The sequence below is a fragment of the Indicator indicator genome, chromosome 22 (assembly GCF_027791375.1).
Source record: "Indicator indicator isolate 239-I01 chromosome 22, UM_Iind_1.1, whole genome shotgun sequence".
In the NCBI taxonomy this organism is placed as follows: domain Eukaryota; kingdom Metazoa; phylum Chordata; class Aves; order Piciformes; family Indicatoridae; genus Indicator; species Indicator indicator.
This window is the reverse complement of record NC_072031.1, coordinates 10,734,004-10,878,182: the sequence shown is the minus strand read 5'-3', so window position 1 is coordinate 10,878,182 and position 144,179 is coordinate 10,734,004. Positions and strand designations below refer to the sequence as shown.

The 144,179-nt window shown below is 43.5% G+C and overlaps 1 protein-coding gene across 1 annotated transcript; it reads right to left on the bottom strand.

Annotated features, from left to right (window-relative positions):
* Positions 1 to 31,800: 31,800 nt before the first annotated feature.
* On the bottom strand, positions 31,801 to 96,586 carry FAM20C (FAM20C golgi associated secretory pathway kinase). The gene is given in 10 exon segments (XM_054391110.1): positions 31,801 to 32,053; positions 32,900 to 32,959; positions 33,078 to 33,159; positions 34,744 to 34,853; positions 35,458 to 35,638; positions 44,502 to 44,617; positions 46,368 to 46,460; positions 84,910 to 84,988; positions 93,995 to 94,156; positions 96,046 to 96,586. Coding segments are annotated over 10 exon segments (1,677 nt in total).
* Between the last annotated feature and the right edge of the window lie 47,593 nt (positions 96,587 to 144,179).

Below are 144,179 nucleotides of genomic sequence, written 5' to 3'. Positions count from 1 at the left end.
TGGGTTTGGTTTGGGTTGGGTTTGGTTTGGGTTGGGTTTAGGTTTGGTTTGGTTTTGGTTTGGGTTGGGTTTGGTTTGGTTTGGTTTGGGTTTGGTTTGGTATTTTGTTGTTGTTGTTTAAAGCCTGTATACTGATGTAATATCCCCAAATGAATATTTATGGTCCAATTATGATCCTTGAAAATAATATTAATAAAGCACTGCTAACTTGCTCCTCTGTGTCTCATGGTGGAGCTAGCAGGTGCCATGCTTCTGGTGGCAAAACATGTTGTGCAATAGCTTTTCTCCTAGCATCTGTGCAGCCTTTATAGCTGAACTAGGCTCACCATAACTCATCCTTGTCATTACCATAAAAGCATAATTTTTGCCAGGCTAGTGTTTTCTTACGTTGTATATTTTCAGACCAGAAAGTTGTAAACCATTTGATTCCAGATTGTAAATAGGCAATAAAAATGCTGTGAAAGATTTCCTCTCCTCCCTCCCCCCCAACCTCCTTTTCTTTCCTTTTTTTTTTTTTTTTTTTTTTTGTTGAACATTGATATTAAACAAGTTATTTGTAATTTCTGTAATTATGACACAGATTATGAAAAATTGTCCATGAAATTCAGACTGGTCATAAATCCAAACAAGGCTGAATTACAGATGGTTGTAGCTCCTTGGAAGAAGAGTGCCTCAGCGTGCAGGACTTGCTGTGCTGACACCTCAGTTCTCCACTGTTTCCCAGCAGCATGGCTTCTCCTGCTCTCTCACTGCCCCTTGGGAGTCAGAGCTGTTTGCAGTGTAGGACTTTAGCCCACATCTTTTATATTTATCAGAGAACTATTTGGGTTGGAAGGGACCTTTTAAAGATTATCTGACCCAGAACCCCTCGTGCAGGAAGATCTTTCACGAAATCAGGTTGCTCACAGCCCCATCCATGAGGACTTGAGCATCTCCCCTATGAAGAGAGACTGAGATCCCTGGGGCTGTTTAGTCTGGAGAAGAGAAGACTGAGAGGGGATCTGATCAATGTCTATAAATATCTGAGGGGTGGGTGTCAGGAGGAGGGGGCCAGGCTCTTTTCGGTGATTCACAGTGATAAGACAAGGACCAATGGGTTCAAACTAGAACACAGAAGATTTCACCTCAACATGAGGAGAAACTTCTTTACAGTGAGGGTGACAGAGCACTGGAACAGGCTCCCCAGGAGGGTTGTGGAGTCTCCTTCTCTGGAGACTTTCCAAACCCACCTGGATGCATTCCTGTGCAGACTACCCTAAGTGATCCTGCTCTGGCAGGGGGGTTGGACCTTTTGAAGTCCCTTCCAAACTCTGATATACTGTGATACTGTGATCCAAATTAACCTTGAACATTTTCAGTGATGGGACATCCACAACTTCTGGGCAACGTGTTCCAGCATCACCCCCTCACAGTAAAGTATTTCTTCCTTATATTCAATCTAAATCAGCCTTCTTATGGTGTAAATCAGCAGAAACAAGTGGTGGCCTTCAGCATGCTTTGGATCACTCAGTGTTAGTCTATACCATCAGTAAACAGAGTTTTTTTTTAAGTACAAGATCTGTTGCCCTGGCAAACAGAGGAATGGATGTGAAAATGAAAGTGGTGCTTACACTTTTGGTTGCTTTGATATGAGAAAAGGAGAAGGAGAATTCCCCAGACTTGGATGGGTATTTGGTTGTGATGGCAGCTCATGCCCTACCATATAAGGGATCTTCTGACATTCAACTCAGTGACTCTCATTTATAGGAAAGCAATGAATCTTGCCACATTGTCCACCTGCACTTCATCCTAAATTTCTCTCTGCTTCACCCCTGGCTGTTAGTTGAATAGTTTTCCCTTCTGCTTCTCTTTTGTGTTAATATGTAGAACTTCACAGAAATACAATTTGCCCCACAATTTGTGGTTTTCTGCTGAAGCTCAGAGGGAATTGTTTGTGTTTCCTAGCTAGGGGATTATTTGGAGAGGCTTTCCTCATCTGCACGCCTTCTAGCTGCAGCCATGTAAAACTCATGCATAAAACACAGAACAGGTTTCTACCCAAACCAGGAACTTGGATGAGAAACCTTCAATAACAATTCATCATGTTAGAGGTGGTAAATAAGTGAGCAACCATATAACTAGCTCAGACATATTGTCCCTGCCTTAGCTAGAGATGGAGAGTCACAAAGCATATGTGAAAATCCAATCTTGGCCATACTTAGTATGTTTGGTAGTGAAAAATAGAGAAAGGATGGTTTTCAGGGTGAAAAGACATTTCTCCCACCTACTTCTGGTTTTTGACTATTGGTCAAAACTCATTTTATTTCCAGAAATTCCAGCTGGCCAAACTGAAGGATTTCCAAGAATCTTGTGAAGCCCTGTGACCACACTGTCACCAGGAGGGATTATATTTCCCTTTGGGCCACTGACAGCATAGATGGCACTTTCACCAGCTACCCTGCTCCACCACTCTCCAATGCAATGGACTGTTCTCTTTTTTCTAACATTGCCTACCTTTTCTAGAGAAAAAGAAAGACTTTTCTAATGAGATGCTCTCAAACAAGTGAAGTCAAAGCCATTGGGAGGGTGAGAAGCCAGGAGCTGTGGAGAAAGCCTGCAGGTCTGTGAGACCAGCTCCTGGGAGAACTGATTGTCCTGGAGGACCTCTGCACGCTGACATTTGAGGATAGACTATGAGTAATATCACACAAATTATCACTCCAGCATATTATTTCTCCTTTGCTCCCATGAGGTCATGGCTTCAAAGGCAGTGGAAGGAGAACGTGGCCAGGTCTCAAACTTTTAGATGTGTATGAAGCAAAATGATTCAGTCCTCTTTTTTACATTTTTCTCCTTAAAACCAAAAGTGATGGAAAGAGATTTCAAAAGGTTTACAAAGAATTAACAGAATGATTTGAATTCACCTAAAGGGATTTTGCATGCTGTCCTTGATTTACCCAGCACCTCTGCCGGAGGGATGCTGGTGATTAAAAGGACACATCCCCCTTCAGAGCTGGCCTGCTTGGGATTTGGTATCCTTTTCCTCCTCACTGGCAAAAAATTAAAATCCTCCTCTTTAACTTTGCAGACAGATGGGATAAAACACACTAGGGATGTGGAAATTTGCACAAGAGAGCTGTCCTTTATGTTGGTGGGATTGTTCCTCCCCCATGCTCTGAAGGTTTCCAGAATCACTGATCCCTGAGGCTTTTGGAGACAAGTAGGAAGAGCCAGAGGGTTTGAGGAGGAGATGAACTGAGAGGTGATGGCTATTCCTTGCCACACAGTGCACTTCTTAGACCAGCACAACAATCATGCCTCGCTCTACACTTGTTTACCACACACGGACATTATCTTGGCACAGCTGCCATACCTCATCCATCTTTGGTCATTTCTCATTTCAGCTATGCACAAGATCATTTGGCTGTAGGCCTCACTTCATACATTGTTTGAATTCTGCACCAGACACAGCTAATAACTCGGGCCAGGAAACTTGTTCCAGATGTTAATTAACTCCCTCTGCATTAACTGGGATCACACAATTAAGGCCTGATTATTTATAAAACCATTTTGTTGAGAGAATTAGGAGGATGAACACAAACGTCCTGGCTCACACTTTCACACAAATGTCCATGTGCTGTTAAATTGTGGCAACTGGCACCAGTTGTCCCACACATTTATTTTCAGCCATCATAATTATGCTAGAGGAGAAAGGACAACAGTCAGCCAGGCGTGGAAGAGCAACGATGAAGCAAAGAAGATAATTCCCAGCCAACCCCAAGGTCTACTGTTGTGGGACCAACAAGCCTCAGAGATGTCTATCAAACACTCCCTATGCAATGTGTCTCTCCCACTGCTGTAAAGCCAAATGGCAGAGCAGAGCACCCTCGTGTTAGCTGCTCACAAACTGCAACATTTGGAAATTTGGTAGCTGGAACAGGCTGCCCAGGGAGGTGGTGAAGTCACCACCCCTGGAGGTGTTCAACAAATGTCTAGACATGGCACTGTAGGACATGGTTTAGTGGGCATGGTGGTGGTGGGTTGATGGTTGGACTTGGTGATCTCAGGGGTCTTTTCTAACCTTAATGTCTCTATGATTCTGCTCAGGGGCTGGAGGGCCTGGCCAGTGTCTATGGTGCTTTGTCTGCTCTCTATCACACGTTTCTTGGTTTAAGATATTTTGAGGGGGGGCAGGTCACACAAGCACTTGATGGATCCATAGTACAGCAAATGTGATCTAGTTCAAACCTGTTGCTCCCATATGGCAGGGGGGTTGGAACTAGATGATCCTTGTGGTCTCTTCCAAGCCTGACATTCTATGATTCTATGATATGCCTTGCACACAGCAAACCGGGGACTTTCTATTACCTGATATTGCAAAATGGACAAATACAAGGCAAGCAAACATGAGGTGCAAGCAAACTTTCCCCAGGCTGGCTGAAATCGTGGTCCTGTAAGTGCAAAGGTCCCATGGCTGTGCAGGTCACCATCTTCTTGTTGGAGGAGAGGATGGGCTCTGAGCTGCTGGAGCACCTGCACAGCTTCTCTGTGTTGCCTGTGTTTCCAGCCACCAGATGGTCACTGAGAAAAGACCAGGGACTATTTGAACTGAATCTGAATCAAGGGGCCATTTGTATCAAGAATCCCTTGACTCCTGATTCCTCCCTTAGACAATCTTGTGAGGGTCAGTGGTGTGCCTGGAACCAGAACACAAAGCTGTGGGGCAGAGGGAGACTGAGCAGCTGACAGTCGGTCACTGCCTCTCTCTGCACCCTGTTGGCACCTTTAGCCTTACAAATCCTGCACCCTGGGGAGCAGAAGGGAGTTGGAGAGGCAGCAGTGTTATGTTTTGCTGATACTATTTTAATTTAAAAGTAGTAATTCATTCCAGTCCACTTACTCATAACTCTCACCCACACAGATGTTTTCTGGGAGCTGCATGAACGATTCCAGAACAACACAGATCAAACTGTCAGGAAAAGTAACTGGAAACTGGACCCTAAGTCTCTGGGCAACCTGCTCTAGTGTGAGGTGTCCCTGCCCATGGCAGGGGGGTTGGAACTAGATGATCCTTGTGGTCCCTTCCAACCCTGACTGATTCTATGATTCTGTGATCCTTGAGGTCCCTTCCACCCCTAACAATTCCATGATTCTAAGGGAGTGCTGTTACTGAAGAAGGACATGGTAGGCAGGGACTGCACCTCTCTTTGCAACTGAGGTGTTTACCTCTCTCCAGGTTCTCCATCTACCCATTTCCCTCGAGGCAGAATGCCTTTTAACTTCTCAATAAACTGCACTTGCGGCTGCATAAACCTTGTATGACATTTCAGTTCTCTACAATCTTTCAAAGTGGCTCACACTTTGTGAGAGCTTTCCTACCTCTTAGTTACCAAGTGGTAATTGCATTTCCCCATTACGACTGTGATTGCTTTTTCCACATAACCCATCCCTCCTAACACACAGATTTGATGGATTATTTCTCCCTGTAAGTTCACTTGTCAAGGTTTTTCTTCATTCCATAAAAAAAAAAAGAAAAGAAAACTAAATATCATGTTTTGATAATACCAGTTAAAGCACTCAACTTCATTCCAGGATAAACACTTGATGGTTAATGTGTCAGGGACTTTGATTTCATTTTCCTCAATGCCAGACATAAGCCTTCTTCCCCTCCTCTGAATTAAAATAATCATTCACAGTTCATCATTTATCATCCTTCAAGTATTTGGCTGTCTACCACATGAAAGCAACTCTCAACAGAGAATTTCCAGCTAACAGCAATATTTTGAGGTTTCAGCTGATGGCTCCTTAAAGAGGTGTAAGATCCCTTCTTGCTTTTTCCATCCTTTTCATCTTGTGAGAGGTCTAAAGAGAAATCAGCTTTGATGTCTGCCACCTGAAGTGCATTCTCACCATTAGTAGTTTCAGGAGAAAATATTGGTAGGGCGATGCTAGCCCTCGGTCCTGCTGTCTTTAGGAAGGTTGGGAGCTTTGCTGCATCTCTATTTGTGAAGTCCTGTTTTATGTTCGAACTGGGTAAGTGTGAGAAAAACAATAGATGTGAAAAGATCACCCAGCTTTCTTTCTGCTGCTTCTCATGAAGTTGTGACCTTAAGTCGCTTTTCTTCATCAGCGTTTCGGTTTGATCGGTTTGAAATGCCTTTGGGATTTAACAGTGTCTGGAGTGCTAAAAGTTTCTCACTTTCCTTCTGCTCAGTGTGCCATTGCCTTCCTTTAGACAGCTGGAGTCAACAAAGCCAAACCTTTAGGAAACTCTTTTAATGGGAGCTCAGCTTCTTCCCTTCCATTTGGTGTGTGGTGCTTTCAGGTATATATATATATATATATATATATGTGTGTGTGTGCTTTCAGGTATATATATATATATATATATATGTGTGTGTGTGTGTGTGTGTGTGTGTAAATTCTCAATAAACCACACAACTTGATTAAGAGTTAAAGATTTCCTTATCTGAGAGTCAAATTCTGTGTATTTTCTGCCTAACCCATTTTTGCAGTAGCATGTCAGACCAGATGTGTAAGCCAAGGGATGCTTATATACAAACATATCTCTCAGTTAATGGGTATTTGTCAGGGTGTTTCTTTTTATTTTAGTAGCTTCCTTCTTCTCCAAGCTGTTCATCAATTCCTACAAATACTTCTCAGGACTTCAGGTTTCAGAAATATTGGTCCTAATTCTTGAGATCTGGATAGAGCATTTTGGGGGAAATAATAGATGATGACTTATAAGCATTTAACTGCTGGTGTGAGTGTCTAGGCAAACAGCAATTTATGAAACTTCAAGGATTTGGGGGCTGTCTATTTAGCTGCACATGCCAAGGCTGACAAACAGGCTCTCAGAAATCAGAGGGGAGCAAAGTCAGTGCTCTTACCATGCAAAAGCTGCTCTTAAATCCAACTGCTTACATGTTCATCTGGTTGATAGTAGGCTGAACATGAGCCAGCAGTGTGCCCAGGTGGCCAGGAAAGCCAATGGCATCCTGGATCAGGAATAGTGTGGCCAGAAGGACAAGGGATGATACTCCTCCCCTCTACTCAGCACTGGTCAGGCCATACCTTGAGTCCTGTGTCCAGTTCTGGGCTCCTCAGTTCAAGAGAGATGTTGAGGTACTGGAACGTGTCCAGGGAAGGGTGATGAAGCTGATGAGAGGTCTGGAACACAAACCCTGTGAGGAGAGGCTGAGGGAGCTGGGGGTATTTAGCCTGGAGAAGAGGAGGCTCAGGGGTGACATCATTGCTGTCTACAACTACCTGAAGGGAGGTTGTAGCCAGGTGGGGGTTGGTCTCTTCTCCCAGGCAACCAGCAGCAGAATGAGGGGACACAGTCTCAAGTTGTGCCAGGGGAGGTATAGGCTGGATGTTAGGAGGAAGTTCTTCACAGAAAGATTGCCCATTGGAATGGGCTGCCCAGGGAGGTGGTGGAGTCACCATCCCTGGAGGTTTTCAAGAGAAGCCTGGATGAGGCACTTAGTGCCATGGTCTGGTTGATTGGACAGGGCTGGGTGATAGGTTGGACTGGATGAGCTTGGAGGTCTTTTCCAACCTGGTTGATTCTATGATTCATCTGCTTTAATGCTGGTAAATAATTCCCAGAGAGAACAAAACACATCTCTCCTTGTAATCCTCAGCCCAGCAGTATGGTGAAAATGGTATTATAGAAGGTATTTTGCAGTGTGAAGCTTGACAAGCAGCAGAGCTTGGTTTGTGCCCCAATTATTGCCCACACGATGCTCTGCAGCCACAACTCCAAGGGCAACCAAATAACCCAACCTCGTACTTGGAAAAGAGGGCCACAAGCACAGGACTTGTATCATTCCACACCACAGCAGCTGCTTGGGGTGAACGGGAGCAGAGAAGGAAGAATTATGTGGGAGGTGACAAAGGAAGTGACAGGACCCAGGAAACGAGGAGGAATGTATCTATATTTAACTGCAGATCCTGTTAACCATAGCCTTAGTAGCAGCTTCAGAATTGCCATTTGCAGACTGCCCCTTAAAGAGGTGATCAGTGGGTGGAGGTGAGATGTGGGGATGATCTTGACCATCCTTTCTTTACAGCTGCTGCTGGTCTTGACAAATTGCCATTTCTATTTTATTTTTTTCTTTCCTTTGTCCCAGTCAGTTTGGGGGAAGAAAAGAGAGGTGTGACCACAAAAATGAATTCTAAATACTCTGAGGCTCATGAGGAATGTGCTGACCCTCTAAACCATGTTTTGCCACTGCCCAACACACACCACTGATCTGGTGAAGCAATGGTGCAAGACAGACCTCATTGCTCACTACAACTACCTGAAAGGACATTGTGGAGAGGTTGGTGCTGGTCTCTTCTCACAGGTAATTAGTGATAGAACAAGAGGGAATGGCCTCAAGGTGTGACTGGGTAGGTTTAGACTGGGCATTAGGAAAATTTTTTTCACAGAAAGAGTGTTCAGGCATTGGAATGTGCTGCCCAGGGAGGTGGTTGAGTCACCAACCCTGGATGTATTTAAAGGTCATTTGGATTTGGTGCTTGGGGATATGGTTTAGTGGTGAACCTTGTAGAGTAGGGTTTTCAGTTGGACTTGATAAACCTGAGGATCTTTTCCAACCTGACTGTTTCTGTGATTCTGTGTTTTGCTTCATGTCTTTGGTTTGATCCTAACCAAACAACAGTGTGCCCCTGCTAAAAAGAGAAGCAGCAGTCTGCAGCAGAAGTAACCCTGCAATGCAAGCTGCAGTGTCTGACAGCAGGAGAACAAATATGGCTCTTTGCTAACCTAGCTGAGCTCAGTGGTGCCTGCTGTTATTTATGCACAATGCTTGGGAATGACCTGAAGCAGCCTCGTACTTGACATGGAGCTCTGGGCTGCTAATGGCAATTTATTCTGGAGAAGCAGCCTAGAAACAGGAAAAAAAAAATCTTGAAAATTGCTCAGATGTGGAGAGATGCATTGGTATTGACAAAGGATGTTGAGGTAGGGTTAGGATTTCTAAGAAGCAGGATGCCTGCACTTAAGTAGAGAATTCTATTCTGGCACTTACTGCAGAGATATCTGCTGGCAGTGCATCACTGTGTGCTGGCAGCTGAGAAAACTGGAGCATGAGAGTTTTATGGGTCATGCAATGTACTTTTGAGCTATTCTTCAGTGACTAGGCTTGGAAGAGAACACTTTTTTTTTTTTTTTTGCTCATTTTATTTAATAAGTAAAAAATGGACAGTAGAATGAGAAGGTTGTGGATCATGAACTCTTATTCGCATTTTGAAATTGAACTCAGTAGAAAGCTTGGATCCCAATAGCTCTAAATTTGGAGCATGCAAAATTCATCTCAGTCTTCTTGTGGTTAAGGGCCTGCATATCTCTTGCTAGCTTTTGTGGGGAGAAGCTTCTAAAAAAAAGACATTGCAACTATTTATGTTTGTTTGTTTGTTTGGTATGGGGCTGAACAGCATCAAGTAAAGAGCCAGAGATGCATTTAGATTCATTCCTGTGCAATATGGGTGGGGATGAACGTGGTCTTAATTAAAATGTGGAGTTTAGAAGATTGTTTCCCAAGGTTATTTTTGGTTGCTGGAGTCTGGATCTGAAGTTTGTTGCCTGGCTCCGGCCCCAGTGCATTCATATCTGATTTGGGCAACTCAAAACTTAATCTTTATTTGGAAGCAAAGAAGAGCAACCATTCACTTCACAGACTCAAAGGGATGTCCCAGGTTTTCCTTAGGACAGTGCAAAGCTGGGAAATCTGAGTCTTACAAACTCATCCTTCTCACAGCCTGTCAGTGTATTTTGCTACCAGAGAAGAGGGAGACTGGGAAACCTCAGAATTCCTTTGGGAAAGGACACCTTTGTGTAACAATACCCATCTGAAAAGATTCCTCATCCTGTTGTCCTGCTCTTGCATCTACTCCTCCATGCAGTGGTGCTCAATGGCATAGGCTGTGCTACAATGAGAGAAGTGTTGGGAGGGGAAATGGTAATATGTTGGAACGGGAACCAGTGATTACAGGGACAGATCCAGCAACTTTGCATCAAGAAGCTCCTGTTCACAGTCTCACAGTATATCAGAGGCTGGAAGGGACCTCAAGAGATCATCAGGTCCAACCCCTCTGCCAGAGCAGGATCACTTAGGGTAGTCTGCACAGGAATGCATCCAGGTGGGTTTGGGAAGTCTCCAGAGAAGGAGACTCCACAACCCCCCTGGGGAGCCTGTTCCAGGGCTCTGTCACCCTCACTGTAAAGAAGTTTCTCCTCAGGTTGAGGTGGAATCTTCTATGTTCAAGTTTGAACCCATTGGTCCTTGTCTTATCACTGTGAACCACCCAAAAGAGCCTGGCCCCCTCCTCCTGACACCCACCCCTCAGATATTTATAGACATTGATCAGATCCCCTCTCAGTCTTCTCTTCTCCAGACTAAACAGCCCCAGGGCTCTCAGTCTCTCTTCACAGGGGAGATGCTCAAGTCCCCTAAGCATCCTCCTGTTCCGCCCCACAAGCAATGGAAAAGGCAATTCATGGATCCCACAGCATAGAGGGATAGAGCACAGAGATACAAGTGATTAGCCAGTCAGGGGTTATTTGCCAGGATTCAAAGGGGCAGAACTGCACAAGTCTTATGAGGAGTGGCTGAGGGAACTGGGGTTGTTTAGCTGGAGAAAAGGAGGTTTTGGGAGTGAGGGGAACCTTATCACTCTCTACAAGTAGCTGAAGGTTGTAGTGAGATTGGGATCAATCTCTTCTCACAAATATCAAGCAACAGTCCAAAAGGAAACAGGCTCAGATTGTGCCAAGGTAGGCTTAGCTAAGATATTAGGAACCTCTGAAAGGGTTGTCAAGCACTGGAACAGGCTGCCCAGGGATGTAGTTAAAAGATCTGTAGATGTGGTTCTTAGGGATGTGTTTTAGTGGTGGACTTCTCAGTGTAAAATTAACAACCAGTTCTGATGATCTTGAAGTCTTTTCCAACCAAAATGATTCAATGATTCTAGAATGCATCATATTCAGGAGAAATAGCTTATTCATTCTGGGGGAAGTAATCTAATGGAGATAATGAAATCATCATAAGACCTTCATGATGTGAGGTTGTCAATAGCAATTTGATTTCAAGATGTAAAATCAAAGTGCATTCAGAAAGTGGCAGAGCTGTGATTCTGGAGCAGGTTGTCACTGCAAAAATGTACCCTGAAATGGTTTGGCTGTGTTCTGTGCCACAGCATTGGGATGTTCCCAGCAGAGCACCAGGATGTGGCAGGATGTAGGGACCTGGCAAGGGAGCACAGAGCTTACTGCTCCCTTCTGCTCTATGCAGGGCAAGGTTTTCTTCCAGCTTTGCCCACTCTGTGCTTCTCTGGGTGACCCAAGCAGGCTCACACAGGTTTGAGGATTAGGAGAGCACAGTGAACTTCTGAGCATGCAGAGGTGGTGAGGATATCTATTTAAAAAAAAAGCAGAAGAAATGAGCGAGGTCTGTGTACATCATTGTGTAGAGGCACAGGATAGAGTCATGCACTGGTTTGTGTTGGGAAGGACCTTTGAAGGTCCTGCAGGCTGCTCAGAGCCCCAAACAACCTGACCTGGAATGTTTCCAGGGATAGGGCATCTACCACCTCTCAGGGATGGAGCATCTACTACCTCTCTGGGCAGCCTGTGCCAGTGCCTCACCATACTCAATGTAAAAACTTTCTTCCTTATATCTAGTTTAAATCTCCCTCCTTTAGTTTGAAACTATCACCCCCTGTCCTGTCACTACCGGCCGTGATCAATGAACTGTCCTCATATTATTTTTTTTATAGGCCTCAAAAGTGTAAAGGCTTCTTCTTGATTAGAGGTCGATCATAGTAACAAAGGGTCACAGGAAGAGCCTGAAGCTAATGAGGGCAGGGCAGAGTCTGTGTCCCTGAAGTGTTCCATCCTGCTGCAGCACACACAGCCTCCTGGCTAGCAACCTGCATAGAACGAGGACAAACTTTCCAGTAGCATTCGTTCCTGCAGAGCTATGCCGACTGGAGAGAGGGGAGTATTTTTTGACCAGCTTTGCAGCACTGGTGCTCCTCCAGGAGCTTGCAGAGCTGGGTGCTGCCTGCCGCTGCCCTCTAGATGGTGCAGTCTGATAACAAATTTGAGGACCGGTTGGAATTTGCTTGAATTGGGGTCCCCCCCTGTCTCTTTCTCTGGGCAGAGATTTGAAAATTGCATTTACAGGAGGGCATGTTGCCAATGACTGGGAACTGGAACACTGCACTGCTGGTAATTCCCTTAAGTGCTGGGATGAGAGCCAGATCCATATGGTATAGGCATATTTCCTAAAACCTGGTGCACTGTACTGTGTTGTACCTTGAGACATTTTGCACATCATATAGAATGCTTTAGGTAGAAATCTTTCTTTTCTTCTTCTTCTTCTTTTTTTTTTAATTATTAAAATTTTATTTAATTTTTAATCCAGGAGTCCATGTCAGAAAATGCACACCCTTATGGAGGTCAGACTGGGAAAGAGCACAGAGCAGAGACCTGGTTTAATGGGTTTGGATATTTATAGCTCAGAACCACAGGTTGCAACTGCAAAACGTTAGTGAACAAAGCCAGCAGTGTGTATGATGTGCTGGAAAGGAGATGCTTCACAAAGCTGATCCCTGTCAATTGGAAATAATTGAAAGAAAAATAAAATAAAATGGGAAAACAAACAGTTCTTAAAATGCAAAAAAAAAAAAAAAAAAAACAACAAAAAACACTTCAGATAGAAGGCAGCAGTTTGAAGTGAAAGCCCACTCCTGAGCCATTGATGAAAGAAATGCACCAGCTGTAGTTAAAATAAAAGTGACATACAGCTCATGAGAAAGAGGATATATATGAATGGGCAGCAGCAACACAAACTGGAGATTGTGTGGTCCAGAAAATGTATGTATGGGGGAGACATACATTATTAAACCTAAGGCAGTAAGGGCTATGGGAGAAAATAATTAAAATATATGGTTTTAAGCAACACCATATCCTAGAAACACCACAGGCCTTTTATTAGGCAGAGATAGTGAAGCTGACATGGGCATAGGAAAAGGAGATGTGTCCAATAGATAACTTCTGTGTTTGGAAAAGAAGCTCTTTTCTCACATGAGCTTGGCTGGTACCTCCGGGTCCATCCAGCTAGGAAAATATTAAGCATTATTTGCTAGTGAAAAATCAGACTTAATTATTCTCCCTGCTAAACATCTTGGAAGAATTTGCCAAAGAAATTCTGACCCATGAGAATTCATTTTTGCTTAGCTTGAACACAACAAATTCCAGGACTTAGAAGCATGCTACTGCTCTGTCAGTACTCAAATAGGGTGAACCATTCCCACTGGTGGGATGTCTTTTTCATCCAAGAGGTGGATAGTGAATCCTGTGAAGATAAAATGGATGGGCAGGGCTATAAGTAACACTAAACAAGTAGAAAAAATATTTTCTAGGTAAGGCTAGAAGTTTACAAAGCTGGTAATTGCTTGCATGTGTTGGGATTGCTGGACTGGAGAGTGGGGAAATAGGAGAACGTCATTTGGCTTCTGATCAGTCACCTGTGATGGCAGTGAGGGCACTGAGTTTGGGAGCGACTGTCACTGCCAAACTGAAAGCTTAGCTGAAGGGGAGGTTGCAAGGGAATGTAACTCTGGGATATATATGTAATGTGGTGAAAAAAAGACAGCAAAATAAGTGACACATTCAGGCCTGGGAGAAGGCATCCAAGATAGAGGGCATCAGGAGAAGCTGCCAAGGGGAGCAGGTCACTTCACTATTTCCTTGTGTCTTCAAACCAACTGTAGTTGCCCTTCAGGTAACTCCTTTGGTGGAATAATTACTGGGTTCAGTCCAGGGATACCTGGTGAAATGCTGACAATAAAGAATATCAGGTCTAAAGGTCCCCTCCTGGCCTTTACCTCTGAAGCAATGAAAATTGCCTCTGAAGAAAGATTGATACAGTGTGTGAGAAGAAAGGGTAAGCTGGGGATTTTCTTCTCCCCTCTTGTTCACCTGTCTTGAAGTTAGTTGCTTTTTGGGTTAAGCTTCCTAGGTCTCTTACTCTGCAGAACAAAACAACAATGTTTGCAAAGGAAAGCCTGGAGAGATTTTTAAGGACATTCCGCACCTGTCAGTGTTTGAGGACATCCAGCACCGCTCTGACCTCCCTGCCATCCAGGTGCAACACAGCTGTGTTGGCACAAAGCTACACCTGAGCTCAGAAGCCACACAGAAAGGCTCCTTCCTGCCCATTTCAGCAATTCACTGTGTCCTCCAAGGTAACACGTGTCCTCCAAGGTAACTCATCCCCTCCAACACCTTGGTAGGTCAAGGTGCCACTGCTGGGGATGAAGGCATCAAATCTGAGTCTGGGGAGCTTTCCCATGGACATCCTTTAGTGGCACTGGGCACATCCACACCAGCAGCCATCCTGCCCAGCAAAGTATCAAAAAAATAAAAGAGCTCTGGTGCTGGAAATTTCTCTGAATGAATTTTTGTGAGTTTTTCGTTTTCTATTTTTTAATCTTTACCTTTTCTTCTCAGAGTATAATTGCTATTTACAATTAATTCTTCCCCTCTTGCCCTTTGAAGAGACCTTTGCTCAGACCTGCTGGCTTCTTCTTCACATTGCAAAGGAGACAGCATGACTGGAGCAGCTGAGACTTCCCTGGAGATCAGGGAACGTGGTGGCAAAGAATATGTCTGTGGTTGGTTGGTTTGGTTTTGTTTTGGGGGTGTTTGGCTTAGCTTTTTGGTTGGTTGGGGTTTTTTTGGGTGGGTTTTTTGGGTTTTGTTTTGTTTTGTTTTTTTTCAATACACTGTAAACTGCAGTCCAGTGTTTTGTTTTTTTTTTTTAAGTATCATCAGAAGTGAAAGGCTACATTTAAAAATGTATAAGCAGGGATTTTCAGCACTGCATGCCTTCATTCATAATTCACCAGTGCTCATTTCCAAAGAAGATTTGATATTTTTACAAGGTAACTGTACTTCAGAAAACCTTTCTTTACTTTGCAGCCAATGTGTGGTTAAGTGGAACTCACTGAAAAAGGAGGAGGATGAAGCAAGGTTTAGAATAGGGACACCCAGATAGCCAGGAGTTGCTTGTAACTTTTATGTAATTCATCTGTGATTGGGAAATGTTGTTGCATTCCTGTTCATACTACAGCCATGGTTTTGGTGCTGGTAGAGTGACTTTTCTGAAAATCTCTCTGTAATCTTGGCTAATGACTATTGTTAAACTGCCTGGTGGAGAGAATGTCATTCTCATCTCTCTCTCTCTGACCTACCAGAGCCTCACATTGCTGAAACCAGTTCAGTAGGCTGGCCAGCATGTTCCAATACCTAAACCAACCCCAAAGACTTTGATTTAGTTCTCTTGCAAAGCCACACTAAATTTGTTTAGTCGAAGTCAGCCTGAGAGAGGGACTACATTTCAGCCACAATTTGGGTCTGAAGTGTTATGTTTTAAATGTTTTAAGTGTTATGTCTTAAGTGTTATGTTTTAAGCAGCAGCTCATAGCACCTCCCAAGGTCTGGAAAGGCTTCTTCTTGGCACAACAGATTGGTGCTGTTGTATCTTGATGAAGAGCTCTGAAAGAGCTGGACTCTGGTCCACAAAAGCACAAAGGCTCTGGTACAGGTCATGAAGTTCCCTGAAGTGAGAGCACTTAGTGCTGAATAGAAGCACATAACTTTATTCAGAAGTCCATCATGCACAGGCTCCTGCTGGCACCAGCAAGCTGGTACCTGCTACTTTCCCACATGCACAGGGATTGCTAGCCAGACCTAGTGGTGAGACTTGCACAGATGTAAGCTGGGAGAAGGACGAGGAGATGTTTACTCTAACAAGAGATACCCACCGTTTCAGTCTCCACAGCAATTAGGAGCAAAGCACTTTTAAAGCACCTTCCCTGCACCTATTATACAGGCACAGTGTGAGGTGCAGCCATTAATCAGACAAGCTGCTGGAGGTAACTACTAATTGAGAGCAGTCTGACTCCCTGAAGTTTCCCTCCCTCTTTCCACCCATGCTGAAATGTGTAATTTGCTCCCTATATTGGTGTTTGAGAGCAGGTTGTGGCAGGCTGTGGTTTTACACTTCTGCTGTGCAGGGGATTGGAGGAGGGGATAAGCTGTGTTTATACAATAACAAAGTATGTGTGTCCCACGTGGCCCTGTCCACATCTACTCAACAGTGTGGGTGCTCTGGGTTCGTGTTCCACTTCTGCAGGAAGAGGTGAGAGTGGGTAGCTGGTAGGAAGCAGCTGGAGAATGTCCAGCTTGGAATTCCAAATCAGTGGCCACTAGCTCACCAAAGCAGCACCAATATAAAGACTGCATCAGACACCCCTCATACTCCAAGTTGAGTATTTGTTTAGTGCAAGGTTGTGTTGCAATATCCAGTGCTTCCAACACCAGGAAGACTTCCTTTGCCCTAACAATGCTCTTAAGGTTGAGGAGCCACTTGCAGGTGAAAGTGCTGCTCTCTAGCAGAGCTCCAGAGCAAGACTAGCTGAGACTACATAGAGGAATGAAGAAAAAAATAAAAACCTCATGTATGGCTGGACAAATCAGGTGGAAAATTCATTGAGCTGCAGGACAGTGAAACAGGAGTAAGAGGAAGAAGTCAGGTGTCCTACACCACACTCAGCAACCTCTGTGAATCAGCACTTGCTGCTTTATTTTCTAGCCAAAATCAACACTTTCATCCTCATTTTCATTTTTTGATGATGGATGTTTTGGGTTTGTTTTTATTTTTGGGTTGTTTGTTTTTTTTTTTTCCTCCAAATGTGATAATGGACAAAGAGTGCTACGAAAACCTTTACAAAGTATTAACTACAAGAGACTTTTGACATGGCATTCCCTCTCTCAGGCACTCTTATCTTTCCTTGTTGTGGCTGGCTCAGGTGGGTGAAGAGAGGCATTGGCAGTTTGGGCTCTGCTCTACATAGGTGGATGGGACAGTAACAGTCCTCCATGTTGTACCTGGAAGGGAGTGGGGAATCATTGCTAGTTGGATGCAACACAACTCTATGTGGGGGGTGGCCCTGCTTGCTTTTGTCCCCAGTACAGTTTTAGTATCCAAAGAGAAGTCTTTCAGGGGAAAATGTAAGGAAAAAGTCTCTCTTTCTAACAAGGCCATTTAGGGACAGTTTCTGTGTAAGCTTGTTTTCATGTAATCCTCAACTAGATCTGGCTTTTTTTCTTTCACTGTTCACTTCTTCATCCTTTAGGAGTTGCCTGTGACTTAGTGATGAAAGCCTGCCTTGTTTCCTCAAAGGATCCAATCATGGAATTGTTTTCATTGCTCCTTTTTCCAATCTGATTGATGTTTATATCTATTAATTGTTTTCTCCCCCTCTCATTTTCTCATTCCCCACTGTAATCACGGAAAGCCCTGAAGAAAACAATTTTTGATGGAGAAAAACCACATTTCAGAAGACAACTTCCTACCTCCAATGTTTGAGGATAATTAGAAGACTGAGTTTAAATGGCTTGCAAAGCTGCTTATTCATTTTTCCCCTTCCACTACCTAAACCAGTCCTTTTCTCTGTGCCACTGAGAAACATGTCAGGCATTTTCCCATGCAAAAAGCAAGGGGTGACCCCCTCTAAACCTGTTGTCCACATCCTGCCAACTGTGATTTTCAGCAATAATTTTTAGCATCTATGACTACAATGAATCATAGAATCAACCAGGTTGGAAGAGACCTCCAAGCTCATCCAGTCCAACCTATCACCCAGCCCTATCCAATCAACCAGACCATGGCACTAAGTGCCTCATCCAGGCTTCTCTTGAAAACCTCCAGGGATGGTGACTCCACCACCTCCCCAGGCAGCCCATTCCAATGGGCAATCTCTCTCTCTGTGAAGAACTTCCTCCTAATATCCAGCCTATACCTCCCCTGGCACAACTTGAGACTGGGTCCCCTCATTCTGGTGCTGGTTGCCTGGGAGAAGAGACCAACCCCCACCTGGCTACAACCTCCCTTCAGGTAGTTATAGAATCAAGAAGGTTGGAAGAGACCTCAAGGATCATCTAGTCCAACCTGTCACCCTACACCTCATGCCTATCTAAACCATGGCACCAAGTGCCACGTCCAATCCCCTCTTGAACACCTCCAGGGATGGTGACTCCACCACTTCCCTGGGCAGCACATTCCAATGGCCAACCACTCTCTCTGTGAAGAACTTTCTCCTCACCTCCAGCCTAAACCTCCCCTGGCGCAGCTTGAGACTGTGTCCTTTTGTTCTGGTGCTGGTTGCCTGGGAGAAGAGACCAAACCCCTCCTGGCTACAACCTCCCTTCAGGTAGTTGTAGACAGCAATGAGGTCTGCCCTGAGCCTCCTCTTCTCCAAGCTAAACAGTCCCAGCTCCCTCAGCCTCTCCTCATAGGGTTTGTGTTCCAGGCCCCTGATGAGCTTCATTGCCCTTCTCTGGACACGTTCCAGTACCTCAACATCTCTCTTGAATTAAGGAGCCCAGAACTGGACACAGTACTCAAGGTGTGGCCTGACCAGTGCTGAGTACAGAAGAATAACCTCCCTTGTCCTGCTGGCTACACTATTCCTGATCCAGGCCAGGATGCCATTGACTCTCCTGCCCACCTGGGCACACTGCTGGCTCACGTTCAGCCTACTATCATCCAGCACCCCCAGGTCCATTTCTGTCTGGCTGCTCTCCAGCCACTCTATCCCCAGTCCTGGTGTTTGTCTACTGCTTTATCTTCCACATGCATTAGCAACTGGGAATAGATTAGCCTAGGCACTTTTCAAGGCAGCTATGTCCTGTGAGTTTCCATACATGGACAAATCAAGGTGGAAAAAAAGCAGTGATGTCATGAGATCAGAGGAGGAGTTCACATGAATGCTGGAACTGGAGATGCTCCTTCCCAGTAACTTCTGGCTCCAGATGAAGGTACACATTAATGACAGGATGTGACCTTATCTGAGTCAGGTTAAGGTTTCTCACTTTTAACAAAGCCCAAGCTGGAAATTCAGTGGAAAAAGGCTTCTGAGTCACAATATATGGCAAACATATTCAGGACAGATGGTATTTTCTAAAAGTAGCTGTTTACTCCTAGAATTACTCTTCTTCCTTCCTGTGGCATTTCTTCCTCATTCTGTGGTTCTTCTGCCCACAAAGTTGTCTTTTTTCAGCATATTTCTGGTGGCAGTTTTAACTATCTTTAAAACATAAAAGGGCTCTAAAAAAAACATAACACCTTTCTCCCTGCCTTTGTCTTCATACCTTCATGTTCCTCTCTGGCAAAGTCCTGTCCTAATTATGGGTAAATGCAGAATATTTAGATCTTTTGGAAAATGTCACTTATCTTCATATAGGAAGTCTAATTAGCAGCTGAGTTCATCTTGCTTTTTGTTCAGCCAGATGACACTCTCTGTTTGTGCTGTTGCCTGTGTTAATGTCCAGGTAAGGGAATCAAGAATAGATTGAACACACACACACACACACACACACAAAAAAAGGACATGCATCTTGTTTTGTTTTCTTTTAGAAAACTGCTCTCAGTTGCACTCTCCACCTTTCACCTGTCATAAAGGACAGCAGACTGTTTCAGATGTCTGCAACCATGACCTGTGCAAATCAAGAGAGATCAGGATTTAGCCCAGCAGACCCTGCAGGAACCATCCATCCAGATCTTTAGGCACCTTACGGGGGAGAACTAGACCAAATTAAATACCCTAAAGGTGCTATTCTGTGTAAGCCTCATAGTCCTGTGACAAGACTCAGCTTTTGTGTTCCTTAGCTGCAATCCTGAACATTAGATTCTCTGTTATTTAAACCACATTTTCTTTCCTTTTGGCCGACGACAACTTTCCACTGGTGCCACATTCATTAAACTGCCTCTGAGTCCATGGCAGTATTGAAAAGTGTTGCTCATTAAATCTTGGAAAGCAAATAACTTTTTCTCTTGTATGTTGGAAAGGATGAAAGCACTTGCAAGAATCTTCTTTACAGAAATAAAAATCATCCCAGAAGTACAGAATTGGTTTTAATTCTCGTTCTACACAGGTTGCTTTGCTTAACAGTTGCAACTAATATTGGTTTATGTTCTTTCTGGATATATTTATGACAACCCCAGAATAATTTGACAGAGATTCCTCCCTTCATATAATTAACTAGGGTTCTTGCTGAAATGTTTTATTGGTACCCATCACTTCTCAGCACTTATTTAACAAATAAAGTAAGAGACACAGAGGCTGAATTTTGTTTTGTCTGCTTTTATCTTTTCACTCCACACTTGCTATAAAGTTAAAGGCATCCTAACTCTCAAAATTATGGAGCTGCACTTGTTTTAGGGATAATGGAATAGAAAAATGTAGTTATTAGCTGGTTTTCTTGAGAGGGAGAAGAAAAAGTATCATTGTTGGTACTGCAGAAGAAATAGGAAAAAGCCATTGGCTTCAGATTGCATGGAACATGGGACTGAAAATATGGAGCCAAGTGGGAACCTGCAGTGCCAAACTGTTTGCAATTAATCCTGGCTCACCAATGCTTGAAAAACAGATTTTCAGCTGATATTTATTATATAGCACCCTGGAATAGGCAGGCAGTGCCTCCATTCCTCTGGCAAAATGGTTGTCTGTTAGAGAAGAATTAATCTGTGCAGGAGACAGAGCTTTCTCCAAGGTTATGCCCTGTGCTCCTGCAGAAAAAAAGGGGCTGTGAGCAATGCCTGTGCTCTCACTTCCATCCTGAGATGGAAGTGCTGCTTTTTTAGGCCTTGCCTTCTTCAGTGGAATTGGAGTAATGAGATCTGTTAAAAACAGGGGGGAAAAAATTCCTGGACAAAATACATACTTCACTATGTGCATACTGTGTTGATTGAGCAAAACCACCCTTGACAGATGTCAGACCCTCAGGGCAGCACTGGAAAGTGCCAAACATTCTAACAGTGGTATGAGGATCATCACTGCAGCCTAGCAGACAGAGCAGGACTAAGCAAGAACAGAATAACAACTTTCAGGTAAAATGTTGTAAGGCCCTTTTTAGGAAGTAGCTATGTTTATGAACTTCTCCAGCATTTTATTCTTCTGGATTTTATTCCTGGGAAAGAAAAAAAAAAAAAATCTGTTCCTTACCATTCATTTGACTTTTGGTCTTCGGAGTACAATTTTTCATAGCCACTTTGTTTAATTTTTGCTGTTGTGCTTTCCCAGATAGACATTTCAGGAGGATACATATCCCACTTTTACTGTTAATTGGAAATAATTTTTTTCTGTATTGTAGGATACTCCTGGTTCTGAATTTCCAGTGGAAGACTATCCACCTTCCTTGCTTGGGTGAGACCATTCCCCAGGTTTCTTCTCAGTCCTTGTTTGGGTTTAATCTTCTCTCTCTCCTTCTATTTTTTAGGTTGCTGAAGTGAAAGCATATCAATTGTCTCCTGTAATGGTTGCCCTTGGCCCAGTCAGGTTTTCACCATCACAACCTTTTAATGAAGCTGGGCACGTAGAACTTCCCCAGTCTTTAACGCTCCTTTAACGATGGGGAAGTGCAGCTTCTTTCATTCACAAGCACCAAGCACATTACTGCAGTCAGGCACAGACTGATGGTCTCATGAGCAACACTTATTTCCACTATTGTTCATGCTCATGCCAAAGATTAATTTCTTTGCCCACAGCAGACTACTTGTCTGATTTATTTCTGTGTATAAAAGGGACCCTACCCAGGGCTCTGGCTCTCTGCAGACGTTGAGATGACATCCAATTATCAGTTCATCGTTTTAGTGTGATTAAATGATAGTTATGATGAACAGCCCCACTTGTATTGTGTCCTCTGCTCTTTTGTGTGGCTATTAACACACACTTAGGGCTGGCTGTGCAAGAGACCAGCCCTTGCCTGAATGCAAAACCAGCTGGACTCAAAACAGGCCCTTTTAGGGACTTCAGGGGACCTTGGATCCAGCCTCTGATATGAGTGGTCGTAATAATTTGCTTTTTCAATCACAGGAAACTTAATGCTGCCAGATACAGCCAGCTCAAACAAATACATATTCAAGTGAGAGCACACCATAGGTGGGAAGATAAATATAATTGCACCCAATTTTGCACTTGCACTTGTCCTCTAGGAACTAAAATGAGATTTTTAATACACTTATTATGAATACGTGCATCTGCTCTGCCATTTTTGCATAATGAGCACATTCCTGATACTTAAAGAATTAGCTTCCTTTCTCTCTAAGAGATAGACAAAATGGGGCATGCTGCTATTTGCCTATTTATTTATTCATTCATTATTTTTTTTTTTTTTTTTTGCCTGCAGCATACTGGGCAATCCATCTTGTTCCCGGGAAACCCCAGGGGATGTGGAGCAGGCTCAGCGTTCAGCTCAGAACTCAATTATCACAAATCTCATCCTATGAATTGGAACATGTTGCAGAGAAAGAAGAAAATACAGCTCCCCACAGTACATTTCCTGAAAGAGAGAGAGAGAAAATGCTTTTGGACAATTGCCTGGAGAAATTTACATTGGAGGGAAATTGTCCAACCTCCCCCAAATCCATGCTGCAGGAAGACAAGGGGCTGCTAGCTGTACTTCCAGATATGTTTTGCCACATCATGGTTTGGTGTGCTGAGCCAAGTCCAAAGCAGCCCTGATAAACCTAGACAGCATACATCAGCCTGGACTCAAGTATCTGGAACTCAGACATGATCCTTCCCTGAAAGGAAAGCATCTTTTATTGCTTGACTGAACCAAATCATGAGCTTTTATTTCCCTGTTCAATGACTCAGAGGATGGTTCTAAAAATATAACATTTTCCAAAGTAATTCAGATGCTGGAAAGCTATGAGGAGAGCACCTATAGGGTGTATCCCTGCAGCATGATTTATGTCTGAGTGACATATATCTCCCTCTGTGTTGTGCTGGTTTAGGTGAGTTGCTACAAAGGGGTTTGAAAGCTGAGGAATGAACAAGAAGGTTGTTGCCTGACTGAAGTGGAGCCTAAGCCAGCCAGTTAACCACAATTCCTGGCAACATAGGGGGATGTGGAAGAAAAGGGCTCTCAGGCTGCTGTGGGATTCTGTTAGACAGGCAACATACCTGTGAGTCACCATCTGAATTACCCACTCTGGGGTGCAAAGTGTGGAGACCTGATAAATAAGTGTCTGAACTTGTTAAAATGCTAATCAAGCACGACAGGCTTGAGGTAGGATGCTCTAATAAGAGTGAGGAGGTGTGAGATGCTCTCATAAATATGCAGCAATCTGCCAGCTGATTTGTATCCTCCTTGTAGACTAGAGTCCAACTCTTTTTCTTCTGCCTTTTTTTTTTTTTTTGTTTTAGCCTCTCTTCTTGGTAGGTAACATTTATTTTCACTTGCTGGAAAACCGAGCCCTGTGAAAACAGCTCAGGGGTTACTCTTTAACCAGGAACCACTTACACCACAACAAAGTCAAATAAAATCCTGGGGCAGCCATCAGGCTCTTTTAATTTGTAACCTCCTTGTTTGCAGGGTGTTTCTCAGAAGCTCAGGCAAACAACTCTGTACCCCTAGCCCTGCCCAGCTGCCCTGGGATGGATCCAAAGAAACTTGAAAGCACTGAGTGAGGTTTTCAGTAACTTCACTGGATCAGGTCATCTGACAGGGAAATACTAATCACTTCTGGTGAGTGTGGAGGCTTTGTGGATGGCTCTGCCACTGGCTATTTAAGAAATAAAACCAAAAATCCATGGTGAGGATCCTGAACACTACAAAAGCCTTAAAACCATCACACCAACACATGGAGGTCAAAAGACATTACAGCTACCATGGCAGAACCACCCTCTCCAAATGGCTTGGTGTTAGGGAAATGTCAAAGAACCAAACCCCAGGATACCAACTGAAGCCCAGAGGCACTGAATCAACAAGAATTATTCTTTTTTTTCATTTTCTTACACTAGACCAGTATGCCAACATTACTTGCAGTCTCTCCCAGTGCAGAAAAGAAAGGGTTTGCTCTGCTGAATTAGAATCATAGAATCAGTCAGGGTTGGAAGGGACCACAAGGATCACATTTTTTTAATGCATTTTGAATCAGTCAGGGTTGGAAGGGACCACAAGCATCATCTAGTTCCAACCCCCCCGCCATGGGCAGGGACACCTCACACTACATCAGGCTGGCCAGAGCCTCATCCAGCCTGGCCTTAAACACCTCCAGGGATGGGGCCTCAACCACTTCCCTGGACAACCCATTCCAGGGAATTGAGGGAGCAAAGTTTGGCAAGGCTTTTCTTAACAAATAGAAGCAGGGTCTTCATCTGTAGGTATGGATAGTGCAGAAGATGTCCTCAAATATAGCCCTCAGATGGTCCCTCATTAGGGTAAAACACTTGGTCAGGCTCTGGAAGAATAAGTGATTGCACAAGAGTTATCACACAAGCTCCTAGATAAGTCTCCCAGATGTGTCACACAGTGAGGCCTCTGCAACTATGACCAACATAAAGAACCTTGCTGCAAAGGGTTGATTCTAAAGGCCACTGCCAGCATTTAAATGAAGCTCCAATTACAATGCAGAGACTTGGCTATAGATGCTTCAATTTATAAATAATGAATTTGGGAGTTTATTCAGGCTAAAAAAGCATCCATTAAAAATGGAAATCCAGTGCAAATCAGTGGAGCAAACCACTAGAAATATGGAGGAAAGATAAACAATGCTAATAAATTATTGAAGCTTATAGCTAAGAAAGCCTTAAGAAAGTCAGAGCAATTATTCATCTGTAAATGGGGCAGTGAGAGGAGATAATGGGCCTGAATTCTCCTCTGTAAAACTCTCAGGGACTCCACTGATTAGGAAGGAGTTGCTTAAAAATCTGCAGAAGTGGTTGCGATTTGGTCTGGAAAATGCTGGGAACTTGACTCAATGGCCTAACCAGAAAAGCCTTTTATTGTCACTGTTTATGAAGTCCTGCCTGTGGCAAAGATTCCTGCTACTGCCCTAAGAGGTTACACAAATTCTTATAGTGAAGGACTGAGGAGGGTACACTAGAAGACTGTGCAGGACTGTGCAACTCCTGAGGAGGATACACTAGAAGACGGCTGCTTGCAACTGTGGAGAGCCTGATTTGCTTAGTTTACAAATCACAAGAGGGTTTTCTTCCATTTCCAAAGCCCAGCCTGAGATCAGAGCAGTGAGTGCTCCACCTGGCTTACAGATCAGTGTCTCCAAGGAAGAATTTCACCATCAACTTGCCTTTGTCATTTTGGGTTTGTTTTTTTTTTTTTTTTCTCCCCCTACTTGGTCTTCCTCAGCTGCATTGCTTTCGTTTTGCTGACAGCTTTACCTTTCATTTGTTGTTTAGCTGTGTGTGAGGGTTCAGAAGATGCATGCAGATTGTAGTCCTTGCTTGATTTATGGCACCTTCTGCAAGCAACCAGGTGCTCCAGCAAGCAATGCCAACACACAGAGATCACTATGTGTCAGCAGACTCCAGCAACCACCCCTGGAGGGACACAGGGCTGGTGTTAGTACAGCACCTGCAGGTGGAGGGAAGAGATTTTAAATTATCTGTCTTTGGGGTAGGATCTGTTTTAAGGTCCCCTGGGATGTGTTTTGAAGTGGTGTCAGGGTCAGCTAAAGCATGTAGGTGGTTTTGTACACATGCCTATCAATCAGTGAGCACACTTCTAGAAGAAGTGGCAGAGAAATTTATGTAGGGATCCTAATGGCATTCATTACTGTGGCTGAGGCACAAAGTGACCCAGATTCCCACATTCATAAAAATGGAGAGTGCTCTGATCTGACACCTCCAATTGAGAGATATTCTGCTTTTGCTCAAGCTGCCAATTCCATCTGCAAGCTGCTGGGTTTGGGCCCATGTCTGAGGGAGATGCAAGGCACAGCACACACTACTTCTGACAGGGGCTGATTGTGTATGAAGGTCATTTGAAAGAGAGCAGCTGATCTTCCAGCACATAAATCTTCATATAGGAGGTTGGATAGAGATGTGGACATTTGCCCATCCTGCTCAAAATTCACTTCCATCTTCACGTCAACTTCATAAAAGTTGCATAAATGGCAAACCTTGGAAAGCATTTAATACCTCTAAAAGGACGAACAGCAGCTAGCAAATATTCCAGCAGCTCCTGAAAACAATCTCTAGGCACAAACGTTTTCTTTGACATCACATTAGGGGTTAGAGGTACTGGTACTGCCAAATCAATAGCCTCCTTTTTACTTATGCCTCATTTTTCCCCATGGCCAGCGCTGCTCTGACCTCAGTTCTCAGGTCTTTTGACCCACCAAATTGAGTTGCTTCTAATTTTTTTTTAACTAGACAGCCCCCCAAAGCATTGGATTGTTACTTTACTGATGCAAATGTAGAAGCAAAGCAGACAATTCAGTTTGACCTGGTCACAGACTCAGTTACAGCTGGAGGCTACCTCTGAATTATTTTTAGCATAACAAGAATATTCTCAAGAAATTCAGCAGTTTCCAACTGGTAATATGTGAAAACTTGTTACAGGCAACTGAACATTTCCCTCAAGCATTCCCTTTACAGTTTACAAAGAATCTTCCAGGTGCATGTTCACTTCTGCATATTGAGCCCCAAGTACTTTAGTAAAAAAACCACTGGCAAGAAAGTCCATAGAAACAGCCCATATCTGAAAAAATTTCTGCCAAATTAATTTTGTGGCCTTACATTCAGTATCAGAAGAAAGTTTGCTCCATCAGGATGCAAATTTTCAAGGCTCTAGCTTATGTTCAGCTCCAAGCTGGGAATTCAGCACTCTTAGGCTGGCTCCACACAAACCTTGATGCAGGGACAGTCCTCAGGTGGAGCTTGGATGTGTTAAGGGCATGATGCCATTGCTGCAACGGAAGAGAGCAGGAGTCTCCCTTGGACCTATAGGTACCAAGTACAGACACACTAACAGAAATTAGAATAACCATTGGACACTCCTCCTTGTAAAGCTCACATAAGACAAATTCATTTTCAGTTCATTGCCCAAAGGCAACAGTCAGGCTGAAATCCCAGGTTACCTCCTCCTACATCCTTCTTGCTGTTCCTTACAGTGCAATCTCCTTCAGGCTTCCAGCTTGTATGTACATCATGGGCTCTGCCCAGTACTGCTGATCACAACAGTGATACTCAGATCAGACAATGAGAACTTTTTTTTTTTTCTTTAATTTATGTGAACTTGCTTTGATGCTTAAATAAGAGAAAAACAGCAAAACAAAATTAGGCTTCTATCTGAACTACTCAGGAGAATACAGCAAGCTGCTCCAGGCTGTCAGATACAGTTGTAATTAGGTGCTTTTAGAAGCACACTATCTATTTTTACCTGTTATTTCATGTGCATGCTATATTTATTGTGCTGAACACATTATGCCCCTGACACACTACTGCAGATTTCTTAGTATGCTTTTGTCTAGGTGCTGTTGTTACACAGATGTTGAGATCTGGAGACAAACCAATTGGATTCTGACATTTATTTATCTTCTTAGAGCGAATCTTTTTTTGTCTGGTAGATATGCAGGACTCCTAAAGAGCTGTTATGCTGCATCATGCTAATCTTCCTCAGTTCCTGGATTACTGACCTAATGCACAGTGACAGCCCTTACAGTGCCATCATCTTGCACCGTGGTAGGCTGCTGGCACACGTGTGTGCCAAAGTACACAACCTCTGCACATCAAACCCACTGTGCCCTCCCTCCAAGAACCCCCCAAAACAAGCTGTCCCTGTGCAAAGATACTCTCAAATTGTACCCACTGCTGAGATAGCTGGGAAAGCCCTCATTGCCTGTAGAAAGTTGTATTTCACCCTAGAAGAGCAAGGAATCATGGAATCATAGAATCAGTCAGGGTTGGAAGGGACCACAAGGATCATTCAGTTCCAACCCCCCCTGCCATGGGCAGGGACACCTCACACTACATCAGGCTGACTACATCCAGTCTGAATCTCCCCACTTCCAGCTTTATTCCACTCCCCCTAGTCCTATCACTACCTGAGATCCTAAAAAGTCCCTCCCCAGCTTTCTTGTAGGCCCCCTTCAGATATTGAAAGGCCACAATAATGCCCTCTGCCTAAAAGCTCTCAAAAACCCATGAGGTTTTCACGGGAAGAAATCTGAGCCAGCTGCTAGCTCTCTTGAGGCAAAGCAGATGCACCCCAAAAGCAGAGGTTTGCCCCTCCTTGGGCTGTACAAAGCTATTCCCTGGGCTGTGTTAGCCCTAAGAGCTGAAAGTTAGAGCCACAAGTTCACACCCTGGCTTCAGTTTTCTCTCTGTCATGCCCACTTCAACCCTTCCCACATAGAAAAGAAGCAGCAGAACAAGGCAGTAATTCTTTTCCTTTCCCAAACAGCTAGAAAATGAGTAGCTACCTAGTTGTAAGAATGCAAACACATCAGAGCTTCCTGCTAGGTCCTGAGAAGCACTTCCATGGCTTGTTTAATTAACCAGCCTTTCCACTTTTTGCAAGATCCTCCAGCTCAATCCTGTGTCCTCAGCTCTCCACCCACCTGAAGGGCCTGAACTCAGCTGTGTGCTTTCATTGCCTAAGCACATTTCAGCTTGCACTGCTCAATTAGCCACTGCACTCTGGTTAATTAATCCCAGTTTCTCATTGGAGGCCCAGATGAAACCTCTCCCAGTGTCTTAGCTAACAGCTCCTTTTTTTCCAAGATGCTTGCATGTCTGATGCCAAAAAAAGGGCCTCTTCTTTGGCTTTTCTGGATGTTCCATTTAGGACTGAAAACAAGAATAATTTTTACAGATCTAAAGAGATATAGCACAGAGCTTTCAAGGGGAAGCATCAAAGTTCAGGAAAGGAAAGCAACTAGAGACTCTAGGGAGCTGGTTACAATATGGCAATGATGAGTGACCTTTAGTTAATTATTCTACAGAAATATTACTAATGCTGCTTATAGAAATTCAGAATCAGGCTCATAACTCTAAGTTGATACCCCTGACAACACCAGGCAGCCTTCTGCAGAGGCCTTCCCTTTGAAACACCCTGCTAGGAGCTCCTGACCTGCAACCCAGCTTCTAAAGAACAAAGACCTTTGCTGTACCTGCTGCTCTCTGAGCTGCAAGGCTGACAAGTGCTGCTTTCCAAAAGAAAAACAGGTTTGCAGACCCTGACCCTCTAGCTGACCTGACCTCAGAAGCTGCAAGCACTGGGAAGGTGATTTTATAGCCTGTCCTGGCACAATGTCACTGTGAGAAAAAGCTGCACCTGCAGGAAAACCACAGCCAAGCATGGAGAATAAAGCAAGGGTAGTATCAACTATTTCACCTTTTTTAACAATTCTGTGGGTTGGGTTTTTTTGGTTAAGGGGGAGAGAGAGCTGCAGTGCGAGTCCTGTGTTACAGGGAACGTCCTCACTACCACAGGAGGGGCTTGGAAAGTGAGAAAAAGCCACAGGGTGCCACAGAGATTTTTCCAAGTTTGTGGACATCTGAGATGTTCTGTTGTCTTTGTATGCCATATATGTGAGAGTCATGGGAATTTGAAATAGGCAGTAGAGCAGGAAAAATATTTTTTTTAGCTATAATATATCAACCTAAGACTACAGAGCAGCTCTTTCGCTCATTCATAATTTTAATATGCTGAAATGCCTACATTTTAATCTGTCTGACTACCAGCTTTTAAAGTATTTGTTTATAAATCCCTGAGAAGAAAGACATAAAATGAAAGAAATGACAGCTTTGAATTATAGCTGTACTGAATATTGTCATAATAAGTTCTCTCCTCAACCAAAAGGGCGATGAGGGATTCCTTCTGCACCACACCATGTTTTCACAAGTCAAGTACAGCCACTTGCTCGATTTATAGCTTATTTTGGGGCTGAAAGTCTCCACTCATATTACCTGAACTCAGCTGAACATGATTCAAAACTGTTTGGTTAAGCACACCTTTTCTATCTAGTTAATTTAAGGCTGAGATTTTTCTGGGTTGTACAAGAGCTTTTGCTCCTCAAGTCAAAGCCACTGATGTATCTAATTCCCCTGGGCAGTTTTCAAACCAGAAGAGCTGTTGCTCTACAGCTTGTTTCTGCAGCTATAATTGCAAGAGGAAGGGATGCTGAGATCACAGGACCTCAGGATGTTAGGGGTTGGAAGGGACCTCTGGAGATCTTCGAGTCCATCCCCCCTGCCAGAGCAGGACCATAGAATCTACTGCAGATCGCACAGGAACGCATCCAGATGGGTCTTGAAAGTCTCCAGAGAAGGAGACTCCATAACCTCTGTGGGGAGCCTGTTTCAGAGTGCTCTGTGCTTATAGTAAAGAAGGTCTTCCTCATGTTGAGGTGGAACTTCCTGGGTTGTAGTTTTTATCCATTGCCCCTTGTCCTACCACAGGGCACAAGTGAGCAGAGGCTGAATGTTCTTTCCTGACACCCAGCACTGAGATATTTATAGATATTTATTAGATCCCCTCTCAGTCTTCTCTCCAGTCTAAAAAACCTTTCCTCATAAAGCAGTGCCCTTAATCATCCTTGTAGCCCTCTGTTGGACTCTCTCTAGTAGATCCCTGTCCCTCCCGAACTGGGGAGCGCGCAGAACTGGATGCAATATTCCAGGTGGGGCCTCGCTAGGGCAGAGTAGAGGGGGAGGAGAATCTCCCTCAAGCCGCTGGACAGACTCTGATCGTCAAAACACTGCTTCCATATGAAAGTTCAGCCATTTCCAGCACCACAAGCCTTATCAGAGGTGTAACAAATATGAATCACTGATTCCCTACCTCAGCTTGATGTGCTGTTGCCACAAAAGGGGATGGCAATTTGAACAACTGCCCCTGGAATACCTGGCTGGTGCACACAGCTTCGCTCTGGCAAGATTCCCGGCGGGAAATGAATCCGTTTGGACACGAGGGCTACACATTTTGCCATATCTTTATTGCACTTTTACCACGTTGCAAACAATTCCACAAAAATGCTGCAAAAGTAAAGCCTAGAGCTGCTGAAAGCAGCTTTTTTTTTTCTTATTTTTTCTTATTTTTTTTTTAACCCCATATATGTATATATTTACACAAAACTATCAAAAGCAAAGTTGAAAAGGAGCAGCTCAGCTATGATAGTCTAGAAAGGTAAGAGCTGCCACCTCGTTATGGACAAATAGTACAACTTGTCATTTTTTACATCACTTTGTAAAACTAACGTTCAAGTATTCCTGTCAATGCACAATTAGTGAAATTCCCTTCTGGTAACTGCTGTATTTATTATTATTATAATTATAATTATAATTATAATTATAATTATTTTTTGCCTTTAAAAGTTCATAATGCCTTAACCCTTTAAATGCTGAGTAGCTGGGAGGGGTGAGGGAAAGGGGAAAAAAAAGCATTCAATTTAAATAAGATACAGTGGATTAGAGCACTTAAAGGGTTAACACAAAATCCTAAGTGGACTGTCACCACAAATAAAAGTGTGAGTCACAAAACTATGCCATCCCTCTTAGTTCAGTTTGGTAGGTAGGTCTGGGGTTTCATAGATATGCCATGTATAAATACAAAATATTAAGTAAAGGCCTCCTTTCTATACAAAAAAAGGACAGGAGGTGTTTTGCTATCAGACTGTTGTCTGTTAATGACCCGAGGATTTTCAGAGTCTTTTCATATCCTCTCTTTAGGAACTAATGAAAAGCATCACATTAGACTTTAACTTTTCTTAATGAGCTAATCCTTTTGCAGAGTCTACATTTTACCTACTTCAGGAACAATTATATCTCATTTCTGAATTCACTGAATTCACAAGTGGCATACACAGTCTTTTGCAAGACTTTTTTTTTTTTTTCTTTCTCTCTTTTTTTTGTTGTGGGGTGTTTTTTTTTTTTTTCCCACTCTTTGAATCTTCTTTACTTGGCTGGTAAAAACGTAGCCTTGCGATTTCACTACCTCTCGGTCGTGACAGTGTTAACCTCAGCGTTAAAGTCATTTTCAACCACATTCTCATAGCCATCCTTTTCTATACAGTCACTAACAGCCTTGAGGACAATCCGCAGCCGCCTGTCCATCGCCTCCAAGTGAGGCTGGTAGAGAATGGGAGCTATTTTATCTTTTAGTAAAGATTCCTTCATCAGGAGACTGAGTTTGTATTCCTCCTTGGCTAACAACTGTAAGCGCAGATAGGTCGACTTCCTTATTCTAAGAGAAAAAAGGAGAAAGAAAAATGCAAATCAGTAGTTTCATCACTAGGGATCCTGACAGGGCTAAAAGGCTTGTGGTCAGCACAGCAATAACAGCATAAAAACTTTACTGTATTGTCACATTGAGAGTGCTGAAGTCCCCCCCACCGACAATTTAAACCATCACACTGTGTGATCTGAAATGCTGAGAAGCAGGCACTGAAACAGTCCTAAGCGGCAGCTGATGTCACCTAGCTAGTGACCTTTGGGAGCCCTCAGTGGTGGAAAGGTTTTGGAGCACAACTCTACAGTCCAGTGCCTTACCCAGCCTTCATGCTCCTCAGCTGGGTAAGGCACCAGCTGGACCTGAGTCACATTCATCCTGGCAGTGACATGCATGGTGTCTGTGACAGGGAGCTGGGATGTGGCTGACGGCAGCAGAGGCTCGTGCTGGCTCACCTTACAGGGATGCCCAGAGCGTCTGCAGCCACAGAGCTAGTTGTGCAGAGCTGAAACTCTAAATGTCATCTGTGCTCTCTGAAACTCCTGGCCACGGGCACTGAGGAAAGCAGTTGTGAAGCACTTGACCCATCTGGGGGAAGTTTTGCCATGACTTCCATGGGATGGGTATTTTGTCATAGTAAAGCCTCTCTCACAACACCTCACCACCTGTGTTCCTGATCTCAACAAAGCATGGAATGTGTTAGTGCCAGTGCTCAGGACTAGCTTGGGACAGGCTCCCTGGGCAGGATGGTAACATCTCATCCTCTGCATGGCATGCCACATATGATTCACTTGAACATTTCAGTCCTGTTAGTGGAAACAACTGTATAAACCAGGAAACAACTCTGGAGGTGAAACATACCTGCAGCACTGGTTTAAAGGCACCAATATGGAAAGTTCGTCATGGGAATATTTTCCAAACCTATTTAAAAACAAGAACAAGAACATGACAAAGACTGCTTTAAAGACTTTCTCCTTTGCCTTTTTTTGCTTTTCTTTTATTTTTTTTTTCTATCAGAAAGATTATTAAAGGTGTTTACCCTCTTCCATTATCCAAGTGGATAATAAATGTTTCATTTCCAAACTTCTCAAAGGTTTCATAGTGATGTCGATCCATGTTACCTACAGAATAAAGAGGGAAAAAAAAGTCCAGTTTCACTCTGGCTTTCTGCTGGGAGCAGGTCAGGGCAACACAAAAGCAGTGAGAAACTCCTCACTGCTCCCCAAACATGACAGCGGTGTAGGGCAGTGAAAGCAATGAGTCTGCTCATTTCATGTGCTTCTACTGTAAAAAGCCTGAAGGGTGCAGGATTGGAAGATGGGCTGTCATGGAGTCACCATCCCTGAAGCTCTTCAAAAAACTTGTAGATGTGTTTTAGCTGGCATGGTGGTGTGGGTTGATGGTTGGACTTGATGACCTTCAAAGTCTTTTCTGACCTTAGCAATTTTATGATTCTATGCCTTTGGGAGCTTTTCAAGCTCTCTGGAGCTTTTATATTTAAGCTCTAGGGGACCCATAAGGAGACAAAATGAACCTTCTTGCCCTCCAGCAATCACTCCTGGGGTGTGCCAAGGAAATCCCTCTCAAGCACAATGACATTGAACCAGTTATAGATGCCACATACAGCTTCTGAGCTATGATTTGGCCTCCTGTTGCAGCCTATTATAAATATCTCAGCAGTGGCAATGGCAGAGAATATGTCCATGCTGAGGGAGTTGGACTTGTTCAGCCTGGAGAAAAGAAGGCTCTGGGGAGACCTTAGAACAGCTTTCAAGCATTTGAAGGGGGCTTGCAGGACAGCTGGAGAGGGACTTTTTAGAAAGGTATGTAGTGACAAGGCAAAAGGTAATAACTTCAAACTGGCAGAAGCTAGATTTAGATTAGACATTAGGAAGAAATTCTTCACCATAAGGGTGGTGAGGCACTGGAACACGTTGCCCAGAGAAGTGGAGGCTCCACTTGAGGCCTTGAGGAACCTGGGCTAGTAGGAGGTGTTCCTGCCTATGACAGGGGGTTTGAAACTGGGTGATCTTTAAGGTCCCATCCAACCCAAATGATTCTATGATTCTATGACATGTGTCTGAGGATCAAGTGTGTATGTTGGCACCCTATAGGTATACTCCAGGTGCAACATATGAGAATGTCCCAGTGTTAACCACTGAGAAGGCTTAGAATAGGTCACCATTACCTGCTTGTTAATGATTATTCTATTCTGATCAGGTTACAAAGAAAAAAACTTTCTGATATGCACCACAGTTGCTTTGTGACTAAGCAACACCTCCCTTTTTTCCCTGCTTCTTACAGTTTATAGAACAAGCAGCAGTGAATGCTACTGCAGCTTGAAAACAATGTGCCAGAAATGAACAGTCCTTGAATGTGCATCCAGGAGTGATACATTACAATGGTAAAGCACTCACTAAAGCAAACTGTGAAGCCCTTAACTGTTGTGAAGGAGACTAGCCTGACCTGCATTCATCATCACTCTGCATTTCTGAACGTCTTTGTTCCTTTAATCTGCACTGATGGGAATACATAACCATGTAAATCTGCATTTTCTCATAATCATCTAGAACAGCACACAAAGGAAATGCAGCTTCAACCATGCTTTAGCAAACTGCTGAGCTAGGCAGAGCAGGGCAGAAAAGAAAAATGCTTCTTATCCTAATTAAAGGTTGCATTTAATTTTTGAAAGAGATGAAACATACCCATTAGGAAATCAAAAACTGTCATATCCATTATATCCAGGATTCTGGTCCCACTGTCATAGGGGGGTGTTTGTTTAACCTCTTCACAATAATCTGGATCAACTTCCCATCTGGAAAAGCCAATGTTTAGATATTTTAGGTGACATACAAAGTTTACTGAGGGTTTTGGTTTTGCTTTTGTTTTAAATATATATATATATAAAGTTACTTTGCAAAGATCTAGGTCTATCACATGAAGTAGAGGCAGCAAATTCTTCAGGCTGCTCCCAGTACTATGCAGGCAACCAATAAAGATTATGACTGATGGAAAGGAAGAAAATCACAAGATTGAAAACTATCTGGCTAATAGCTTCAAGATTTAGGAGACCAGCTGCACCATCAGTCATATGATGAGAACATCTGAGACTTATTTAGGGCTTCTAATAGCCGTGAATCTTTCTCCCTCTGATAGGACTTGGACAGGTCCCTTTGCATCCTGCCAAAGCCACTGGAGGTATCTGTCCCACGAGGGAATTACGTCACTGAAGATCCTCTCAGGTTCAGGACCATAAGCTGGACCTCCTTGCAACTGTCCCTTCCCAGGAGCTGGACTCAGTGAAGAAATGTTCTGCTAAGCCTCAATGCTCTGTGTCAGGCAAGGGCAGTAACTGCAGCACTGTTTTATTTTCCTATCACCCTTTGCAGCTGGTGAATCCTTTGCTCACCACTACTCACTCTGCTTTCTTGCGCTTGTGGTAGGAACGTCTCCAAGGGTTTCTCCAGGTTTTCCTTTTAGCTAAAGACAAATCAGGGAGGAAAGCAGCCAGAGACCCTTCAATCTGATCTGGTTTTCCACAGAGGGCGTGTTCTGTTGAGCAGTAGTAGGAGCATTCCCCATAGAAGCAGATGTTGTTGGCTGGAAATAAAGAAAAAGAGTTTCAAAACCTACCCTTAAATCAGTGTTCCAAGAATCCATAAAAGCACTGATCTGTGTATGAGCAGAAAAATTTGAGGCCCAAACTCCTGCTACCACACAGTTTTCTTCCACTGAAACCACCAGAAAGACATTCATTTCAGTGGCTGGCATCACACCCTATGCTGAATAATCTCTGTTTTCAGTCTCTTTATATTCCACCCCCTCACACCCCCCCCAAATTTTAATATTTTATTTAATCATCTCCTTTCTCCTTTCACTTTCCCAGAATGATAAATCCTTTGGGATATATTTGCTACCCAAGGCTGGAACCCTGAATCCCACAGCTGAACAGGTGGCATGTGCCCAAAACCAAGTCACCTTTCAAAATCTTGGCTCATTTCTTTAAGAACAGACAACAACATTTCATTCATTTATTTGCTAGTATGAGAAGAACTGGGAAGTTTTGCTAAGGAGAATTATTTACTGTGAAGAGCCTTGTGGGTGTGTGTGTGGAAGGTGGAAATAGCACAGATGTGACTCTGTCAGCACACATCCCAAACACAAATTTCTTCCTCCACACATCAGGTTATTCCAACAACCACAGAAAAAAAAAGAACCTGCCACAGGTTTTGGAGCATGTGTTACCTTAAAACCTCCCCAAACCTGCCACCATGTACACCCACAGGAACATCCACCCCTTTACAAGAACCCCTTTGCCATATAAATTCACTGGAGGTGGGAGGGAGCAGTTCACCCCCAAATACCATGAACATTGCACTATGAACAAGAACAGGAGCACAGTGTTGATGATCTTGGTGGTGTGCTGCAATTCTTTTAACATTGCTTTGTGCACAGCAAATGTTGTAAGAGGAAGATTCTGGCCTTTCCTCGTGGTAATACATGAAGCTGAGAAGTCACATTCCTTCTTCATTCCCCACAAGGCCTCTACATTCAAATACTGCTTCTGAGCTACTCTCCCTTTGGGCAGGATCAGCACAAATGTGGCAGGAAGGGCTGGTGAATAGAGGGAGGTGATTTTCTGCCTGTCACAGTAGACCATGTGTCTCAGAAAGGTGGACTTGCATCTCAGAGATGCCCTGCAGCATGCTGCTCTGCACACTGAGGGTTTTGGGTTTGCTTTTGTTTTAAATATCTATATCTCTATCTATGTATCTCTATCTATATATCTCTATCTATCTATCTATCTATCTATCTATCTATCTATCTATCTATCTATCCATCTATCTATCTATCAAGTTATTTTGCAAAGATCTAGGTCTATCACATCAGGTAGAGGCAGCAAAATCACACTGCTGTGATTTTTCCCTGCCCAGACCCAACCTACAGCAGGCGAAGAGGTGGCACACTGCTGGTGGGTAATGCAGGGAAGACAAGCAGTCAAGAGGAGAGGAAGCAACACCAGTCCTGGTGCTAAGGAGATAACAGGAGGGAGGGAGAAACAGGGTGAGGAGCTGAAGGAAGGAGAAGAATGTGGAAGAGCAATAAGCTTTCATGATGCTTTTGATTATATTAATCAACTGAATTATCTGAGACCAACTGCTAACCTTGGAATTGCATCATATAATTGGACTACAAGGCTGATGTGTTGCTACTTGACTGTTTGTCTCAGCTCTGTATTTCCAAGCCTCTATTGATGGCCATCAGATTTATCCAAGAAGTTATGATTACCTTACTCTGGACACAGCCTTTCTGAAACCTTCCATTGTGACTGACTCATAAGTTCCTCCCATATACCTGTGCTGAGGAACAACTCCAAGCAGAGCAGTGTATTTACACTGACAAGGTTGGCTCTTACCAGTTAAACACATCCTGTCTCAGTCCAGAAATATTTACCTTGTGGTCAAAAAACCTCCTTGAAAATTACTGGAAGAAAAGTACTTCAGGGAAGGGAAAATTAAGAACAGAAATTTAAGAAGGAAGGAAGGGAGTACTCAACAGGTCTGTACTTTTAGCTTTGTAACTAAAAGTGTTTTATGAAGCAGAATATCCTGTCTCAAAAATTACTGTAAAAGCTTTTTCTTACATGGAAGGCATGCTCAGTCCCTTAACATTTTAAAGGAACACTAGTTTGAGACTTCCCATGAGCTGAAAAATGATCATTTCCTTGGCCAATAAGCCACTCAGTTTGTCTACTTCCTACGAGCTCCAGCATGAATCTTGATGCTGCTCATTACCTGCTACACCTATTCAATTCCACACAGAAACTCCATGCATTTTTCCTTTAAAGCAGCTCATTAATATGTTACTGACAGTGATGTTTTGAAAACCTTTTTTACAAATTGCAGGAGAAAAAAAGCATTCATGGGTAGGGCAGCTCAGGAAACCCTCAACTTCTCCTTACCCACCAGATGCACCAGTTCCTGGGCCATCCCAGTAGCCCTCCCTCAGACTCACCCAATTTGTTAGTCTGAAATAAAGTGTAAAATCAACATCTAGACAAAGCCAACCTAGGGCACACCACCCTGCAGTCTATAATCTCTCATGGGTTGCCTGTTCAAAAAGGCTTTGTGGCAGACACTTGGCATGGCTTTTGCAGTGCTAACACAGGTGTCTCAGCTGCGCCTTTGATCGTCCTAGCGAAAACCAGGAGGGCTTCATGCCTCCCTCTGAACCTCCTCCATAATTCAGGATGAAAGGGAAGAGCTGTCCAAGCACCTGTGGGCACCACTGCCAGCTGCAGATGGTCTGCAAATGGGAGGATCCTACTGGGCCATCCAGACAGTCGGGATATTCTCAGTCAATAAAAACTGGAGAGAAACATCTGTGATTTATACCCTGACAAGACTTGACGCAGGCAAAATATTTTAAGGGGTTCCAGGCTGCCACAAGGGCTGACTTGCCAGAAATCACACACAGATGCTGCTTGCTGCAAGCTAGCAGAGAAGACTTAGGAGATAAAAAGAGATCCTTTATTTCTTGCATGCCTGCTGCCTTGGTGGGAAGGCCAGGCTCTCCCTCACACTGCAGCCAGGCTTTGTCTCTCCACTGATCTGAAGCTGCAGCAGGGCTTGTGCTTAAATTCAGCTGTGTCAGCATCACCTGCATGCCTGTGGAGGGAAGGAGGAACACACACAGATTTATCCTGACCACCTGAGACAATTTATCTTCCAGGGGTACTATGACCTGATTCCACCTGGCTGCAGGAAGGCAATGCTTGGTTATCAGCCACTGAAACAGTTTTGTAAAGGGCAAAAAGCCCAGCAATGCCCCTCCTGTGCTACTGCAGCTTCTGCTGCTCACTATGTAAATCTGACCTTTCAAAAAAAACAAAGGAACTACATTAAACACAGCATTTTGCACAGTGGGAAGATAAATACTGTGTTGAATAATTTGCTTCTGAATTTAACTTTGGGAACAATGAAACTCTGCTCAGTATTGTCGAGGAAAGCAATTGGGACTAATCATTTGACAGTAATCACACAGTTGTACTCAGATAAATCTTCAGGAAAGCCTGGGGGCTGTGGCAGTGGTGGCATTCACTGACACAGAGTGACACAGCCAGCACGTGTGGCTGCCTGCCCCATGCCAAGCTGTTCAGCCCTGCTCCAGCTGGGCTCTTCCAGTTACTGGAGCACCTCTCCTATGGAGACAGACTGAGAGAGTTGGGGCTGTTCAGTCTGGAGAGAAGAAGGCTCTGAGGAGACCTTATTGTGGCCTTCCAGTATCTGAAGGGGGCCTACAAGAAAGCTGGGGAGGGACTTTTTAGGATATCAGGTAGTGATAGGACTGGGGGGAATGGAGCAAAACTAGAAGTGGGTAAATTCAGACTGGATGTTAGGAAGAAATTCTTCACCATGAACTGGAACAGGTTGCCCAGGGAGGTGGTGGAAGCCCCATCCCTGGGAGGTTTTAAGGCCAGGCTGGATGGGGCTCTGAGCAACCTGCTCTAGCGTGAGGTGTCCCTGGCCATGGCAGGGGGTTGGAACTGGATGATCCTTGAGGTCCCTTTCAACCCTGACAATTCTATGATTCCATTCTCCTTATGAGCACAGACCTATGGTAATTTCTCTCCACAGCTCCTGTCCAATTTCTGGGGTTAGTGGAGGTGAAAGCATGCTCTATCTCAGGCTGCTATTAAAGAAATTAACTGCTTTGATTAATACAGAATAGACATCCTGATATGTCTAGCCTAGCTCTTATAGACAGCAGTGAGATGAAGCAGCCTGAATTACCTGGGGAAAAATTATTTCTAAGGTTTCTTAAAAATGTAGGGGAAAAAAAGAATAAAAGAGGTACCAAATATAGAAGAACACAATTCTCATTTAAGGCTTCAAGGTGCAGTAGCAAGTCTCTTTGAAATCTAAGTAGGTGACCCACATTCAGCACAGCAGGCTGAGGGTGAAATTCCAGCTAAAGAAGCAAGCCCAGTGCTTTGCTGGCAACTGCACACTAAGAGCAGGATTTGGCCTTTCAAAGGCAAAAACTGGAGGGAAAGGGGAGATGAGGTTTAATTGTAGCCTGGCCCTTCTCCTCCCATTAAAATTGCCCAGCCCATACATTCCTCTCCAATCCAGGTGTCTCTGTACAGACCCCATCCGTAAGTACACCTGCAAAAGAAGCAATCTCTAGGAATTTGTGCTCCTGCAGAGTGGGGAGAGACAGCAACAGCAGCAACACTGGCAAACCAGAAAGAAAGGGAGGTTTATACATGTTGAAATGGTCAGATGCTGGGAATTTGTAGTGTGCAGGCTCCTTCTTCATTAAAACCCAAAACTGTTCTCCCAAAGCATTAGAGAGGCAAGAGATCCTGAGTGATGTTGCAAGTGTCTGACTTTCATTATCTGAGGATGAAAGGATAAAATTCCTAATGAAATCCCCCCAAAAAATCACAGTCTGGGGATCAAAACTCCAACTAATTACAACAATTGAGAGCCAGAGTGTTTGTGTACTCATCTGTACTTTTTTTCTGTATGTCATCTTGACAGCTGAACTTTCATTCTTCTCAGGAAGAAAAGGAAAGAGTGGAGGTACCTTAAAGTAAATTATTTTGCAGAGCAATACTTTTATTGAGATTTGCATGAGAAGACATTTAGTTAGCCTGAGCAATTGGAGTGCTGGAAAGAGTCCTGAATATTTACTAAAGCAATGCATGAAAAGATCTTTCTTTCACCTGCTCAAGATACTAGCTAATTCAGAATTGCTATTGTTTGCTGAGAGGGGAAAAAAAATCCATAATTCCTTGGAATTGGTTAATATGAACAAAAACATAATGCTTACTAGCTGTGCAACATTGATTCCTCTAAGCTGCTACCTCAATCACTTCCAAAATGAAGGCTGACATCATTAATATGTCTCTTTTTTTTTTCCCCCTAGCAAATTACCATTCATTTGTAAGAGTAGCAGGGCTACTGCAGCCTGCCTTAGTGCAAAGGATGTAAAATTAATTTCAGTAATTACTGACCTAATTCCATTTCTCATGTTTAGCCCAAACTGCCTGGAAGTGCACTTTTCCTGCTGTCTGCTTTCTCTGTGAGCAGCACAGCCTAATGCATCGACTGACCTGCCTGCTCACAGCCATTTCCACCACACCACTCTGCAGCCTGCTCTGAAGCCACCACTGCCTGCAGCTTCCTGGCCCTGATTTCCATGCCTCAGGGGACAAATGAGATGGCCCAGGCATGGAAATGCTGTGAGGTTTCTTCCAACACATCCCCACACTGGTGGTTCAGGGAACACCACAGTGCATTGATGAGAATCATCAATATTTACCCTCTCAGTGTTTCCATGGCAAACAGTGGTCTCCCAGCCTGAGGGGAGAAGCTTTGTATAAAATCAATTACATTTACTGCTCATTTAGTTTTAAGAGATGCAAATGGGTGCTTGGAGAGGGATAAATTGCCAGCAGAAACCATGTGTCCCCGTGACCAGTAATTGTCATTCAGCACTCCTGGGGATGAAGATGCAGAGAGACAGTCCCACAAAAGGGAGTCCCTGGGAGGGGTCCCTCAGTAGCTTAATGCAGGTGCACAGACTAGTTTTTGCAAGAATCTATAGACTAGTTTTTGCAAGAATCTATACATGACATCTGTATTTCTCACCTTTTTAACCAGTTCTCCCACTTTTGCTGCCCCTCACCTGCCAAAGAGGATAAGTCAGCCTCTCCAGTCCTCCCCAGTCTCTCTGTTCCCTCTCCATCTGCATCCCAGGCCCTGGGACTCACCTCAGCACCTTTCTTTTTTTTTTTTTTCCTTTCTCTGTCCTCAGTCTGCTGCTCTGAGCTGCCTGCTAGACTGCTGAATTTGTTTCTAAATGCTTAATTTAAGACCTTTGTTACTTTTTCATTAAGCATTAATTAATGCCTGCCTCTTAAGATCACTATGAAATACAAGATGGAGGTTGGGCATATGCTAATAAGAATCCAACTAATTAAACTGGGGACTTGTAGGGAAGACCCCTGACAAGTAGCCAACATGATTTAAGCAAAGTCTATTGATTTAGGGAATGTAAAACTGAAATGAAAATTAATTGCTTAAGCATTTTCTTCTCCAGAAAAGCGTGATTCATAGTTAATCAAACATTTTAATTGAATTTATCTGGGGCCTCTAAATAAATTTGAATAAAGGATTATGCTTGGATCATCCCTTGGATGTCTGGAATTTCATAATGACAAGATAAAGATCTTCATCCAAACCAGCAGCCTTAAGGCTGCATTGCCACGCTCTGGCTGCTGTAAGCTGCTCAGTACTTGAGTGCAGTTTTGTAACTCTCAGCAGTCACTCAAGTTCACCCCTAAGCCTTGATACAGAACCTGGGAAGCCTAAAAGCAAGCAAACCTGCTAATCCATATTTTACTTGCTAAAATGGGAATAAAATGGCTTATATCTCAAATGAGCCAAAGTACCTAGAGCACGTAAACAGTGAGAAGATATTTTTTTGTTGGTCATTTTTATGTGTGTTTATCTGCAAAAAAAACAAGCTAAAAGAAAAAAAAAACCACAGAGTGACAGAGAGGGGAGAGAGAGAGAGAAAGCAACTGAGGCACAAGTGCCTAGCTGAAGCATGCAGAAATGTCTGCACATCAGGCTTGGCAAACACTGTCACAAGGACTGTACATGCAAAAATTGGAGCACTCATAGCACAGGGCACAATGAAATCTTTTGTAATTATGTAATGGATTTCACAAGAGAAGTTACTGGAGCAAACAACTCTCTGCTCAACTCTGTCCTGCAGAGCTGAACATAAATATAAAGCTAAAACCAACAGCCACAATCATGACTTTATCGGTGATCACAGAAGTGTGATAAACATTTTAAGAGACAAAGCTCTGTAATGAGAGGGCTCTGATTTCTGCTAACAGCAACAAATTGCAGTTACATTGGGAGGAAACTGTAATTAAGCCTTGGGATGGTGACTTTAGGGATCTGGGATAAACAGCTTCTGGCCAATCACACAGAGAGCGAGGGACAGGGAGGGACAGATCTCTGGAGATGTCTGCTCCAGATTGCCTGTTACGCAAGTCACAGCCCCACTTCAGCAAAGCACATTTGCACGCAGCTGAAATAATATGAGTTAGGCTCCCTGGAAGATAGCTGTGTGCTTTAAATTGAATATTCTTTCTCTGAGAATATACCTAAGCATGTATTAGCTCATAGCCTCCATCTCAGTATCCCAGATGCCAAACAGAGATGGCACTACTTTCTCCCAGCCTTTGCTCATCTTTAGCTGCTCCAGTTGTGTATTCTGGTGAGCTGGGCATGGTTTCACCCTGTGTGTCTGTAACATTCCCTCCCTGTAAAGCTGGGCATGGTTTCACCCTGTGTGTCTGTAACATTCCCACCCTGTAAAGCTGGGCATGGTTTTACCCTGTGTGTCTGTAACATTCCCAACCTGTAAAGCTGGGCATGGTTTCACCCTGTGTGTCTGTAACATTCCCAACCTGTAAAGCTGGGCATGGTTTTACCCTGTGTGTCTGTAACATTCCCTCCCTGTAAAGCTGGGCATGGTTTCATCCTGTGTGTCTGTAACATTCCCTCCCTGTAAAGCTGGGCATGGTTTCACCCTGTGTGTCTGTAACATTCCCTCCCTGTAAAGCTGGGCATGGTTTCACCCTGTGTGTCTGTAACATTCCCAACCCGTAAAGCTGGGCATGGTTTCACCCTGTATGTCTGTAACATTCCCAACCCGTAAAGCTGGGCATGGTTTCACCCTGTATGTCTGTAACATTCCCAACCTGTAAACTTCCATCTTTGGTTAGGGCCACCAGATGTTGTGAAAGAGTGAAGAGTAAGAGAGAGTAGCATTGCTTCCTGGAGTCAACCCTCAAAGCAAGAATGAAGACTAAGAACAATTCAGGTCACTTATGCTCTGGCCTCAACCCACTGGAGAATTTGAGCTGGAAGCAGGGTATTTGCTTGATTTTTTTTTTTTCCCCCAGAATCCTGTAGTAATAAAAACTGAAGTACATGACTCTGAGAAAATTGGGTTTTGGTCCTCCGGTCAAAACCAAGAAATAAATGCATCTGACCAAGAGAATTGATGGATCACATTGCAGTACAAAAAAAAAAAAAAAAAAAAAAAAAAAGGTCTAAATAACTAATGGGCTAAGTAATAAAGTTTTGGGTAAACTGAGAGCAACAGAAGGAATTGCTATAGAAATTGCTCTACATAAAACATTTGTGGAAGACGTTGCTTTTGTGAGCACAAAATCCTGTCTCTGCGGATGCTTTGTCAAGTGGAAAAGGCACTCCACTCAAAACAATGAAGGCTTCTCTGTAGGCTGTGTCTCCACATTCATTTTTATTCTAAGGTCTGGAAGACAGCTCTGTTAGAAATAGCTGAGCAATTAAGCAATCTACACCTCGTTCTCTTAAGAGAAAGGATAGAGTGTTCTTTCCAAGACTACCTGGTGAGATGAAAAACGTTCTCCAGAGTTTCTTGTCCCGGGTAACGTCTCGTATTTCTCTCGTCATGTTTACAAGCCTGCCTGCAACTGGGGGCACCCGTCGGAAATCCAGGATCCTGGAAGAAGAAGAGAAAGAGTTTAGGTAAAGGATTAAAATCTAATGATAGTGGTAGGTTTTAGGAAGGTCTGAGGGCATCATTTATCTGTGGTCTTTAAGGAGTTAAAAAAGAAACCCAAACCACATCGACTTCAAAGTGGATAATCCTTTGTATAGTATAAAATGTGTCCTGAATATGATGAGCTCTGGCTTGCCCACACAGTATGGAGCAGAGGCAAAATACAGAGGAGTATGGGAACACATTGTTCGATGATAAAAATGAAGATATGTAGAATTCCAGGAATAAGAGACAGCACAAGCTTAGTTTCGACTTTGTGCTACTTCAGGATTCTCATAACATGCATCTTGCTCACCAATTTTTAAAGTGACCTGAGGAATGGTAATTCAGCACCTTTCTTCCATAACCACCATCTAATAGTAGTTTTTTTTCTCCTGGAAGTCTTAGTATTTGTTTGATTTATTTTCTTCTTCTTTATACCAACTTAAACTACCTCCCTGAAACTAAATTTTTTCCCACAGGCAAAAAGCCTTTCTCTACCCCAAACTCCCTTGCCTTAGCAGATCATTAAAAGCTCCCTGTGAAGTTTTACAGTAAAAAAAGCAAAGCCCCCTTTCAAAACCTCCCCATAGGTTGGGATTTTTATGTCCACTGCTGATAAGATTTTCTGCATTAGGTAGCAACTGCTTTTTCTGCTTACTGTGGGGATATTTAATGTGCCTCCCTGCAGGAACTCCATTAATGGTTTTTCTTACAACACTACCTGCTTAAAATGGCAACATAAAATATAAATCAGGGATCAACAGGGATCAACGTCAAGGTCAACAACAATAAAATAAAGAAGTCCCTTGAAGGATCTGACTAGGATGGTTTTTAATGGCAAATCTACCCTCTGCCACCCATTGACAGGTTGCTTTATCCTAACCATCAACTCAGAATTCAGCAATACTACCTCTACCCCCAAATAATTTCTGGCCACAAAGCTTCCAGCTTTTCAAAAGGTATTCCTTGGCACTTCAGAGTTTGAAAGAAGCTTCAGTTCTAACTCAGCCTGTGAAATGCCGTTGTTTCTCACCATACTGTTAATAATTACTCATTGATTATTAATTACTGCTCCTCATCTGGGCAATCTGAGAGGGCTTCAGTCCCTTCCCAGTCTTAGGGTATCCACCGTAGTCTGCACTAACTCTGCCTGGGGAGACATCTTCAGCTAACAGAAGCATGGCATGACCACCACTGCCTTCTCCTTCCCACTAACTTGTGCCCTAAATACACTCCTGCTATGGGACAGCCCTGGCTTCTTGCTGTGAAACCAGAACTCTTTCCCCATCTCAATTATTCTTCTCTGAATACCCACACCATTCCCCATGTCCCACTTGGATTTGCATGCCCTGGAGCTAATTGGGGTGAGCTAGACTCCTGTCACACTTATTTCCCAGGAGATGGGTCCTCTCCACATGCAATTCAAGATCACAGGGGAAATTCATTTCTTGGCTTCTACCCAATACAATTTCTCCTTTTTTTTTTTGAGAATAACTTATCGCTAGAGTTCTCATTCCCAGAGCAACTCCCATTTCCTTAATTACTAATCTACCCTTTCATCATCTGCCATTCCATTTATTGGTGGCGTTTGCCCACTTTTGTTCCATCTTCCCCTTCTTTAAAAGCAATTCAGTTACAGAGCTGGCCAAGTGCAGAAACTTATCACAATCTTTCCACTTCTCTTTCAATGCAAATCCATTTTACTTGCCTGTCCAAATGGAATGCTGCTATTTCTGCATTATGTCTCTCATAGTCTGAGAAATAAAAAAAGTCAGGCGGGGTTTCTTGTTCTCTGGTTTGTCTGCAAAAAAAAAAAAAAACAAGGAAAGGGTTTTTTAATGATGGGTTAGGATTTCTAAGGAGCAGTACCCAGCCGTCATCAGGATGTTAGTCTGGAGTCAAGTATTGTTTGCTTAATGGAAGGCCTTTAAATACTTCATGTGTGCATTATTTGCCACGTAGCCTTCATTTTATCTTCTTTTTTTTTTTTGCCTAGTGCAACAAAAAAACCACCAAACCCCAGGAATTCAATACTTGTGCACACAGGCTCCTGTCACAAAGCTATTCCACTCCAGACTCTTGCTCTATTTAACAAGATCTGGTTTATCACTCTCAAACATTTCATTAGTGACAGTGCTGAAGACAATGTCACTTCATTAAATTATCATTAACTGCAATTATGAAATTTCCAAAAGCAATAACAATTTTTTTTTCTTTCATCTTTGGCAGCCATGCAGCTCCTATCTGAAGGATGACTCTCCCTTTGTGTTACTTGGAGCCCAAAGTGACATGTTTTTCTTATTTCAGCAGAAATGGGATCACTGCAGTTTGATGGCCATGACACATGTCATGTTTCAAAGAACATTAACAAAACTGTGCTCCGGAGAAGATGCAGAACTTGTTGTTTCTTCAGTTTAAGAAGCAATAAAAAAATGTCATCCTGTTGGAAATGGAAAGGCTAAAGCTTCAACACCAAGCTCCATGGAAAATAGAAACAGAGGAGCAAATCTTTAGGCAGTTTCCAGTCGTGGTGGCTTTTGGAAGGTGCACAACTCAGGCAGTTGACCAGTACTACACCTGGGTGCCACCTCAGACCTGCGTCATGCCTATTTTGAAGTCTTAAATGAGAGATAAGCACTGTAAAGCTGTTCTGCAGAGCATCTGCAAGGGAGGACAGCTCCCTGAAAGAGGAAAACAAAGCTCCTTCTCCTTCCCTGCTGTCGCAGGTGGGCAGCTGACAGCTTGTGCATCACCCATCCTATATATTGCAGTTAAAATACAGCTTCTGCACCAGGACCTTGGAAGGCTTTGGAATGGTGTTGGTGCAGAGCAAAAACCTCCAGAGAATTTGCAGTAAATCCTAATTATGGGGCGTACTGGGAATGCAAAGCTGTGTCTACCCACCACCATGACTACTGGGACTGGTATCTGCCCCTGAGCCCTCCTGCATCCACAGGGCTAGAGAAACCACTTGGTACTTCTTGGCAATATGAAGACTTTGCTATGGAACCATGTCTGGTTTGTTAATGCCTCTTCCAGGACAATCCAGTAGAGTTTGAAAGGCTAATATCCTTCCTTTTTATATCAGTATCTGGTTGAGGTACTCTATCTCACCCTAAATGAGGAACAATTGCCATTACAGAGACAACATTAAGATATTTGACTTGTGTCCAATACAACTCAAGGTCAGAGGAACCTCCAAAACCCCAATGATGCTCTGGCCAAAGGAGCACTGACTACTGTCACAATAACGATCACAGAAGTGGCCAGCACTTGGCAGAAGTCCTATTAGGGCAGGGCTGTGGCTGCAAAGGGCTCACAAGGAGACAAGCAAGCCTGGCATAAAAATGAAGTAGTCTTTTGCTTTGTCTCTGTAATAAATGTAAAAGGGGAAAGTACATGGCCATGAAGAGGAATCCTGGAGAACCAGAAACCTACAGCATGTCACACAATAGACTGAAATCATGACAAGATCAGAAAGGAAGAAATGAACCCTGAGTATAAATTCAAAAGAAGAGATTAACACCTTTCTGTTGGGCAGAAAATGACACATCTCTGTATAACATCCCCTCTCCTCCCAACTTTAAAATAGTCAATTTCTTGAAAAAAAACTAAAAACCAACCAACCAAAAAAAAACCCAAACAACAAAAGCCAAACCAAAAAAACCCAAAGACAGATTAATCCCAAACATTTGCAAACTTTACACCAAAAAATTCAAAGAGAGGCAGAATCATCCCAAGCTTTTGCAAACTTCACACATCGCAGCACAGCTGATAAGATGCAGAAACTATTACTAATTAGCTAATCAATGCCATCTGCATTTTATCTCCTAAAGACTTTAAACAAATCAGGGCTGTTCCTTTACAAGGAAATCTTGCTCCAGAAAATCAGACTTCAACAAGGACTAGATCTCAATCTTGCAAGCACAGCTGCACCTCAAGCCTCTGTGCTGCCTGCTCGAGATGCCAGGCAGTCAGTCCAGCACCGCCGGGATAGTCCAGTCTCTCTAATTTCACTTTTCCATTTGCTCCCTGCCACCCCTGGCAATGGCTGGGGATATTATTCATTTGGGAGTTAAGTATAGCTGTCCTGCAGGCTCAGACTTGTTTGTCCACGTTTCTCTCCTGTCATAATGTATTATTAAGTGGTAGTGCACCCTCCTAAAAAAGCATCAACTCGATTGTCCGAAAACCTGCCAAAAATGGACACCAAAGCCACAGTGCAATCCAAACAATGGCAGTAACTCTTTGTCTTTGAACCCAACTATGCATCACAAAACAAACTCCCAAGTATCTCTGATGCTTCAGTTGCTTCCCACTACTTATCTACAGAAAAACACTCTCCAGCCACAGTGCCCATGGTCCATGCCCATGAGAAACAAGCATGGTACCCACTTTTCTGTCTCTTGGGTATACTGGGAGAGACCTGGGACTGTTTAGTCTGGAGAAGAGAAAAGTGAGAGGGGATCTGATCAATGTCTATAAATGTTTGAGGGGTGAGTGTCAAGTGGAGGGGGCCAGGCTCTTTTTGGTGGTGAGCAGTAATAAGACAAGGAACAATGGATACAAACTTGAATATAGAAGGTTTCACCTCAACATGAGGAGAAACTTCTTTACAGTGAGCACTGGAACAGGCTGCCTAGTGAGGTTATGCAGTCTCCTTCTCTAGACTTTCAAAACCCACCTGGATGCATTCCTGTGCAGACTATGCCATGTGATCCTGCTTTGGCAGGGGGGTTGGACCTGATGATCTCTTGAGGTCCCTTCCAACCTCTGATATACTGTGATTCTGAATGTAGACTGGAAGGAGGATCTATCAACCCCTAAGATGCTTTACATTCCTTATGTTTCTTTGCAAAGAACTAAAGATGTAGCAGATCCAAACGTGAAACCCTCTCCTGAAATAACCTTGGAAAAAAAATCTTTTCTGCTGACTTATCCCATAGATAAACCAGCAACCTTGTTCCTTGGATCTGACTTTAGCTGGCAAGAGATTCAAACATATGTTTATTGTTAATTTGATGTCTGTAGCAGCACCTAAAGAGATTTGTTGGTAATTCCTCAGCCACACAAAGCTGCTAACTAGCAAACCAGCAAACACTAACACGTGTGATGATCATACCCTAAGGTATACAGCTGAATTTAGTAAGCCACATGAGGCTAACACAGTTTGGAATCAATGGACTGTTATGACAAAGGCTTTAACAGTGTTAAAAGGGCACTTAGATAATAACCTACATTTTTTACTTTATCCAGATGCATTTAGACAGGATTTTATGTTGTGCACATTTAAAAAGCTGCTATTTTTCAGCGTGTACAACCTAACCAATGCATTGCTTAGTTTGGTGCTGGGTCTTCTAATGATCTGGTCTTATGCATGTGTCTGAAGAGGTGGAAGATCAAGTTCTGCTCTCAGCAATGCTGATGTACAGTCAGCAAGTCCTATCATTTACTCTGGCTTTAGATGGCAGTAACTGGCCCTCAGTCTAAGTGACAGGCTGGCAAAGGGGCATGCACTTTTGGGTCCCATTCAGGTCAAGCATCTTAGATAACAACACTGGAAACAATCCATCCCATAGTATGTTTTAAATCAGAATTGCATTTTAAAGTGGAAAAAAAAAATCCCTCCAAACCCTCAAGTCCTTTTGGTTTTATGACCTGGTGGGGACTGAAGGTTGTTTTCTAACAAAATCATGCATGTGAGATGTTTGAGCAAGCAGACCAAATACGCTGAGCCCTCTGCAGAAGGGGATGCTTCTGAGGGGCAATAAATGAAAGCACTGGCCAGAGCCAGCAGTAACATCTCACAAGGTGCAGGATGCAGGTTCTGCACAGGTTGCAGATGGTGGGAAAAGATTTCTGGCAGTGGCTCTTATTTTGCAAACAGTTGGAATCTGGTGATCCTCTCTTTGGAGAAGGATTTGGCAGATATTTATAATAGCAGGCTGGGAAGCTCTGGAGGAGAGACAGATGGAGGTCTGTTGGTACTGCACACAGTTAAAAACTACACAGTGGCACCAGACCAATTACAGTGTAAGGGAAGAGACAAATCAGCAAGGTAACACTAGTAGAGGAGAAATAAGAACTAAAGGGAAATCAAAGCCCATGAACATTTCCCTGCCATGGCACAACTTGGAGAAAATATAGTAAGTGAAGTGACTTTAAAGAGGAAAGGGACACACCTGCATTGACACAAGACAAGATGCAACTGTGATCTGATCTTATGGCTAGAAAAGGGAGTCATGCTTACAAATACAAGAAATAAAGCTACCCTGATAAATTAAGAGTCAGGAATAAATCTGGTGAGTCAGCTCCTTCCTAGTTAAGGTTGGGACCTGTTTTGGTGTTCAGTAATATTTGGATAAACCAACATAGTGATTTGTGTGCAGAAATAATTGTAAAGGCTCAAGTTCTTCTGAAATATTTCTGTTAGTTTGTTTTGGTTTGGTTTGGTTTTTTTTTTTTTTTTTGGCAATTACTTGATGCCTCAAACCCAACATTAATAATTTCTAGGGTTTTCTTTTTCTGCCATCCCTGAGCCTCATCACAACAATGAGACTGCAGGGTCTGCAGACTCCCTGTCTTTTCAGGGAGTCTGTTCCAGGAACAAAACCTTTAGTACGGAAATCTGTATTTAGTTTTCAGGATCACTCCCATGCACCTGCCTAAATTACCAGGATTAACACCCACCAGGGCCATGTACTACTTGAAAGAATCCTGCCTCGATGCCAGACTTTCTCCGCTCTGGAGGGGTCCTATTATCTGTATGGCAGCCAAAAAAAGCCAGAAAAGAGGGCAAACAGCCCAGTCTGAGTCAAGTGTTATCCTGACAGACACATGCTGTCTTCCTGTGCTGCAGTCCAAAGACATGGCAGAGACACCTTTTGTGTCAGACCCGTGTGCCTTACCTAATGAACGGACGTGCTGCTGGTTTGGAAACAGCTCCTTTTGCACTCCTGTTCTGACACATAAGCAGGGGAATCAACTGCAGGGATTAGGGGTGCTTATGGATCATAACAACGAGCTTGGCTGCAGCAGGGAGTGGGTGTGCTTGGGTTTAGACCATTTTGTAGATGGAGACCCTGACCTTCTCCAGCCAGGGAAATGCAGCAGCAGCAAAATCACTAAGAGGTGTCCTACGAGACATGGCAATTGTGTGGCAGGGACACAGCTTACCAACAGAAGTGTCATTTGTCTATCAGAACAGATAACTGGAGATTATCTGGGGTCTACCCACAGCTATAGGTTTCTATGTTTCTTTGGAAAGCAGCTTTTCTCTTTTCCCATGTAGTATTTAAGATGTTTAAATGCCTGTGATGGAGCCAAGCTGCAGGCTTAACAGTTAATATACAGTGTTACCTAGATGACCAAATACACTTATAGAATCATAGAATCATAGAATCATAGAATCAGGAAGGTTGGAAGAGACCTCAAGGATCATCGAGTCCAACCTGTCACCCTACACCTCATGCCTATCTAAACCATGGCACCAAGTGCCACGTCCAATCCCCTCTTGAACACCTCCAGGGATGGTGACTCCACCACCTCCCTGGGCAGCACATTCCAATGGCCAACCACTCTCTCTGTGAAGAACTTTCTCCTCACCTCCAGCCTAAACCTCCCCTGGCGCAGCTTGAGACTGTGTCCTCTTGTTCTGGTGCTGGTTGCTTGGGAGAAGAGACCAACCCCCTCCTGGCCACAACCTCCCTTCAGGTAGTTGTAGACAGCAATGAGGTCTCCCCTGAGCTTTCTCTTCTCCAGGCTAAACAGTCCCAGCTCCCTCAGCCTCTCCTCAAAGGGCTTGTGCTCAAGGCCTCTCCCCAGCCTCGTTGCCCTTCTCTGGACATGCTCCAGCAATTCAACATCTTTCCTAAACTGAGGGGCCCAGAACTGGACACAGTACTCAAGGTGTGGCCTAACCAGTGCTGTGTACAGGGGTACAATGACCTCCCTGCTCCTGCTGGCCACACTATTCCTGATGCAGGCCAGGATGCCATTGGCTCTCTTGGCCACCTGGGCACACTGCTGGCTCATGTTCAGGCATCTGTCAACCAGTACCCCCAGGTCCCTTTCCACCTGGCTGCTCTCCAGCCACTCTGACCCCAGCCTGTAGCTCTGCATGGGGTTGTTGTGGCCGAAGTGCAGCACCCAGCACTTGGACTTGTTGAATGCCATCCTGTTGGACTCTGCCCATCTGTCCAGCCTGTCAAGGTCCCTCTGCAGAGCCCTTCTACCTTCTAACAGATCAACACCTGCTCCCAGCTTGGTGTCATCTGCAGATTTACTGATGATGGACTCAATCCCCTCATCCAGATCATCAATAAAGATATTGAACAGGATGGGGCCCAGCACTGATCCCTGGGGGACACCACTAGTGACAGCCTGCCAGCTGGATGTGGCACCATTCACCACCACTCTCTGGGCACAGCCCTCTAGCCAGTTCCTAACCCAGCGCATAGTGCTGCTGTCCAGCCAGTTAATACAAGACCAAAAGGCTGCCACTCAGCAGTTTGATGCTGTTTCAATTACTTGCTGGCTTGGGAGGGACTCAGGGACTTCTTGCTTTGGAAGCACCACAGTGGGGCTTTGTAGACTGCCTCTTGTTCCAGCAAGCACCAGATGCTCCATCAAGTCTGGAAAGCCTTTTTTTCCAAGACAGACAGGCATGAAATCTTGCCTACAAACTTCTTTGCAACAGTGGAAAAACTCAGCCTGAAAGTCCAGTGTCTGCTTGCAAGATTTTCTACATTCACACACATAACCCACAACTCTTATGTCAAATTGGATTGTGCTGCAGGGGGACCTAGAGTGTCCTGAGATAATCTAAAGCTTATTATTCCAAGTGAAGGAGGCAGCCTGTGGAAAAAAACCCTGATGTCTCTCAGGCAGCTGCAGTCCATAGGAAGGTACTTAGATTTTGCAGCCTTGTTATCACCCAGGAGGGCTTTCTATGCATTTGGCACCTGTTAGAACAGGTGGGAAAAAAATGCCACTTAATTTTATAATACATTTTAGTGACTTAGGAAGTCCTTAGGAAGATAAATGATATTGCTAATGCAGCTGCATCTACAGTAGCAAAGATTTCTGGTGCCTATTTCTGACTCCTTATGGAGTCTTGGCAGCTGATGGCTTTGGCTTTATCAAAGCATTCTGCTACAAAGAGCACTCCCAGGAACGATAGGAGCTGTTTACAAGAGCAGAATATGGTCCAGAAAATGAGTGGCCAAGGCAGGAATGCAAAGACATGCAATTTAAGTGGTACAGAAAGGATGTTTGGCCTGTTTCAGTGCCATCATCCCAATGACAATATGGGTCTCTGCAGGATATTCAGGCTTCTCTCATTTAACTAGCAGTTCTGCAGCTAGGAAAAATGAGAGAGTATTTACTGTGGCAGAAAGACAGAAATTCACACAGGGATGCAAAAGCAATAGGAATAATTAGCAAAGTGCCAAAAGGATAAATACCCAGATCAGGCTATTGCGTGCCAGCCCTGGAGTGCTGTTCTCCTGAGCAGAGGAAGAGAGCTTGACAACAGCACATGCTCAAGGACCAGTTAGCTTAACATAAATCACAAACTTCTGACGCAGAGAATGCCAATAAGCTTCCTAAAGAGCATTTGTATACATAAATATCTTGTTACCTGGCACAGGAGGATAGTGGGGAGAAGATGGAGAGGAAATCCACAGAGAACCACTATATTAAAGTGTTTGTTTTTTTTTCCATTTCCAATTGCAGAGGCAAAGCAAAAAGGGCTCGGGAGGTCACCTAACACATCTCCTGGCCCCAGGGCAAGATTTGCTAGACCTAAACTGTTCTTGACAGACACTGCTATAACATGATCTTCAAAATGTCCTCTCCCAATCCCATGGCTACAGCCCTATTCTCCTTGTCCCCATGTGCTGGCCTTATTCTTCTGCTAATTTTCAGTCTCACCTTTCCCACTCACTCTTCAGTCAAGACAAAACCATCACAGTGAGATGTGCTGCAGCTGACCTGGGTGCCTTTCCTAGGAAGGAATATGCCAGAACAACCATCTCCCATTCCTGAAAAGAGCATCTCCAAGCCAAGACTTGGGAATTAAGCCTTTAAACCTTTAGTCTGCAGATTCCTCAGCTCAGATTCCCTTTCTTTACTAAGCACAATTCCCTTATTTTTAATTCTTTAAAAACCCAACCAACTCGAAGCCTTGAAAGCCTGCTTCTGGCATTCTCCTTAAAACCATTAGCACTGCTTCTAGAAGACAATGAAGCAACCTCTGATTCCTCTGCACAGATCAGGGGTTTTGTGAAAATGTTGTGCAAAACTGGTTCCTTGCTCAGTGCAGCACCAGGGAAAAGTTCCTGCTATCCCATTCATGAGATGTATAGGTGGAGAGAGATAGAGATAGAGATAGAGAAATAGAGAAATAGAGATAGAGATAGAGATAGAGATAGAGATGGAGATGGAGATGGAGATGGAGATGGAGATGGAGATGGAGATGGAGATGGAGATGGAGATGGAGATGGAGATGGAGATGGAGATGGAGATGGAGATAGAGATAGAGATAGAGATAGAGATAGAGATAGATAGTGATAGAGATAGGTAAGGAAATTTTTACCTGAGCAAAACATGATTTACCACTCCTGACTGACTACACAAGCAGACAGGATGTGAAGGGATAAATAATCAGAGTAACTATTATGATGCAAGAATATGGAATAGTCATCTTATTCTTCACTAAAATATAATAATAATAATAATAATAATAATAATAATAATAATAATAATAATAATAATAACAATAATAATAATAATAGTAATAAAGCCAGACATTTTATTCTTCTTTGGGGCTTTTCTCTTCCTTCTAGTGAGCTGGATTTTGTATTACTATCTCAAAATGGACCCTCTGTATACCACAATGCCCTCACTGACATTCTCCTGACAGTAAAGTCAAGGCATAATCTCTCCAATCATCATTTCATTGTCTACCAGCACAGAAGAATAGCTCTTTTTTCTTTTTTTCATTCATTCTTTTGAGCTTTCAGATACATAAGACACGAAGAGAATCTTTGATCAGCACAAAACTCATAAGAGTATGATCAACTGGGAAAATTTCCTTCAGCAATTCAGAATATTACTTCCAGTTCTGCCTAGTAAGTAGCTGCCTGTCACCACAGGAAAAGCAAATAGAAAAAAAAATATCAGCATAAGCATATTTGTCAGGATGTCTTCCCCATCTATGCTTTTTGGTGTGACAGCCAGCAGTCCCCTTCCTGCTCCCAGGAACACAGCTGAAGAGAGGAGATGCTGTTGGTGGAGCCTCCACTCTCAGCCTGGTCAGATCCCAGATTCACAGATAAGTTCTTTACCATGAAGGTAATGAAACACTGGAACAGGCTGCCCAGGAAGGTGGCTGGGGCCCCATCCCTGGAGATATTCAAAGTGAGGCTCTGCAGGGCTCTGGGCAACCTGATGTAGTTGAGGATGTCCCTGCTGACTGCAGAGGGGGTTGGACTGGATGACCTTTGGAGGTCCCTTCCAACCCAGACCATTCTATGATTCTGTGATTCTGTCATCAAAATCATCATCATAGTAACAATAATAATAACAGAATCACAAAATTATTGAGGTGAGAATGGAGCTCTGAGACCATCAGGTCCAGCCTATGACCCAACACCACCATACCACCACATCTGAGAGTGATTTGCCATTGGAATGTGCTGCCCAGGGAGGTGGTGGAGTCGCCGTCCCTGGAGATGTTCAAGAAAAGACTGGATGAGGCACTTAGTGCCATGGTCTAGTTGATTGGATAGGGCTGGGTGATAGGTTGGACTGGATGATCTTGGAGGTCTCTTCCAACCTGGTTGATTCTATGATCAACCAGATCATGTCACTAAGGGCCACATCAAATCTTTCCTTAAGCACTTGCACGTGACTCCACCACCTCCCTGGGCAGTCCATTCCAGTGTCTAATTACTCTTTCTGGGAGGAAGAGCTTCCTAAAATAATAATAATAATAATAATAACAATAATAATAATAATAACAATAATAATAATAAAGAAAAGAAGAAGAAAATAAGAAAAAAAGAAAAAGAAGAAGAAAGAAGAAGAAGAAAAGAAGAAGAAGGAGAAGAAGGAGAAGGAGAAGGAGAAGAAGGAGAAGGAGAAGGAGAAGGAGAAGGAGAAGGAGAAGGAGAAGGAGAAGGAGAAGGAGAAGGAGAAGGAGAAGGAGAAGGAGAAGGAGAAGGAGAAGGAGAAGGAGAAGGAGAGGGAGAAGGAGAAGGAGAGGGAGAGGGAGAGGGAGAGGGAGAGGGAGAGGGAGAGGGAGAGAGAGAGGGAGAGGGAGAGGGAGAGGGAGAGGGAGAGGGAGAGGGAGAGGGAGAAGGAGAGGGAGAAGGAGAAGGAGAAGGAGAGGGAGAAGGAGGAGAAGGAGAAGGAGAAGGAGAAGGAGAAGGAGAAGGAGAAGGAGAAGGAGAAGGAGAAGGAGAAGGAGAAGGAGAAGGAGAAGGAGAAGGAGAAGGAGAAGGAGAAGGAGAAGGAGAAGGAGAAGGAGAAGGAGAAGGAGAAGGAGAAGGAGAAGGAGAAGGAGAAGGAGAAGAAGAAGGAGAGGAGGAAGAAGAAGAAGAAGAAGAAGAAGAAGAAGAAGAAGAAGAAGAAGAAGAAGAAGAAGAAGAAGAGGAAGAAGAGAAGAAGAAGAAGAAGAAGAAGGCTGAAAAGGAAGCCAAATGAAATGCTGTTACAAAGCTCAGTCACACAAAACCAGAGAGATGAGCTCCAGTGCTACCAGACCCTAGATGGATGTTTGTAGGTGCACTTAAGGTGTCTTAATCCAACACATATATCAGTATCTAATATCATCTGCTGTGGTACTGGACAGGATGTAACCAGGCAAGTAGAATCATTATTTATAATATTTGCCTGTATTTCCTGCACTGCACAAATATCTCAAATTTAAGAGGCAGGTTAGAGAGCAAGCCAGTTTAAAATGCTTGAGGTGAGATGAGTTTTTCCAGCATTATGGGATAGCAGCTGGTCTTGATTATCCCCAAACAGCAGCAGCACTGAAGGCTGGGGTAAGTGAAATAAAGATGCTTTTCATAACCACTTTTGTAAGTTGTATACAGAGCTGCTTCTGTTGTAAGTAATGACACACACAGCTGCTTTTTGGTCAGCAGTGGGGATTGAAGTGGCTCTTTCCAAAATTAGAAGCTCAGGTCTGCATACCTGGATTTAAAGAAGCCTATCCTCTGTGCTCAGCAGGAGTTATAGAATCCATACTGGTATGCTGATTGAGCAGGAGGCTGCACATGCACGCAGAATTGCAGGTGTGAAAGTGTGAATTGCCACAAATTCATCTTCCTCTCCATCTTTTGGAGTGCTAGTAGGAAGATGGGATGTGAAATGGAGAAGACAACGCTCATGCCACAGTGGCTAGAAATATTTTTCTACCATAGAGGGCTTGTACAGAAAAGCAAATGGATCACTGTATGAAGAGAAAGGCAAGCTCTAAGAAGCTCCCATCACTAATTCACTTTGCAGATACAAATATTCTCAACTCAGAAATAAGGTTTGATTCATCTTTGAGACAGAAACCTGACTTGACATACAGGAGCTAAAAGATTAAGAGGTACTTGACAGCACAACAAAAGTGTCCCCAAGTGCCAACATTAACAGGGTCAATGCTGTCACCACAGCAGGGAGAAAAAAGCCTCATAGCAATTAAATAAGTAGGAGACATCACTAATGAGGAGCTACAATGATGGTTTTGTGCCTTTTTTTAAGGTATCTTCATTAAGAAACCGTGGTCCTGCCCCTGTATGGTTTGGATTCCTTCATGCTCTTAAAAAGGCAGCACAAGCATTTTTGCCATGCCAAGCCCATGATATCTGTCATCTTTCCCCTTGATTTATCCCTTTGAGGCTCTGTTGTACGTTGTCTGCTAGCCCTAAACTGCAAACATGAAAAATGACACAGCTGCAAAAACTATTTTTGAAAAGCAGGCAGTGCAAGCAGAGCTCAGTGTGAGTGAAGGTACCTTCAGCCTTTCTTCGGGACAAAGACCACAGAGTGTTTTCTACAGAGGTTTTTCAACCTAAAATGTTTACAGAGCTCTGGGAGCACAGGAGGGGAAATATGTGTAAAATTAGAAGTCTCAAGCACTTCTTCAGCCCTGTGAACGCTATTTAATATGTCTGGGGTCATTAAGGGTAGAGATTTAACAGAACAATAACATTAAACATACTAGAAGCATAGCAGAGCTCAAATTTCTTCCAGCTTGTTGGATTTTTTTTTTCTTTTCACTGTAGGTGATGGATGTGCACCACTGACATTCCAGGGCTCAAAACAGGCTGTAAAAAATAAATTACTGCAAATATGATGCTTTGATAAATAGCTTCTACCTTTTTATTCCATCCCATCATTACAAGAACCATGAATGCTAGGAAGCTTGTCCTCAAAATCTCCCAGGAAGTAGGAAAATATTAGTGCTGTGTTTTTTAGCAAAAGCTGCAAAACACGGAGCTGTTAAGGATTCAGCTCTGCCCTAAGCAAAGCTCTCTAGCCTCATTAAGCACATGCTTAACTTTGGGCACACATATAGCCAGTGAACTATGGGTGTCCTTGACAGGCAAGCACAGACTTAGTACTTCCTTGGAGCTCTTTTGTGTTCAGCACTTTGCAAGAACAAGCCAGTGATAAGCACCAGATCCCTGCAGCAGCTCTGGCTGTTCATTCTGTCCATAGGAGAACAGGATTTTTTCCCCTTCTTCTTCTTCCACCTATGACAACAACTACTTTTGGGGGAAAAAAATGTGTCATTCCAGAAAAAATATGAACCACTTTGTCCATGGGCTTTGGCAGATCCCAGATAACCACCTTTCAGGGTGACACTGAGGTCTGCAGGTCCTAGGTATGCTCAAGACTCTTTGTATCGAAATACTGCACCACGAAAAGCAAAAAAAACCCCAAAAACCTAAAACTCTTCTCACTTATATTGCCAGACTAACCAGAAAGAAGACTCTAATCCTGGCCTTTAGCATGCCTCCTGCCTCACACAGGGAAACACAAATTGATCTAGAAAAGCTCAGACATCTTTTATGAGCTCTCGTGTTCCAGAAATGCTGTTTGAGCTGTGCCAGGTAGAGGAATGGGCTGAAGGGCCACAGGCAGTGCACATGAGCAATACAGAGCCAACATTTTGCTCTCCAGCCCAAGTGGAAGAACTTGTTTGGACTGAATACTGCCACAACTAGAAGCACCACAGTGTTTTCACTCTGTATCCAGCCCATTCAGTACAGGCTTCCTGTTTTGGTGTGCAGTTCAGGCTTTGAATTTCTCCTCTCCTCCTCTCTCAGATGAACTGTTTGCAGTTCTTAAGACTGTATAATCAGGATAAAGCCTAATACAATCACACCTCTCTATTAGCCATACAGTGAGGCTCTCATTTTAGCATGGCTTGGAAAAATAAATAAAAGGATGCTCAGGTTCCAGCTATTAAAGTGTAAAACCCTCTGAAATGTCACTGGTTTGTGACCTTTGTATATCTGCATTCATATAGGGGAGCTCCACCTTCCCAAGGACCCCAAAGGAGCAACCATGGCAGCTTGCAGCATGCTTCCTCCTCCCATCCCAACTACTCATGCAGAAGTCAAAACTTTTCAGGATTTCTTTTTCCTGGTTTACCATTAAAGAGCTACTGGATAGCAGTCTGTGATACTGAATTGCACTGAGTTAAGGGCCCAAGGTTTTGCAAACAAATAATAACTGTCAAAATAATCAAAAGGACAGAGCCTACACAGAGTGTATGTGTAGATTAATACATTAAAAAAAAGAGCAAATTATCATCTGTATCATGAGCTGCTTTTACCAGCTATGGATCTCAAAGTCTGGATACTCTCCTGATATCTAGTACAGCATGAGAAATAGGGAATCAGAACAGCAAAGCAGTTCTGTGCAGTTTCTTGTGAAGTTTCCTTCTGCAGATTCCAGATGTGAGTGCCAGTGGATGGCTCAGCTCAAGCCACTACATGCCAGCCTCCACCAAGAGTGCCCTGACATCAGGATTCAAAGGATGTGCTCGTGCCCAGTCTTTCAGAAGCTCAGAGGGACACATTCACCAGGAGAATAGCAAGTTTTGCTTTTATAGCTCGTTTCAATCCCAAAGCCTGAGAATCTTCCATAATTATGCCACTGAGGACATCAGGCATGTGGTTACTCTGAGCTAATTGCTCCCCAGGGCTGAGTGTTTTTAATTCCTCAGAGGTGTGACTTCCCAATAAAGCACACCCACCCCTGAACTCATCTTACCCCTGCCATTAACATTCATTAATGGGTGGCAAAGGGTGATGTTCCCACCTGAGCTGGAAAGAAGGTGTAATTGCCTGTTTGGGGCTCCTTTGTGGTGACAAAAGAAATGGAAATTGCTTTGATATGCTGTGGCATTTCACTGCTCTAATAAAACAAACTAGGTAACCTCTCTTTTATTATTTATTTTCACTCCTGTCTCATCACTACTCTTTCTCCCAGCAAACATGACCCCTGTGAAGGGTGTCTAACTTACTCTGTCTGTCTAACTTATTCTTTACCCTAAGCTGGTTCTGCAGTTAGCAGGTGAACTTCTATGTTTTTCCAGAGTGTTTTCTTCCCAGTCAGATTTTCTGCCTGAGCAAGGAATCCAGAACAGCACTTTCCTGCCTGTCATTCCCCAGCTCTGCATGGGTGCTGGCCTCATCCTGCTGCAAAAACCAGAGGCTGATTCTCCCTGACAGACACGAGTCCCACCTGGGTTATTCCCATCTACAAAGTGTTAGACCTCTGCTGTGAGCACAGGCTGAGAGAGTCGAGGGTGCTCAATCTGGAGAAGGGAAGGCTCCAGGGAGAGCTTACTGAGGCTTTTCAGTACTTAAGTGGCCTGTAAGAATCACAGAATCAGTCAGGGTTGGAAGGGACCACAAGGGTCATCTAGTTTTTAGCAGGGCCATCTGATGGTTTTAAACTAAAAGAGAGGACATTTAGACTAGGTAAGAGGAAGATTTTCTTTTTCTTTTTTTTTTTTTTTTTTTTTTTCATGAAGAGAGTGGTGAGGCACTGTCACAGGTTGCCCAGAGAGGTGGCAGATGCCCCATCCCTGTAAACATTCCAGGTCAGGTTGGATGGGGCTCTGAGCAACCTGATCTAGTCAAAGATGTCCCTACTCACTGCAGGGGAGGTTGGACTAGATGACCTTCCAAGGTTTCTTCCAACCAGAACCATTCTATGTTTCTAAGTCTGGAATGTCCTGACATCACCACTTTGCCATTTGGAGCATTTCTCAGGTAGTTACTTTATGACTGGCAGCTGCCAAGGTGTTTTGTCAGCACAAATACTCCAGGGTCCTCCTAAACCTCTTGAGTATTTGGGAACAGTGTTTCTCAGCTTTGGTCAGGGGATGCCCTAACTTCTGAAGAAGGAAAAATTCCACAGATCCTCTTATTAACCCAAACATTCCACTCTCTGGCTGAAATCTGAATTGATTAACTTGCAGCTTTCTCAGCCTCAGCTGCTCATTTATAGCATTGAGTAAGAGTGTGCTGAGTTGGGAGCTGGGAGCCTTTTTTTTTTTTTTTTTTTTTTTTTTGTAGCCATTTCACAGAGTAATTGTGCTGCTTTACAAAACTGTAAGAAACTTTACTTTCTCTCTAAACTTCCCCTTTTTCAAGCTGGAAGCCCCCACTGCTAATCCATGTTTTATATTAAGGGCACCACATGAGTCAGAAATTACACTGGAAATTACACATCAGGGTCCTTTTAGCTTGCAGCCCTCAGGATAGAGAGTGGATTAATGCTCTGCAGCCCACAGGGAGTCACTGTGTTACTCCCAGGGGAAAATCAAGCCATATTAGCATCACTTCCTTCTTCTGCATCTTCACTGAGGAAGAGGATTTTAACCTCTTGGCCTCTACATCGGCTCTGCTGCTGGAGGCTGCAGGTTCACTCCCTGCTCTCCACAGAGCATTATCTCTTTGCTCCTTTAATTCTAGTCACAGGCAGAGCATTTCAGAAAAAGAACCAAACAAAACCAAAAATGGAGGCTTTGAGAAGCATCACTTAAAAGGACAACAGAAGCAGGATTTCATTGGCCTAACCTGCTCCTCTTAAGTGAAAAAAAAAATCTATTGAAATCTCTGAAAAATGTCCCATATGAAAAATAAAGATCAGAAGTATGTCTGGGGAACTGCTCCACAGCACTACAAAGGAAGGAAAATTTGCTTGCCTTGGCTGCTTGGGGCAACTGCTGTTTTATATAAACATCTCCCATCAAGTGCAATTCATTCATTCAACTCCCATGCTCAAGGTGCAGAGAAACGTTCATGCTTGGTGGATCACCAAACCACATCCACTCAGACCAGGAGAGCAAACGAAGAAGGGCACATCTCTGTGTGTGTCTGTCTGTCTCTCTGTGTGCTTTTCACTAGCAAGACTCAGCTGAGTTAGTGCTCAATGTCAGACTGGTGTGTGACCTCCCTTCACCAGGCTTAGAAATACATTTTGGCTAATTGAAACTTTGAAAGCCTACCCATGTTGAGGTTGCTTGGTAAGACATGGGGAGATTACAATAAAGCAGGCAAGAGTTGATCACAAAAGCAGAGCTTAGGGGGGAAAAAAAAGCACAAGAAGAAAGAGAAAAGAGTAGAGGACAAGAGAAAGGAGGGAAAAACCTGTGAAAGATGTGCAGTAAAGCCTTTCATGAAATGGCATTGTTGCTTTTTTTGCTGACTTATGCCATGCAGCTGCTTTTCTCCAGCAGTGCAGCTCTGGTTACCTCTCCTTCAATTTCTTACTGTGGTTAAATGTCTACAAAACACGAAGCTTATCTGCTGTACAGTGTGATAGGTATGTGTGTGCATAGCCCACGGGAGCTTTCTTGGAATCTGATTTCAAAGGCAGGACTATGTTCTTCCTGAAGCCAAGGACACTATTATTTCAGCTTTCCTGCCCTTTAATACGAACTGTGAGGCTGAGTGTTTGGTGGAGCAAAGTGATTGCACAATTTGATCACTAGGCTTAGAATCATACAATCAGTCAGGGTTGGAAGGGACCACAAGGGTCATCTAGTTCCAACCTCCCTGCCATGGGCAGGGACACCTCACACTACATCAGCCTGGCCAGAGCCTCATCCAGCCTGGCCTTAAACATCTCCAGGGATGGGGCTCAACCACCTCCCTGGACAACCCATTCCAGGCTCTCACCACTCTCATGGGGAAGAACTTCTTCCTCACATCCAGCCTGAATCTCCCCACTTCCAGCTTCATTCCATTCCCCCTAGTCCTCACACTACCTGATAGCCTAAAAAGTCCCTCCCCAGCTTTCTTGTAGCCCCCTTCAGATACTAGAAGGCCACAATAAGGTCATCTCGGAGCCTTCTTTTCTCCAGCCCCAACTCTTTCTTCATAGGAGAGGTGCTCCAGCCCTCTGATCATCCTCATGGCCCTTCTCTGGACACCTTCCAGCATGTCCATATCCCTCTTGTAATAGGGGCTCCAGAAATGGATGCAGTAAGGGTCTTCATCATCTCATTCCTTCAGCACTTTGCTGTTTTTCTCTGGGTCTGAGCCAACTTCCCCTCTACTCAGTGAAAGGTCTCTCATTGAGTTCAAGGTGAACTGGATCAGGAAAGACAGATTCAGTTCATTAAACCCAAATTTAAAGGCCAGCAAAGTCATGGGAAAAGCCTCCTGCTGACTTCAGTGGAGTGTGGAACAGATGCAGATAAAAGTGAATAACTAACAAGCCATCTGTGACAGCAAACACCCAGTTCTTGTCCATGCCTGGATGTGGGGGACAGAAGACATAACCTCTGGTTTTAGTGTTGAGTTGAAATCCATCCATGACATCTTCCACCACTCTAGCTAATATCACAGCGGATATTGCAGGATTAAGCAAGAGCAGGAGCAGAACATTAAATTAATGTTGGAATTTCAACTCTGCCCAAAGCACACTGGGCATCTGATGCTCACAGGAGTGAGATCTTAGATACAAAAGAATACACAAGTGTTTTATTACATATCCCTCTAGTTTCCTCCTCAGCAATCTCCAGAAGGCAGCTATTACCAAATGCCTGAGTAATTTCCAATAAAGCTGAGTGAAGATCTTCATTTTATCACATATGTTGGCAAGGATGAAACTCCCATTTGTTTCTTTTTTTGCCCCTTAGGCACTGTTTTCCATGCAGCTCACAGGCAATGATTGTCACTGTGGTTCACAGCGATAAGGCAAGGAACAATGGGTTCAAACTTGAACACAGAAGATTCCACCTCAACATGAGGAGAAACTTTACAGTGAGGGTGACAGAGCCCTGGAACAGGCTCCCCAGGGGGGTTGTGGAGTCTCCTTCTCTGGAGAGTTTCAAAACCCACCTGGATGCATTCCTGTGCAGACTACCCTAAGTGATCCTGCTCTGAGGTCCCTTCCAACCTCTGATATACTGTGAGACTGTGAAATGCTCAACAGCAATATGAATATTAAGAAAGTATTACAGGATTAGTTGTACTCAGACTGCTCTCTGACTGAATCAGCTTATTGGCTGAAACAGGTAGAAGAGGAAAACAAACCAAAATGAAACGAAATTCAGTAGGTTCATTGCTCACCAACAGGCATACCTGCAAAATGACCCAAAGGAGCAAAGCAGAATTATCACAGAATCACAGAATGTTAGAGGTGGAAAGGACCTCCAGAGATCATCAAGTCCAACCCCCCTGCCAAATGCAGGATCACCTCAGGTAGTCTGCACAGGAATGCATCCAGGTGGGTTTTTAAAGTCTCCAGAGAAGTGAATTTCCCGTTCCATTTTCTACACATATATGAATCTTTTTAGTCACATCTTTAAGAACACTACCTTCACCCTTTGATTTCTAGCACCACATGCACTGGTGCCATGCCACCACATCAATCACATTCTTTAAATTAGGGATTTCATCTGCGTAACTGCTGTGCAGTCTGAGTGTGAGATGGACTGCCCTGGGAATTTCAAGGCACTGTGCCATCACCCAGCTAACAGAAAGCAGAGGGCAGAGCAGTGTGAACAATGACCAAAAAAATCCCCGACAAACCTTGACATAGAGCCCTATAAAAACTATCCACTCAATTGTTCTTAATGCTTTTCACTCAGAGGAGGAAATAAGGAAAAGAGAACACACCACATGTGGCAGATATTAGTCTCTTGGCTTAATGCAATTAGAAGGCACTGGGGAAACCTATGTGGACTAGATCAGGCTACAGCAGTCTCAGCTGGTTGCAGCACATGCTTGCCAAAAGCTCTGCACTAACACAGGTTGTTTCACAGCTTGCTGGAAAGGATGGGGGAAGTGTATTTGTAGGAAGATAGCAAACCTTTGAACAACTTTTGAGAAGGCTCTGTTTTGTCTTTGAGTTGGAGAGAATGTAAACACCTTGTAACTGAAGAAAACCACCCATAACACCCATAATATGCATCCTAAGAGAAGAACACTACAGATACAATTATATGTGTCCAGTACAATGTTCATTCTCACTAAAACCCCATGAAAGACTCTGTCTGGACACTGCTTATGAAGTCTTTTAGGACATATTCTCAGACACACCTTTCACTCCTTTGACATGCAGTAAGTCCTTAAACTGCATCCTAAATCCAATTGCCTTTAGGGCAGGGCAGTAAGTACTGTGGCCAAACAGCAGATCTATTTTTAATATGACCTTAATAGTTAAAGCCTGCCATGAGGCACATGCACACTGCTCCTGGGGACATAGCAAGCCTTCCCTCACATCTTGCAGTGCTGGTTTTGCTAATGGTCAATATTCAGTTTTGTAGATTTAATGAAGGCATTGTTTCCACTTATGTACAGGTCAGATGGCAACTGCAGAACTATTCTCTTGTTGGATGGCTGCAGATTCCCTGCTGATACATCTGATTATTTGTGCACAATGTGCATTTCCAAACAGATGACCATATTAAGTGGTATGCTTCTGCCTTATTCTTGCAGGAGTTTTAATGGGTTTTACATTCCTTTGTTATTAGAAAGAAGGGATAATCACTCGTGCTAACGACATGCTGTAGCTGCCTTTTAGGTCTCTGAAGTTGCTGCTACTCCTTTCTAAAGGCTTATCAAGGAGCAACTGCCTGAAATTGTTGATTTTTATCTTGAAAATAAAAATATGAGAGAGCAGATTGAGGCTTGAGACAGTGAGATCTGGGGGCTTTTTGAACTATTCTGAGTGATCCAGCAAAAACTTTTCACATGAGCCTCATGCTCTGTTGAATTCCCTCCTGTACAACGTCTCTTTGTACCAGTTACACTTAACTCCAACTCTGAAAACTAATCTCTTCCAAAACCACTGGGCAAACACATGCCCTCCCCGTGGATATCACCTTTAAGGACTGGAAAAATCTAACCTGGATTGCAGAGAGCAGATATGGTCCACTTCCAAAGCAAATTGGGTAGCTCCAAGTTGGTAAAACCCATTTGAGTGCTCTGCACACAGCTGGGAGGGAGGAAGGAAAGGCACAAAGACATGCAAAGCTGCTTTGTGGGAGTTTAAAATCTGTCTCTGGGCTGCAACTCATTGATCTACAATTAGACAGGCAGCCCCAGGGCACTTAGGGTTTCAGCTTCTCCTCCAGGAACCCTGAGCGTGGGGACATTAAGGTTTGAAATGAGATCCAGCAAGAAAGGGCTGTGAATTGCAGAAGAATTTTCTTGCTTCTTTATCAATGCAACTACTACGGTAACATTATTTAGCTAAAAATAACCAAGTCAGTTACAGCTCAAAAATGTGATCAGCCCATAAATAGTTAGATAAACTCCTTCCAGGCACATCATGTGCTTGATTTCCATTTAGCAACACATTCTAAAGCTCTGCCTAAGTAATGCCTAGCAATAGTAGATTGTACCTTGTCCTTCTTAAACATACAAACCAGCCCTTCCTTACTGAGCAAAGGGTTGTGTCTGTGCTTTTAGACACATGGATGATCTTTGCTGTCTAGAGCAACCATTGCCTGAGCAACCATTATTGTTGCAGAGGAGATATTTTAACATCTGAGTTGCAGGCTTCAAACAGCAACACGTGCTCTCAAACACAACCAAGTTTGTGAGGAATTTATGGGGACATTTTACTTCCACAATTGCTCAAATTTCATTTTTATTGCACTCACCAACTGTGCATGTTTGGGGTGGCAGGGGAGCCTTCAGAGCTCTTCATTTCACCATACCTTGTTTTGCACTTTCAAGTCTTAACCTTGGGTTACAAATTCAGGTCCTGCTTTGATGGATCATAGTTTGACTGGCGTGGTGTTAAGTTAAAACAACAGTCTCAATCCAAACTGTAATTACTGCAAACAATGTCATCATCTGAGGTGTGCATTGTAGGGTTATGCATTATTAGCTGATGCTGCTTCTGTCACTGCTCATCACATAAATATTCTCTTTACCTGCTGGGTCTGTGTGTGCCTGAAAGAACCGTGGCATTTTTAATGGCATAATTTCCTAGGATGAACTGAAAAGCAGCCCAGCATGGTCTGCATTATTTATAGGCTGAGCCCTACAAATGGCAAGGAAAATACTGTAGATTCCCTGGAAATATTCATTACACTGAAGCCTTGTGCAGAGCAGACTGTATGTCACTGAAACAATTTAATTACTACCTCAGAAGTATTTTCATTTTGCTGGGTTTGTAACAACAAAAAAAGAGTGTCTAGACACATTTTAATTCAAAGACAAAAGACTCTTTACCCACCCAAAAATATCCTGTGCTGATAAATCTAGAAATGTGCCTCACTGTTGCTGCTAATCAGTAGAAAATTCTTAGCATTTCTACAGCATGAAATAAATTGTAGGTTGAGCCAATTGGGAATACTAATGACAGAAGCCATAAAATATTTTGTAACATCAATTACAACTAAAGGAAAAGGACTTGCACCAGAGATCAGCAGAATATTTTGTAACCCTGCTTCATTTAAGACTATGATTCCTGAACATGATCTGGGAGTTGATTCACCAAGAAGGATGTTCAGGAATATGTAATTGGCAGCTAGGCCACTGTGGTGCTCCTGCAGCTCAGCTGTAGCTGCAGAATTAACTCAGATGGGAGGATGCAGGTCTATTGAATCCACCTGACAAATCTCCAGGCTCTAGCTGAGTTTTCCAGCTCATATTGGAATCGGGAATAAAGAACCTGATTTGGGGTAAAGAATTAATATGGTGCGGCGGGTTGAAAATTCCCCCCCCAACCCCAACATTAAATTTGCCAGCCCAGCCAGTTGGAAGCAAATGAAAGCTGTATTTACAAGCAAAACTACAATTTACAGTGTTAGGTTCAGTCCAGACCTAAAAAGTGATCTGAGAACTAACAGAATCCTCTTTTTAAAGTGCAGATTTGTTTATGCACGTTCCTTATTGTTATGCACAGCCTACCTTCCTGACCATGCTCAACAGTCAGATTCCAGGGCAATGACTATTTCTGACTCCTGACATGCAGGATTTATCAGAGGAAGCCACTATTTTCTGCTTTACACACTATTGCACACAGCAAAATTAATTTCAAGTCACCGCTGTAATTTCACCGGCTTGTTTTCAAAACCCTTACGGTTCTTGAAGGACCTTATAAGAGTCCTTCCACCTTGATGGTTTTGCCATCTTAAAAACAGAAGGGAATTAATATTGAAACAAGGATTGTGACAAGGAGAAAAGTTCCAGGGAAGAAGGCAAAAAGCCATGCTAAGAAGGCAAAAAGCTACGCTCTTATTCCCTTCCCTCTTCCCCATCACAAGAAAATTACCTCCTCACCCTAAAATAAGCAAATCAGTAGACTGTGAAGCAACACATTGGAAAGAGCCTGTTTTCAGCCTGATGCAGAATACATTTCCAATAGCTGCACACCACAGGAAAATAATTTCCCACCCAGGCACAGCTCCTATTCCTCACACTAGACTTGCTGCAGCTCCACACTCAAGACAGGCAATATTTGGTCACAAGGTGGTTAAATTAAATCTCTCCTCCACACAGAGGAGTTATCCATGTTCAGCCTACAGTGTTCCAGCCAAATAATGCTTTGTTAATGATGTCTGCAGTTAGATGACAAATCATGCTATTTAAATTGCCTCAGCACATACATCCTTTACAGGCAGGGTTTCCAAGTAACCATTCTAGCACAGTTTCAAGGTGGGAGGGAGAAAGCAATAGCTAATTTCTTCAGCTAGGTGGAAAATTAGTCCTGAAGAGACTTGTCTGGTTTGTTATGGTCAATTTGAAGAATAAATAAATTTTTAAATGATTATTTAAAAAAAAAAATGTATTTGGAAATGTGTAGTTATGCATGGAAAGACAAACTAATTGTCCTTCCAAAATACAACAATGGCTAGGTGTGTTTATGAAAAGAATGAAAAATATTTTAAAGCCCTCAATGGGAGGGATTTCTGAACTTTTAATACATGGTAGTCCCAACATGCTTCAAATGATAGGAAAAAAATATCAGTGTGGAATTTCAGATGATGCAACCAATTGCCTTTTTGTAAGTTTAATGATAACTAAAGTATCAGATACTAGAACGTCTTTATTTTTTTTTCCTCCCTAAGAAAAGGTCAATAATAATTTTATTACCTGGTTAAGTATTACCTGGTTAAATATTATTGCTGACTGGTATTAGAAGCTATTATGGCTCCACTGACAGATGCCTGAAATGTCCTTGGGAGCCTCTGGAAAGGTTTAGCTACATCACTGATGTTGGTTTGGGTGGAGATGGGGGATATGGCACCTTTCTCATGTCCTTGGCCTGGGCTGAGGCTTGTTCAGGGCTTCAGAAAGGGTTTCTCCAGTGAGGAGCCCTGTAGAGAAGCAGGAGCTGGCTCAGGCTTCCCATCTTCACTGTAGTCTCCACTTTGGCAGACCTGAATAGCTTCTTTTCTGTGATTCATCCCTTGGGCATCCTCAACATTTTAGGTCAGGGGAAGGAGATTCCTCCAGCTGATTCCCAAAGAGAAATGCTGAGATGAGAAGCCAGATCTGGTTCCTTCTGAAACCCAGAAGAGTCCTTCCACTGCACCCTACAGAGACCCGACAGCCCCAGACCCCTAAAGATCAAGGGGCTTACAGTCTATCCAGGGGGTGAAAGAGGAGGAAAAAGCCTTCTGCAAACCTGCCCAGGGTAGGACACATGCTGTTCTCCACCCTTCAACAGAGAGGATGCTTGGGGCCCATCCCCATACCAGTCCAAGGGACAGCCACAAGATTTGACCCCACACATGAGAGAGGGCTGGGACACGTCAGGGACCATGCACTGTCCCTGGGTGAGCCCAGCCCTGCATGTTCCCTTGATACATAGATGGCATTTGCCAAGGCAATGGAAACAGCCACACTTTGGTGGTGTTTCTCCTGCAGTGCAGGCAATTTTAAAGTATTCACCAGATCTATTAAACACAGGAAAATCCAAACAACTTCTGATATCCCTTGCCTTGAAAACTATGTTGGAAAACGTGACTCGTTTACTTCTCACCTAAACAGGAGAAGTAATAGTTTCCAGCACTCCCTGAGAATGCATTTAACCAGAAACTAAGCCAGATGTAGAAATCTCTGCAAAGGTTTTAACTCCTTCTACCAAAAAAAAAAAAAAAAAAAAAAAAAAAGGAGAGAGAAAGAACTAAAAAAAAAAAAAAAAAGAAAAGAAAACTGAAAAGCAAGTCTGAAGGTATTACTGGGTTTTAAAGCACTGCTGGCCTTTTCATTACTCTTAAAATCAGATCAGATCACAAAGAAAACACAGCATATGACCAGCTAGAGAAGGTCACATTGCAAAAGAATGCAGGTGGTCTCATTTTTTTAACAGCTAAAGTAATAGAAGCACAAATCTTCCAGCCACCAAAGAGCCTCTCCTGCTTTGGCAATTGCCACGTATAATATCTGATGAACTCTGATGTCTCACTGCTCAAGGATAAAATCCCAGCAGGCAAGGGCTGAAGGAACAGCTACACAGTCAGAGGGAAAAAACCTCTTGTACTATTACAGCAGCCACTTATTTTATTCACCAGAATTAAAACCTCTTCACAGATAAAAGTGGGGATTTTTTTTTTTCATCCCACAAAGCAATTTTAGATTTCTATAGAATCATTCAAAAGCAATTAAAATCCTACTCCTGTTGATGGGCTTGTATTCCTTGCTCACAGTGATGTCAGGCTTTGAAATTCAGGGATGTTGACTGTAATTCTTTAGGGGTTTGGAGTCATTGCTTGAGTGCCAGAAAATACCTTCCATAAGTTCAGATATTGAATGTCTTTGGTAACACCAAACTAGTTTCAAGACCCATAGCTATTAAAATCTAGAAGATATTGCAATAAAGAACCAGTGCAATACCAGGCAACTCAATACACTCCAATTTCACCCTTTTAGAGAGTGAATTTTTAGGGGAAGTGAGAGAAGAGAGAATCCAATAATCTATATAACAGTACAGTTAGATAAGAGGGACCAGAGAGCTTTTCCAAACTGTCCTACTGCATCAAGAGTGATAGACTTACATTGCCAGGAATTAATAAACAAAACAAAACAAAGCAAAGCAAAGCAAAAGAAAACAAAAGAAAAAAAAAAGAAGAAAATCCTTCACAAACAAGCAAGTAAACAACCCAAACCCAGTATCTACATAAAAATGATTCATAGCCCTCATCCATTTAAAAGTCTGTGTTATTTAAACCAGAATGTGAGACTCCAATAGCAGTGCTTGTTTTGGCTTCATTTTGTATAACAAAGGAAATTGTTGTTAAAAATGTAATTCAGATGTCAGCAACAGGAGGCTGTTCCCAGTTGCAGAGATGCAAAATGGCAGGATTAATACAAGGCTGAAATTGCACAGGAGGGATGAACCCTGATACATGAACCTGAATAATAAGAACAAGCCATGCCAAACATAATGGGTTTTAGGCAGCTCCTCCTGCATTGTAGGTAGCATTCTGATCCTTGAGAAGCTCTTTCTCCTGCCAAAGGAGGCAGCACATAATAGGAAAATCACAGGGTCAACAATATTTGGAAACAATTCCTTGCCAAAACATCAGTGAAATGCTGATCAGTGATTATGACTATTGGCTTATCAGCACCACTGATGTCTTATTGAGACTGGCATCACCCCAAGAGTCAGATGTTTGTGGATAACCAGGGTGATTTCTTTTCTTAGGCCACACTCAGTCTACAGAGTTGCTGCATTGTTGCTCCTGGAAAGGCAAATGCAGACAAAGTAGGTTAAATAAAGCTATAATCATGCTGCTGCCTGACATAGGAGATTGTTAGAGGCCACCAGGCAGAACTGGCAGGAGATATGGGCTGGCTCAAAATGATTAAAGGAAAATAAAGACTTCAAGGGCACCAGCAAACCCCAGCTGAAGTCAGCACAGGAAGAATTTGTCCCTTCTGCTGCTGTTCTGGGTGAAGCTCAGCACTTCAACACAGCTTGAGCTACGGAGTGCAGCTCAGAGGTCATCTTGCTGGAGCTAAAACAGTGGCAAGAACAGTTTTCTATCCTAACTTTGTGCTTTCATAGCATGGCCTGCCCAAGAGGAGATATGTGACCATTCACACACAGAGCCAGCATTGTATTACACATGGATCCCTCATCACTCACAGGATCCTGTCCTACACTGCAGAGAGCAAAGGGAGGTTGAAAGGCAACGACTGATTTAATTTTTGTCATGTTTCCCTTCCTCTAAACGCAGCAACAGATACAAATATTCTTACTCCTGCAGATCACGTTTGAACTGTGGCTGTCAGGAAATGAAGTGGGGGCTGTAAAAGGTTGTTCATTAGTGCTGCCTTCTTTATGAGCTTCTTGGGTCTCAGAGACAGATGGGCTTGGGAGAGCAGCAGAACAGGGGACCTGAGTGTTCAAAGAGATGACGGGATCCAGACCTGCAAGGAATTCTTCTCCTCATCCCTTAAGATTATGGGGTTAATTAATGACAGTTAATTAACGATGTGTCAATCATCACAAAATGCAGCCTGTGTGAGAAAAGCTGCCCCTCAGGGAGATAAGCATTAAGGCATTCCCTGGAGCTATGTTTTAAAGAAAGCCTCTGTGACAATTTTGGTGAAGCCTGGAAGAAGTTGTTTTAATCCTTTTATCTCAAGATTCACTTCTGTCAAGAGCCAGCCTTGCACAGGGAGCCACCTAGCACAGGTAGTTAAAAAAAAAAAAGAAAGAAATTGATGTCCTGTTACCTTCAAGGTGAGTTTCTGGAGGGCACAGGACAGTGCCTGGTGCTGGCCATCCCAAACAAAATAGGGCTTAAAGCATGTCAGAAACTACCTTGTCTTGAGTAGCAGGGACCAGGGAGAGAATGTCCCTGGAAAGGTATCACCTCTGCTGTGAAACACCCCATGGCCAGATCAGACACCCCATGGCCAGATCAGACACCCCATTGCCAGACCAAACACCTCATGGCCAGATCAGACACCCCATGGCCAGATCAGACACCCCATGGCTAGACCAGACAGCCCATTGCCAAGCCTGCTCTTCCCATGGTAACTTCAGGACAGACAGGCATTTGGATACGAGCACTGAGGAGCTCTGCTCTCACTCCTCTCTGCCAGATGAGCATCCCAGGCTCTTGGCTGCTGGTACATTCATGCCCATCTGCTTGCATGGCACGGTGCCCACTCACAAGTTGTCAGACAATTTCACGGGTGCCAAAAGAGCTTGGATATGAATAGGTGGCTTGGATATGCTGCAAAACTTATCCCTTCTGCATGGCCTCACTGACTGCTAACGGAGCAGGACTCCAGCTGTGCTCACACTGCCCGGAGCTGTGGGCTTGCTCCGGATTGGCACTGCCCCCCGGTACTGCAGCACCGAAGTGGAGGCTTTGCTGCTGCTGCAGGTGAACCATTAGTGCCCCGAGTGCTACAGGAGCATGTAAAACGAAGTATCTGTACCAAAATACCCAGTACACACCAAGATAATGTGATACAATCAGCAGAACAAAAGCCCAGCTCTTGGAAGCACAGGCATGAAAGGAGCAGAAACCCCTGCAGTGACAAGTAGGTCAGGCATAGCAAAAAACGGGGCATATTTTGAGCTAAATTTCCAGTTACCCAGCTCTTGTACCTGGGGTATGGAGGAAGAAAAGAAAAGAAAAAGAGAGAAGAGAGAAGAGGGGAGGGGAGTGGAGGGGAGGGGAGTGGAGGGGAGGGGAGTGGAGGGGAGGGGAGTGGAGGGGAGTGGAGGGGAGGGGAGGGGAGAGGAGAGGAGAGGAGAGGGGAGGGGAGGGGAGGGGAGGGGAGGGGAGGGAGGGGAGGGGAGAGGAGAGGAGAGGAGAGGAGAGGAGAGGAGAGGAGAGGAGAGGAGAGGAGAGGAAAAAGAAAAAAACATTGGTTTCAACTTGGAGCTGGCTCTGGGATTAGGAAAATTAGGCAGGTAATGGGGAAAGCAGACTCTGCCCTCCATGGGCACCCTTTTTGGCTGGTGTCAAAGCCCTAGGAGGTCAGGTTTGTTTGGTGCTGGAAATGAGGGGGAGACGTGGAATCTCATGGTGACACTGGGTCCATGACAAATGGGAGAGCTGCTGTTCCCACCTTGGCCAGAGCTGGCACAAACCCTCCTTGCTCCATCCCATCCTTCTGCTGGCAATGACCCCTAGTCCTACATCTCAGTCTTATGGAGAAAACCAAGATTTTGCTTTAAATTGTCTCTGTCATCATCAGCCCCAGGAGGCAGAGCTGGCACTGCAATCACAGCGTCGCTCCCTCCTCCTGGCTGAGGCTCATTCAGGGCCCTGACACAAACCCCAGGCTTGCAACATGAAAGGCTGAAAAACCTCTGGGTTTTATGCTGCAGGAATCAGATTTTCTGCTTAATAAACCCCTAAAGAATCGGATGCAAAAAAGGTTTGTCTGAAAATTTTGGCCGAGTTATCCTATCACGGCGATTCAAACAGGCACAGTTACAAAGGGTAACACAAATATGCCAGGTCAAAATTCTTCTGGTGCACCATGAGCTAGACTCAAACAACATACAAGTAAGTCACAGAGAAAACTAAAGAAAATAATACCAACCATTGCTACATTTCCCCTTTAAATCTATGGATTAATGTAACCTATCCATTTCTTCTGCTACTTCATGCCAGCTAATCAACGCAGTTTAAGATCCATAAGCAGACTTTGTGTGTTTGAAGCCTGTGTGCCATATTTCTGCTATCACAAGGTCTCTCTGTGCACAGCCATGGCATTATTTGTCCTCTGCCTGGGTGACCACTGCTGCATGAAGCATTTGAACCGTTGATTAGCAAGGTTTACAAAAGGGGCTTGAAGTGCTAACAGGATCAGTTGGATGCTGCTGCTGAGGACAGTATCTGGTTTCTGTGCTGGCTTGGGGTATTTTATTATCCATAGCACATAATCCAGCACTTTAAACCGCTTCTATTTACAACAGTTTTGATGTCCCCCTACCACTCTCCAGCTCCCACACATTTGTCGGTGCTGTTTACTCTGGGTTTCTGCTACCTCTTCATATGTAAATGAGTCTTTCAGGCTTTCTCACCTTCATTTACCCACATGCAGAACGTTACAGCAGGGTGGAAAAGTGCAAGTTAACAAGTACCTATGCTAATGAAGCAGGCACTGAAAATGAAAAAGTCAGAAATGGCCAGTGTGTCCTGGAGCTGTGTTATTAACTGCTATGGTGGATATTTTAAACACTTTTTGTTTGTTTGTTTGTTTGCTAATAGCAGTGAGTCACCAATAGCACCATACTCTGGTGCAATTTGGACATGTGCTGGGGCACTCTATCCTAAGCCTCTCAGCTTTGCCAAAACCTTCCTGTTTCAACTTGCAAGACACTGTTCATTCAGTTGTGGGTCTCTCTCCCAAATGCCACCCAGCTTTTGCATTATCACTGACCATAGGTCTGTGTCACCTGAACTGGTGACCTCCGGCAATGCTGGACATGGGTCCTCAGCCACTAGACACACTATTTCATCAGCTCCACTTCACTGCTGCTTATGTCCTGCCTCTCCCCATAGCCAGCAGCCCTAACTCAAGAAACCTGTAGAAATGTTGAAGGCTTTCATGAGCAAACAAACTTCAAACAAATCTTGGAGCTAATGACCAAATCTCCACCTGCACCCTCCAAAGCAGTGGGGATTGCAGAGCTATCTCTCTATGAGATAGGAACCAGGGGCAGAGGGGGAGCAATTAACCTCCATAAAACATCCAAAAATAACTCCTCCCAAGCAGGGAGATGAGCAAGGTGCAACTGGCCTCCAGGATAAAGCTGTGCATGCTGGTCCAGAGAGAAAACCACCACAGCCTCTGGTTTACACCACGAGTCTTGCACAAATCATTTTTTCCCCTCCCTGAATTTCAGTCTCTTGAGCCTAGTTTAAGGATTATAAACTGTAGAGAAACAGAGACAAATTCCCATGAAATATTTCAGGGCAGTGGTATCTGCATATCCCACTGAAAACACTTTGGACATATTTTTTTGCTTAGATTTACTGAGGACATCTCACCTCACTGCTACACCAATGAGTCCCCTGTGTGCCAAGCCCTGTTACCTAGCAGTAAATTACAAGTTATGCATTTCATGCCAGCTCTTCCTTTGACAATGTTTGCTGCTTTCCTGTACTGCTGATACAGGGCAAAATGTGTGAAATGAGAAACTGAGGAACTGAAAGTGGTTATCTGACTAAAAGGCAAAAAAACACAGATTTTCTTGGTAGGTAGAAAATTAAAATGAAGAAGTAGCTTAATTAAAACCAGACACTGAAGATGCTTCTTTCCTAACACACTGCAGTAATAAAGAATAAATGGTAGCTGCTGCAATAAGTGGCTTTTAAAGAAAAATAGAATCATAGAATCATAGAATCAGTCAGGGTTGGAAGGGACCACAAGGGTCATCTAGTTCCAACCTCCCTGCCATGGGCAGGGACACCTCACACTAGATCAGCCTGGCCAGAGCCTCATCCAGCCTGGCCTTAAACACCTCCAGGGATGGGGCCTCAACCACCTCCCTGGACAACCCGTTCCAGGCTCTCACCACTCTCATGGGGAAGAACTTCTTCCTCACTTCCAGTCTGAATCTCCCCACTTCCAGCTTTATTCCATCCCCCCTAGTCCTCACACTACCTATAAACACCACCATGTCTTTGTTCCCCAAGACTAAGCAGCAAGATTCTATAAGCACTTAGACAGAAGGCAGCTAATCAAGCAGGGACAATTCTCTACTATAAAATATGACAGCCCACTCAGCTTTCCATGAAGATGGTGGTAAGGGGCAGGTACAGTCAGTACCTGTGGCCCTTTGTGTCAGTGTAAGACACAAACAAACCCAGATATTGTGTTATCATCTGCTGGAGAAACAAATGAGCTGAAGAAAACATGAAAGCCTTAAATTATTTGTACAAAAAGCCTCAGTCACAGAGACCATGTGAGTGATGCTTCTCTGAGCTGCAGAGTGAAGTCTTTTGCTAGGAGCTGAAGAAGCCATGGGGAAGTCAGGGGAGAGGGATTTTGGGGAGAATTCAGCAGCTGTGGTGTATGGCAGCATTGCAGTGCTGAGACATGGGATGGGACTGAACTCTGTGGACATGGTGATATACAGCAAAACATCTTTGGTTTGCTGGAGGAAGGACTGCTCTGTCCTCTTCACAAGACACAAATTGTTCCATCCTGGCTCAGAGCAGCTCCTGCCTGGCTCCAGGAGGAGATAATCCAGGGCAGCTTGGCTTGGGACAGCACAACAGAACTGGTGCCAAAAGAGAGAGAAAGAGATTTGTTTTCCCCTTCTTGGCTGCCAGCATGATGAAATACTGCTGTCACAGATCCCTACAGATCCTAATCTAAATGGACAACCTTTGAGCTACCTGGACTTTGCAGACTTTGACTCTGGGGTCACTTCATAAGCATACTTGCAGAATTCGAGAACAAATTTCTCCTGGGCTGGCTGGGATTGATTAATATTTCAGCCAGTCATTGCTGAACTGTGGCAAGGGGAAACAAGTGTACAGTGACAGACAGAAGACTGGATTTCATTGCTGTCCAGGGCCATCAGTCAGCCTCAATCCTGATTCAGCTCCCCTTGAAGTCACTGCAAATTTTCCAATCTGCAGAAATGAGATGTGGACCAGAGGCACTGCTGAGTCCTAAAACACAATTTGCATTGAAATGCTGAAGAAATCTGATCTGATGAACAGGATCAGTTATAAAAGAGGAAAACAGTTCATGCATAATATACCAAAAGTTAAAGAACTAAAACATTACACAGCAACCTCTACTGTCCTAATTTAGGACCACATTCAGATCTCACCTACTTTAAATATCAAGTGATACAATTCATCCAGTTTACTCCAAATTTATTCCTGAAGTAAGTACAATCAAGTCTGCTTGTCAGTCTCACTCAGGTAAACATTTCATCAGGGATTTGGTAGGTAAGGATTTGAATGCCCTTAAAAAGGCCCAAATCTCCTGGCTGAGGTCCACCCAATATCTGATTACTGATTATTATTTCCAGCAGCAAGGAAAACACTTCTCCTTTGGAATGCAAGGAGGCAGCAATTTTAAAACACACCTGTATAAACTGAACCTTGGCACTGCCAACTTCAACCTTTCTAACCACTTTGTTTAACCTTAGATCTCCAGTAATGCACCTTGCCCAGAACCAGTGTTCTCCAGTGACCAGTACAGGAGCACAGTTTAAGATGAGTGACAAAACATAGCGGCTGGGTTTGTACTGCTCAGCCAGGTTTTGTGCAGCACATTCCAGCGTGCAGGAGTGTTAATCCTGGAAGGTTTCTAGCACAGCAGCCACTCTGTGCATATCTCACTTCTTTTAGCTGCTCAGAGAAAACATTGCAATTTGATTTAATTGCTACGTTGACTTATAACAGTGTGTTTACACTGGATTCCTGCCAGAGAAAATGCAACAGGTTTGCAAAACGTTATTTCCTCAAAACCAGCATATGATAGGCAATGTAATAAAGCAAGCGATCTTCCAGTGGCCCCGCCCGATTCTGAAGTTCATTGCAATCCCTCTGACTTGGAAGCAATGCTACCCATTTGGAAGAACGACACCAGCCTAATTGATATGATAATCAGGCCTGGAGGCTGCATCTCGCAGGTACTACAGCTTCGGAGGAGGGAACATCAATGCAGCAAACGAAAGCGATTAACCGTTGTTTGTATTACCGGGATTGTTTGGCCTATTTAACATCCCCATCAAAAGAGGCATTATTTGTTGAGCCATCCTAAAAGGCAATCAAAGAGAAACTTAAAGAATGTTGCTAATCCTTTGTTGCTGTGACGTTTAAAAGCCAGTAAAGAGCTGTGCTTTGCCAGTGGAAAGACAAATATTATCTTCCCCCTGACCTTGGCTGCTAGATTTCAGCCCAGCTAACAGCACCGATGTCTTTGAGCCAAAAGATATGTCTTTGAGCCAAAAGATATGCTACAGAAACATTACAACATTACAGATGTAATTAAAGATGAGCGTGCTTGGTTTACTTCTGTAGAGCACTAGGTTTGCACCAGACTGTGACTGTGGTTGGCACCGGGATGGATCATGTCTCTGAAGGCTGTGGGAACCAGGAGATGCTCCTTAGGGGTACCATTATTTCTACAGCAGCAAGTTTCATGAGGGATAGTGGGGGCAAAAGTTACAAGGTGGTCAGCAGTGTTTGATCAGTTAATGAAGGAGATTTCACGAGACGATCACCTGTGATTCAAGGACACTGGATTTTGTGAGCCCCCAGAGACTTTTCTGTCCTGATGTCACCCTGATGCTCATTGGTTCTGGTTCAGCAAAGACTAACTACGAACGTCAGCTACTGAGAGAAACAGCTATGGGGTACTGTGACTTGGGAAAACAGAAGAAAAGAAAATATATGGTGAAATCACCAAGGAAAAAGTAAAGTTGGGACAGAACTGGCTGTTACCTGTTTCAGTCAAACCTGGGTTCACTAGATGCAGCAGCTTTCTTTGAGTGGAACAAATAAACCTCAAAGATTTTATAATGAACACCCTCTCTAGACTTGTGCAAAGCTGTCTATAAAACTGGGAAAGAGAAATGTCATTCTTAAACACATACCACAGGACACTTCCCTCACAAATCTGCTAGCAAGGTATCATCTTCTATTCAATCCTATTTGCCTTTTCCATAAGGAACTGTTAAAACCTCTCTCAAAATCTTGGCACCAGCAGATGCAACAGGAATTCTAACACTGACTCTGCTGGAACAGAATCTCCTCCTTCCAGAATAAAGTCTTGGGAGGGAAAAACATAGTGTGTTGGTTTTGTTGCTGAGCCAGCTATTTAACTCCACCAGCTAGGAGAAACAAAGGGAAACCAAACAAAAGTATGAAATGCATGTTCCTATTGGACAAATAAGCCAAAACCCTTTGTAATTTATGGCTCTACACCATCCCTCCCTGATAAGTCATATAGAAAGCTGTGGCTGCAGATATCAGTGATCACGTAAATACATTTTATTATGCTGTGCAATACTAGCACAGTTAGACACACTAATCATGTGAGAGATGGGGAGGTTGCTATATTTTTTTTCTTGTCCCATATGGTAATAATTTTGTAAGATTGAACTGTTATGAGCTAAATAAAACTACACATTAACTCTAAGATACATTGCAAATACACTAAATCTTCCCTGGAGTTTTAGCAAATACTTGCTTTTCCTACGATGCACTTGGAATTAGCAAAGGAATCTACACTAGGCCAGAGGATTTATAAATAGATTTGGCTTCCTCTGCAATACTTTATGGGCAATTATTTCAGAAATGAAGATCCAGAGCCACAAATAAATAAAATAATTGCAGCTGATCAGGCTTTATTTACTGCTATCACATTTCCCTGACTGTTAAGCTTCCCTCCTCTCATTTGCTCCACTAGCCTGAGTCAATGACCAGATGAAGAGTTCTCAGTTAATGCCAGACACTGAGCAGAGAAGGTGCCAAAGGCAGATTCTGTTTCCCCCATTTCCAAATCCTGTCTGGGCATTTCTGGAGCTGGCTTGCTCCCTGAATAAATTCAACATGGAATTGGGAGGCTGGGAAAGGGCACAGCAAGTCAGATGGGTGTACATTTTGCTGTGACTCCCTGCAGAAGTCACTGCCAAAGGTCTGCATCTGGAGTCTTCCCCTTCTGCTGGCAGATGCCTGGCTGTATCAGGGAAGAGTTCACAAGGTCTCCCCTGTCAGCTGCAATCCTGCTCAAACAGGTATCAGTTCAGTTTGGAAGATACTGAGTACAGCTATACATGGCAAAACCAGCTTTCCAGGCAGTTCAAATGAATCAAATCCAAGGAGAGACTGGTCTCTCTCATTTATGTTGGAAAAGACCTCTAAGATCATCAAGTCCAACTGTTAACCTGGCACTGTCAAGTCCTCCACTAAACCACGTCCCTAAGCACCACATCTACATATCTTTTGATGTACCTCACACCATTCAGCTTGCAGTACTTCACATCCCAGACAGGGTAGGAAACTCTGGATTATCAGTTTTCCTTGGGATCAGGCCTGAGAAATCCTACTGACACCAACCTTATTCTCTAAAATAACAGTAGCTCAGTTCAGTTTAACACAGAGGTACAACTCATATCGCCCTCTCCATCACTGTAAGATAAACTGAAGCCTCAGTTTTCCTTTGCAGCTGGACACTTGGTACTGTTGAATGGTTGTGTTACCCCCTGGGGTTCATGAGAATGTTGCTTGTATGAAGAGGCTTATCAGCTTAGGAGAAAAAAAACCATAGTTTCTCCTGCTTTGGAAAGCCATGGAGCTGATAACACAGCAACAACTGAAACACATAGGATGCACCAGGTGGAGATGCCCTAACTATCCACCAAGCGCTTCCTTCAATGAGCTGATCTCAGATGTAGCCACCAGGATGGTATTTTATGGTTTTCAAATTAAACTATTAAAAAAAAAAAAATGTCCTTTACACTGCTAGTCCTGATGACCAGAGATGTTTGCCCCTGATCTGTGAGCCTCCTGTTCTGGAAAGTCACATTCAGCCTTGTGAAGCCTGTATCAGAAAGGTACCCTGGAGAAATGAGGGAGAGGCAGAAACATCCTGGAAGGTGTCTAAGAACTGAAAAAGATCCTACAAAAATAAGTTTCATAGCTTTGAAACCTGATTAATTTACTTTTTTTTTTCTTTTTCCTTTCCCTTTTCCTGGTAGTTTTAGGCAGCTCATTTCTGTGTAAAGAAACGATGCTGCAAACCTCTCCAAGAACCTCATTAACAACAAAGGAAATAGGAAGATTTATGCTAGCTGAGCGTCTGGCTCCCTGTTCACTGTTACCAGAATGAAGACAAATCCTTGCAAGCATCCTTATTCAACATCATTAATGTGTTCAGCAATGCTCAGCAGCATTGCCACTGCAAGGTGTGATGCCTGGGAACATAGCTGCTGAATGCTCTAGCGCTGCTTTTTTCCAGTGGTGTATGAAATGCAAAGAGCAGTGAGAAAATTAGGGTGTTGCTGCCCTTCAAATCAAGCAAAGGGAATGATTAAGACATCATCATTTTCTGTTACTGTTCTAGTGGATGATAATAATTGCTGCTACACAGGAATGTGGCTATAGCTCTGTTGTCATCCATCATCTTGCTGAGGCTGTGTACAGCACAGGGGAACTGGTAAACTTTTGATTTGACCTCATTAGCATTCCCAGAATTACAATGTCATACCAATGATAAAGATTGAGATTATCTGCATCTGAGCAAATGGAGGGGAAAGAAATCACTCCCATGTAAAAAGCCAACAGCACAACCACGATTCTGCCAAATACTTAATGGCTGCTCAAACCTGCCTGGTTTTTTTCATGTGCAGGAATTGTGCCTATATGCATCAAACTTAGGCATGGACCCATCAGTGATGATCTGAGTGAGCATTCAGGGAAAGGGCAAAGAGAGGAAGGGAAGATGGAGTAGATGCCCTCTGAAACTGCCTTCCCTTTGACTTGGCTGTATTATGTGTGCTTCCTCTGACCTCTCCCAGGCAGCCAGTGATCCTCTAGCAACATGGAGAAATTTGTGTGCAATTTGGGAAAAAAAAAAAAAAACAAACCCAAACAGAGACACCTGGCCTTTGCACAAATGCCTTTTGCTGCCTGGAAGTCCACAAGATTTCCTTGTGATTCCCAGGACAAATGAACGTAAGGAGGGTTCCTGCTCAAACTTGGGTTGAAGCAAAGTGGGACCAATGATTTGACCTCTCTGGCAGTCAAGTAAGATCAAGGCAAATCTGTATTTGCCTGAGGTGAATCTATGGCAAAATCTATAGTGAAACTGGGAACTTCTCAGTCTCCAGTCATCAGTGGACCCCTGTGAGCTGTGCTCCCCACTACAGCTGTAAAACAATGCCAACACATATTCCAAACGACTTGTTCTCAGTTACTCTGGTCTTTTATGGACCATCTTAAAGGAAATTAACAGAACTTCCCTACAGTGGGAACAAAAGAAGGAAATGAATTTATTATGCCAGTGGTACCCTTGGCACAGATACTGAGTAGCTTCATTAAACATTTTAAAGCCCTAAGTGTCTTTGCTAAACCCTCTACAGTAAGTACAGAGTCATTTTCCTTATTACAACACAAACATACAGGTCAGGATTCAGAACTCATTTACATCTCCTGTGTATCTGAATAACTTTCCTCATCCCAATGGGATCTGGGCAGGCACAAATCAAGGCTGCATTATCCTAGTCTTGCCCTTTTCCTCTAGACTGTCTTGCAGTATCACTCTCAGATAAACTCAGGTTCACAGAGTCAGCATAGGCACAGCCAAATGACTAACACAACCCTTTAACACAAACAACAATAAATCAACAGATTAAATTATAATTTATCAGACAATGACTATTTAGCTCTTCCCAAGGCTGTTCTGGACCATCTCTCCTGTCTGGCCATAGTCCAGAGGAACAACAACACTAGATAAAGCTTAGCTCTGAGGAATAAGTTTACATGAGAAAGGCATGCTGAAAACATCCTGTATTTATGAAGAGAGATTTTATAGAGATCAGAGAGAATAAAATTCCTGAGAAGACTGTAATGTGTCTGAGGCCCCCCTCAGTATCTCCTCCAATGACCAGTCTAGCAGGGCAAGGTTTCCACAGACCCTGAAGCTCTACATTTGGCAGCAAGCCTTGGGAACCAGGCACATTAACCTTGAGAGATACTGCAGCAAACTTTTAATGGCTTAGAAAACAGCAACAGGCTATTGCACCACAACTTCACTTTACAGCACAGCCTTTTTTTTTTTTTTTTTTTTTTTTTTTTTACTTACTTCATTGGTTTGAACAATGCCTGCCCATAGTTCTGGAACGTCATGATCAGCTTCAGCTGGGTGCCTCCTGATTTCATCGCTGCGGGAGGAAAACAAAAGGGCGTTGAAATGTTGCATGTGGATCTACTTACATCCAGCTTCCTTGAAACAGAATAAGCTATCTTTGGCTCTGTATTAGACGCAGCACTGCAGTATCTGAGCACCAAGCAGGGTAATCCTAACTGGACAAGAGATTATTCAGCAGGTGCAGAGTACAGGGGAGGGCTTTCAGCTGCTAACCAGGGCTAAAACCGGACTGTACCCCCTGATATGTCTTTGTCTTCTTGAGTTGGCCACAATGGGCTCCATAAGCACCCTAACTGAACAGCATGTTAGAACAGACCAATGGACTCCTGTTTTCTCCACCTTCAATTGCTTTTGCAGTTCATTTTTACAAGGAACACACACTGGGAAAAGAGATGGGATGCTTTCGAAGATAACTACAGCTGGGACGTACAGTTCAATGCACAGCAGACATCTCCTTAATTAAAAGTATGAGCAGATACTACAGCAATCTCTGATCTCAGCTGTGATTTTAATTGTTGCTGAGCAGTGGAGATATGTAAATTCATCTCCTCTATGCACAATGGATATGTATCCAAGCCCATCCATTAATTTCAATGGATCCCAAGGTGCTTCATAGAGGAGAGCAGCAGAGCCGTGCAGTGGGGCTCTGGCTCTGCTGGAATGGTGGGAGAGGGCACAGGGAAGCAGCAGGATCTGCAGTCCACACTGCACACTGAGGGTCAGCTTTGCTCCAATATTATCTGGGCTCACTTCCCAGCTCAGGGATAATGCGAATTTAAAACTGACCTTTATTCATACCAATCTGAATAAATTTGGACACTATCATGTTAACATCCAGATTACAGTGTTTCTAAAATCAGAGCTATTTATACACAGATATATAAGAATTGATAAAAATGCATTTTACCTGATGATAAAACCTACTTAAAAAAGATAAACTTTGGCAAACCATCTCAATCAAAACTGCTCTGAGTAAATGAAATTACCTATACCCTGACTCCTTAATTCTGTTCTGTGTTTCGAGGGGCAGGCCATGGCAGTTGTGTCTGTGTGGATGAGTCAGGCCTTTAAAAATGCTTCCTACAAGTGATCAGATTATCATTCCCTTTCTTTACAGTTCTGAAAAAAAACCTCATGTCAACTGGAGAACTCTATAAATGTCAAGTTACCTTGCTCTGTAAATCTTGGCTTCGAGTTGCCCTTGTTCCACCTGTGTAGCTCATACAATTTTTTTTTCTCTAACCAATGCCATTAGCTGCACACACTTTAATTACTCATCTCAGTGCCTTGCTACTGATAGGTCAGCAGCTCATTTTCCAGCACTTGTAACCTATATTTTTGCAACAAAATGCTATGCAAATCTGCTCAGTGTAATTATACTTCTCCTAGAATAAAATCCCTCCTGCCTTTCTGTTTTGCTGACCTCAGCTTTCTCTTGCATTTCCACTTTTTCCCAAAGGAACAAATAAATGATTAGAAATTAAAGGACATTAAATAATTTGCACTGAACAGGTAAAGCAGAAACATGTGGCTTTTACATATTAAACTCCCTCTCTTGTTCAGAACAGGTCAGTTGGTCTGCACTGGAGGGAAGAAGGAGCAGTAAGCCTTTTCATACCTAGTCCAGAGCCTGAAGCCAAAGAGAAACAGCAATTCTCTAGCCAAAACCCTACACATGATGGCCTAGGACCATCACAGCCCAGTTACATGCCCTGGAAACACTCCTGGTTAGTCTGGACAGCAGACAGACAGATGAAACTGTCCTTATCTCATGCCCATTCTAGGCACAGACCATAGCCAGGACCAGTCCCCACCACTTTCCTGCTCAGCTGCTGCCAAAGGCACAGGATTTGCCCAGCTCTTTCAGGCACAACCTGTATTTGCATGGCCAGGAACACCAGCCTCAGAACTGCCTTCTGTCTGTCTGACACAACTCTCCCCAGCCCACCAACCTCGACACAGCTGCGTGCAGACTGCTCACACCAACTAAATGCCAGATGTTTTATCTCGAAAAATTCTGTAATTTATGCTTTTTTTCATTCAATCTTGAGGAGCTCAGGGCTTAGAGGTTGGCTTCCTCTCCTCTGTGAGACATCTATGCCCCAAATACACCAAAGATCCTGTAAGCCCATCAGAGAAAAGGGAAGGATAGAATCTGTTCTGAGGTATGGCTGGGAAGCCAAGCAGTGGTAGGGGTAGAGGGGGAGATCACAACAATGCAGCAAGAATAAAGAATGTTCCAGCATGCCCTCTTCCAAGCACAAAGCTTCAAATACACCAAGAAGACTGGTTTCTCAGCAAATTGAAGCCACTCAACAGACAACGATTTTGTTAGCAGCTGAACTCAACAATGAGTGTGTCATCACCAAGCAGGCAAATGTTCGAAGAAGATTAACAATTCAGAATAATTCTTCCATGAGACACAAAAGCCTGGTTTCCTGTCAGAAGGAATTGAGCTGAACTAAGACAAAAGCATCTCCCTGGTCTTTTTAGATCCATCTTATTGTATTGCCCTAATTGGTTGCAAGAGTAGCCTCAACCAAACACAAGTTTTGCTGGCACACCATCCCTCCGCCCTGCTAGGAAGAAACTTTGGATTGCCTCAAAATAGCAGATGACATTGGTGGGAATGGTGTCCCATTGTGGCTTACAGCAGGGCATGTATCATGGACAGCAACCCATGCAAGAGCTCCATGTTGGCTTCCCCACGCATCATCTGGACTTGTGTATAGATATTCCCACCCTGGCTGCTTGCTCAGTGCCACAGATGCTCTTGGCCAAGCTGGAGGTGCTTCGAAGCCACCTTCCAAATCCAGACTAGTTAGATTCTAATACTGCAATGCCTGCACAGAGGGAAACACCTGCCTTTTCAAACTCAGAAAGAGTCTTGATGCACCTCTAAACTAAGCAGACTTGGGAGTAGTCTAGGGTGCCCAAATCTTGGGGGCAATGCCAGAAAAGAGCAGATCTCATTGGAGATTATTCATTCAGAACTCTACATCAGCTTATTTCCCTTGTCCTAATTTAGCATTACATCTGTGTACTGGCTTCCCTCTCATCTTCTGAATTGTATTCCTTCAGGAAATCCTTTTCCTGCCCAGACTTCAGTTAAACACATTCCTCTGGCCATTACAGCCAAACAGTGGGAGCCCCAGCATCTTCCAGAAGCTTATCTCAAATGTTGCTTGCTCATCTGGAGATGCCCTTGTGCCTTCATCTACTGCCAACAGGAACATCACTGAAGAATTTATAATACTCAGAAGCAGCACATACAATTTTCCAAGAAACTGGAGGGTGCTACACCATCACAATCTGTCACATCTATGATCAGCAAGCTTAGGTATTGTGAAGGTCTTGCAACAAAAGGCTGTATTGACTCCAATGGAACCACCAGTCACACTCTGAATTTTGTTTGGGTTTTCTTTTTTTTAGGTTTCTAAATATACTATAACATCATGGCTCATGAACAGCTCTGTAATGGAATTTATAAACCTGCTAGCTTCCAGCAAGTACCTCAAATTAAGTCTCATACTGGCACAGTGTTAAAAACAAATCCCACTGCCCTCATTACTTTCTATCTTCAGGCAACCCAAAGCCTCTCTTCCCCCCTGCCCCCTGCCACAGACAGAATGGGAAGCAGCATTAACCTTTCCTGTTAACCCAGTAAAAGGGCTTTTGGGTGTGATCATAAATCTTCCTAACTTCAGGAGGTTTTGCAAAAAATTCCCTGAGATATCTTTTTTTTCCTTAATGTCTGTGGGATTAGAGTCCAAAGACTAGTGAAACAGTGGGATTCCTTCTGTTTTCTCTCATAGATTTTGGATCAAGCCTTCAAGAATCCCCACTCCATTTACATCTGTGAGCCTGCTGTCACAGTAACACTCCAAGTCTGCTACTTCCTCACCCTGTCCCCTCCCCAGTACAAGACCTGAACTTTCTTCCTGATCCATAGACACTACTCAATATAAAACATGTCACCTATCATCTCTCAATCATCCTTTTTCAAATGTATGCTACACAGTGTCTGTCTACCATCTGGTACTAACTCCTAGCAGAGACACAACACTGCCCAAAGGGATCTGGAATTTGAATTGCTCTGGTTTTCTAGATCCTCTGTTTTGATGCATGGTAGCCCTCACCCTACTGGCCTGTCTAGACTGTATGGTCTTCTGATGCAGAGTGAGAACCCCAAAATAATCTCTGAACCTGGCTTTTGGTCAAAATCCAAACAGCGTTTAAAAATATATTTATTTATGCAAAGCTGATGCCTGAGAAGTGAGATCTACTGAAAGCCTCAGATGCAGTTAACACCTGAAACAGAGGACATTCAGGTCCATTTTGGATTCCTACTTATACACCAAACTTTAAATCTAACACAAACATGTTGGTTTGCTTTAACAAGTAATACTCTGCCCCAGGCTAGGGAGATGGCCCTGGACAAGCTGTGAGGAACATATTTCAAAACAAATTCAAACCCTCATCATATCTTAATTTGGTTTTGCTCAGTCAGTTCCACTGACCTGTTTTTAAAGGCCTTTCTTGGTTCAGTCAAGACTTCTGGAGGGGAAGAGATCTGTGAAATTATTCAGAGGCTTTGTTGTACATTTTAAGTCCCCTCCTTTCACCTGGATTTGTACATCAAATCAGTTTCTTGACTCTTGGCAGATTCATTGCTTTCTTATACAGTAAATCAATGGTGCTCCATTTCATTAGGCTTTTCACACATTCTCAACAGGACTTTTTTTCCTTCTTTTGGATGAGATTTTTATCCTTTCCTTTAGCATCTGAATTTATGTTCAAGACTTAGCATCTTGTCTTTTTAATTTTTTTCACCCTGACTTGAAGCAGAGTCCACCTTAGCTAATTGCAGCATTTATTCACTGCGTGAGTAATCTTGCCTGCTTGCTTTCTAATTACTGCCTGTACAAACTGAAGGCACTGCAGGTTCAGAAATTAACTCAGTCAGGTAATGTTTCCAAACCTTCCCAACCAGAGAATTTGCAGAATCAAAGAAATAAAACCCAGCTAATCACAGGAATTACAAAAGCCTATTCTGCTCACAGGCAGTCCCTCAGCACAGCTTCTCTGGACAGAGAGTACAAGCAAGATCAAGACCATATTGCCTCTACAAAGTACTGTTCTTAGACTGCTGACAGTGCTGCCACTTGTAAATATGCAAGAAAATAGCTAACTATAGTTATTTATGCATGCAATAAACAGTTATGAAAGGCAAAGGAAATGTGCAATTGCCTGTGCATGTGCTGCTTCTGAAAACTGGGCTTCAGTGCTCAGTGGAAAACAATTCTCTCTAGGCTCCTCTTTCTGGCAAGAGGAAATTTTCAGAGAATTAAATCAAATTGAGAGCTATCCCTTTATGCTGAACAAAATGAATAGGAAGTACATATACTGATGCAAAGCACAGGATACATCCTCAACTTGAAAGCTCTGGGTAACCCCGTCCTTTTCAAGGCCAGCTCTAGGTGTCACTGTGGGAACTGAGTGTGATGCTCCTTTCCCAGCCACGGATTTGTTCCATTTAAACTTTAACATCAAGAAAATGTCACCTTGGTGCTCCCTGCTCTTGGGAATTGCTTCTGTCACCGTTTTCATTTTCAAATAACACTGTGTGTTACAGAGACGTGTGAGCAGTTCTGCTAGATGGCAGGGGATCAATCTGGGCACCACTCTCCTCCATAAATAATGCAAGCTGAGCAGAGAAATTACAATGTGGCTAAGAAAGCTGTTTAGCTGCAGTTTGGATCTAATTACTGTAGGTATCAAGGACTCACACAGCAAATCACCTAATTCTATTAGAGCCAAAGCAAATCTGAGCACTGGGAAGAAACTGGATGAAGCAATATCCCACTTAATCTAATGCATGTAAGGCTGTGTATTTAATTGTCCTACTTGCAAAAAGAAGCCTGAAGATTGGGCATCATGAAGGTTTGCAGTTATTTTATATTTCTAACCTGGCAACTGTGCAGCTGCCTAAAAAAAAAAATGCAAAAAGCAAACCAACAAAAATTGGATATATGAAAAAAAAAAAAAAACAACCCAGACAAATTAGAAGATGTGCAGGAATATGCAAAAAAAAAAAAAACAAAAACACGTGGCAGCCCTCTAAATGTCCTTTGGTCAAATATCTGGCTCTTTATTAATCAGCTTATATGCTTTTGAATCCTGCTGCTGCTCTGCAGTAAAGCTGACAACTGGCAGGTGTTATTTTAAAACCCTCCCAGAATTTACAATGTAAAATGAGAGATGCTTCACTGTGTAACAATAATAATAACAACAACAACAATAATAATAATAAAGTATATTAATGATATGCTCTTTCTGCTTTGCAGCCTGGCAAAGCTCCTGAATTCCCAAAGAGGCAGGCAGTTGATGCTACCAGCAAAATTCAGATCCTGATAATATCTGCATTGGCAAAAGTCTCCTTCTGTTGCTATAGACTGGAGTTCAGACTGGGATTTATGTGTAAGAGTAATTTCCTGTCAGTTCCCCCAGTGACTGATGCCTCTACCAAACATACCTCATGTTGTAGTTTCATTGACTCATTGACAGAAACCATGGCTCTGTGTTTTTGTTAGGGGCACAAGAGGCCCTACCACGCTCTGAAGAGCCTTGTTCAAACATTAACAGTGAGACAATCCCATAGGAAATTGCTAATAACAATCATAAATCTTCTTCTGTGGTCCTGTGGCCCTTTCCCCTCATTGATGTGAAAGCTCTATCAAAATCGTAATGAATGGAAACCTCATGGCACATCCATGTGACACATCAGGTGAAATCACAGCCCCAGGGAAGTAAATGGCAAAACTTCCACTTATGTCACTGGGCTCAGGATTTCACTCCTATTTTTTATGATAACCATTTTGCTGCTAGGTTAATTGAAGCATAGAGAGGTTAAGGAACACGCCCAGAAGGAAAGCGAAGATCAAGCCCAGAAGAGCAAGTGAAGAGTGAGTACTAAACTATTACTTCTTGTTCCTACCTCCTTTTTTCTCCCACCAGTTTCTACATCCCTACATCAACATTAACCATCCCACTACTCTGCAGAAGTGACAGACTTCATGACTTGGATGCTGCTGAGTTTGCTGCAAACACTGCTCAGATCCTGCACAGACACAGCTGAGCTCTAAAGTGAGGAAGCAAACATAGATCGATGCACTTAGCAGCCATGCAGTACAGAACACTGCTACAGCCAATGGTTTTGGCTCCTCATCAATAGCTGAATGAGGAGATGGTTTGGTTAAACATCACCTCTGCACAAAACTGGAGACAGCCTGGGCACTGCTTGGAGCACTGCTATTCTCTGTGAGGGACAAGAAAGATCACAGCCTGCATCTAATCCTCAATGGATGTGCTCAAAGAGCAGTGGAAACATGTTACAAAAATGCTGTCTCGATCCCCATCTGCATGTGGGGATTTCAGAAATCAGTTAGTATTGAGGGAAGAGGTCAGGAAAGGTGAAGGCTATGTCAAAGAGAAAATCACTCAGGCCATCTCCATGCAGTGCCCTCCTTACCCTCCAGCACAGACCAGAAGAGCACAGGCAGAATCTGCTGCTACCTGCAGTGTCACATGTGAGCTAGAGAAGGGAAAGCACATGGCTCAGTTATCAAACCTGATCTCCTTAAAGAATCACTCCAATCCAGACTTTTGGGGACAGAAAGCCCATCATGGGTTAATAAACAAGCCTGTGTTTATCATCTTTCATGAGATAAGTCTTGACTGGATCCCTGAATCCTGGGTGGCTCCTGGGTACCACAGACTGCTTTTTTTCCAAACCCAGCCCTGGCACAGCTCAGAGCGGGGCTGTGTGCTGAGTACAGCCACTGAACAGCTCCATTCATGGCTGTGAAGCCCTCCTGTGGCATCCTGCATTTCACACCTACTCTATCCAGATCAGCAATGTCAGTCCACTCTTAATGACCAAGGATCTCCCTTATTTCTGCTCAGCAGCTGCTGTGATTCACAGGATGGGAAACACAAACCTTAGGGCTGCTCATGCTATTCTTGCCCAGGCCATTTCCTGCTGAGGCCAGGGGAATTTTTGCCTTGCAGGGTTAAAGACCTGCTGACCTCATCCCACAGTGCCAACACACCATCAGCACTTTTACAGAGCTCCTGCTATTTCATCCCTCTGAAATGGACTTAGCAACTTTGTGGTCAGCGCAAATACCTTAATTTTCTGTGTGGCCAATGGAAACCGCTGGCTCTGCTTCAGCTCTCTACCCCTGGAAACCACGGGGAGTACATTTGTTTAGTAACCCAGGGCTTTCATTTGGGGTTGTGCTTCCCCCCCCCTCCCCCCCCGCCCCTATGCAGCTATGCAGCTGAATTCAAGGAGATGCATGTTGTTCTTAAAGAGCCCTGGATGAAAGCCCCAAACTGTGTCACCTTGTTTTAACCGGAGCCAAAGGTTGAGATGGGCACATCCCCGTTTGTGGATTTACAGGCGGAATAAATAGAGACGAACCCTGCTCAGCGGGAGGGTGGCTTGCCTGGAGCTCCCTGCACAATGCCTGGGGAAGCTGCAGCTCCTCCAGCCACACAGCCCCGCGGTGCCGGATGCTCCTGCAGCCATGGCTGCAGGGCTGCGGGTCAGCCGCCTCGCCTTCCTCGGGGAAAGGAGCGCTGCCAGACACAGCCTTTTAAATACCAATCAGCTAATAATACAAATCTAGCTCCTGAAAGATGCTGTCTGCTTTTTGCCATCCTTTACAAAACTGTCCTATTTATTTTAAACAACTGAATAGTGCACTCTCAGCCTGATTGTGACTAGAGGATCTCTGAGACGAAGGGGATTTGCCTTGCTGGCAGACTTTGCAATTACTCAGGTAATACATAGCTGGCAATATCTCTTTACAGGGCAAGGAAGTGCAGATGTTGAGGAGCAATGCTGTAGGGCATACCAGAGAGAAGCCATGCAAAATATTAATATTCAAACAGCAATGAGATCCTGAACAAATGAGCAAATAACCATAAAAAGATGATATATGTCCAAACATACCAACACTGGTTATCTTTTGGGAGACCAGGTCTTGTAGTAAAGCCTCAATTGCAGGATTATGTCTGGAATACAACTCGTACCGATTAATGCCAATGTGGAATTTTAACCAGTTTGGGTAGGAGTCTATGGAGGTTTCTCCAGTTGGCAAAAATTCTTCATTATCTTCATTTTGCCTACCGCCAGAAAAAAAAAAAAGAACACAACAAAAACCCAAAAATGAGGAGAAAGAAATAATGTTACAGTTTGTAACAGGCATCAAGAAACAGGGCTTCAAAATGTGACAACTTGGAAAGGCAAAGCACTACTGAGGTGGGAGAAGTCCCTGAGTTGTCCCTGCACTGGCTGCATGCCATGAGCTTGATCCCACCTGGGGCCAAGGGGGAGTTAGAGATGGATTTTCACCTCCATTTAAAATCATGCCTTATTTAAAGCCCATGAAAGTCAGGAGCAAGACTCAGAGTGACATCACTGAGCATTAGCAGAGGCCCTTATATAGCAGAAGCACAGAGCTGTGAATTTTATATTGTGTTGAGGTTGTATTATGTTGCACACAGCTTTTACAAGCGTGACCCAAACAACAGCATCACCCTGAACCTTTAGGTAACAGAGACCTGGGCCTGGAAACCAAGAGTGCAGCAGTAACTTGACCTGTGGTACAAAAGGCTCCCACTCTCACTTCTGTTGGTTTTGGATTTTTATTTTTTTTTTTTTTTAAAGAGTGAGGAGAAATTGGATCAATCTGAGCTGCTGCTCAAGAATAACTCTGGATGGTTTTGTCTCTTCCCCAGTAGTAGGATACTATTACAGAAAGGAAGTGTTAAAACTAATTTGAACTCTGAAATTTCCCATTAGTTGTGTGAAGTCTGGCTGCAGCCACTGAGGAAATTATGTACAACAAGCAGCTGCATTGTGGACATCAATGATAATTCCACTTTTCACCTACGGAACACACTATCACACATCTTCCATCCAAAGTCCTCTGTGGTTTTAGTCATCTCCAGATGTTCAGATGTTTGTGTCTTGTCTTTTTTTTTTTTTCCTTTTTTCCAGCACTTTTCCAGTTTTTTTCACTTCATAGTCAGTTTTGACTATTAGATGGAAGGGCCCTGGACAATTCATGTGGTGGTGGGGATGAAATCAGAAATATTTATCCTCTCTTTCTAGAGGTTTAGATCATACTGGCTGCTCTGTGGCTTGACAGAGCTTTTGCACGGTACAGTGCAGCTGTTTAAACATTACAGTGGCAGGGTGTTTGGAAGAGGGTGCTGTTGTATCAGACAAGGCTTTTGATTTCTCAGTCATTGAAATTTCTCAGCATTTCTTCCAAGCCAACAGGGCATACAATTCACAGAGGGAACTAACTGCTTTGAAGGCTGGAGAGCAGCACTGGTGCTAGGACCCAGAGAATTAATTGAGGATGAAAAATGTAGCACAGATCCAATCCTGAAGGCAGAAATACCTGCTGGGATGGTTGCCTTTGTGGTACTAGACCTTGCTTTTCAGAAAAGTTAATGTATCACTGCCTGGTCTTATTGCTTATCGCCTACACCTCAGAGGGGGGAGGCTTAGGAGGTGCTGGAGAGAGGTTCACCATGCTCTCACCCTCTTTCTTGTACTGTTTTCTTGGCAGCATCTGCCTCTGGCTGCAGCTGGGGATGGGATATTGGGGCATACGGACCTTTGGCCTCCAGCCTTCTCATGCTCTGTTTTTATTATGTATTTCATGGCATTTACTGGGAGGAACACAAGCGGTCACGCCTGTGTGCCACTTCTCTTTCTCCGGGTGACACCGAATCACTCTTTTTAACCCTCTGCCTACTCCAGACCGGCCATGCCATCAATTCTCCCTAGCGCTCGGCTATAAACAACATTATAAGACAGAAGGCAGCTACCCAGGGAAGTGCCGTGCCACGTTTCCACACCGACCGCCCAGCACCCTTCCAGGCCTCCCCCTTACACTCCCGAGGCACCCCTGCCCGGGCCAAACCTCATGCTTGGTACCGAGCCCCGCTGCCCCGAGCTGAGCCAAACCGTGTCAGTTTCCCCCTCGCCGCGCCCCCGCCCCGGTACTCACCACTCGGTCTGCTCGGCCGCCCGCGGGTTGAACCTGATGTCGCTGTTGACATTGAAGAGGAGGTCGCCGTCGGCGAGCGGGGGCAGGGCAACGCGGTAGAGCGGGTGCTCGAAGAGGGCGGCCAGCGGGGCAGCGGCGGCGGCGGCGGGGGGCGGCGGGCGCGGTGCCCCGGGGGGGATCAGCCGCCGCGTCCGCGACCCCTCCGCCCCCCCGCCGTCCGCACCGGCTCCGCCACCGCCGCCCGCCGCCCGCTCCGCCGCTTCCCGCGACTGCGAGGAGAGATTGGAGCCTGGCTCGGCGCTGAAGTCCTGCAGGATCCGCAGCGTGTGCTTGCTGGGCCAGCGCGGGGCGGCGCGGGGCGGCGCGGCGGCGGGCGGCGGGCAGGAGCAGCCGGGGCGGCCCTCGGTCCCCCGCCGCTCCAGCCGCGGCAGCAGGTCGATCATGATGTGCATGGTGCAGGCGACGAGGAACACCATGAGGATCAGCACCCGGAACTTGCGGACCAGGAGCATTTTCATGGCCGGGGTGGCTAATAAATTACCGGGGGAGGGGGAGGGAGGGGAGGCAGCAGGGTCGGCCGGGAGCGCTTTCGTGGAAAAAGCCCGGGCGGGCGTGGGTCTTCCAGCTCTCCCCCCGGGGTTTTGGCTTTCTCCTTTCGGATCGGGATGCGAGCGATCAAGTCAATAAAGTTATCTCCATAGGCGCCGAGAAATAAACAGGCTAAAAACAATAGGTCCTCATTTCTCAGTAGCATCAAGAACTTAGAAGGGGGAGGGAAAAAAAAATTAAAATAAAAAGGAACACCAGAGCGAGCCTTTAAAATCAATCGGAAAACAATGCCAGCGGCATTGCTATATAGAAAGCCATCTGTTCACGATTTCTCTCTCTTTTTATTACAGAGATCACAACAAAAAGGGAAAACTGGTTCTTGGAAAGAAACCGTCATCAGACACTAGCTGTGATTAAATAAAATAATTAAAAATAAAAGACGCAGAGGAGGAACGGGGAGGGGAGAAGGGAAGAATAATATTAAGAAAACCTGGACGTAAAGGCAGCAGAAGAAAAAACATCATCCATAATATTTGGCTGTGCTGGAAACGCTGACTCCCTTCCTTTGAATCTGCCCAGTGATGCAGCAGAAGCGCTCTCCTGCTCGCTCTCGCTCCCTCTCTTCTCTGAGACTGTTTAAGAACATTGGCTGGAAAATCATTTTCTTAGAGCAGTTCCAGTTTCTTCATCCATCGCGTCCAGTGCTCGGGAGAGATTAATATGTTCAACTGAGCTCGAGTCTGGGTGGCTGCTGTATCCAAGCTGGGCTTTTGCTTTGGCTTGGGTTGGTTTTTTTTGGCTGCAAAACTGTCTGATGGCACAACTGCAACATAAAGGTTAAATATGGCACAGAAGAAGGGGGGGGGGGGGGGGGGGGGGGAAGGGAGGGGAGGAAGGATTAGAGGAAAGAAACTAATATAAATCAGTAGAGGTTCTTTTCAGCAAAGAGGTCCCGGCTTTGATCTCTGCTGGATCTTACAGATCTGCCTTTTTTAGAGAGAGAGAGAGAGAAAGGAAAAGAAAAGGGGGGAGAGGAGAGAAGAGGGGGGAGAGATCTTTGGCAGGTGCAGAGTGAAAACCTCTTTCAGCTACACTGAATTCTGGAGACTGGTTGGACTAGTAGCTCTGCAGCTCCAGCTTTCAGTGGGTGTGTTAAATATTATGAGCGAGCCATGATTCCTGCCTTCCTCACGTCATAGTTAGGAGATTGGCTAAATAAACGCTACAGTGATAGTAACAGGAAAACCTCAACCAAAAGCTGCCTTTTTTTTTTTTTTCCCCTTTTTTTTACTTCCCCTCCTCCCTCCTTCCCAACCCTCTTTTCATTCTACTGCAGCTCCAACTGGGGCAAGGAGAGGGCGTCTGTTTCACAAAGGTTTCAAAATTAAATAAATAAATAAATAAATAAATAAATAAATAAATAAAAACATTAAAGTGGTAGCAGAGAGAGGAATCTGCGCTAACAGCACAGCAAAGTATGAGCATGGTCGGTGTGCCAAGGCTGGGAGCAACGATTCTGCTCTGTCATTGTCTGGGCTGAGAGCTGCCGGCCACAATCTCCCCCTCCCACCCAGCTCCTCTCCAGAGCAAGGTCAACACGGAGAGCCGTGTGCTCCGCTTCCTCCGGAGGAACAGCTTTATTTTAATCCGAGATCCTGCGGGCTGTGATAATCCGGGAGCGTGCTGCGGCGTAATCCGGCTGCTCTCCGGCTGCTTTTAGCTGCGCAGTCAGCTCCCTGGCTGGGTGGCCTAATGCTTATGGAGCTGGTTCGTGGTCCTGAGGTCAGCGCAGCCTCCGGAGCCCAGCGAGTGCCGTTGATGGTTGTCTGAGGTTGAAGGGAGTCTGGGGGATGAGGCAAGCTACTCCAACGATCTCCTGGTGATCAGGCAGAGATGCTCTGGGCTGCTGATTTTGTCTTTTGAGCAGGAGGTCCGCTGGATCGTTTGCAGGGCTCAGGGCTCACTTTGATCAGGAGCTTTCTCTTGCTAATGTGGATGGAAAATACCTGGCATCAACATTTGCCCCTTGTTCACATGAAACAAGGGATTAGTAGTGTAACTTCCCTGAGGCTGCATTCAGAGGCAACTTCACCTACACATCTCCTGCTTGCTCCTTTACTCCCAGGGCAGGGACACCAAACCTACCTCAGTATGCTAACCACAGGTTGATGGTGTCTTTGGGACTACAACTCATGTTTTAAACTATAAATCCTCTCAGTGTTCAGTCTAACAGTATCTGGGTCTTCAGAGGTGATCAAGAATCCTGCAGACTGAACAACACTCACAGAGTGGGGCTGCAGTAGGAATGAGAAAGGTAAAGTGCTTCTTCTGCCTACCCTCCACCACCTTTCCACAAGTAATCTCAATGGTGATCATGCTGGCCCATTTTACCCTGGATTAAGCAACATTAAAATACTTCTTCCTTCAAAAGTAATTTTCCCCTGCCCCAGGCTCCCTCCAGCGTTTTTCCCTCACTGGATACTGAAGCACATCCATGTACTGTTACACTGTCACCATGTTTGGCACAAGGGCAGTCGCTGCTTTTCCAATGCAAAAAAAAAAAAAAAAAAAAAAAAAGAAAGAAGCTGACAGGGTCATGATCTTATGAATTGCTCTGTACCTATAGGGAGGAACAAGACTTTCTTTCTTAGAGCAACCTCTTAATACCAGGGTTCAGTAGCTGTAGATGCTGTAGATGCAGCACTTTAATTCCCACAGAAGCCATAATGTCACCCCTAGATCCTCATAGTGCGTGTATGATTAATCATGGCAAAGCACTTTACTATGGAGCCAGAAGCAAGGCTTTCCATCTTTTCCTATTTTTTCACCAAGATCAATCAGCTTAGTCAAAGAGCTGACTGTGAGGACATGAGCAGTGATATCTTGTGTGTCATTGCCTCCCACAAATAGCAAGTCTGCAGGGTTCTGCTCGGGAAATTGAGTTCAGTTCATAAAGTAACTACCTCTCTATCTAGTGAGCTAATGCACAGTTTATTACAACCTAGTTCAGCAATTTGACACTTTTAAGTCCATCAGGAAGAGTCTTGCAGGTTTGGTTCACCTATGGAACCCATCACTGCTGGAAGAGGATATGATATGTGATGAGGTTGCAGCATGAATGCCACGTGGGAGGATATCTGTTGGGGTTAGGGTTTTTTGCCTGCCTGTGTCTGTAGCCTTTCTACTGTTGAGTTTGTAGTGCTTTTAGGGAAGTCACATGAGCTGGATAATCAAGATAAAAGGAGACAGGTGGAAGCTAGGGCCTGTGCTTCAGGGACTGCAATGATGGAGGAGAGCAGTCAGCGCCAGGCCTCCAGGAGAAGAACATGCAGGGTACAGTTCTATACCCTTTGCTGTGGCTTTTCTAGGGGGTTCTGGGTGGGCTGCTTGTAGTGCTTTGTGTAAAGACAGATCATATGGCACATTTTCTGCTTTAGCATGGCACAGTAGGGTTGGTGGGTTACAGGTTGTAGCTACGTGGAATCTTTTTCTTAGTGTCTGAGCTACTAAAGGCGAAGGCTGTGACACTAGACAGGGTGTGAGCCTTAAGAGGTATGATGAAGTTGCAAATTGCCTACATGAATTTTTTAAGCTAAAGTTGTTAGAATATGTTTATTTGCAGTAGCAGAGCCTTGTGTCAAGCACATTGTTCCTGCACATGCAAGAGATATTATGGAAGCAAAATTAGCTTTGAAACACAATATAAGCAACTAAATTATTTTCACAGTGTTCAAAAGGTGAAATGGCAGTATTATGAAATGGTACCTGTTTCCATGAAACTACAGTTTTTTTGTTCTTGTCAGTATGACCTTAGGTGCATATTGGTATCCAGTTAAAGTAGGGTTTTGTCTAAACTGTGCCTGCCTGTGAACTGAATCTCCTTAATTCTCTTCCGTGAGCTTTTTGTTCCTTGTGCCTTTCAAATATTGGAGTTTTGTCTGAAGATGAGTGTCTGGTGGATATACTCTTTCCCTTCTGTAACAGACCTTTGTGGACAAGTTTTGCCAGGATCAAAGTTCCCTAGAGATGCAAATAGAGAAGAGCTGGCTTATCTCTATGCACTTTTCCCCTCACCTTCCATCTTTTTTGTGGGATTCGGAATAACTAAGCCTCACTTTTGCAGGATTAACACTTGATACTTTGGGAGGGAGCTTTTTCATATTGTAAAAGGCACCTATATACTAGTGAAGGAGCAATGTGTAATTCTCTGTTTCTTCATCTTGGAGACTGTTAATGATCAACACCACCAGTATATCACAATCCCTCTCTGCTGATTGGTAAAGCAGGGGAGTGATGTGAAAACACATCTAGTTTTTGCCTCTCCTCTGTGGGCTCCATCTCTAGCTCATCTCAGCACAAGGAATATACCAACTTCCCTGCTTTCCTACCCATTTTTCTCATGAATATGGTCAGGAATACAGTTCTGCTCTGGTTTTAGAGCCAGTGGGCCTTGGGTGTGAGTGAAGGGCCCCTCCCACCTCTCTAATCATCTGTTTGGGAACACAGAGTGACAATCTCAAGTTTGCATTCCTTGGCCCCATGAGGCTGGCAGGGAGACTAGTGTTTGGGGCAGACTGGAAATGGGAACCTGAATATCTGCTGGACTGGGAGAACTCAAGTGGTTTTGTGGTCAGGAAGCCACTAAGATGCGTCAGGAGCTGGTCTGCAGGTCAGGTCAATTGGAAATTGGTCATCAGCAGGAGTTTAAGGAGACAGGGATAACAGACAAGGAGCAGGTAGGGGCAGGCAGGCTCAGGGACCAAGTCTAAGGGCTACAAAGGCTGGAGCAGCTTCCCAGGACAGCCTCGTTACTGACACTCAGCAAGTGTGAGCTTAGTGCAGAAAAGCTTTTGTACTTGTGCTGGAATCTGGGGTGTGTGTAACCCACTTCCTTCTGCTGTAAGGGAAGAAATGGGGATTTGTGCCCAGCCAGCTGGTTTCAGCCCTGCCTCCCTGTCTATGTACCTTGATGCCCCAGCCCCTTCACTTTCAGTGCAAGTGCAGTGCTTACATGAAAGTGACTTCCCCTGGTTTTGAAACATTTGCCTTGAAGACTTGGAGTTGATGGTAAACAAACAAACAAAAAATTCCCAGTTTCAGAAGTTAGTTGTTTATTATTTTACTTTCCAAGGTCTTGGTCTGAGTGAGAAAAGTGTAAATACTTCTCCTTATCTAAACTCTATGCCTTCACATGGAATTTGAGTATGTGGCAAGCTGCTTTTCATTTCTTCTGTGCTGGTGTGTTGGACCAGCTTTACCCCTATAATTGCCAGCATTATACAAACAAGAAAGTAGTAAGTTCTTAATGGAATATTATGACATTAATAAGTTGTTGCATACAGCTCATTTCAATGAAATCAAGTCCCTTATATCAACTCTTGATGGCCAAACCCAAGAAAATAAAATGAAAGCAGCTTTTCTCTCTTTCTTTAGGCTTATTTGAGTGCTGTTGGGGAAAAAAATCACATTGCTACCATCGTGAGCCAATATTGCTTTGGCTCTAACATTGATATTACAAATTAACACTTAGTGCTTTGTTTGCATGTTCTACTTTTGCTCTGATTTAATAGTGCAATCAAGAATTCAGGGGTGGTTATTGACATCTACCCTGGCATTTCTTCATTGTTTTGTGCATGAATTACTGACTTATCTGCTGGTGACATCTACGTAGAAGTTTATTTCCCCATTTTTTTATTCGGTTGCCTCGCTGAGCAGAAACAATGGTCTCTGTACGTGATAATGTATTTGGGTAAATAAATGAAGCATGGTTTGGCTTGAGTAAATGTACCCAGCTATTATTTTTTTATAAGTTTACAGCCCTCTGATGTAAAGCCTGAATGCAGCAGGGCAAACTGTAAGTCAGGCTTGACTGCACCTTTTCAATCAACGTAATATTTTTATTGTTACTTCTAATGGAAAAAAAAATGGGTTTTCCTTTCCGAAAACATCTATGATGCTGGAAGTCCTGAGGGCATCACATGCTGCTGCCTAGGGTGTTCTTTTTGCTTTCCTCTTTCCCCCCTCTGAAGATTCATGTGCTGACCCAATTTATTGGTGCTTTGCCTTGTAAACACAAATCACTCTGGCAACCTAATGGGTGCTGCATATTAACATCCCACAGGCTGAAAATCGCCTTTACTGCTGAGGAATATGCTTGATACTAAACACAAGGAAGCTCCATAAGCTTGATTTCATAGTCAGCTTCTTGTTGGGATATGAAGGATGAGTGATACTTGTTTGAAGTGATGTGTTAATACTTTTTTCTTTACTTCCTTTACTTCCTTTACTTCCTTTACTTCCTTTACTTCCTTTACTTCCTTTACTTCCTTTACTTCCTTTACTTCCTTTACTTCCTTTACTTCCTTTACTTCCTTTACTTCCTTTACTTCCTTTACTTCCTTTACTTCCTTTACTTCCTTTACTTCCTTTACTTCCTTTACTTCCTTTACTTCCTTTACTTCCTTTACTTCCTTTACTTCCTTTACTTCCTTTACTTCCTTTACTTCCTTTACTTCCTTTACTTCCTTTACTTCCTTTACTTCCTTTACTTCCTTTACTTCCTTTACTTCCTTTACTTCCTTTACTTCCTTTACTTCCTTTACTTCCTCCTAAATAGTGATGAAAGGAGGGACATGTGATTGGCTTCCCCTGTTACCAGCAGAGCTGGCTGGTACTGTCACACCAACAGGGCTGGGCAAAGGTGGCTCATCCTAGAAATGCATCACCAACCTCCACTAGTTTCAGGAAGCTGAAACTTCCAGCTTCAACCTTTTGCTTTCAATGTTCCCATTCTTTAATTTGGGATATACTATTCTGGATTATCCTAAACTCTAGGGATTGCTTGATAAACCTGTTGAAAGCAGAGACCTCATTATTTGATTAAGGGAATGAAACAAGGCTTTTCCTTGCCTGTTTGTTACTCCTCAGCTGTTGCTGCTGCAGATCAAAGGTCAGCTCCTCAGCTGGTATCAGCCAGGCCTTGGTTTCATTGAAATGCCACCTAATTATATCAGCTGAGAATCTAGTCCACAATGCTTAATTCTTCCATTGGCTGGAACAAAGAGCTGCCTGGCAATGCAAGAACAAAACCTGTTATTGTTGTTGCCAGAGCAATGTGATTGGCCTGTGGAGGGATCACATTTGCTCCAGTCATTCAAGCGAAGCATTAATCTTGCATATAGCTACATTACAGAAGGGCTGAAAAATTACCTTCTTAAGTGATAGGATGTCATGATAAAAATTAACTGCTAGGAAGTTGTGTTCTTACCTAAAAAGTCATCATTTAAACTAAGTCGAAACAATTATCTTGATGTGCATGATATAAAAGCATGCACTGCTTGAATTATCCTAATTTCATCTTCCTATAGCAACTGATTACTTTCAAAAGAATTGTCATCAAGCAACCTGCGTTCCTTGTGGACTTCCTGGGTTCAGGCATTAGTGCACAAATCTTTTTAAAGTGTATGAAACATGGTTTTATAAATTACATATAAAATCATTTTGCAGATTCACTGAAATGGATGGAGCTATGTGATTTATGCCTGGAGAAAATGTGCCCCTATGATATAACAAGATGTGGTTACAGATGCAGACAGGAAGCTTCTGCATGCTGCAGTATGCAGTCGTGTACAGACCCATCTGAGTGCATACAAAGACATGAATGCATGCACACGTGAACAGTTTAATTGCATACTGGAGAAGCTCTTTTGGGAATTTTTGTTGTTGTTGTCATTGCTGTCTAATTTGGATTTGTATGGATGTTTTAACTTCTTAACTTGAGCCCTTTTCCTCTTGACTGGATAAATTTTCAATCAGATGATTTTAGAAAAGCTTAGGAAGTAAGAGAGCAAACCACAAAGACATTTTAAGCATGCCACAGCCTGAAGTAGGAATTAAAATACTAATAGAAGGCCCTCATGGGAGAGTCTTACAGTTAGGCAGTGTAACCTCACAGGCTGCAGACTACTCTGCCCCCAGGAGACAGCAGGATTCTCCCCCACTTGGATACTCCCTGACTATGTGATGCTGGAAAGTTTCTTCAATTCTGTTTCTTCATCTGATAGGAAGGATACTCAAGAGCATCTTGAGATCTATTAATAAAAGCCACTACAGGAGAGAGATGATATTTGAGGTCTCACTTCTTTGCAGAGTAATTCTTACTCCTGACTTAAACCCCACCAGAAGCTCAGACTCTTAACGTTCTACATAGGAAGGTTTGAAACACTGGGACTTTGGGTGAGTCCTTATGTCATGAAACCCCTTAAACTTAGTAGAGTCTTCTGTTGGCTACCAAGATAGGTGGTGAGGGTCACCAGAGTTTCCCTCCCTCTCCTCCAGTCAGCAGGATGGGGTTTCCTGGAACCATTTAGTTGGTGGTGATTTCCAGTATTTGATCCTAAAGCTGCCTGTTTCCCTAAGAATTTTTTTTTTTTTGCACTGTCCACTTTCTTGGGTAGTTCCAGTGATATTTTTCACCAGTAAATGCTAGTGATTAAATAAGATTCTTTTGCATTTGCCACTGAAGGGGGGAGGATGTGGGTAGCCCTCCTAGTAAAGCAGCTGTATTTTTATGAGGGAGGGATGATCTGTGAGCATGTGAGTGTGTCAGGGTGCTGGAGACAGGTTTGTTTTCTGGCTCTCTTACTTCTTGTCAGGCCTTGGACTTCTCCAAGGGATGCTTTTCAAACACTTGAGACAGCTTAGCTGCCTGAACTGGAAGCATAATTGCCACGGACTCCTTGTAAGTCAGAACTAATTGCCTTCAGGGTTGTCACTTAGTTGAGAGAGACCAACATAGATTTCCATGTATAGGTTGTGATAATAAGACTTGATTTATCCTCTCTGTCTTTTCAGAGGAGGAATGCTTTGAGGCAGGACCTATCCTTTATTCTGTGTTTGCAGAGTGCCTACAGCAAGAGAGCAGTGTCCTCAGGTGAAACCCAGGTTAGAAGGATGTGGATAATGTTGATGAACAGTGCCTGTAATCCAGTGGTGAAAGGAGTTGCTCACTTACCTTCTCTGCTGGAAGATAAAAACTTTGGGCAGTTGCCAAGAAATGTGTCAAGGTTGTAACTCTCTGGTGGGCTGCAAACGTGAATGTCAGATGTGCAAAGTGAAAGTGGTTTCAAGTGCAGGCTTTTTCCTTCTCTGCTTCTTTGAAGATTGAGGTAACTTAAAAAGCAAAAAAAAAGGTTTCCATGGAAATTTTTTGAAACCAGAGGAGGGAATATTAGTGTGTGCTTTGTTCTGTGTTCTTCACAGCTGATAGAAGTCATGGTGTAGATGGACCTAACTGCTGAGTGACCTTTGACAAAACCAGATAGGAAGTCTTTGATGTGGCTGTCAGTGATGGTGAATTTTTTTTTTTTTTGGTGTGTTCTGTCTTTTTCAGTGAAGTGATTCACCAGTTTTAACTGAAACTTTGAGACAGGGACATAGTGACAAGACAGAGATTGCGGTGAGTAACAAGGCTCAGTCAATTATTGACTTGCTCATCTCAGCACCTTTGTTTTCTCTCCTGACAGTCTCATGACCTTTGTATATGGAGCTGAGCCTCTGGGAACCAAGCACTGACCGTTCTGGGTGTCACACTGTGAGAAATGAACATTTTCTTGTTACAAAGTGAATTGCATTCTCTCCTTGCAAAGCTTTTTGTATTATCTTTTAGATTAGTGTCTTGTGTGTGGCTGTCTGCTCCGATATCTGCCCTTTCTCATAGGAAAACATGCAGAATGGGTACATGGCAGTGCAGTAGTTGTTGTCTTGTAAAATATTTGAGACTCAAGTCTCAAGTAAAGCTATCTAGAGCTGGGCTGGTGTGGCCCAGATCTCAGCTGGAACCCTTTAGACATGATTGCCACACATGAAAATACTAATACAGTGACACATATAAATATGAATTCATCTTCAAATGGCTTATCTGCTAGTTCTACTGGAACTAAAAACTTCAAGAGCACAAGGGGTTTCTAGTAACAGTGGCTGCAAAGCTCTGTTGTGCTCACTTTTTTTGCTGCATGATGGTATGCATCTCCCTCTCTCCTCCAGCTGTCTTCAAGTACAGATTGTGCCCTTCTAGCAGGTTAGTCAGGGAACAGGGACTGGATTTCTCTGTGCCTTTTTCCACAGATATTACTCCTGTCAGGACTGATGTAGCCAGAAAATTCTGGAAAAGAGCTAATGCTTGAGATCCCTAAAGACATAGTGCCATGGCCCTAGAGCTTCTTGCCTTGATGTGGTGGGGAAGAGGCTGTTGTAGCTGGGTCAGCTCTTCTCAGCTTGAGGTGAGAATAAAACCCAGCTGGCCTCCTTGATTGTTCATTGAAGTCAACAGAAGATCTCCAGCTTGATAATTTGATATTAAAGCATTGAACAAATGGAATTGAAAGGCCAGTGAAGCCCTTGCACATAATGCCATCACCCAGAGTAGAGGTCCTGTTCAACTCACTAACAGTCAACACTTTACTGGACTGAGTTCTGCAAGTCCCATATTCATAATATTTGGAGCCTTAGACTGTATGAAGGTCTCAAAGGCTTTTAATTTTTTACCCATGAGGTCCACTTCGGAATTCCAGCCTACAAATGAAAACAAGGCAGGTAAGTCAAGTGAGAAGGTTAATAAAGTGAAAATTAAACTTAATATTTGTATTTAGTTAAGATATGGAGTGATGCAATAAAGTTCCTGGTATGTGATTGCCTCTGTGCCACAGAAAACAAATAAGTGAGCCAAAGAAAAAAAAATTACATGAAGAGCAGAATAGCAGCAAATCCCAAATTGCTTCAAAGACAGCACATTGAAACTGGGAGGCTTTAGGAAAAAAAAAAAGACTTTTGTAAAGAAACATTAAAAGGATAAACATCAAAGGCAGAATGAAACAAAATAGGGACAAACAAATTAAAGAAGAAAATTATGAAACAAAAGAACAAAATGCTTTACATGGCAGGACTGAAAATGAAGGGCATGAAGAAATAATGAAACAAGGGAATAACAGAGTGTGAGATGCAGCTATGAGTATCATTTGCATAGGTGCTCACAGCCCACTATGAACATTTGCTTTATAACTGCCTGCATTTAATTTTCATTTATTTTATTGTTCCTTAACCTAGAGAAGATCGTTATAGGTCCCTTTGAATAATAATTACAGGTAGGCTGTGCCTTTCCCCTTTAGTCTCTAGGGGTAACACAGAAATAACACTGTGGGTAGTTAAGAGCTGTCTGGAAGCTTTGCTTTGTACTACCAGCAGTAGCAGAAGTGGGCAGGGGAGTTACAGATGGCAAAGGGCACAGCACAAATGTGTGCTTGAATCTGAGTAATACTTGGGGATGTGCATACTGGTAGGGTGAGGGCTGCATGGGTGTGAGGAGGAGGCTGCTTCCCCTTGGGAGTCTTCAGGGGCTATCTGGCAATGTGTGACTTGTGCTGTCTGTCACACGTGGAGAGGTGCAGAAGAACATCTGAAATATTGCTGGTGATGAAGTCCATGGGGTTGCTTTATGGACTAAGGAAGATGCCAGTTCCCAGACTCTTGGCATGTAGCTGTTGCTTGTAAACTTGAGATGGAGATCAGCATATAAATTAGGTGAAAAAGGTCCTGCTGTGTAGCTGCTCCAAATGTGCTCTCCCTCTATCGATACACAGGGCACATTGTCAGTAGCCCTGGGGTAAGGGACAAGGTTTGCTGTGGCTGTGTGGTGTAACAGATGCCCAAGCATACTCCAGAGTGAACCTATTACAGAGGCAGCACAAAAGTCACAGAGCTTCATCATTGTGTTTTCCACCTGAGTTAGTTATAAACCTGTGGCAAAATGGGAGTGAAATGGCCAGGGGATGTTGTGAGTCCAGCCAGACCCCAACTGTTTTCCTCATAAAGGACTTCAAAGAAACCAGCTGAACCTCCCCCTTCATTCTTAGCCTGGCATTTTAGTTTGTTCTCAGAAGGGAGACACTGGCATTGCTGCAAAACATTTCAGGATGGGTAAGGATGCTGGAAGGCACTGAAATACAAATAGCCTTACCCCAGAGGGAAATGTTGGCAGTTTGTATGCCTCTGTAGCCTCTTTTCCTCCATTAAAGAAAGAGGCTGTGTTCTGATGCAGCAGCACTTTCTCATCTGCTGCCTCATTGCAGCAGCAGCAAGAAATGGGTGAAGACTGCAAACGTGCTGCTGTCTATACCCCACCATAAGTGCCATCTAAAGTAATTTAGCTCTTCACTCACTGACACCTGACAGAGCCAGAAGGGCTGAGAAACAAACAGCAGAAAAAGAGAGTGAAGAGAAAAAGGGACTGAGGCTTAGTGAGGTGAGAGGCACAGCAGTAGCAATTGCTTCTGAAGCCTTTTAATAGAAGGGTCAGTAGAAAATAATTTTCTCCCTTTCTTTACTCTCCAGACCCCAGCGTTCAAAGGGCAGGCAGCAACTCTGACTGCTGCCAGCCACATCCTCCAGAAGTATTCTTCTTTTGACTTGGACAGGCTAATGCCAGTAGTGGGAAAACTTGCCCTGGGTGCTGAATATGCACATTTGCATTCTTGAAGCCCAAGCTGAACTTTTATTTAGTCTGAGTCATGATTAAAAAAAAAAAGGCATGAATAAGAGTTGTAGAGAAAAGCTGCAGAAACAGCTTTCTGGCACAAACATATGCAAGCCATATTTCTCCCACAATAATTTCCCATGGAATTTTAACCTCTGAAGGATACTGAAGTTAACTTGAACTGTAGGCTTTGTAACATAAGATGCCATTGTCAATTTAGCAAGTCTGGCAGCCATAGAGCAGTAACACAATACGAAAGAAATGGTACACCCATATTTAGAGCAAAAAACCAAGGGGCTCTTCCCAGAGTCCACATTAATGCTGCCATCCCTTGTGTGACTGTGGCCATGTCATTTAATTTCGTTGCATCATCTGAAAATGAGTGTGAAATTAGTACCATATGCAGCCTGCATATAAAGGCCAGGGGGATAAATCTCAGTGAGAGAAGATCACATTGTCCTTAAACAGGAAAAAAAAAATGGAGACTCTGGACAACAGAAATAATTGTACTCTCTCATCTTGCTGGTGGGCAAGTGGGCACATGGTGGGGGCTTGTCCTGCTTGGAGGAAAGGAACCCAATGGCATCTGTGTGTCATGGTCTGCCAGGGAAGGTAGATGAGAGAATCCAACAGAGAGCTATGAGAGGATGCTTAGGGGACTTGAGTGTCTCCCCTATGAAGACAGACTGAGATCCCTGGGGCTATTTAGTGTGGAGAAGAGTGAGAGGGGATCTCATCAATGTCTATAAATATCTGAGGGGTGGGTGTCAGGAGGAGGGGGCCAGACTCTTTTTGGTGGTTCACAGTGATAAGACAAGCAACAGTGGGTTCAAACTTGAACATAGAAGATTTCATCTCAACATGAGGAGAAACTTCTTTACAGTGAGGGTGACAGAGCCCTGGAACAGGCTGCCCAGGGAGGTTGTGGAGTCTCCTCTGGAGACTTTCAAACCCCACCTGGATGCATTCCTGTGCAGACTACCCTAAGTGATCCTGCTCTGGCAGGAGGGTTGGACCTGCTGATCTCTTGAGGTCCCTTCCAACCTCTGCTATACTGTGAGCTTTGTAACTCACCCTGTTGAGGACTTGCCCCTGCTGGCAGTGGGCTGGGACCTGCATGTGCTAGGGGCTGGCTGTGGCTGGGATGGCCTGGCCAGCCAGATGTGCCTTTGCTAATAATAACAGGAATTGCCTTCTGAGCACAGCTCCATATGGGTTGCTTGCGTAAGCCGCAGGGTACCGACTCTGTCTTCTCCTGGACAGGTTATGTAATCGCATCAGAAATCAAATATGCAATTTGGATTTCACCTTTTTTTTTTTTTTTTTTTTTTTTCCTTTCCCCTCCCCTGAACATCTGGCTGTTCATGTTTTTTTGCCTGCTGATTTTATAAGGGTCCTGGTTGGGAATAGGTCTCTGTGCACGCAGGCATGGAAAACAAATGCTGAAGGGTTGCTGAGACAATGACCTTGGAATTAATTTTCAAATCAAAGTGAATATAATTTATTTTTTTTTTTTCCACTCAGCTCAAAGTTTCAGTAAGAGCAGTGTTGTGGTGTGCTGACTTCTCTAGCCCTAATGCAGCACTAATTTGAGAATGCCTCTTTTCTCTAATACTGCATTCCTGCCTTTGAAATAAGCTAAGAGGAGGCGACTGGAGCCCTGAAATGAGCCAGGATGTGACCTGAAGCTGGTGACATCTACAAAAAGAGTCCATTTGACTTTAGCAAGCTTTGGAGCTAGCTTGTGAATGGTTGCTGGCAAAGAATTCTGTAATGCATTTTAATTTCCTCCCTTTGCTGGTTTCAGATAGTCTAAACCTACTGACCTTTGGTACATGCTGATCATCTTCTGGTTTTCGCCAGAGAACAAAACTCAGAGCAAGTTTTGCTGGAGAATTGTCAGAGAATGGAAGGCAGCTTTTAATTTATTTGACTTACTGGCTGAGGTCCATGCTGGCAGATATTTTGGTAGCTCATTATTGTTGGAGGATGTTCTTGATGTGTGTTCTTCAGAGCTATGTTCAAGGTATGTAGTACACCCTGGTCTGTGTTCCTTTTCCAGCCAGCTTCAGAGTCCCCTTCTCAAGTGAAGTGGGATTGTAACCCATTGCAGCAGCAATGTATAAAGAAAGGTTTCATGGACTTGTCCTTAATGTTATCAAACCCAGGGACTTTGGTGAAATGAGAAGTATGATAGCCTGCTCCTTCAAAGCCCCCTCAGCATTTTTAACTGCATTTCTAATTATTGTAGCAGATAATAAGTACAATGCATGCAGCCATGCACAGAACCCAGCATCGTTCTGTGCTTAGTCCATGTGTTTCATGTAGAAATCTGGATGACAGCCAGATCACTAAATGGCTGATTTTTAATGGAACTCAAAACCACAACAGATGTACTGTATGCCGAAAAGAGTTAAAAATGACTCTTTGCAGTCTCTGTGCTTGCCTTTAAACAGAATACATAATATACAGAGCAGTGGTTGTTTAGCATATGGTGACTTTAACATTAATAATTGCCTCTGCTGTTTCTGGGAGTTTGCCAGGTTTATGCAGGGGAGCCTTGAAGTTAATGACAAGCTTCCATAGACAGAACTTCTGCGCTCTCAATAAGAAAACCCTCTGACTGTTACAAGTTGTGAAAATCTGTGTGACCACTTGCATGTCACAAAAAATGTTGTGAAAAGATGTGCTAATGCCCAGCAGAAGTTGGTTGCCATCCCTGACCCACTGGGCACCTGGCTATTTTTATTTGGTTTGTGCCTGGGTAAATTGAGAAATTAATTCTGGGTCACACAGCCACCTTTTTTTTTTTTTTTTTTTAATGTCTGGTACCAGTTTTTTCTCACTACAAATCAGAATACCTAGTTCAGCATTACATGGAGGATTGGCTGCATCTGGCAAAACTGAATTAATTCATGTACTGCATAACTCCTGCAATCCTTGTGAGAAAAGGACTTGTCTTTAAGAGTTAAGTGCTATCTCCATGTGTACATCTTCGAGTGTGCTTGGCCTCGTTGTAGCTGTCAAATGACTGGGGAGCCTTTATGTAAATCATTTTGACAATACACATTGGTAAGCTAGTGTAAAGAAAGCATTTTCTTCCCTTATGAACGTTATATAGTGGAAGGGCTTCATCTCCACAGGCACACTTAAGCTTTAATGTACAATAAATAGTCTCCATAGAATCACAGAATTGTTAGGGTTGGAAGGGACCTCAAGGATCATCCAGTTCCAACCCCACTGCCATGGGCAGGGACACCTCACACTAGATCAGGTTGTCCAGAGCCACATCCAGCCTGGCCTTAAAATCCTGCAGGGATGGGGAGACTTCTACCACTTCCCTGGGCAACCTATTCCAGTGTCTCACCACCCTCATGGTGAAAACCTTCTTCCTAACATCCAATCTGAATCTACTCATTTCTATTTTTTTTTCCATTCCCCCTAGTCCTATCACTACCTGACACCCTAAATGTAAGAGTGAGAGTATACTCTGTGTAGACTCAGGAGTAAGTTTTAGGGAACAGTTAACCAAACTACCTGACAGGTTGATTTTTTTTTTTTTTTTTATTAGAGGAATTGTACCTCTTTCTGCCAACTTCCATACAGTACATTTTTTTTGATTCAATATGTTACTCTTTAAAAAAAGAACTTGTTTTCCTAGCGTGCTAAAAAAAGACTTTCGAAACACCATGAGGCTGTAGCAAAGAGTTGTGCTGGAGAAACCAATATCCTATCTTTCATCCTTTGTCTGGTGTCCTTGCCAAGCTTCTAATTTAGCAGCACACAGTAGTGCACCAAAGTGAGTCATGAATTCTTCAGTGTAATTACCACGCAGTGCACAACTGAGGCTACAGCAGTCTGAACCTTTTCCTGTCTGTCGTTCTTCCCTTCTACTTGCTTTTCAAATACCATATGCTTTGCAGGAAAGCTGTGCAGTGCAGCAAAGCTTCAGCCCTCTTCTGAGCAGGCATGATTAAAACCTGAATTTTGAGTTAATAACTGAAAGGCCCTTTCTGTGGGACAAGCACAAAGAGACAAAAATGTATCTGGATGATTTTTGTAGCTAGAATGTGTGTGTGTGGGGGGGGGTTTGTTGTTTGTTGGGGTTTATTTTGAGGCAAAACACCTTGGTAGAGACATCCAGTGTGGAGTTGTAGGATTTGAAATGAGATGTGAGTAGATGATGTGATGATCTGATTCTGTGATGTGCAATGACAACTTCTTTACGATTTCAGTCTGAGTAGCCTGACAAAAGGATTTAATTCCTCAGATTCCTGAATTACCTTAAGCACACCAACTTCAGGAGTTAACGAACTCCTCCTGTCTCACTTTTGCCTTTCTCTGAAGAAGGGAATTAATGTTGCCTGGAGTGTTTTTATTTGTAATCTATATCAAATCTTCATGGAAAGTCTCAAAACTCACTACTGAGCTCTGGGCAACCTGATGTAGTTGAGGATGCCCCTGCTTACTGCAGAGGGGCTTGGACTGGATGACCTTTGGAGGTCTCTTCCAACCCAGACCATTCTGTGATAAATGTTGGGATCTAGTCTTGTTGATATTTTAAAATCAGTTTTGCCTTGCACTGATTTTCATATGCTCATATTTATCTTGCCAGTGCACTGTAGACAGTGATCCTTACATGTGAGGTAGTTGCAAAGGGCAACTGGAAAGCTCACTTGTTCGTTCAAGATCTGAGCTCATGAGTAACTCAATTGCAAAAGAGTCCCAAGGACTTTGTGTATTATCAGAGAGATGTGAAGGAGAAGCTGCAATTTGGAGTTTCAACACTACTGCTGTGTCCAAATTTGTGTGCATTTAAGTGTGTTCATTGAGGATTTTACCTGTTTTGGAAGTGTGTGCAAGGGTTCAGAGTCTAAAAGGCCATTATAAAACACAACATTCTGTGCAAAGGTGCTATGTCTGTCTTCAGAAAGAGCTGCTTCAAAGCCATTCCTGAAATGTGACCACTTTTTGTTGCTGTACGTGGTGTGGGTAAGAACTTCAAAATTCAACACAGCTGCTACAACAAATGGGAGCCATTTTTCTTCAGACTGTGCAAGAAGATGAATCCTATTTGCAAACATGCTAACTTAAATATGGTGGTGTGCTAAACATTACCTCTGTCTTTGAATTATTCCTGCCTCCCTATCTGTGTTAAATGCTGATTGCAGCACAGGTGCTAGCAGAGCACAAAAAGCTGAGATGTTACAGATCTGGGGGATTTCACTTCCTCCAGCCACTGCCAGGCTGGTTCATGTTCAGCAGCATATCCTTTCTAGGTGTTGTGTAAACCTCCTTCCTGAGCTTCCTGGTAGCCTTTCTAAAGTCATAGTTACATTTCAGAAAGCTACTACAGAAGTACTGCCATTGCAATGTCCAGCTACATGACTGTCCCCACCTCCATCTTTTCTATCTGATAGGAAAATGTCTTTCATACATAAGTCCCTTCAGCAGCTATAGATGAAAGTTGGTATTTTTTTTTTTTTAAGCTGTTACTATGGATAAATACAGTGGCAAATGATGTTAGAAACTCCCGTTGCACTTCTGGAGACTTCCTCCCCTCTTTCCCAATGACTGGTTTGGTTACCACATCTTCTGGCTTGTGGCTGAGCCCTGCTCTTGTTTCATGCTTGGATAAAGGCAATTAAAGCAAAGGGCTTGCTCGTGTGAGTGGGGTCATACTGATGCAGGAACACTCACACCTCACTGCCACCCTGCTCTGCCCACACTGTTAACAAAGCTCTCAACCACTCTTTTCCAGTAATTGCATTAACTAAACTCAATAGTCTTATAAATTCCCAGATGTGTCCTTTCCCTCTCATAACTGTGTTTATAGAAATACACTGTGGTGAGAAGCCAATTCTGCATCCATGCTGAATTTAGATGTCTTGGCTTGTTTTTAGTTTTTTTCTGAAATGGATGGTTTCAGAAAGGCAATGTTGCTGCTGCAGGAGCTTATGTGGAAGTGAGACTACCTAAGCTAATGAGTCATCAGATATTCCTTTGCGTGGCAATGCAATAAGAAGATATATAAGGAATACTGTTCTTCAGGTTATGGAGATGTTAGGCTTGTCTGTTATTTGATTTGCTCTCCTCAGTTGCTGCAGCATCAATAGTGTTTCTGCATCAATAGTGTTTCTCCCAATTAATTTCTTTGTAGTTTCACAGTTACAGGAAAAGTTCCAGAGCACGAGGAAAAACACTTTTGAAGGAGTCCATAGCCTAAATGTGAGTGTACAACAAGAGGAGATGCCAGTAGAGCATGCTTACTATGGAAGACAACATAGTTATGTGATAAGCTGGTGTAATTGTCTGGGGGGGGGTTTACAAATGTTGTTTTTTTTTTTTTTTCAATGAATCCATGTTGGATAGAGAGCTTAGATATCTGAGAGTAGCTGAGGCATGGTGGATCAAATCCAACAGGACACTTCAGGCCCTGGAACAACACAAACCAACCTTGGCCCTACTCCCTGTGATTATAATAGCCGTGTTAGAGAGAAGGGTTCAGTCTGAATGCTGCATTACTTTGATTTTTTTTGTCAATTAAAGCCTGATGCAATTAGATGAAGCCCTTGCTCTGCACACTTGACACTGCAAGATGCTGAGGAGTCTGGCCTTGATCCAACGAAGCACTTAAGTGATTCCATTAGCTTAAATGGCACTACCTGTGTGCTTAAAATTGAGCATGCACTTAAGTGCTTTGCTGGGTTGATGCCAGCGGGTAGCAAGATCAGATTCATAGTGATCACCAGAGTCTTGCTTTGGATTTTTACATGCAGGAGGTCTGTGTGGTTTCATTTGTTGCCTCTGTAGGCTTGCTCTTCAAGTTGTGATTTTGATAAAAATAAGTGGTGACGCTGAATAAATCACCCCCCCAAAAAAAGTGCTTCTCTCACGGAATTTTTTACAGTGCACACCACTGGAAACTGTTCAGCCAGCTGAATGCCAGACTGAGCCACTTCAGCTAACAGCATGAAAGTGTTTGAGGCAGTTAAATACAGAGACTGATGTCTTTAACCTGTGAATGTTTTCTGGGAGCAGCTGAAGAATATTATTTGAAGTGGCTGATGGTCTTCACCGAATGAAGGCCACATAGCCAGATGCCTAATGGTGTTCTTGGATTAAATGGAGCTACAGTCTGTGTATAATTGTGGTAAAACTGTATCATAAAATACCATAATTATTATCACTTGGTTCATATACTGTTCTTAAAAAACCCAAAGGCACTGTTAAATCAGAAATAAGCACAAAGCCTGGAAAGTTAGAGGTCATACAGGTGCAAGAGTCTATGGAGAAATTTCGAGTGATTTGCCCTAAATTAAAGAAAATGGGCTTGGAAGGGACCTCAGGAGGTCATTTAGTTCATCTGTCTCTTTAAACCACCAGCACTGTATATTCCCTGGTCTCCCTAAGCTATCTGTTTCAAGTCTTTACCCTTAGAAAGTATTTCCTGATGCCCAGACTGAATTTCCCTAGCTGTAATTTAATCTCATTATTTCTTGTCTAACCTACCACGCATGTGAAGAATAGATTATTCCCTTCCCATCTGCAGCAGTCTCAGGGCAGTGCTGAGCTGGAGTTCCTCCATGTGTGTCTCCATTACTGCATACTTTTTGCACATTTTCACACTTTTCCTCATTTACATCCTTCTGTGCTCTTGCTCTGGACAACCCCCTGTGAGGCACTGGCAAGGAAGATGAGACTCTGCTCCCAAGGTTTTAGGCAACAGAAAGTCTAGTTGAAGTTCCATATTTCTGCCTTGCCACATCTCATCAGAGGGTATCAGAGTGGCAAGTCCCAGTATACAAGACTGTGATTTTTTTTTTCCACTATTAATGAAACAGTCAATTCTCAAACTTTTAATTTCTTAGCTGTAAGTGATAGAGGGGACAAAGCTGTGGTCAGATGCAGCTGTTGCTGAAGGGTCTGTGTTTATCCTGAGAGGCTGAGTGGTGGATTTGCATTCTTGCTCTTTCCATGTGACTGCTGCCTTGCTCCTCACAAAGGAGTCTCAGTTCTGGTGCTGAATTTTGGTTCTGTTGGGCTGGAGACAAAAGGCTAAAACCGGTGCCCTTCACAAGCCAGGCTGCAATTTCTTCAAGCCTTAGATGCTCAGCCCTTCAGGAGAGACCTAAAAGCTTGAGGAGGGGCCCAAGAATGTTGTTTAATACCTCTTCCAAGCTCAAGAGTGATGTGTCTCACTCAACAAAGAGGAAGGTAGGCAAAAATGCCAAGTGGCCTGCATGGATGAAAAAGGCTCTTCTGGACACTCTTCAACACAAAAAAGGAGACCTATGGGATAGCTAGAGAGGGACTTTTTACAAAGGCATGGGATGACAGGGTGAGGGGTAATAGCTTCAAACTGGCTTAGATTGGACATTGGGAAATAGTTTCTTGTAACACATTGCTCAGAAAAGCTGTGGAGGCTGCAATTCTGGAAGTGTTCAAAGCCACGTTGCATGGGGCCTTGAGGAACTTGGTCTGGTAGGAGGTGCCCCTGGCTGCGGCAGAGGGGCTACAACTAGATAATCTTTGGAACCCAAACCATTTCATGATTCTAAAATAGAAAGAGGAGAAGGGAAGCAGCTCCTGGAAGTCCTCTGCACCGATTTAACTCAAATCCAAGAAAGCTCATTCCAGGCTTGGGATGTTTCAGTTACGTTCTAGTGACCAATTTTTCTTTTCCTATTAAAGATGAGTTTGACATCTTGGCACACTTTTCATATCCCTGTCTCTGCATTTGGGGTATGGACATGCTGGAACGTGTCCAGAGGAGGGCCACCAGGATGATCAGAGGGCTGGAGCACCTCTCCTATGAGGAGAGACTGAAAGAGTTGGGGCTGTTCAGTCTGGAGAAGAGAAGGCTCCGAGGTGACCTTCTTGTGGCATTCCAGTATCTGAAGGGGGCTACAAGAAGGCTGGGGAGGGACTTTTTAGGCTATCAGGTAGTGTGAGGACTAGGGGGAATGGAATCAAGCTGGAAGTGGGGAGATTCAGACTGGACGTGAGGAAGAAGTTCTTCCCCATGAGAGTGGTGAGAGCCTGGAATGGGTTGTCCAGGGAGGTGGTTGAGGCCCCATCCCTGGAGGTGTTTAAGGCCAGGCTGGCTGAGGCTCTGGCCAGCCTGATGTAGTGTGAGGTGTCCCTGCCCATGGCAGGGAGGTTGGAACTGGATGATCCTTGTGGTCCCTTCCAACCCTGACTGATTCTATGATTTGGGCACCAGAGTTTTCCTCACACGGCTCTAGCAGTGTTAAAAAGAACTGTTTCCCAGGAATATCTCTGAGGACAACCTGGGAACATCAGGAATTCAGAGGGCAGCTCTTGCGTTGGCACTTTTACAGAGCAACTCTTTCCTACATATTCATGTGCACTGCTCTTCTTATCATTCCCGAAGCTCCTCAGGAAACTTCTGCAGTGCTTGGCCCTACCTCCCTTGCAGCTTTGATAATGCTCTCGTCTTGACAGCTGATACCCACGTGGGTGCAAAGCTGGTTATATTTACACTCTCCCAGAAGGCTCAGTGCAGTTGTCACAACTTGTCAGTGGTCAGGACCCAACGGTTGGCGGTCGGTGGGAAGATATTTTTCTCTTACAGAATTGGGCATGTTTAAAAAGGAGTGGGGTGGCTGTGATTGTTAAGATGCAATCAAATGCATTAAGGCAACTATTTTCTTCACCATTAATAATGAGAAACCTGGCAGTGTAATCTTCCCTTCGTTCTCTGGTTTCGCTCTCGTGGTGAGAAATGAAATGAAAGCCATCAGGAGCTCCAGGAGCCTTTCTGCTCTGTGTGTTTCTGTTGTCGTAAAATAAGTACTCCTGTCATGTAATTTTAGTTAAAAATTTTCCTGGGGAAAATATTTCCTTTATCATAGCTCCTAAGAGTTTCCTATAAATGAGAATCAGGGTCTTAATTTATTGATATACTTACGGAAAAAAACCTCTCTTTTAAAACTTACAATATGTATGTTTTCCGTTCAGGTAGTTTGCTTCAGTTTTAGTTTCCTTTGTGGTGTATTTATTTGCTAAAGCTTGTATAATTTATTTTACATCCTCTCTAAGAGTTGAGGGATTAGGAAATGAGGGGTGTTAGCAATAATTGTAGAAGATGGTTAATGTTTTAAATACTTTTCCACTCCAGCAGGTTAAATAGTCACCAGCCTTTACCTTATAAAGCCTCATTTAAACCTAATACTCAAAGATGAGTGTTGTAGAAGTTACCATTTAACACTTTTGTTTGACATGAGCTTACAATGTTTTCTCAGCTGAGGAAAATGAGGAAAACTGAGTCAAAATGGTTGAATTCCATTATCTTTGATTCTGCTCTTTTTTTTTTTTTTTAAACCCTTTTGCAGTTTGTCTAATGGCTCCCTTGAGTTTGTTAACCTTTGTAATTATACCATTTAATTTTTCATCTCTCTTAAATGAATTTCTGTAGCAGATTCAAGATAATTTCTTCATATTCTAGATTAAGCACTCTGTTCCCACTAGAACCTAGCGTTCTAATTAGACCTCCAAGGTTGAGGACTTCTGATGTGCTTTGCCAGTGCTGGTTTCAGACTGATCGAACTGTAATAACACAGACTAGCAATTTCCACTGGGAGACCTCAGAGGTAAACTGGGAGATCTCAAAGGTAATTCAGTCAAGTAGAGGAATACTTTGATTCTCACTTTCCGAAGTGATAAAGTGACCAAAAGGAAGGCAAAATGACTTGTGGAAGATAACAGAGGTAATCCAAAAGTCCTCATTGTGAATGGCAGAGCCCATTCATTTCAGTGGTTTTGGAGCTTCTCTTCTGAGTCGGGGCAAATGAGACTCAGTGGATTTATCTTCAGAGGCAGCAAAAGGATGTGTGCAAACCTTTTTCTCTAGCTTAATTGGATTGCTCTTCGAACTGCTCAGCCAGGCAAGCTGAGCTTGCTCCAAGGGGAGACCCAGCTTCTGTGTTTTGGGTGACTGAAATCTGTGTCTTGCTTTTACTTCTTCCTTACTTTTCTAATTGGTTAGAAACAGAAAAATTGAAAAGAAACTTGAAGCATTGAGGTGGTTTGGATTTTTGACCTCTGAAACAACTATTTCAGTGAAGCAAAGCTGAAAATGAGGGACTAAGAGTTTTATGATTGAGAAACATGAGAGGACAATTCAGGTGACCAAGTGAAAGGCAGTTTCTTCAAATCCAATTTTTTGCTGACTTTTAGCGACATTCTAGATTGGGGCTGCAGAATGAGGCATTTTCAAAGGCAGATACAAAACTGGTTTGTCAGGAATCAGATGGGCACATGGCTGTAATCTCTTCAATTCATGTCACTGGGCAACTGTGAAATCCAGTTTTGCAAACAAGGAGTCTAAGTTAAGAGAGACTTCTTGTTGTGTGGAGCTCTGCAATCCATGAAATCAAGATTTATGGATATCTTGTGCTGCACCACAAGGGATGTGGATGACATTGCTGGCACATAAAGTCACTTCCTGGCATTTACTATCACAGTTGGTTGCACCTACACTGTTATTAAGAGACCTTCACTTCCAGCTGGGAAGTGTCTTTGGGACCCTGAAGTCTTCTTGTGGGAATAAAATTTCACTTCACTAAGTGGTAGAGATGTTCAACCTCCCAGCTTTTGTTTTTCTGAGAGTTCAAGTGTCTTGGCAAAGCAATGCAGCATCAAGGTGCCCCAAGGGGTTAGCACTGAACCTTCTCATTGATGTCAGAGCAATTGCCCTCAGCACCTTTTCTGCTTTGTCTCTCACAGCAGAAATCTTTCTTCCTGGCTCTTTGGGTGATGAGGCTTGCAGGCGGAGGGCTAAAAGTTTTATAGTGCCTGCTTTTTGACTGATATTTCTAAATTGCCTTTGAGTACATGTTGTAGAGACAGTGGAAATAGCTGGGAAAACATGGGTTATAGAAACTTTTTTTTTCTTTTTAGAGAGACTGGCAAAGTGATATTTGGTTAAGGCTGCTGAACTAGGCTTCAGGGCAAATACATGAAGCAAGTTTGGGCTAGCAGAGCTATGAGATGTTTGCCTTAATTCTTCTAGGAAAACTGTTGCAAAAGCTGCTTATAGGTTGAATGAGGGAAGTCCTTGAGATACAGTCTGGCCTTTCTGCTTCTGTGCTGCTTTAGCTTTCTCTGGCATGCCTGGCAAGGATTTCTCATGGCACCTCTGCCAAAGAGAAGACTTATGACCCTTAGGAACACGATCTGTATTTCAGCGCTTTTATGGGCTCCCAGTTCATCCTCACTGGCTTCTCTTCTCAGTCTGGGGAGGTGAGAACATGGTTTCTAACTCTGTAACAGGAGCATCCTGCCTGTGTTCACAGCACACAATATGCTGAAGCCTTTTATTCAAGGACAAGGAAGTGTCTTTCCTGCAGCATATTGCTTCGGACCTGCGTGCTGAGGGTCCCCAAAGCTGCCAGCATCTCTTTTATGAAATGCTGAGCTCCTGTTGGCCTGGGGAAGAGCCCTGACTTCTCACACTGATCCCTCCTGAGGTGATGCCATGCTCAAAAAGAAACATATGGAAATGGGCCTGTTCCCAGTGACTCCCTCACTGCTGTCTTTCCACTGGTGCCAAGTTCAAAGTGGCAGAGAGACCTTGCTTATCTCCCTGCATGCCACTGTGATCAACCCTTCCTGTGAAGCTGTCAGGATGGCTTCTTCAAAGCCATCTGTGTTTCCAGTGATAAATCCTGCAATCCAGCTTCACCTTCCAGCAGCTGATGGATCTTGGAAAACCAATTGGCTGATCCTTGAGATGACAGAGCTCCTCTCTGCATGATGTCCTGTGCCAGAGCCCCATGCACAGGGTTGGGGATGCATTTGCTTCCAGCTTCCTGCTCCCCAGCTCACTTGGGTCATGTCACAGCAGAGCTGTGACTCCTAATGCTGTTTCCTTTTTCCTCTCCCCTCAAAAAGAAAGCTGCCAGCTCTGCCTCTGATAGAGAGACAAAAGAAAAGTGCTTTTTATTAATTGTTGCAGCACCGTGAGGATGAATTTATCTTTCAGCTATTCAGCTTGTACTTTGGTCATTGTTTTGTCAACGAGACAATGTTCATCACTTACACACAAAACCCTTCCAGAGAATACACAAGTAAGGAGAATACATGTGTAATGAAATAACAAGTCTTGGTGTTTCCTGCAGAAGCAGCCAAACATTCACCTGCAATCAGTTTTATTGAGAAGAGAAACTTCTAGAAATGACAGTGGCCCAAATAATTGATGAGGAAAGAACTGGATCTCTGGCTGATGGCTGTAATAAATTTCTCTTGTCATCTCAGTTCATTTACTGCAGGTAGTGCCCTGTGCAGTGATTAAAGAAGCAAAATATTTTAGGCACAACAGAATGTAACAGTTCTCCAAGTGAAGTGGACAAAAATAGCTCCACTGGGAGATAAATGGAAGAGAAGGTGCTTTTATTTGAAGTCCACGTTAAATTAGGGAGCAGTTATTTTTGTTCCTTACTCCTTGCAGTGACAGTGAAGCAAAATATTTCTGGGACCACTGCTTTGTACAGACTATGTCCAGACTTTTAGCACCTGGAGAGCTGAGGCAGGGGAAAGAGGACCTAGTTCCTTGGTGTGATTGCTAGGCAGGAAGATTTGGGGAGATGCCTGGGCAGGAGGAGAGGGAAGATTGGGCATTGCTGTAGAGGAAGGCAAGGAAAGCTCACAAACATTCACACTTTGTTTTGGTTTAACTAGGGATGGTATTCATGGCCTGGATCTCCTCTTTCCCAGCCTGTAGGACTGCCTAGACACTGAGAGATAGTGGAAAGAAACCCTGCTGGGTGCCCACACAGCCATATACCTTGTGTTCACTCCTGAGATGTATGTATCTTCTGGTCTAGTACTGCAACAAGATGCTCAGGGAAGTGGTGGACTTGCCATTCCTGGAGGTGTTCAAAAAACATGCAGGCATGGCACTTTGGGACATGGTTTATTTGGCATGGTTGTGTTGGGTTGACTGTTGGGACTTGATCTCAGAGGTCTTCTCAAACCGTAATGATTCTATGATTCTGTAAAAGCCTATCAATACTCTGCTCTAAATTGCTTTTTGTGAGGACATTCATGCAGCCTGGGTTGCAGTCACACATTTCAAAGAGTACTGGACCCTAGCAGACAAAAACTCCTTTGCCTTTGTAAGTCTAGAAAGCACCACTGGGGCCAAAGGCAGTTGCGAATAACTCAATCAGTGCAAGAAAATGACTGAACAACATATTTTTCTTCAGAAGCAGATATTTCATTAATGTTTTGTGAATGTTGGTAATCTTTTTTCTTAAATATCATTTAGCATGCTGGGCTCTTCTATCCCTGGAGTTCTTTCCAGATGGGATAGCAGAGACAAGAGAAAGCAAGCTGTCATGACCATCAGCATGTCGCTGGAGTTAACGCAGGAGTTGTCAAACGATGCCTGCTTGCTGCTGAAAAGCTCTGTATTAGCATGAGGCTGCAAAAGTGTAACATTTGTCATCAGTGGGTATTATTTGAAAAGATCATTTAGTATCTGTCAAGGCTGCTGTAAAGTATTTTTGGCCAAAGAATTTAAGTGGGAAGCTCTGTGTGTGTGTGCATGCAAGCCTGCGCTGCTGATTAATTGTAATCTCACATAATGCACTCCTCAGCTTGACATTTTTAAAGTAAGGGGGAGGTTGGCTGATTCCTGAAATTAATTATAATTCAGATTTTGGAGTGTGAAAACCGGATAGAGAGCTTTCTATAAACCCTTTAGACACAGCTAGAATCTGGACTGATTCATTATGCACTTCCACTATGCTCTGCTGCTCATGTCATGAAATCTTTAGGAATTTATTGCAAGAAAATGGCTCTTTTTTTTTTTTTTTTTTTTTACAAATTTGATGTGAGGAGAAGATGGAATTGGTATTTTAATTGCATTTTGATGAGAGGAAAACAAAGCCAGTCAGTACACCTGATGAATTGATTTTCTGGTGTTCCTAATTCAGAAAGAGTAAGAAAAACTTATCTGCATGAATCCCTCTGTGAAACTTTAAAGAAAAAAACCCTAAGAGCTAACATATGCTGGGGTAGCTTATTTGCCTTCCCTTGCAGGAATAAATTAGCAAATTCAAAATACTTTCTAGCACTTCAGCAGGAATAGCCTTTTGGTGATTCTCCTTTAGGTGTTAAACTCTATTAATGCATCTCTTTAGAAAGATTAAATTGTCTTCGAGTTCTCCTGAAACTCTGGCAGCAGAGATATTAACTTCTGAATTCAATGAATGCTCCAAATAAAGGCCTGCTCCAGAGAGGATGTTTAGGATCACAGGATGTTAGGAGTCCTCACCAGCCTCAGTGGGAGTGTGGCAGGTATGATTTGTGGTTAGAAACCTACAGCACTCCAGAGAGGAAAAATACAGTTCTCCTGCAACATGTCAGAAAGCTTTCTTCACCTTTTCCTCTACTGTTGAACTGCCATGATGTCCAGGGATCCAAAGGATGTACTAGGGTGATGATCACAGGATATTAGGGGTTGGAAGGGACCTCTGAAGGTCATTAAGTCCAACCCCCCTGCAGGATCAGGTTGCACAGGAATGCATCCAGATGGATCTTGAAAGTCTTGAGAGAAGGAGACTCCACAACCTTCCCGGGCAGCCTGTTCCAGTGCTCTGTGAGCCTCACAGTGAAGAAGTTCCTCCTCACATTGAGGTGGAACCTCCTGTGCTGTAGTTGATATCCATTGCCCTTTGTCCTATCACAGGGTGCAACTGAGCAGAGGCTGTCCCCTCAGCCCTCAGATACTTATAAACGTTTATTAAATCCCTTCTCAGTCTTCTCTTCTCCAGACTAAAAATCCCTGGGAGCTCCCAGCCTCTCCCCATAGGGCAGTGCTCCAGTCCATTAATCATCTTCACAGCCCTCCATTGGACTCTTTTGAGTAGATCCAGCTGACTGCAGGAGGAGTAACTGAGGCACAGCTATGACAGTGTGAAGAATGCTTACTTAATCTGAACCACCTTTCATGTGTAAACATGGTAAATTTTACCACACTGGACAATCTTTAATAATAATTAATGAAGAAACTTTCCAGTTAAGGATTACAATATAGTAAAACCTGCAATGTTCAGAAGTCTAGAAGATGGAGGAAGGCTATAGCGAAATGCTGTCAGGGTTCATGTAGAGTAACTGAGATGTGTGATTTGGATCTAAAGAAATATTTGTAGCAGTGTGATGGGTATCAGTGTATCTCCACTGGATATCAGAGCCTCTCTGGGAGCTGCAAGAAGATTGTTATATAAGAACAACAGGAATTTTTTCATTAAGCTCTTCCCTGTTGCCTGAGATAAGAAAACCTCCTCCCCTGCTTGACTCGAGCAGTAGATAAGATAAAGATCTATATATAAGATAAAACTTAAGTGCAGCAGGAACTTGGAAAAGCCACTTTCTAGGAGACAGACCTTAGGAGGCATCACTTTGGAAAAGAAAATAGACATTGATTTATGCTGTGTTACAGAGGAATTATGATTCAGACAGTAAAAGCAAATCCCAATTGTTGGCTCCAGACGTGCTTTGTGCTGGAGACTGGATTGCAACAAAGGCATCAGCTGCAGGTTGTGATTCTCCCCTCCAGAGCTTTTGAAGGCTGGAGAAGTTTAGTTGTTTGTTCTGAGATTGCCATGTGTGTTAACATGGCATGGAGGCTATCATTTGCAAAAGTTGCTGACCTTAGCAGGGGGCAAAGGCTTCTGTCTTATGTGGATGAGTACTTCTTGAATTTCTGTCTTGTGGTCAGGATGAAAAGACCTTTTGCAGGTTTATTGCTATTCAGCCTTACCTAATCACTGTAATGACATCATCCCCAGTCATTAGGACAACACCAAACCAAGCAGGAGGTTTTTCTCCTTTCTTGGAAAACCCCCTCTTCAAAGCAGTGGCAGAGCAAGAAAGATTGTCCGTTTTTCTCCCTTGCTGAATTTATTTTATTCCCCCCCTGTTAATTATCTGCACTGCTGGTCTCTGTGTGCTGTCTGCCCCTCTTGCTCCCATGAATCTAGATTCCAGGGATTTTGCTAACACATTTTCCCTTGCATTCAGCGCTCCAGTTGGTGCTGTATGTGCAATACTCTAACAGCATAGATGGGTCAAACTGAATTCTGAGTTTGCATGATGAGCTCTGACTGAGGTCTCTAGGGACAAATCACCTGAATACAGACCTGTATTCCTATAGTAACTCTGCTGAAATACATTGTTTCTTACATGAATGCTTGAGTACCTGTACTTTCATGATTAATGTTAAGCAAAACATAATTTAGGTGTCCCACTCTCTATCTCAGGGAGTATTTCACTCCTGGGTGAATAAACTCTGTTGACTCTAACTTGAATAATGCAGTTGCAGTTTTCACATTAACCAAATTCTTGGGGGTTTCTCCACTACCTGCCCCTTCACACAGGCACTCTGCAGTTTCTCTGGGGAATGAGAATTAGACCCTGAAACCCAGAGTAAACTTCAGAGGAAAACCATCTTCACGCTCACTAGATTTAAATAGAATACTGAAAAACATATCAAACTCTCTGTTAAGCAGCTATATATTGAGACCTCATCAAAGCATGCCCAAAGATCCTTTAATGAAGAAAGGTAGACCTGAACCAAAAGGGATCCTCTATGCAGTGCAATAGTTGACTGGAGCAGAGACTCAGCAGAGAAATTATTAGCTCTTGATTGAGTTGGATGTGGCATGTTTTAGATGTGTCAGTGTGCTGGATTCCCTTGGAGCAGGAGAGCTGGGTTGGCAGCAGCTGGCTGGCAGCCAATGAGGCCATCTTTTCATGAGAAATAGGACACATGCTCTCCAGGTTTGCTGAAACCAGGTAATTCATCAGTGGATGAAAGTGAGAAGAAAATAGAAGGGTGTTCAGGTATGATCATCAGAGATTTTTTCCAAAATGGGTGGTAATAAAAAGTGGTAAAGTATGCTGGCAATGAAATCCAGAGCTGAAGTGCATTCATTTAATCAATTAAAATTGATTAGTGGAATCAAAGGCACTGTATTGGTTGCAGCTAATGCAGAGTTTGAAGTACTTTATATTAGTACTTAAATTGCCTTGATTTTCTGTTTCAAATCTGTGTCCCATGTTTGTGGTAAGCATTATAAATAATACAGTAATATTATGAGTAATTTAATATTTATCAGTCATCTTTCTTTGTTGCTTAAGGAAAATTTCCCTCTACTTAAACGTGAGTTTTCATCCCTCATTCTAAATAGCCACTTTCTACCACCTTTTTTGTGACCTCTCTTCAAAACTGTTGCATAACACTATCCAACCACAATGTCTTTCAAGGAAGGGAAAAATGATCAGGATTATAAATACCTCCTTCTTAAAAAAAAACAAAACAAAACCCAAAAAAACCCACCAAGAAAAAAAAAAAAACACACAAAACCGAGCAACCAAAAAAAAAAAACAAACCCCCAAAAACACCAACCAATCAACCCACAAAATAAAACACACAAAAACCACAACAAGCTTTTCTCAAATCCTGATCCTCACTTTACTACTTCATTGAAATATGATTTTTCTATATTAATTTTGGAGAAAAGCCTTAATGGAGATGCACTTCTACAGCAACACCATCCTTGTGCTCTAATAGCTTGCTTGTTCAGAGAACCAACTGAAGCCATCCTGGCAAATGAATTCTTTTCTGGGTGTGAGCTGTATTTCCCTCAGTGGGGGATGTGTGGTCCAGTGGTACCAGTGTGACCTTCCCAATGCAAGCCAGTCCTAGGCTGCACTGGGACAGGCATCTTCTGCTGTTGACACCAGACAAAGGGTGTTGTGAGCAGTGCATAGCTGTTGTGTGAACAGAGGCTCAAAGGATGCTTTGAGCATCTCTCAAGGGTCCTGTCTGAGCATTTCCCCTCTTCCTGGCTATATCAAATAACATCTTTCCTTGAGAACCAAATTTTTTCACATGACTCTTGGCATTCAAACCTGGGCTCCACCCTGTTCCAAGGATGCTGATTTACATGTAAATATGAAATTGTACTGGATGCAGCTGCAGAATCATGGGTGGCTTCCCAGAGCAAGGCTTTTTTTTTTTTTTCTTTCCACCTGCCTAAACAGATGTTTTCCTGCAAACCTCTTCCCCTTGCTAACACCAAGAGGTGAATGCTTCTGGTCCTGAGTGCTGTTTGTTTGCTCCCGAGGGGTAAAACTTCCAGTTTTGTCTGGGGAGGACTGCTTGATGCATGGATCTTGGAAGAATCACTCAGAGATGGGTTGGTACAGCCTGCCACCTGATGAAGTGGAGCTGTGGTCTCTGCTAAAACAGATTGGACCAGGAAAGGAAATAATCATTGTATAATACCTTGAATACTGTGTGTGTGAATACTCCTCAGTTATGAAGGACATTGAGATACTTGAACGTGTCTAGAGAAGGGCAAAGAGGCTGGTGAGAGGTACTCGAGTACAAGCCCTGTGAGGAGAGGCTGAGGGAGCTGGGACTGTTTAGTCTGGAGAAGAGGAGGCTCAGGGGAGACCTCATTGCTGTCTACAACTACCTGAAAGGAGGTTGTAGCCAGGTGGGGGTTGGTCTCTTCTCCCAGGCAACCAGCACCAGAACAAGAGGACAGAGTCTCAAGCTGTGCCAGGGGAAGTTTAGACTTGAGGTGAGGAGAAAGTTCTTCACAGAAAGAGTGATCTGCCAGTGGAATGTGCTGCCCAGGGAGGTGGTGGAGTCACCATCCCTGGAGGTGTTCAAAAAAAGATTGGATGTGGCACTTGGAGCCATGGTTTAGTTGTCAGGTGGTGTTAGCTATTGGGTAATAGGTTGGACTTGATGATCTCTGAGGCCTTTTCCAGCCTGGTTGATTCTGTAATCTCTATGCAAGAAGAAGGAAACAGTTCTGCACACCATCATATTTTATAAGCTCTTCATATATAATTTTTAGTTTTTACACTGGCATTCTTTTTCCATTTTCTTTTTTCCTTGAATCGTGATACTCTGAGGGTAGAAAACTGCCTCCCATCTTTGACTTCTGAGTAACACAAGAGGAGCTTTACCCTGACCCAGTAAATACAGCAAAAACAATTGTGGAAAACAAGCTGTCAGCCAGTGATTAGTGGATGACCAGAACTGCAGTGATGGCTTTTTCTCTTGATCTGGTGTTCAGACTGAGCAGTTGGTATGGCAGCCTGCTCATAGAAAAGTTTCAGTTCAGGACCCAAACCAAGGCAGCATGTATTCCATCTTCCATAGAGTAGGATAGTCCCTGAGAAATTGCAAATGATTACTTTGAGAGTTTGTCAGGAGCTGTTCTCTGCTTTTTTGAAGAAAAAAAATCATCTAACAGCTTCTCCCACCCATTCAAACTGATAAAGAAAAACAAAGCCACAAAAACTTGTAAATAAAACATGAGCTGGAGGAATTTTTCAATGGCTTTGGGGAAGGAAGAAACAATAGCAAAGTATGTGTCAGCCTGCACCTCAACCCCCCCCCCCCTCCCTCCCCCAGACAGCAATTCTTACTTGATGCACAGCAAAAAACCCTTCACCCACAGGTAGTTCATGAATCCTGTGAAACCCCACTGCAGAGCTGATGTGACAATTTAGATAGGCCTCTCTTCCTAAAGAGCAGCTGAGTTTCCTGCTCATCTCCCAAAAGACTAGTTAAACTATATCTGGTTTATGTTACAGCAGATACCTCTTGCTCAAAAGCCTTGTTCACAATCTGAGAACCCCAAGCACTTCTAGGATCCTGCTGTGAACAGCAGTTTGACCAACTCAAGCCTTACAGCTCATTCTGCTGCAGAAAAATTGTGTTGATGGAGGAAAGGAAGGAGAAAGGCAAAAAGAGGTGGGAGAGTGCTGCAGCAGCTCTGTGCTTGGGCAGCACCTGCACATCTGTAAGCAAAAGATGCAGAGCAAAATCTGCTTGTTCAGGGGTTGACATTCAGTTGATTGCTACCTCTGACAACAAGATAGGAATTTGTTGAGTGCCTTTCTATCAGGAGCTGAATTCCACCAGAATCCAAACTGTTTGTGAAATCATGTTTAGTCATTTTGTTGTTGTTGTAGAGGGAAGGGAATGTAAAGAAATTAAAAAAAAAAAAAGAAAAAAAAAAAGGACAAGAAAATTACTGCAGAATCAAGATGGTCAATGTCTGAAGTAGTAAAACAAGAACCTTCAATTTCCCCTTGGGGAATTTCAAATTATGTTTTCCCTACTGCCATAGAAACTCTCAAGAATAAAAATAAGTAATTCATGCAGAAGCCAAATGTTTGAACAAATCCAAACCAAGTATTTCCTGCAAAATTTCTATTGCAGGGCGTTTTGAAATGTTGGTGTTTTGTTCTAACGGGGAAGAGGAATTCATCTGAGTACATCCTCCATGAAGCAAGCTGTCCAGTTGTTACTCAGGGCTGCCAGAAAATGCACTTAGAGGTAAAATGTCAGTGGTCTGAGCACCAACAAGGAATTCAGTGGGTAGGCTTCTAAGTTCTTTCATTAACAGAGACTTTCTTATGTTTATATTCAGGTCGTTCAGTCTATCCCCACCTCATTTATCCATGAGGAAATGATCAAGACTATGTAGATCATAGAGCTCTGGATGAAAATTATGAGAGGATCTAAAGATTTCAAGTGGAGCAAAAGTACCAGGGAGATATGATTCTATAAAAAGTAGGGTGAACTCCCTCAGTTCTGGGAAGCAAGGCTGTGGATGTGGAGTGTTGTGTTTTGTTTGTTTGTTTTTCTGGGGCATGGGCATGGTTCAGCACAGATAGAAAAAGACTCAAGGGTTGGCTGGTTGTCTCTCTTAACTGCAAAAAGTGAGGAAAGGGAAAATGCAAGGCATAAAGAAAGGCCCATCTGCCACAACCATCCCTTGAATAAAATCCTAATCTGTTTTGTAGATTGGTATGAGCATCTTTCCTCATTTTCCTCTTTCATCTGTTGTAAAGCTATGAGCATAAATGTGTCCTAGCTTTCAAGAAGCATGTAGAGTAATCAGGATTATGTTGTCTCCATGCAAACATGGAAATTAATTGAAGTATTGCTCTTCTTTGTTCTGTTTATGGGAGAAAGGCAAAGCAGGTTGTGGTGTGATGTTCTCCTTGTAATGTCTGTTACATGCAAACACTAGCAGGGTGTGTATGAATGTCTGCATAACTTCGACCTTCCAGTGATGGAGTTCTTGGGATTTGTTCTGCATTACTGCACCTTCTTCTGGTCTCTAGGCTTACAACTACACTTTGCATCTTCTTTCCACCAAAGCTAATGGACATGAAGACAGCTGGAAATGTCCTTTTTTCTAGACCTGGTATTTCTGAGCATCTTGATGCTCCGCTTGGGCGGCACCGTGGAAGTGGGAAACTGTGCACTGGAGCTAGCTGTGGTTGGGGCATCCACAGGTACATCCATCCAGCTGTGTATTCCTGGTGGATACTCCAGAGGATCCCAACAGTGACTCATTTCCTCTCTTTCTCTTAAGTGTCTTCCTGCAAAAGTGCCTGTGTTAAATTTGGGATCTCTTAACTTTAAATATTCCCCTCTGACGGTGTTTGTCCACAGCAAATAACTGGGCCCAGTACGAAGGATAAAACATTGAACTGTGTTGTTCCAGATTTCATTATGACATGTTCTATTCTGGGAACAACAGCCATAATTTTAGTCCATATTTATGAGGATGGCAAGGGGCCCAACAGGAAGCATGACGAGAACCCTCGCAGCAGGGCGTCCCTCCAAGTTAGGTTACATGACCTCACGTACAGTATGGAGGGGAGCAGGGAGGTAGGAGAGCAGCTGGTGGGAGTGAATGTGGGAACAAAGTACTTTTCCACTCCTGCTGCTGAGTCTGTGCTGGCTTGAGGCTAAAGCTCAGCAGTCCTCTTTGTCCAGACATGTCCCAGGCTGGGCATTTGAGGATGAGCAGCAGTGCAGTGAGACCATTAGTGCTGGCAGGGCTGCCTGCCTGGGAACCTCGTGTGTGCCAGCAGCGCAGGCACCGACCCGCAGCTCGGGGGACACGCTGGCTGAGTCACTCTGCAGGGGATCTGTCTGATGCAGATTTGTTGGGCAGACTTGTGGGTTTGCTCTGCACCCTGACCTGCTCCTGTGCAGTGCACAAACAGCTTCCAAATTTTGTTGTTGTTGTTGTTGTTTTGCTTGTTTGTTTTTCCTCCTAAAAATGCTAGATAGGAAGAAGCAGTTTTGGTTACAAAGCCTGTCGTGCTCTTGTCTCCTCTGTGATGCCTGTGCCAGAGGGTAGAATGCAGAGGAAGATGTAATTATCTCCCCTTCCTTGGCAGGGCTTGTGGCTGTCACCAGGGCAGGACAGCATGAAGGCTTCCTGCAGCCCACTGTAATGGAGGAATCTGAAAGGAGCTCCCCCCAGGATGCTTCTGGCTGGGATGCTTTGGGCTTTTTCTTCAGAGGGCTTTGGCAAAATGGGGTTCATTTTATGTAGCCCATCATGAACATTTCCCCTCTTTCCCCAAGCTGGGTGAGCCAAGCAGACAATGGGCTCTGTAAGGTTGTTCCTCAGGAAACTGAATGTAAAGTTAGCTGAGGGTTTCTCACAAAGGTGACACATCTCCAAGCATTATCCAAACCTTGCCAAATTGACTTCTGCAGGAAAACCTACAAAAGTAGGGAGAAGGGAGAGAGGGGATGGGCCCTAGTGCCACCACAAGGTCCAACCCTTGCTGTAGTCACAGTGCCCTGGGTGCTGCATGCTGTGCACTGCTTGGGAGGTATAATGACTATCCTGAGGTGAAACAGCCAGCTGTTTAGGAGCAGTTGGTGACTTTCTCCTCTCCTGTCATACCCTTCAAATTGCCAAGTGTTGTGATGGCTGCTGTGGGTGCAGGTAAGGACAGGCAAGTGCTCAGGTGCTTCTTCTCCCCAGCTGTCACAAGAGGGGCCATGGTTCCAGAGAACAAGTAAATGCCTGCTGTGAGAGCTCTGATCTGGTGATGCCTGCAACCAGGCTCTAGACCTTGTTTAGAGAAGCTGCTCTTTGAGGATTGTGTTTTCTAAACAGAAAGTTTAGAAAATCTGTGGCAAATTTGGGAAGATGATGGAGGTATTTGCCAGTGTTTGTGGAATGTCACAGAGCACCTTGGGCAGTTTTATGAAACCTTTCGATGTTTTTATTGTAATATATAAGAAAAGTGAGAGTGCAGTGTTACCTTATAAAATAAGTAGATGCAGAAGCAGACATTTAAACAAATTAAAAAAAAAAGGATTGCTTTTACTGGTGCAGATAATTCTTGAATTTCAAATGGGAAACAGCATTTATTTTCAGTGATAACCAAGGAAGCAATAAAATGAGTGCAAAGTTGCACCTCTTTTTATCAAGCACTTACCCCTTCTTTTAAAGGCAGTCCCAAGCAAACACTACCTGGGAATTCCAGTGTTCTGGAATTGAGAGAGAATGGTGTTAAGTGTGGTGAAGGTGTGGGAAACAGCCTAAGGCCCAAGTGGGAAGAAGAAACCACACGCTACAGTTATCTTTCCTGGGATGTTCTGCTCTTTACTCCTATATCCAAATGAAAACTTTTGCTTATAACCTGCAGCACTGTGGATCTGATTCTGCTTTTGCTGATGTCTGGAAAGAGTGCATTAATAAAACCTGGCTCCTTTCCATGGGTGTGATCCTCCAAGCATTCACTTCTCTGTGAAAGGCAGGGAAAAGCAGAGTAGCCTCATAGGCTCCAAGGACGCTTCTCCAGCAGAAAGCTTAATGCAATTACTCTCCACTGGTGTCTGTTGTAGTGAAGTTTTTGTGCCAATATAGTGCTGTGCATGCACTGTGGGCAGTGAGGGTGCCTGGCTTGCCCTGGTATCCTTGGAGCAGAGAAAAGGGTGTTTAGGATAGACATGTCTGTAGGTCTGTTGTGTGAGATGCAGCTTGCTGTGTAGCCAGGGCAAGCAGAAGTGGTATCAAGGTAACAAAATGAGCTACCACAGTCACAGGGATGGCTCAAAGTGGTTTTCAAGAGCTTTTAGCAAACAGCACACCCAGCTTGGATTTACCTATTGGCTGAGTCTAATAACCTTGCACGAGAGCAGGGTGCAATCCAGTCTAGAGCACTGCATGGTGCTGAGCACCCTCCTCAGGTGTCACTGAAGGCCTTCAGTGAAGCACCTGGACCACACAGGGGCAAGAAGGGACAATGGTCTATCAGCCATGCCCATTTCCCCACACCTTTCAGATGTTTTCCTGATCTTCCCCAGATCATTGTTCATGCTCCTAAATTCCATTGGAGCCACTCCAGAGGAAGACAAGTCTAAGGGAAAGGGCTCCAACAGCAGCACAAATTGTGAGAGGGTTCAGACAAGTCCTAACTTGACATTTTTCAAAGTGAAATGCTTGCTCCTTGCCTTTGCCCTGTGACAGCAGCTGAAGTGCATGATGACAGTGAGAGAAAGAAGAGAGATAAGGAAGGAGTGAGGAAAAAAAGAAGTACTGAATCAAGTTAGAGAAGAAACAAAGATTCCTCCATAGACAATTTTGATGAAAATATTAATCTTGTGTGTAGCACTCAGAAATTATCATGATATATCCACTGTCCATGCCAGAGTTAGAAAGCTAATTATATCAGATACAAAGGAAGATGTAATTATCTCCCCTTCCTTGGCAGGGCTTGTGGCTGTCACCAGGGCAGGACAGCATGAAGGCCTCCTGCAGCCCACTGTAATGGAGGAATCTGAAAGGAGCTCCCCCAGGATGCTTCTGGCTGGGATGCTCTGGGCTGCATCCTGCAGAGGGTTCACTTTATGTAGCCCATCATGAACATTTCCCCTCTTTCCCCAAGCTGGGTGAGCCAAGCAGACAATGGGCTCTGTAAGGTTATTCCTTAAGAAACTGAATGTAGAATTAGCTGAGGGTTTCTCACAAAGGTGACACATCTCCAAGCATTATCCAAACCTTGCCAAATTGACTTCTGCAGAAAACCTATAAACGTAGGGAGAGGGGATCAAAAAAAGCCCCAAAAGATTCCATTCTAATGGAGCAAAAGACCACGGCCTCTTTAAATGTTATTAAGTCAATAATTAAGTGAATTTGGAGTGTGAACTGTGTATCCACTTTAAATGGATTAATGATATGAGAATTCATACAAAATTGCTATGTTGATTTTATGTTAATGGCTGTTTGAATATAAGCTGAACTATTAACCAAGGATAAGTGGAACTAATGTGCCAGCATTGCTATAGAAATATAATTGAAAGGATGGTCTGCAATTTGCTAAAGGGCCTCCTTTCTCTGGAGTGGGCTGGGGGGGGAACAAAGGCTCCCTTGGACAGATTGGAAGCGTGTCAGTTAGGGTGGGAGGGTTGTAAATGGAGAGATGCTTCCAGGAAGCCTGAATGACTTCAACAAAAGCTCAAGGGAGGGGTATAATTTAGCTGTCAATAGTGACATTGCAGGCACCCAGCAGGGCAGGGTCTCTAGTTTAAGATCATCACCAATTTGTGCTTTAAACCTTTCAGGATATTCCCAAGACTGCTGTGTTCTGTGCCAGCAAACAGGGAACAAATATTCCCAAGGTCTTGTGCTTAAAGCTGCGTTCCACAAGAGTCCTTTCCCCTCGCTCCCTCCTGTCAAGCAGTGTAGCATGTGGCAGGGACAGGGAAGCTGCTCCAAAAGTACAGGAGAGGTTGTGTTGGTTGGTAGGAGGAAGCAGGACAAGTAGGAACAGCATGAAAATGAACAGAAGGAAATGTAAGCTAGCTGTCAGTGTGGGTTTTTTTTTTCCAAAAAACAAAGTCTGGTTGATCATGGAATCCCCATTACTTGAATCATTCAAATATGAGCTGGATAAAAGCCCTCCAGAAAAATACTACAGAGCGTGTTCCTGCTTTGGCAGGCAGTTGGCAAGGATGATCTAATAAGTCTTTCCTGCTCTTAGCTCTTGGGGGCTATGGTTAAAATAAAGATAGGATTGAAACAGCTGCTGAATGACCTTCTTTGTTCTTAGCCTTTGATTTTTTTTTTTTTTTTTCTGTTTTTCCCTCTTCCCTCTCAGAGACAGCATCCAAGATGCTGAGTAGGCAGTGTGTGTGCAACCCTGAAAGGCAGAAGCAATTTGAGGTACTCAGGGGTCTTGAAGCCATGAATCTCCCCTCAAATATGGCTTGTTGATGTGTTAGTGAGGTTCCTCTTGATTTGTGTGAGTGGGGGGTAAAATCAGGCTCGGTGCTGGCAATGTTTCATAACATTGTCAAACTATCATGACAGTTGGCTTTGGAGGTGCAAAAGTGTGGCTTTGGGATTACTGCTGCCAACTTGCTAACTGGGTGGGAAAAGTAGATGGGTTAGTGGGTTGAACTGGCTCAAGGGGATGTCTCATGAGGTACAGGGGTGGCAAGGAGCTGCACAGGTAGGAGCAGGGCTCGGGGCTGACGGGAGGAAGGAGCAGTGGTGCAAAGGGAGCAGGATTCCCACATTTACTGCCAGTAAACTGATGGATCTGCTCAGGCATGCTGTGTAACTTCATGCTTAGTTTGCCTATCCAAAACTTAGGGATAAAAAAGCTTCTTCACTACACTGATTTCAGAGCTACCACTAAAAAAAAAAAAAAAAAACAGCACCCAGAGGAGCAGGTCTGCTCTTTGTCAAAGAGACTGCAATCACCTCTGCCTGTCCAAAGACTGGTTTTATAATTAAAGATTTAACAGGACTTTAGATTGTGAGATGAAGCTGCAAGTTCTCTGTTGCTCTTCTGTAATTGCTAGTGATTGAAAAGATACCAATGGGACCTGGTTGAATGCCCAGATGTCTGTAAGAGACATTGATTCTTGTCTCTAATGAGGGTTAGATCAGGCTCCGTGGGTTTGCACATAAACCCAGCAATACTTTGTGAAAAACATAAGTCAATGCTCAGAATTTATGGACAACATTATAAAGGCAGAGTTGGGTAGGTGATTAAAAGCCTCTTTCATAATAAAACACTGCTGATGTTTAAAGAAGATGTAAATAAATCCTTAATCATGTTTTTTAATCCTGGTGAGGTTTTGTTTGCCAGAACCACAAACAAACAATAGCAGCATATAGATGCTTGAAAATAAGCTGCATGATTAGCTAATCTCATCTAACTGAAACATGATAAACTGGATTGTACACATTTTGTAGTTTATTACTATTAGCATGACTGTGTTTCAAGGTCAGGATTTTTCTTCCTCTGCCCTCATAAAAATGCATGCTTGGAAGAAATTAAAATCATTTTGCATTATGGGTTGCAGGAAATACCAACATTCATTGCTTAGAGACATGAAAAATACAACACATCTTAGAGTTTGGGGTGAAATTCTTCTGCTAGTGGTTGGAGTCTGGCTATTAATATATCAAATCTGGATTGTTTTTTTTTTTTTTCCTCCAATCAGAGTCAAATCTAACCATTCCCAGAGTATTCACTGCACTTAGATCTCATCTTTGTGTGCAAGATCACATGTGCAAATTTACAAATGGAAATCTCCTTGCTTACAGGCTCGGTTTGTCAAAACCGTTCTCCCAGTAGCATCAGCTATAACATCAAGCTCTAAAGTTGAGCTCTGTGGGTCTTCCTCCTCCTCTTTGGGGCAAAACTCAGTACAGTGGAGCATCATTCTCCATCTGTACTGGCATGAATGCTTCTTTAGTTCTGCATTTTAATACGTTTACTCCCTCCCTGCTCTTCCTTGAATATCGCTTTATTTTGCTAGTAGTAATGGACCTACCAGTAATCTATTTTGCACTTACAGAGTAAGATACCACTCGACAGATGAAAAGATATGCTAGTAGTTATTCCTACAGGGCAGGGGGGAATGACTGCAGGTCAACCTAGTAGCTGAAGTGGGAGTCTCCTCTTGCATAAAGAGCTTGGCAGGATGAGATTGCCGGTGGAAAAGGTTGGGAACAGCTTTACTGTTCCAAGTCTTTTATTTTTTTTTTTTTCACAGCACCAAAGCTCTGTATCCTTTCACTGCTAGACATATGGGCAGCCCCTAATGAGGCTTACATTATTGCTACTTAATATGCAAGTTGTTTTAAAGCAAGTGAAACTTACAATGCTAATGAACACTTAAGCAAAACACATTTTTCTTCACTGGCCCATTACTATCTGGAGATAGCTAATATCTGCTAAATGATTTTTCTCTCAAAGATAATGCCCAGATAAGCTGTTAATGCCTCTTCCTATGCAAAAATTATGTGAGGTCCTAGAGAAATAGGAGGCTGACTTTACAACCACAGTATCTGAAAGCAAAATACAAAGTCTGGCAACCATTCCTCTTGCCTTTGGTGCCTACAGGGGATGCCCAGGTTATGTTTTTCAGGTTTTCTCCAAAGTCATCAGAGCTAAACAGTTGCTTTTTATTTTGCTTTGTTTGTTCTGAAGGTTAAAATTATCAGTTAATTGCATGCTTTCAGTAGGTAACACTTTCAGAATGATGCCAAGTATAACAGGATTCATGTTGTGGCCACCAACTAGTGACTGTGCTACAGCTCAGCAAGGGAGAATACACCCACAGAATATTCAGCCACAGTTTTTTGGGGGCAGAGGCACTTCCTTTATGAGCAAAGATCCCTGTTGCCTAACTGGTTTCAAAGCAGCTTTCCTTAGAGAGGAAAAGGCAACTTGTGCATGACCTCCTGCCTACATACTTGAAAGAAACAGCAGCTCTGGTGGTTGTGTGCCTCTTCAGGGTCAAAACTGCTTGTCCCTAACAAAGTTCCCCTTTATGGGAGCTTGGCTGCTGTGTTAAGAACATAAAGGTTTTGGCCCTGTCAGTGCCACGGTTTGGCCACAAAAGACTTCAGCAAAACCCTTTCTGATTGCCTGAGAAGAGTGTTAGAGCTTCCCATCCATTTGCAAGCCTTTAGTTTTGAAGAGCAGTGATGCTGTGGATCCACCCACTGTGTGCATCACCCCTGGCACCTGGAAAGGCAAAGCTGAAACCCAGCCTGGGAGCCAGGGAACTGCAAGTATACTTATCATTTGCCCCCCAGGGTTCAAAACTGGCTAGATACAGACTCCTGTTTGCCCCAGGAACAGTATTTCCATGAATCCAACCTGGTTCTAGTTGCAGTCCTGTGGAAAAAAAGAGGAAAAACAGGCTCAGCCATGTGTGTGGTGACTGTTTTGCAGATGGCTTTGCTTCTTTACAGCCCATCTTGTTTCATCCTGGAGGAAGTATCCAAAGAGGCTGTCCAGCCTCCAGGAGGCTCTGTGAAGGGACATTTCCCTGAGGGAGTGCAAACTTCTCTTTCTCTTCTCTACCTATCCAGTCAGGACCTACCTCCTTCCCTTCTCATCCCCACCATCCCAATGGACTCATTCCTCATCTAGTGCCAACAAACCCTTTACGAACACCTGAAAAAATGACTCAGGTTGCTGTTCTGCCTTGTGGATACAGAGAGTTTGCATTCTCCATTTCTTTAATAAGCTAGACAGTTAAGTTAGAATAATATTAAGGGGCAGTGTAGTTAGGATGAAAAGCAAACAGTGCTGCCAACTTCAATGGAAAAACATCTTAAACCAGGTTTTGATGAAGTACACAGTAATCTTAAAAATCACGATTAAAATGACTAAATTGGCCCCTTCTCCCTTTGTGTTCTGCTTTCTAGGTCTTCAGGGTACAACCATAAAGTCTAGAAAATTGCTATTAATATAAAATCAGAGAGGAGCTAGCTAAGTTTCTCATGTCATTGCACGCTCCTGGCAGCCAAAGCTGAAGAACGTTCAGAAATCATAAGACTGGAGATAAAAATCATGTGAGATGGCAACGCTGTTCCAAGACTCCCTGAGAGATCCTGTACCTCCTTCAGAGAGCATAGCCATGCTGTTAAAATTATACTGTTGCAAAATTAACCAGGGGAGAGGATCAGATGGAATAAATGGCAGGGAGTTTTGCAATGACTTGGGTTTTTGGCCGGAGGAGGCTGACTCATGCCTCGCTGCAGCTCGGGTGCACGTCCTGTCATGCTGCTTCATTCACATCTCCAAACATGTCTAAGAGGAAGGCATGTTGCATGTCTTGACTTCTTTCAGAGAATCAGCAGAATCAGTGTTCCCTAGGTCAGGGAGATGAAACAGCTTCTTATCAGGAGAGCAGCGTGGCAGCAGGGAGGTGAAATCTCTACATGACCACAGTGCAGGAAATCCTCATTTTCATCCCTCAGTAAAGGAGAAGCCAATTTTCTTCTTCATCCAGTCTGGATAATATTTCTGAAGTTAGTTAAACTCATGTTTGTGACTACAGAGTCATACTCAGTCTGTCAGACCCTATTGATTTCCAAGTGTCACAATTTTGTTGCAATATTGTTGAGCATATTGTATAGCTGTTCAAATAGTGCTTTCCAAAGGTCTGCTTGATCTGTAAATGATTTACAAACTGCTTCTGGTTTCTGAGCTTACCATTAGGTGCTGGGCTATGTAGTTGTTTGGAAGTGCAAGGTTCAGGCAAATCATTGACAACACATGAAGTGTTTGTATAAAAAGGGAGATGTTCAAAAGCACAAAGGATGCACGAGTGACAAACAAGTGTTGAAGGTCTGGAAAATCACAGCTTCCATGTCCTTTGAGTGCCATCTTCTAGGTGATTTGATTATTTATTCTTTGTGGAGTGTAATTGGCCACACTGGTGTTTTAGTTTGTAATTTGATGCCTGCAATCCCCCATATGAAAATGATGCAAAGAGAACAGATGGCAAGCCAGACACAGCCCAGCAAAGCCTGTGGCTTGCTCTTTGGAGTCCCAGACTGACTTTTTCCATATTTCCAAATGATACTTTGACTAAGAATGTGGAATGAGTTTTGATTGTCATCAGCAGAACCAAGGGGCTGTGAGCTCCTCCTGGGTGTTTCTAAGCATTGTAAGTGCTTCTTCCCATGTCTGTAGTAAAGGAGTTGAAATACAGACTTGACTATTTGAGAAATTATCTTCCCCAGGTTGGTAGATGGGGGAAAACTATTGAGGGTGCCCAAGCTTACTCCAAACTGACTTCAGATATATTTTTTCCTCCTGAGTCCTTGAGTTCATTTGGAGGAAGGTTGGTGGGGAAGCATGCAGCTCTGACTGCAACTGCTGTGTGCTTGTTTCAAATACACCTTAAGGGAATCTATGAAGCAGGATAATTTTTTAAAAAAATATTATTATTATATTATTATTTTGTGAATACAGTGCTAGAAAAACAGAGAGGAGCTGCGGGTGTGAGATGGATGGAGGACACCACACTGGTACTTGTTAAGGAAGCATTTTGGAATCGGAGTTCTCCTTTCATTGCTGTTGAGCAATTTGGGAATAACTCTGTTACAAGCAGTAGAGCACTGAGAGGAAACTCTTACTGGAAAAAAAAAAAAAGCCATTTTTTTGGGCAGACAGATACCAGCTGTGGCCTGTAGGTCGCAGCAGAGTGTGTGCTTTTGGGTAGGAAATTCTGCTTGAGTCTTTGTTTTCCCGAAGTGGAATTCCCCAGTGAGATAAATCAACTTATACTTGGCTGTATCACTAAAAAAAATAACGACCTTGACCTTGCTGGTGAGACAACTGGATGTTGTTTCTTTAGGTTTTTGCTCCGTGGGTGTGAGCTGTGTCAAGTGGTTGAGACCACATGAGTCTCAAATTCTGCATCCAGTTCTGGTGTCCCCACCCTAAGAGGGAGATAGATCTCTTGGAACAAGTCCAGAGGAGGGCCACAAAGATGATCCAGGGGCTGCAACACCTCTGCTATGAGCATAATCTAAGGGAACTGGGATTGTTCAGCCTGGAAAAGAGAAGACTCTGGGAGGGCTTACCACTGCCTCCCAATCATAGAATCAGTTAGGGTTGGAAGGGACCACAAGGATCATCTAGTTCCAACCTCCCTGCCATGGGCAGGGACACCTCATAGGAGAGGTGCTCCAGCCCTCTAATCATCCTGAGGGGAACCTACAGGAAGGTTGGAGAGAGACTTTTGTAAAGAGTGTCAAGGACAAAAGGAAATGGATTTAAACTGAAAGACAATAGGTATAGATTGGATCTTAGGAAGAAAGTCTTCACTATCACAGTGGCAAGACTCTGGAATGGATTGTCCAGAGAGGTTGTGGATGCCCCTTCCCTGGAGATGTTTAAGGCCAGGTTGGATGTGGCCTTGAGTAACCTGGGCAGGTTGAGAGGCTTCCCTGCCCATGGCAGGGAGTTTGGATTAGATGATCTCTAAGGTCTGTTCCAACCTAAGCCATGCTATGATTCTGTGAATCACTACCATGCAGTCCAGCAATGCAGCACCTTCCCATCACGATGGGAAAGTGATCACAGAATCAATCACAGAATTGCTTAGATTGGAGAAGACCTTTAAGATGATAGAATCTGACCATTAGCCCAGCACTGAGAAGTCCTTGACTAAATCATTTAGATGTACAATGAGCAATGCTGAGAAAAAGCTGCTCCTGGGGGGGTCCCAGCTCATTAGGTCAATTAAATGTCTTCATTTTCTTTTCATGCATTTTGGATCCAAGGTGTGCACAAATCCATGTAGATGTCTCTGAAGGGAATGTATCACATAACAATGGAGGCATGCAAAAAATGTGGCCCCACATACACTCCTGCAGTGAGAAACTGCTCCACCTTGACATCATAGAATCAGTCAGGGATGGAAGGACTACAAGGATCATCCAGTTCCAACCCTCCTGCCATGGGCAGGGACACCTCACACTAGATCAGGCTGGCCAGAGCCTCAGCCAGCCTGGCCTTAAACACCTCCAGGGGTGGAGCCTCAACCACCTCCCTGGACAACCCATTCCAGGCTCTCACCACTCTCATGGGGAAGAACTTCTTCCTCACGTCCAGTCTGAATCTCCCCACTTCCAGCTTTGTTCCATTCCCCCCAGTCCTGTCACTACCTGATATCCTCAAAAGTCCCTCCCCAGCTTTCTTGTAGCCCCCTTCAGATACTGGAAGGCCACAATAAGGTCATCTCAGAGCCTTCTTTTCTCCAGACTGAACAGCCCCAACTCTTTCAGTCTGTCCTCATAGAATCATAGAATCAGTCAGGGTTGGAAGGGACCACAAAGATCATCTAATTCCAAACCCCCTGCCATGGGCAGGGAGAACCTCCCACCACATGCTACAGAAATGCAAACTTTTAGCAGATGGCACTGGTGTAACTCTTTCTGGTTGCAAGGATAGGAATAAAGAACAACTTTTTAAGTCAAGATCATTCACTTCATCGATTGCTCACAAAGTATTAAATACAGGTAAGGGAGGAAAAAGAAATACAACCCAACATTTTATGGGCATTTCAGTGACAAAATGCTTTCACCAGGATATGCTGAGAGGAACCCAGCACTTCATAAAGCCAGTCATAAAGACATAAACTATACGAATGCCGATGGAAATTATTGACTGAACAATCTTCTTTTTGGTGGGAAATATGTTTTATCAATATTTACACTGATCTGCTTGAAATACTCAAGGCAGAATGGGAAAATGAGATAAAACTCTGAAAAATTTAAAGCGTGTTTTCCACTGGCTGAAAACCAGAAGCCATCAGGCAATTTCTTTTTTTAAAGAAGCAGCAGCCTTTGTTTCTTCAGAGATTTGTTTGGTTTCAGGCCAGGAAGGACCATTGGATCACTTACTCTGACATTCTGTTTAATGAAGGCCAGTTACCCTTATATTTAGCCTGAAAACGTATATTTGGATGTTATTTTTTTTTCCAGAACAGCAAACTAGCATCTAGTTATGATTTGTATATGCTGAGAACTGCAGAACACACCATTTCCTCAATATTTTCTACAAGCCATTTGTAACTTTCCCTATTCAAATGTGTTCTTAATTGCTCACTTAACATTGCATGGCTTCACGTTTCAGACCTTGCTTCTTGTTATGCTTTGCTCCTTTAGATGAAGGGGTCCTTCAATACTCAGTATTTTCTTCTTTTGCATGTACAAAATGCACTGCAATCAAGTCACTTTTCCATTGTTTTGCTGGTTAATTAAACTGATTGAATCCCATAAATAATATGCAAAACCTTTTGCTAAATGGTTTGAGAGCCATTCTTGACTCCAGTTTTCAGCAGTTTTGAAAAATGCTGAGGTGCTAAACCAGGATACTTT